We start from the raw sequence: 144,179 nt of genomic DNA on the forward strand, positions 1-144,179 counted from the left end.
AGATTATCTAAGCTTGGGAGGAACATTGTCCTCTGATTCGTTGCTGTAGCTCATAGATATCAATCATATTCTTCAATTCAGGTGGCGACTTGGGCTATATGCATATTTGTCTTGTGAAGATCGCATCTCTTAATGCTAGAAGCATTTGTGTGGTAGTGTTTGATAAGCTTCGGAGCATAAGCCATTGATTGTGTGGTTTCACTAAAGATTTCCAATGACTCTCCAAGTTGGTTTTGATCAGTTGATCGATAATCTCAGCCCGTTTCTTAAAGGATTCTTACCACATTTTAGTCAACAATTTAATATTGGCTAATGCTCCCTTGGGACAACTCGAGATGAGATTAGCTTGGAAAAAAATATTGTTGATTGTTTCAATGATATTACTTGAAATTTTTTGTGCATGATAAACTTTTTCTTCTGCCTAATTAATGCAAATTTCCCACTCTCTAAAAACAATCTCTTTATGGGACTCTTCAATTTTGGGAAGATTGCCTAATCTTCCATCTGCACTTTCCTACCATGTTAAGAAACTAGCAATTTTCTCCTCTATATCTTCAAAGTAATTTTTATTATCAGATAGTTGGTCTACTAGGGAGATAGTTGCCATGCACTGATCATGAATAATTTCCAACTTTTGACAAAAGACAATCTGCTATTGGGAAATAAGAGTATTCAACTCTTTAGCCTCCTTCTTAAATTCAGTCAATTTTGGATTGACACTCAGATGTTCAATCCTTCTTTGAAGCTCTTAAATTTGTGAATCTCGGGCTTGTATATCAAAATCATATTGGACTCTGAGAGAGTCGAACCTGTGTTGAAGCTTTGTGACTTTCCCATGCCAATGTTCTGTATCTTTTTCTTTTGAGTTTCAATGCTCTGTTCTAACAAAGAAATTCTTTCTTCTTAATCCTTAAGCAATTTTTGAAACTTTGTGGCTTTGTAAATAGTAGTTGAAGCATAGGCGCCTTTAAATTGGGTAAGCCTACCCAATTCCTTTGTAGGAGTTGCTAAAATTCCTTTCCATAACATTTCAAAAGATGCATTTCTAGGAACTAGTGCATGGGACTGGTCAAGATTTTTTTTCTTTCTCACCCACTTTACGACAACTTTATGATGAGGCTTGTAAGAGATGTCTAGTGGAGGAATCTCCTCAATTCTTAAAACAACCATGAAAGAACAAAATGTTGGTATGATTTCCACATATTTATCATCCAAAGTCTTCTCAGGAACCTTGGTTGTTATTAGAGTCTATTCAGGGTTCCCAAACCTTCATTTGTGGAGGAGTCTTAGTAACCTGAGACTCGTCAACTTTAGAATTAAGAGATTGATTGTATTCTTCCCAGATTTCTTCTATCCTAGCATCAAGCACAAAACCTTATGCCTGAGCAGAAGAAGAGGAAATTGTTTCTCTTGGTTGAGAAGTATTAACAGATTGTGTAGAACCAATAATTACAACATCATCAAGAACAATCTTCTCCTAAGTAATCTGTAATGAATCCATAGGCAGTTTTACTAGCCTTGACACCCTGTACTGAATGAACTAATTCATTTCCTTTGGAATTAATTGTTTCTCTATTGTTTGTGAAACCATTGAATAAGAAGAATATCCCTCAAACAAATCATCAAACTTATAGGGCTCATGGGAAAATTGTTTGATACTTGATGCAGATGTAATCTTTTTAACCACTTGGTGAGGATCATATTGTCTATTGGGTATGGCAGGAAAACCAAGATCTTGAATGGCCTATATTTCAATCATAACATGCTTATAATTATCTAAAGCATATATACCAAACTAATATGGAAATACAAACCACATATTTTTATTGGATTCCTTCAAAACTTTAGAAATACCATTACCCACAGTCTGATAGGTTATCTCTCTAGTAAGAAGTTTATCAAGAATGAATAGAGGTAAAACATGAGGATTGGATAAACTCCCATAAACTTTGATATAGGTGAATGATTCTTCACCAAACCAATTTCCTACTCAGAGAAGATTAGTTTCAACCTCTAGAGATATCCGAGGAGCCCTTTTATCAAAGATAATCTGATGTGTTGGTAACATGACCCCATAGCATATTTTATATAAATTTTGTTGATATTTGGAATCCCAAAGAATATCATGATAAATATGAATAGGGGTTGGGTCTTCCAGAGTCCACTTCCAACCCATAGATGAAAATTTAATGGAAAAACACAAGGCATCCATGATATAAGAACTCATATAGAAAGGTGCGATTATATTCTCAGAAACTTTGTGTTTGCTCCTAAGCCAAGATACGGGCAGCTAAATTATCAGAAATTATAGTACCCCAACAAAAAATATACCCCTTTGAAGCCCGATCAATAAGAGGTACCCATTTTTCAATAAATTTATGTACATTAGATTGTGCATAAAGCTTACACATCATAACAGCTATCTAAGAATAAGGTCCAGCGAGAGATTATACAACATAATTACCTCTTTCTTCTCGCTTGTGTTTGTGATGACAACTAAGTCGCTTTACGAAGAAAAGCTACATCTTTACATATTCCTCGCGTGGACCTATGGGTTATGGGCCCACATATACATCAGAAGCCTTTAAACTAGAGGGCTTCACAACAAACCCATCCAATGACTGGTCGGTCAACAAACAACACAATACAACAAAACCTGACCAACGAACATCGGTCCCACTTTAACATTTAAGACCCGGAACTAAAATAAAATAAACCCGCGTTGATAACACATCGGGTTCGCTCAGCGCGTTAACCCGTGTGCATATTCGAGCACGATTACCATCCGATCAGACACCCAACAAATGGTCTGGATGGCCAGAACTCAACGAGGTCTTAACCTTGTTGTATAAACCCTCATCGCGTCTGTTTTTCGGATTATCGGTCGTGCTTGTTTGCATGTGATATGTGTTCGATCACCTATCAACGGATGGTCTAATCACCTCCGGACTTTAAACTCGTTTTAATGATTTCTCGGGTCCGCTTTTAGAATTAAACCTTAGCACTCGTTACCACGCAATAACCATACATCTATTGGATATGTCGATCGGATGATCCAGATCTACTCCCAGGTTTCTTCACGAATTTGTCAAGGTTCTCTCGTTCTGCCAATATTATCCGTCGATCTAGATGATCCGATGGTGCCACTGTGTTACTCAATCGAATCTAGTTTCAATTGAAACTCTTCTCATTCATTGCTCTATTCTCAATCCAATGGCTCTCTCGTTGCTTATTGATGGAACTCACCTTACAACACTTTATTTATACCATACTCTATTTAAGGCGAAGTTCATAGGAACTTCGTCCTTTACACTCGTACACGCATATTTATCAATTTTACATTAAAACTACACACAAACACACAAAATACATATAACACACATATTTCTATTATATATAGATCTCAGTTACAGGCTAAGGCTTCTCAGCCTTAGTCACAAATTGCCCCTGCGACTACATTGTGTACTCTCTATATCCTATTTCACACAACACAGACTCTCTTATATAGGGAATTACAAAGGTATGGACTATCTAGGATCCATGATTTCCTCCCACAATTGCTCAATCAAATCCCCTAAATCTCTCTATATGCACACATGGCAAATAATTACATTTAATTAAGCCTTCTAGATACTTATCAATTCCATCAATTTAGCCCTGTTTTGACAAAAATTTGTCCCGATTTACAATGATTGTCCACATTTCCCTTTTCACAGCTCAAAATTTAAATTTTGATTAAGGGTGCTCAGATGCTCCTGCATCGGACTCCCAAGGCACAAAAATTTTTGACCTCCTAGTCATATGCTTTCTCTATCCCTTAGCAATTCTACCCACATCCTCTGTGGAATTGCCTTTATGATCTTTATGTGAGCTGCAAAAAAACCTCTATAGTAACAAGTCCTCCCTGCTACACGATACCTCACCAAGCTTCTCTCCTTTGAGCTTAGTCTTTCAGAATCTCTCTGGTTCTCTCTACTTTGGAACCATATGAGCACTCCATGCTCTAGGTTGCTGCAATCTTCTCACCTTCTGTTGCTGCTCTGTACGGCAGTGTAAAGACCACAAAATCACCAGTATTCAACATAACTGTACCTCCTCCTTTTGTTTGCAACTCCTTCTCACAGGAAACCTTTTCCCTGCTATGATGCCAAAAATGATGACAACTAAGCCGCTTTACATAGAAAAGCTGCATCTTTACATTTTCCTTGCGTGGACCCATGGGTTATGGTCCCACATATACATCGGAAGCCTTTAAACTGGCGGACTTCACAACAAACCCATCCAGTCACTGGTCAGTCAACAAACAGCACAATACAACAAAACCCGACCAATGAACTCCAATCCCACCTTAATGTTTAAGACCCGAAACTCAAAGAAAATAAACCCGCATTCATAACACATCGGGTCCGCTCGGCGTGTTAACCTGTGCGCACATTTGAGCATGATTACCATCTGATCAAACACCCAACAAATGGTCTGGATGGCCAGAACTCAACGAGGTCTTAACCTTGTTGTATAAACCCTCATCGCATCCGTTTTTCGGATTATCGATCGTGCTTGTTTGCACACGATATGTGTTCAATCACCTATCAACGGACGGTCTAATCACCTCCGGACTTTAAACTCGTTTTAATGATTTCTCGGGTCCACTTTTAGAATTAAACCTTAGCACTCGTTACCACACAATGACCATAGATCTGTTGGATCTGTCAATCGGACGATCCAGATCTACTCCTGGGTTTCTTCATGAATTTGTCAAGGTTCTCTCGTTCCGCCAATATTATCCGTCGATCTAGATGATCCGACAGTGCCGCTGCGTTACTCAATCTAATCCAGTTTCGATTGAAACTCTTCTCAATCATTGATCTATTCTCAATCCAATGGCTCTCTCGTTTCTTATTGATGGAACTCGCCTTACAACACTTTATTTCTACCATACTCTATTTAAGGCGAACTTCATAGGAACTTCGTCCTTTACACTCGTACATGCATATTTATCAATTTTACATTAAAACTACACACAAAATACATATAACACGCATATTTCTATTATATATAGATCTCGGTTACAGGCTAAGGCCTCTCGACCTTAGTCACAAATTGCCCCTGTGACTACTTTGTGTACTCTCTATATCATATTTCACACAACACAGACTCTCTTATATAGGGAATTACAAAGGCGTGGACTATCTAGGATCCATGATTTCCTCCCACAATTGCTCAATCAAATCCCCTAAATCTCTCTATACGCACACATGGCAAATAATTACATTTAATTAAGCCTTGTAGAGACTTATCAATTCCATCAATTTAGCCCTGTTTTAATAGAAATTTGCCCCAGTTTACAATGTTTGTCCATGTTTCCCTTTTCACAACTCAAAATTTTAATTTTGATTAAGGGTGCTCGGATGCTCCTGCATCAGTTTGTTTGGATCCTTTCTCCATCCTTTAATGATCTGGATCTCTTCAGCGAATGGAATTAACCAAGATATTTTACTTATGTGATGTTAGCAAAATTGCATTTAAAAGAGTATGAAAAGCCACATATGCATACTGTAAAGAAGATGAAACATCATGACAACCATCAAATCAAAGAACACGAACACATTGATAAGGGAGTTCACCCAATGTGGGTTACGTTTTCGAGCCCTGGTGTCAAGAGTAGGGAAGTCACTTCATTAAATGTTGCAAATGATGATGATGTACATGGAATATTCTTTGTAATTACAAGGATGAATACCCTCAACCAAAGTGGCATGTCTCTCCATGAGATGTTCTTAGGAACTCTCATTCATATGGGCAAATTCCCTCAACAGGAGTGGCATGTCTCTCCACGAGACGTTCTCCCTATAGTAACTCTCACTCAAATGGGTCTTCCTTCAGCATGACAATCTAATAAAATCTCACATGGTGTGCCATACAAGTATCCCTCAACATAATCGTAATTAGGAATCTAAACAACAAAAACATCATCTCAGCAAATCAGAAGAAAAGCATGACATAACTGCATCATATATCTCTACTCTCAAGGATGACTGAAAAACTCAAAGCTCAGCTACTAAAACAGACATCACTGCTAAATTAGTGGCCCGAAATTGTGTCAAACAACTATAAACTTTGCCCCTTTATGACATTGTCAAATTCTGGACCCTCAGGAATCTTCAAGATTGCTACAAAGATTCCTTCCTGAAGATGGCCAAAATATTTGTTGCTCCGATGAAGATTCTAAGCACACCACTGCACTCCCTATGAAATTCTATGAAAAATGACTATAAAGTTGGCATCATTGTGCCTCGGTCAAAATTCAGCCTCCCATGTAGTCCCCAGTGTAATTACGCCCCATTGTTCTTTCTTTAAAAAAATTTCATGATGTTAGAGCTGATTATCTTTCGTGGTTCCCTTGCGATACCCTTTAATTCAACTTCCTTTCCTTCTGAAAAAAAAAATTCAAGAAAAGTTCTTGAAAATTAAAAGCTATCATACCCAAAGATTGTAGCCATTGGACTCCTAGTACAACATCTACACCACCCACTAGAATGGAAAGAATTGGACTATTCAAGACATATTCTCCCATGGATAGCTTGATATTATGGAACTTTCTAGAGAAATTTATGGTTCCTCCATTTGCAACCATTACGTGACACTCTGGTGCTGGATATACGATGCAATTCAATTCCTTGGCTATCTTACAATGAATAAAATTATGGGTACTAGCTGAATCAATCAACAATATTACCTTTTTCTTCTTGATATGCCCTTCTATATTGAGAGTTTGAGGAGTGGTAATTTCTGTCAATGAATTACAATATATGGGCAGATTCATTTCCTCTTTCTCTGGGATTGGTTCCTGGTGTATATCCTTTTCTTTTGACATTTCTTGTTCCTTTTCTTGCTCCTCTTCCCCATCTATGTAAATTAATTTCTTCTCAGCACACTTATGACCTTTAGTGTATTTTCTATCACAATTGTAACAAAGCCCTTTTTCTCTTTTTTCTTCCAATTGTTTTGATGTCAACCTTGTAGATGGTGAAAGGCTAGGAGCAACAACAATTCCATCTTTATAGTTATGAGTGGTAGGCTTCCTTGTTGCCATAATTTTGCTTTCAATTTTTCTTGCCAACCTGTATGCCTTCTTCAATGAATCAAGTTCCCAAAGGCAACCCTCATGTTGGATGTTATCATTTAAAGTCTCTCTGAAGACTTCAATCCTATGCTTCTCTAGAATATCATTGACCCTTATATTCAATTTTTCGAAGTCCTCAATGTGCTCTGCCATTGAACCCTTTTTTTTGAGATTTATCAATTGGATAAAGAAGGTGTTTCTCTTTGTATCCTCATAATGTGCTATCATTTCCTCCATGAAAATTGACTAGGTGACAAGTTGTTTATGAGAACAAATCCCTCTATACCATACAAACTGATTCGGTTCTAAATATAAAGATGCAATACATACCTTTTGTGTGTTTTTCACTTTATGTAAATCAAAATATTTCCCCATATGTATTATCCGTGTTACGGGATCCTTGCCATAAACATTCCTCACATTTATCTTTGGAATCTGTTGGGTCTTCAATCCAACGTTAGATTCTATGAAATCATGATTAACATTACTTTTGTTCTCATCATGAGTTTCCTCTACTACCTTTTCGCCATTAGGAGGCCTTTCTTGTAGCAGCTTTGTCCCACCTTCCTTCAAACCTTCCATGTCTTTCTTCAAATCTTCTATTTCTTTCTTCCAGTAAGATTTCATACCATCGATATCAACTTCCATGGCATAGATAAAACTATTTATCTTAGCTTCGATGGTATTCTTCAAATCATCCATCCAATTTTGATTACTAGGTGTTTCCATTTTCTTGATTCAAGACATTCTTTTTCTTGTTTTTAGCAGCTCGATCTTGAATCTGTTGTATCTCTGAAATTTTGAATCTCCAAGATCTAAAATTGTGACCTGATGTAGCCCTCTACATATATTTTCCAATGCCACCAGCCTGATCGAAATTTGATTCTCCAAGAAAGCGTTATGCCTAATCTCCTAAGATGGCCTGATTATTTACTATTTCAATAGAGCCCACTTGTACGAAGTGTCACGTGTCATTGTTTCAACCTTAGGACCTGAAACTGATACAAAGGAAACTATAGGCCATTTTGTTTTTGTAACTTTTTAAGAAATTTCAATCTGATGCTCAAAGAGAAAGTTATGATGATTTTCTCTCAGTCACCTGTTTAGGATGTAATTCAGGAGCCTTGAAAAATCCTAAATGTCTTGGACCATATCTCCGCAAATATAGAGAAACAAGATTTGAAATTCGGGCCGGAGCTTGATCAACATTTCAGCTGAAATGCCTTTTAATTTCCAAGCCTGAACCTTCGTAGGAAAAACATTATAGTGAATATTCCACAATGACCTTTTTGCGATGGAATTTTGTAGCTTGCAAAAACCCTAAGTTCATTAGATCATATCTCTGAAAATATAGCACAACAAGATCTGATATTCAGACCCGAGGTTCAAAAATATTTTCACTCAAATGGGTTTGTTTGTTATCTTCTGAAACTTCGCATAAAAAATGTTATATCGAAAATTCCATGATGACCTGTTTGGAGCAGCGAAACCCTAGAATTCAAAGCTCTCATAACAATTGTTATGAAACCAACTCACAAAAAGATAGAAAAGATAGATCAATGACTTCAAAATCAGCGTCTTCGAGGGGGGAACCTCCTTTACATTACACAAATGAACAATTCTTGGATGATACAAATTACAAGGCCTCCTTTCTATCTATATGATTCTAAGGGGTCATAATATAATCAGAGTCGACATAACAATAATAATGTAAGGGCACAACACTAACAATAGTGGGCTTCTATGGGGCATAATAATAACAATATGGGGACTACATGGGCACAACATTATAATAAGGGGATTGCACTAATAACAATAACGGGTTACACTAGTAGTATAGGGACCTAACAAAGACTATAAACTTTGCCCCTTTTTGACACCGTCAAATTCTGCACCCTCGAGCATCTTCAAGATTCCTGTAAAGATTCCTTCCTGGATATGGCCAAAAAATGTGTTGCTAAGATAAAGATTCTGAGCACACCATTGCACTCCCTATGAAATTTTGTGAAAAATGACTATAAAGTTGGTGTCATTGTGCCTCGATCAAAAATCAGCCTCCAAGTGAATCCTTTAGATTCCACAAGATTCTCCAAAGATTCCTTTTTTTGGACACCTGAATTTACGATGCTCATATGGAGATTATGACTACGTGGTTAGGCTCCTAGCAAGAAAACATGCAAAAATGAATATAGGCTTGACAAATTCTTTCACTGACATCTCTAGCCCTCAAGGGAATCTTTTCAGCGTATTAAGATTCTCCTGGTTCAGGGTTCCACACCCTCTACCCACTTCTAGATTTATCAAGGCATGGTTCCACCGTGTAGGGTTCTACCTCCACTCTATTGCACTCTGCCTAGTTGAATGAAAGGAGAGGTTTAAGTATTATTGGGCTGGGTAGAAATAACAAGGAGAATCGTTGGCGCATTGGTTAGAGGTCTTAAAATGGTGAGGGTAGGTTAGAGGTTCCAACCCCCTGCCCGACCAATTTCGGAACACCATTATAATTCTAAACTTTGGCAGCTAATTTGTTTTGGTCATGGTTTAAATATGAGATCACCCGGCGGGGGTGGACCCATGTGGGTCAGGAGAGTTCGAGACCTGCCAACCCAGGCGTTAACTCTAGCAAATGGTGGGCGGGGTCTGTGAGCACATGGCCCCAACCCATATGTATTTTGATTATAATGTATGTATTTTATGGTTCGGGGTGGTGAGGTTTGGCCGCCTGCCACCCCATGTCACTATTTTAAATTGGATTTCGACCGGCCCGACCTGCCCCCCTTTTAGTTATATATATATATATATATATATATATATATATATATATATATATATATATATATATATATATATATATATATATATATATATATATATAGTCCCACTAGTTAAAAATAGTCGGGTGGACAATAAGGGATATTGGACAAATTAACCATCCTACAAATTCTCATGTTCTGGTGGCTGGATTTTGTGCACCACGTTTCAGCCAATTTGTTTCCTCCTTGATCCTGCCACTTGGTGAAGTTTGACCAAAAATTTGACCAGCTATAACTTGACCATACAAACTAGGATTTGAGTGTCATTTACATAGTTGGAATAAAGGCGACGAGCACTACGATCTTATCCTAGTTTCTCTTTAATCTGATAAATTTTATTTTTGAGCTATTATGAAGCCACTTCAGATATCTGAGTGTTTTTGGAGCCACCTGGATCATTCCTCCCCACTAAGGAGATTTTGGTCCTCCAAAATCAAATCATGAACATAATCTACAACTATTGCATATATTGTCTACGCCACAAGTGTCTTGACACGTCACCCTTCCTTCTCCTTCACCCTTGTCCTTCAGAGCCATAATTGATGAACCGACACCTACATCCCCTGCAAACCTGTAGTACATATTTGCAAATTAAATGACCAATCATGATCCAAGCATCCCCATACTTTCCAAGAGTTTATAGGACGCACTCTTTGGTCAAGACATCATAATGGAAATCAATACCCCAACTATCAAATAAAGGCCAAAACGTCATTGTTTCTTTAAAAAGCGATGGAAAAAACATCATCACTTTTACATTTATATAGCAACCATGATTTACAAAAATGAGGCTATGACAAGCTACTATTTTTAGTAAAATTATCTCTTACTCAATAAAGTGGACCACCGGGGATGTGGTAGATTTTCTTATCGAACATCTTCACCAACTGGTTTCTGCATGGGCGCTTTGTCCTTAAGACGTTGCTCTATATGGAGCCTCCAACACATGGCTCTTCAATGACCGCCTCTATTGTAATGACTACAAAAATTATTCTTCCTCTAGACCTACTTAACATGCTTCCTTCCCTGATGTTGAGAAGACCTTTCACTCCTCATCCTCTTTCTTGTTGCCATTCTCTTCCAACACTCAGCAACCACATGGTTATTTAAACCAAAAAAAATACATGGTTTTCTATGCCATGATTTTTTTTCATCATTAACAAAATTCTTGTAGCCAAAATGAACTCTAGAATATAGAGACTGTTTATACCTCGCTTGACTGTCTCTGGTTCGATTTTGGCGATGATAGCTTGCATTAGATCTCCCTTTGTGATGTGCTCTTTCATGGGAGGATGGTGATGTGTGCCCATCATTCTCTTTCCTTGACGATTTCAAAAATGTCTTGGAAGCTTCTGCCACCTTTGATCACTCTCCTTCAGTGTATCCCAAACCCATGAATTGAGGTCTTTGTACCACCTCCAATGGCTGAGTCATTACATGGCCATTAACACAAAGTCCTCCTCCTTTATAACCCATCTTGGTAAGGAGTCTCATGTCAGTTCCGGAAATGGGTACCTCCACATTTCCAACAGAAATAGAATCATGTGAAAATGAAACTGAAGAATGATCAACATTTTTTACCTCAACTGTTGATTCTGAAATAGGTGATGATGGTTTCATTAAGCCTTCGTTGCGCTTCAATTCGTCAAAAAGCCTCTTCTGTGGCTCGTAGATGAAGTTGCGGTATCTACTTATCCTCTTTCTCTTCTCGTAGGAGTCTCCTCAATTCAACATTCTCTTCTTGAAGGCTCTGACTGATCTCCTCATTTAAATGATGAGAAGACGATGAAGAAGATGAATGTACACTCGAGGGGGTAGATGGAGCATCGTCCTCTGCTCTTTCTTTCTCTCGTTCCTCTCTTGCCATTTTCTTCTCATAATATTCATACATTATGTCCAACATGCATGCCATTTTGAGGAGGTCCTCGTAGAGATATTTGTTTTTATCCATTTCCCTTGTTTTTTCACGTTCAATCACTCACATTCACAATTCACATTAGCAAGAAGACCATCTAATACCAAACTTAATCTGGATCTCTTTAGCTACCAGAATTAACCAATATCTTTTACTTATGTGATGTTAGCAAAATTTCATTTAAAAGAGTATGAAAAGCCACATGTGCATATTGTAAAGAAGATGAAACATCATGACAACCATCAAATCAAAGAACATGAACACATTGATAATGGAGTTCACCCAGTGTGGGTTACGTCTCTAGGCCCTAGTGTCGAGAGTGAGGAGGTCGCTTCATTAAATGTTGTAAATGATGACGATATACATGGCATAGTCTTTGTCATTACAAGGATGAATACCCTCAACTGGAGTGGCATGTCTCTCTGTGAGACATTCTTAGGAACTCTCACTCATATGAGAAAATTCCCTCAACAAGCGTGGCATGTCTCCCCACGAGACGTTCTCCCTATAGGAACTCTTACTCAAATGGGTCTTCCTTCAGCATGACAAGCTAATAAAATATCACATGATGTGGCATACAAGTATCCCTCAACATAATGGTAATCAAGGATCTAAAAAACAAAAACATCATCTCATCAAATCAGAAGAAAAGCATGACAAAACTGCATCATATACCGCCACTCTCAGGGATGGCCAAAAAATGCAAAGATCATCTGTTGAAACAGACATCACCACTAAATTTTTGGCCTGAAATCGTGTCAAACGACTATAATATTTTCCCCTTTCTGACACTGTCAAATTCTAGACCCTTGGGCATCTTCAAGATTCCCCCTAAGATTCCTTCCTAAATATGGTCGAAAAATCTGTTGCGCAGATGAAGATTCTTAGCACACCATTGTGTTCCCTGTGAAATTCTATGAAAAATGGCTATAAACTTGGCATCATTTTGCCTCGGTCAAAAAGTAGCCTCTAAGGGAATCTTTTAGATTCTCCAAAGATTCCTTGTAGTTGGACACCTGAAGTTTTGCTGCTTAGATGGAGATTCTGGCTGCATGGTTCGGCTCCTAGCGAGAAAGTGTGACAAAATGACTATAAGCTTGGCAAATTCTATCACTGGCATCTTTGGCCCTCAAAGGAATATTTTCAGGGTCTTAAGATTCTTCTAGTTCAGGGTTCCACACCCTCTGCCCGCTCCTGGTTTCGTCAGGGTGTGGTTCTACTGTGTAGGGTTCCGCCTCCACTGCACTGCGCTTTGTTTGATCGAATGAAAGGAGAGGTTTAAGTATTATTGAGGCAGGTGGAAACAACAAGGAGCGTCATTGGCGCATTGGTTAGAGGGCTTAATATGGGGGGGGAGGTTGGAGGTTCCAACCCCCCGCCCGACGAGGGCCGACCTTGATGTTTTTCTCTGACGAATGGTGGGCGAGGTCCACGGACACGTGGCCCCAACCCATATGTATTTTTATTGTAATGTATGTATTGTATGGTTCGGGGTGGTGGGGTTTTTCCGCTTGCCACCCAAAGCCACTATTTTAAATTGGATTTCGACCCGTGGGGGTGAGTGGGCCTGGCGAGCCTATCCCAGCCCCCTTTTAATTTTTAGTTTTTATATATATAGTCCCACTAGTTGAAAACTACCAACCCAAAAATAAGGGATATTGGTCAAATTAACCATCCTATTAATTTTCTTGTTCCGGTCGTCGGATTCCATACACCATGTTATGCCCAATTTGTTTCCTCCTTAAGCCTGCCACTTGGCCAAGTTTGACCAAAACATTGACCATCTATAAATTGACCATACAAACTCATATTTGAGTGTCATTAACACCATTGGAATTATGGCGACGAGCACTACGATCTGATCCTAGTTTCGTTTCAATTCGACAACTTTTATTTTTGAGCTATTCTGAAGCCACTTCAAAATCTGAGCATGTCTAGAACCACTTGGATCATTTAATCGGATCTTATGCATGTTCCTTCTCTTTAAGAAATTCCTCAATGTATTTCTTATCGTATTAGTACTATGGCTCAAACCGATGGTACATACTCCTCAAGTCCTCGCTAGGAAAAGATCTAATGACTATTTATTTATTTGTAACAATTCTCGTGTTAGCAGTACTCAGATTATATACGACCCATCAAACCATATCGGTATAGGGAATAATTTTAGGTTTGGCTTAAATTCTTTGTAAGAAAGAATTCACCACATCATTGTAGGTTGTATTTGAAACTGGAGTAGAATCATCAACAGTTATTGTCCTTTGAGTAACCCTAGGTCCTTCATCTTCAAATATTTTGTATATCGCTTCCCATGAATATTTTCTAGAGTCCTTGAACAAACTATATTGGAAAACAACACTCGCATAGCAGTTTTTTCTTCAATATTTTCAATTGAAGGAGCGGTGGTTTGTTGTTACGTTGCAGTTTTCTTATTTCCCTTCCTTTCTTTTGATGTATCTCTGTTTTTACGGTGATTGGAGCTAGCTTGTAGTAGAAAACATAGGGATGAGAGAAACACCTCTCTTCAGAGAGGAATTAACGCAAACAATGAAATTTGACTATATCAATCTTTTCTTTAAAAAGCGAAACTTCATAAAATTTAGGTGGAATGAATGAAAGCATTTAAAATTTCAAAAACAATAAATCTCCACTATCAAACATTAAGTGCATGAGTGTGACATGACGTGGGATTTCCATGTCAGCACATCGGAGGAATTATATCAGAGGAATGCATTAGAAAGTTACGATAATCTGAACTTGTGATGTGTAAGGTTTCAAATATAATAACGGTCATGAAAAATATCAGATAAAAAGCTCCGATGAAAAAGGTGTGAAACATATCGTGGAAGTCATATCGATAGTTTTAATGAAATACTTTTGCTGAAATAGTTATGATAAAGAGTTTCGATGGAAATATCGAAGATATTGGATATCATAGGACTAAGATATCGAAGGATAGGTATATCAAAGGTGCAACATGCTAGAACTTACGACATGATATTTTCCAATAGAATAAATAATAGTGGTGGGACTGACGGATAATTATAATATTGATTTATGTGAAAGCGCGCAAGTTTTTTGTAAACATTGATAAAAATCCCTTTATACAATTCTTTCAATAAAGCAAGCATCAGGGAGAAAGACATCGGAGAGGATATTTATCATAACATTCTTAAAAAGGAAGTTATGATATAATAGAGTTCCGATGGAAGTCTTCCAATATAACTTTGACTTTGTGAGTGGGGTCTATTAGAGTTTAAGTTTATCATAACTTATTTAAGTTGCATCTCTAATATGTGAAGTTTCGATAAAGGAAAGACTTCCAGCTATTAAACTGAATTCAAATATGCTCCAACTTTATTAAAATCAAACACTTTATTAAAAGAGATTAAAATATAAAAACTAAAGGGTCCCCATTATTTATTGATAACTAAGTATAAAAATGGGGAATTGTTGAATGCTACAACAATTGGCAATGTAATGGGTGAAACAGTTATCTCTGTAATAATAAATGGAATTTAAATAACTAAAGGAATAAGACTTAGAAAAATCAAAATGTTGAAATTTAGATTGATTGACATTACTATGAAAAAACACAACTCATTATCTTGCAAACCGCATAACTTGTTATTTATAAGAACCTGCATTATCTTTGTCAGTCATTTTATCAGTTGGAAAGATGAGATAAATAACAATTGAAGCTTATTATTAAGATAGACTTATTTTCATAGGTAGATCCTTTGCTGCTAGCAGGCATCCATGGCCTCGACAGGGTTACCATTTAACCAAGTAATACCAGTATCCCATCCACTATAATAAATCTTAGAGGTATTGATAGTTTTCAAAAAATTGCTTTTACTTTTTTGAAAGCCATTGTCCTGGTTTGGTATCCAGATATTGACAACACCATTCACAATTTATAACGATATTGACCAAGTTGGCTCATGATGAGACCTCTTTTATTTCAGTCCTATAACCATAAGCCATTATCCTGGCTTGGTTACTAGTTGTGATAATGTGAGCATCATTAGTTCCCTATAATCATGGTAAGTTGGCTCATAATGAGATCCCTGATCTTTCAAGTTTAGATATTTTTTAAATACACTAAAAATTTGTAAAATTAGTGGATGGGGAGGTAAAACTACTCCTTAAGAGTTATTGATGACAGTTAAGGTGCTAAAACTTTGAAATAATATTTATTTTTAAAAGAAATTGTACATGATAGATCAAAGGATAACATGATATTTTAATGTTTCAAGTCATGAAATATTCACAAGCTAATGGAGATAAAGATATCAGGGATTAGAATAAATACAATATTAAACTTTGATGTCATAATTCCTTTCTAAATAATTTTCCTTTACTTCATAAATTCTTGATTAACGATGAGAGAAACCAATACACATTCAAAAGAGTATTATTCAACATAACTAATCTAAAGACACCGATATGTACATATGATTATTTACATATTTACAGCAGAATATGCATTCTCAAGAAAAGTACTTCTTTAAGACTAGCTCATTTACGAGAAGAGAATCTATCTTACCCTGTAAATCTTGGAGGATAAAATTTGATGGGCCTAATTTTTCAACGATCTGAAATGGGCTGAGCCAAAGTTTTTGGAACTTTGTGTGTTTTCCTTTTTCTTCTTGGGCATTATCTCATTTTAAAACCAAGTCATCGATTTCAAAAGATTTATTGCCTACTGAACTTGTATCAAACCAAGACTTGATTATTTGTTGATGTTGAGTATGAGTATGTTTGGATTTATTTCTTCCTTCTTCTAACTTTATAATTTGAGACATTATTAATTGTAAAGAGCAAGGTTGTGCCTCAACATATTGCATTAGGGATAGTGAAGGAAAATCTAGATTAGGAGGCAAGACAAATTATTTTCCATATACTAAGTGATAGTGAGAAGTGTCTAAAGAAGCTTTGTGAGTAATCATGTCAGCCCATATAGCAAAAATTAAAGCCTTGTTCCAGTTATTTTGGTTCCATCAATAGTTCGCTTAATATGAGGGTTTTATTGGTGGACTCAGCAAATCCATTTCCCTAAGGATAGTAATTTGTGTAATATTTAACTTTAAAACCTCGCTTGAGTGAAAATTTAGTAACAGTATTTCCAAGAACGTATGATGCATTATCAAACATAAGAGCACAAGGGAAAGCCAAACCTGGTAATTATATGTTGATTGATAAAATCGATAACTTAGAATTCACCACCTTCAAGGGTATTTCTTCCACCTAATTGGTGAAATCATCTGTAGCAGTTAAAATATAACTGTGTTGTTTAGAAGAGTGTGGAATGATCTCACCTATGATATCCACTCCCCATTGTTCAAAAGGTTGTTCAATATTAATTGGTTGCAAAGACTTCTTTTCCTTCCTTGAAGTTGTTTGGCATATTTTGCATTTACTTACATAAACATGTGTATCTTTGAATAGAGTTGGCCAATAGTAACAAGAATGGAGGATTTTTTTAGCAATGGTATCCCCATTATAGTGTCCACCAGTTGGTCCATTATGTAATTCCCGTAACACTTTTTTCTGGTTCAGGATTCTATAAACATCTAAGTAAGATAGAGTCGCAATTTCTTCTAAACAAAACATTATTAACAAGTTGATAGATCTTTTTCTCTTGTAGCTGAGTTCTACTGGAGCATAACCATTTTTCAAGTATAAAATTAAATCAACATACTGACATTTAGTATCAACGGTACATACCTTTGAAACCTAAACATTGTTACCTGAATCTTCTTCAACTGGATTATCAAAAGCTCCAGTTATCAACTTGCAAAAACCTAGATATCTAACTATTTTAGATGGTTTTATTTCTAGTTCATATTCTTGTAAGGTTGTAACCCAATTAGCTCTCTTTTCTCCTAATTCTCTCTGAATAAGAAATTGTCTAACCACTGGGAAAGGAACAATAACTTTTGTATGTGATTTCAAGAGAAAAGGTATGAAGTGTTTTACTGACTTAAAGACTACAAAATCTTGTTTTTCTACTTCTGAACCCCTTCTACTTCAGAACCCCTTCTCCTATTCAAGAGAGGGGATTAATAGTTTCATAATAAAATACAAAGATAGAAAATACAATAACAACCTCAAGTGATTTCAAACAAAATTAACTAAAAGGAAAATATTTAGAATCAGTTGCAACGTATAATCTAAGCTTGGGAGGAAGATTGTCCTTCAATTTGTTGTTGCAGCTCATAGATATCAATCATATTCTTCAATCCAGGTGGAGACTTGGGTTGTATCCATATTTGGCTTGTGAAGATCGCATCTCTTAATGATGGCAGCATTTGTGTGGTAGTATTTGATAAGTATCACAGCATAAGCCGCTGATTATGTGGTTTCACTAAAATTTTCCAATGACTCTCCAAGCTGGTTTTGATCAATTGATCGATAATCTTGGCCCATTTCTTGGAGTATTGTTACCACATTTTAGTCAACAGTTTGATATTGGGTAACACTCCCTCGAGGAAACTCGAGATGAGATTATCTTGGAACAAATTATCACTGACTATTTCAATGATATTACTTGAAATATCGTGTGTGTGATAAATGGTTTCTTACACTTTCTTAATGCGAATTTCCCACTCTTTGAAAACAATCTCCTTATGGGAATCTTCAATTTTGGGAAGATTGGCTAATCTTCCCTCTGCACTTTCCTACCATGTCAAGAAACCAGCAATTTTCTCCTCTATATCTTCAAATTAATTTTTAATATCAGATAGTTGGTCTACCAAGGAGCTAGCTATCTTGCACTGATCATGAATAATTGCCAACATCTGACAAAAGACAATCTATTGTTGGGCAAGAAGAGTATTCAACCCTTTAGCCTCCTTCCTAAATTCAGTCAACTCTAGATTGAAACTTAGATGTTCAATCCTTCTCTGCATCTCTTGAATTTGTGAATCTCCGGCATGTATATCAACATTATATTGGACTCTGAGAGAGTCGAACCTATGCTAAAGCTTTATGACCTGCCCCTGCCAATGTTCTGTGATTTTTTTCTTTCCATTTTCAATGCTCTATTCTAACAAAGAAATTATTTCTTCTTTCTTCCTAAAAAAATGTTAAACCTCTATGGCTTTGTCAATAGTAGTTGAAGCATAGGCACCTGTAAATTGGGTAAGCCTACCCAATTCCTCTGTAGGAGTTTCTAAAGAGCCTTTCCATAACACTTCAAAAGATGCATTGTCAGGAACTAGTGCCTAGGATTGGTCAAGTTTTCTTTTCTTTCTCTCCCTCTTTACCACAACTTTGTGTTGAGGGCTGTAAAATATGTCCAGTGGAGGAATCTCCTCGATTCTTAAAAGAACCTCAAAAGAAGGGAATTCTGGTATGATTTTACATCTTTATAATCCAAAGGATTCTTAAGAAACTTTGTTGTTATCAGAGTTTGTTCATGGTTCTTGAGAGTGTCCTGAACCTTCATTTGTGGAGGAGTCTTAGCAACCTGAGACTCATCAACTTTAGAATTAAGAGCTTGATTATATTCTTCCCATATTTCTTCTAGCCTAGCATCAGGCACAAAACCCTCTGCCTGAGAAGAAGAAGAGGCAATTGTTTCTCTTGGTTGAGAAGTATCAATAGATTGTGTAGAACCAATAATTACAACATCATCAGGAACAATCTTCTCTTGAGGAATCTGTAATGAATCCATAGGAAGTTTTGCTAGCCTTGAGGCCCTGTACTGAGTGAACTGATTCATTTCCTCTGAAATTAATTGTTGCTCTTCTCTTTGTGAAACCATTGAATAAGAAGAAGCTCCCTCAAACAAATCATCAAACTTATCGGGCTCATGGGAAAATTGTTTGATACTTGATGCAGTTGTAATATTTTTAACCACTTGGTGAGGATCATATTATCTAATGGGTGTGGTAGGAAAACCAAGATCCTGAATGACCTTTATTTCAATCATATCATGCTTATAATTATTTAAAGCATATATACCAAACTAGGTTGGGAAGGTAGGCCACATATTTATTGGATTCCTTCAAAACTTTATAAATACCATTACCCATAGTCGGATAGGTTATCTCCCTAGTAATAAGTTTATAGGAATTAACAGAGGTAAAACATGAGGATTGGCTAGACTCCCATAAACTTTGATATATGTGAATGATTCTTCACCAAGCCAATTTCCTACTTAGAGAAAGTCAGTTTCAGGCTCTAGAGACATCCGAGGAGCCCTTTTATCAAAGATAATCTAATATGTTGGTAACATGACCCCATGGAAGATTTTATAGAAATTTTGTTGATATTTGGAATCACAAAGAATATCATGAAACATATGAATAGGGGTTGGATCTTCCAGAGTCCACTTCCAACCCACAGATGAAAAGTCCATGGAAAAACACAAGGCATCCATGATATAAGCACTCATATAGAAAGGCAGAATTATATTCTCAAAAACTTTGTGTTTACTACTAAAATCCAAGATATGGGTAGCTAAATTATCTGAAATTATAGTAGCCCAATCAAAAGTATACCCCTCTAAAGCCCCTTCTATAAGAGGGACCCATTGTTCAAGAAATTTATGTACATTAGGTTGTACATAAAGCATACACATCATAGAAGCTATTTGAGAATAATGTCCAACGAGAGAGTCTACAACATACTTACTGGTTTCTTCTCACTTGCGTTTTTTTGGATCCTGTTAGCGCTTGAAATTTCACCTCAGGCTGAGAAAGGTAAACCTCAAGGCTACATCAAACCATTTAGCCTCGTAGCTAGCCCTACGGGGCAGGAGAAGGCTCTCTCCGGTCAATCTCGGCAGATCTTCAATGGGATGAGATGACCAACAAGGTAACACTGATATTAGGCTAGTAAACTGATTAAAAAGGTTGATTTGGGGTTTTTTGGGTTTTTGGTGGCAAATTGAGGAAAGGCAATTTTGGGTGCGGGGATTGGACACAGTTTCTGCAGGGGGTTCCTTGGGGCGAGGTAGGAGACAGCGTTGATGCCTTTAACTGAGGTGGATGGTCAGGAATGAAAGATGAAGAGCTAAAGAGAGCAAACAATAACTTTGAATTCTCTTTAGACAGAAGAAAACATTGAAATTAAACAAACTTAAAAGCGGAGCATGGCAAGCATGAATTCTTACTTTAACACTTCATTTGTTTAATGTGCAGAAGTAAAAGAAAGGAAATGAATCACATAACAAGCTTACAAGTACATTGAGAAACACACCATCAACACATGAGTCCACAAGAATCCCAAAGAGGACTGCAAAACCCTGGTCTTCCTTAGCCAAAAATTGCAGAGATACAGTGGATAATACAATGATAGCTTCTCCCTCAAGAATCCAACCATGAAAATGAGCCAGAAAGTACATAATATAAATCATCTAACCTCTTTCCCTGCCTCCATGGGTCGAGCTCACTATCCTAGGAGTTGTTTCAACCACTTCTAAACTAAGCACTACAAATTAGGCAGTCAAAACAACTTGCCTCTATAAGCTAGGAAACCAATTCATTCATTTAATTTTCACCTTTTTCATGAATGAATCTTCTAGAAGAGGTACATAAGAGTAAAAGTGTCATAAAAGTACATTAATTACATCAAAGAGCATAATAATCCACCCCAAAAAGTCAAACAGGGTCAAACTGCGTTTTTCTGAGCTGTACAGTGAAATTTGGAAAAGTTTGCCTGACGGGTCGCGCGCCTCTGCCTAACGGGTCGCGTGCCTTTGGAGCCACTTTTGGGGCACTTGCAGGTGTCCAAATTGGGCAAGAGTAGGCTTGTTGGAAAGTTCTGTGAGTCTACTTTCCAACCCAACTAGAATTTTTGAATTTGGAGTTCATTTGCCCTGTCAAAAATCAAATCTCCCAAGACTGCTTTCTGCAATTCAAAAAAGTGGCAGAAAGTCATTTTTTGCTAGTTTTTTGACTTTCTGGAGGCCCAAAACTTCACCAAATCTCAAGTCTATCCATGAGCATGTGTAACTTTGTATGACAAATCTAGAAATGCTGAGTTTTTTTGAAATGGAGTTGCCATGATGAAGGGTCGCGCGGGGGGTGAGACCCGTTAATGGGAAAAACCTGCAAATTGCCTGAAAATGCCAAAATTCACCCAAAATTCTCAAAATTTCTTGGGATTTGTGCTGTGGCTAGGCTATTTAGTGCCTTTATCCTTGAGTGAAGCCTCAGCCAAGATACGGAGGGGATTGGGCCTCTTTCTCCATTTTAGTGCCTCGGTCAACCACCTTTTAAGCACCTTCATTTTTGCTTTGCACACGTGCATCCGTGCCCAATAATGGTTTTTCATGTTTCTCAGCAACTTTTTATCTTGGTTGGCCTTAGCCAACAGCCTCTCCAAGTGTGCATTGACCCGGATGAGCATGGTCTCCCGCTCCATTGGCACTAGATCACCGGGCCTTCTTCGGTTCAAGATTCGGTCACTACGAATCCTCCACAACTCATCAAGAGTTTTCTCATCCTCCAACTGTTTGTTGCGCTGCTCCAGGTATGAGATTGTCCATTGTGCACCTTCTAGTCTCTTTTGCAATACCTCATTTTCAGCTCTAAGGTGCTGAATGATCTCCTTTGCCTCTTGGCTCGGAGAACTGGCCTCAAGATCAACAAGCTCAATATCTGGAACTCCTGATGGCCCCTCATCAATCATGGGCTGCTTGCCCCTCTGTGCTGCCTGTGCTGCTGAAGAGAGCGAGGCCCCTTCCACCTGATGTGGAGATAACACTCGCTGAGCTGATGATGAAGGCGAGACCCCTTCCACCTGCTGTGGAGATAGTACTCGCCGAGCTGCTGCAAATAAGGCCCTCGGGCCTTTCTGATAGGTAACCAAAGGTGAGGAGCTGACATGTCTAGTGACAGGGATGTCATGCTGCTGTGATGGTCCTCCCTCCTCGTGAACAACCTCAGGGGGTGATGATGGCGCTGTGAAAAACTCAGGAGAGATAAACTCCTCCCATGGGATGCCCTGTTGTTTTGACTGTTTGAGATGTTGTTTCAAGGGGACAAATAACACAAGGGAGAAGTTAGGGAGGGGGACTTTTGAGGGGACTTAGGGAAAATATATGTAAGAGGGAATTTAGGGAAGAAATTATGACATATACAACATCACATAATCATAATATGCAAGGGTTTTATGGGAAGTAGGGTTTAGGGTTATGTTATTGATTTTTAGGGGTAGGGGTAGGGTTTTAGGGCTTTTAGTATTTTTGGTAGGGAGATTGGGTAAAAATGATAAGGGAGGTGGTAATGGGATGTGGGGAAAAAGTGGGGATGAAAAGGATGACCTTGAGCACAACAAAACAAAACCCTAGCTTTACTTGCACTTTAACCTTTTTAAGCACAATACGCATGAATTTCCCATTTCATCTTGATGGCATTTGACACATCTTCCATGCTCATTTTTTCTTTACCAAGCAAAATCACCATGATTTAGAGGCCTACCTGAAGAAATTTATGAGAAAGAAGTTGATTTGTGGCTCACTGGAAAATTTCTGTGGAGAAATCCCCAACGGGTCGTGCGCACTCAACGGGTCGTGCCAGTGTAATTTTTGCACTGGCAAATGTGTCCTGATGGGTCGCGCGCTTTTGCAGGAGGATTTTGGAGGCCTTCCCGGTGTCAGAATCGGGTGCAGGATAGCTCGTTGGAAAGGTCTTTGAGTCTAATTTCCAACCCAACTAGAATTTTTCAATTTAGAGTTGATTTGACCTGTCAAAAATCAAATATCCCAAGACTGGTCAAAAAGTGCCAAATGAGGCTGCCTCAAGGAAGAGTGTTGTTGCAGTCAACTTTTGAATGCCTTCCTCAACCCCAAATTGAGCTCATGATAGCTCATTGGAAAGCTCTTTGTGTCTAGTTATCATTTTACCCATCAAGCAAGTCATTTGGCCAACCAAGCTAGGAGAAAACTTGATTTTCCAAGGTCACTTCAGAGGTGCCTTTGATTCTCCTGAGGCAACGGTATTCTTGACATTTCTCTCAAACCATGACACCTGTGCAAAAAGTGAAAGAGGTTTTTCTTCCTTGACATGTTTTGGATAGAAACCTCTCTCAGTTTCCCAAAATTCATCTTTTATTGCTCTAAAACAGCTTTTGAGTGAAACTTATCCCGATGTGTGAAACAAGGAATTTTGTCGAAATGAAGCGAAATGAAGGGGATAAGGGGATTCTAAATTCTTGGGGAAATTTTTGGAAGTAGGGAGGGATGTTAGGAAGCAGGGGAAAGTGGAATCGTAGGGATTGAGTGAGGGAAAGGGGTCCAAAAGGGCAAAACACAGGCCCAACCTAGAAAATTGCCAGGTTGTAGCTAGAAACTAGGGTTTGTGCAAAAATGAAGAATTTGGGGGATCTCAGTGATGGGAAGTGTTTGATAAGGTACTTTAAGGATATGGGAAGGTGTATGAACATCAGGAAACAAGTTTTGTCGGTGATTTGGCCGCCCAAGAGAAATTACCTCCAAAACCCTAGGAGAGGGAAATGACCCTACTTAGGCGCAACTGAAGCATGAACAAAGTGTAAAATGACTCATTAGACACTGACATGATAATGAAAACCCTATGAATGATGATAAACTCAGCTGAATGGTGACATGGACCAACATTTGGACAACTTTAGAAGGAGTGAAAGCAAACCCTAGACCTAATGCCTAGTGACCAAATTTTGCTTGAAAACTCTTTGAAATGACAAAATTTGACCTTGACACTCTGAGATCACTTTGTAAGAGCATATTTGATCACTGGAGGAAGGCTGGAAAGACTGACACTAACATTGGCTCCAATGGGGATGGTAGCTCCTTGGAGGTGCCAAGAACCGCAGATCTCTGTAAGAGCTGACCAGTGCCTTATTTATTGGGCAATGGAGTCAAAAACTCAAACTACAATGCATGACTGAAAACCGACACAAACTAACTTAACAACAAGACTGAAAATTGACTCACAAAGGACTCATGACTCAACTAAAAACTGACTCGATACTTAAACACAATCGACCAACTGAAAATGATGCTCAAAGGGGAGCTTATTCATCACAACCTACTCTAACAGTTTCATTCATCACCTGATCAAGTGAAATGAAACAACCAATGCAACCAAGTAAGTATCCCGTCTGCTGGTTGAATTCTCCACAAGTGCTCACTTATGACCAACAAGAGAGAACTACTGAAAGGCAACTCCCATGATAACTTGGAAACAGATCCGCTGAATGATATGGATTCACTATCTGCCTCCAAAAATACTGCATAAGGATCTTGAATTTCATGCACACTGGGACTTAGCTCATCCAATGGATTACTTCTCTTTTCCTCATACCATGAATGCAAACTTTGATCTGAGCCTTGTGACGAGACCTCTGCTGAAAATGACAAAGAAACTGGCTGCCGAATTAAATTCATATCAGCACATGTTTCAAGCTCACATGTAGTCAATGGAGAAAGACTTTGACTGCAAACCTCATCCAAAACATCAGCTATTGGATCATGAAAAACTTGAAAAGACTGCTGTAATGTATCCATTGAAAATGTATGACATCCTTCTAGCTGTTCATCTTTTTCTTAAGAAATTTTACAAAGATTCTGCCTTATAAACTGAAATGCTTCGAAACAAAAGGGCATAGAATCTTCCTGCATCATCAAATCATGTATTTCGGCTGCCATACCTTCATCTGTAATCTGCCCTTCAAGTTCATTTGGTGGCTGCAAATCTGATGCTACAGGCTGCTCAAGAATTTTGTTATCTATCTCATCCTCAACATTAACACTGAGAGATTGCTGATTTGTTATAGGCTGTTCATTTGAAGATTTACTATGCAATCTACCCTTCAAAAACTGAAATGATTCAAAACAGAATGGTATGGAGTCACCTTGAATCATTAAATCATGTGTGTCCACTTCCAAGTCTTCATCTGCAACTTGACAATCAATGGCTTCCGGGGGTTGCAAATCTGAATATGTAAAGTCTTGAACAAAATTTTCATTGCTCTCAAGATGATTCAAATCAAGACTTGTTGACATTTGATTTCTGATTGCATGGTAGTTATCTCTGATGAACTGAAACGAATCAAAACAAAAAGGCAAATATCCTTCACTTACTTCAAACTTTGATGCACTTTCCTCGGAAATGTCATAGATGATATGTGATGGCTGAACATTGTATTCAAGCTGCTGAAAATGAACTTTTTCCTCCCACAAACTAGCTGTTGATTTGTCTGCAAGATTAGCTTCTGTTTGGAGAACATAATCATCATCATACTGATCAAACTGAGGCAAATCATCAGTATAAAACATATCATCAAGCATGCAGGTCATATCAACAGTGCTTTCTTCGCCAAGGTGATCTACAAAACAATCATTATCAGATCTATGACAACTAGGATAAGAAACAAAATGTTTTGGATCAACAACTTGTTCTTCTTCAATCAGCGAGCCATGGGCTTGAACATCATAAGCATTTCTTGCGTTGATCTTGTCCATCATCTTTTCTACTGCACTTACCAAAATGTCAAGCTTCACCTCTAGAGATGTTGATTCGGCCAGATCTATGTTTTTCATCTCTTCTTCCTTCATCCTTGCCCTTCGGATCAACAGATGCGCCTCTACATTTACTGCACTGTTTTGCATCTCGTGAAGTGTTGCAATATCCCTTTCTCTCAGCTGAAACTCCATCTCCGGATCAAAGGCACCCGGATAGTGCAAGAGAGCCGATCTAGGAGTAGGCCTTATATCAACTGGCATCGAATAATAAACTTGATTAAATCTGGCTGAAAACTATTGTACTGTCTCCCCTGGTAGTCTTTTCAGCTGGTTATACTCTTCTATAATCAAGAGAAGGTTCTGCCCGATCATCCACCTGTCGAGAAAAACTTTGACAAACTGCTGGAAATCTGAGATGCTTGCATCAGGCAGGGTTTTGAACCAACTCTTCACTTTGGCTTGCAAAGAAAGAGCAAAAAGCCTTATACTAACATCTTCTTCATCAACTTCAAAAAGATCTAGAAAATTCTCAACATTCTGCACATGTTGCTCAGCATTGACATTCTTACATTCACCATCAAACCTCGGCAAGTATAGATCACAGTTTTTGGGGAAAGCATGAAGAACAGAAGGTAAAACAAGAGGTTTATACCGATCTGGAATTTTACAAGGTGTAGGGGTATGTACAGCAGGTATAGAATCAGTCTTGGTCTCTTGAGATTCATCAATTTGAAGATGGTCATCACAAAATTCGGAAAAAGGATCTTGATCAAGCTCAAAGGCACGCAAATATTTGGTATTCACAATCTTCAAAGGGAAAGAATCAACTGCAGGCCTAGGATCTTTTCTCAAGCATAGTATACTTTGCAAAGCCTTCTTGACATTCTTCGGAAAAGAGAAGAAATAATTTATGACAAAGAACAAAATGTCTTGGATGAAATTCCAACTTGAATACCTGGTCTGTCCATATTGTCCTTTCATGTTTTTGCTGGTCGGGATCATCCTCCAGTGGAGTCTTTGGATCTGATCTCGAAAATGATTTAGAGTCGCCAAGTGAATGATTTCAGCCTTTCAAGTGTCTGATCGTTGTCCACTATCAACAATCAGATCTGAACTTGATACATGTACTGGGGTAAAATGCAATCGAAGTGTTGTATTCACAAGCTCACGGAGATGGACTGAAGCAGCGTTTATCTACTTCCGCTAATGCAAAGCAAAAGCGTTTCGAAGGCTACCTGGCATAACTTCAGGCTTCGTCTAAGACTTATGAAACAAACACATCAACCTACAAACAAGTTTGTTCTCCCCAGTATGGTCGCCAATATGTTAGCGCTTGAAATTTCACCTCAGGCTGAGAAAGGTAAACCTCAAGGCTACATCAAACCATTTAGCCTCGTAGCTAGCCCTACGGGGCAGGAGAAGGCTCTCTCTAGTCAATCTCGGCATATCTTCAATGGGATGAGATGACCAACAAGGTAACACTGATATTAGGCTAGTAAACTGATTAAAAAGGTTGATTTGGGGTTTTTTGGGTTTTTGGTGGCAAATTGAGGAAAGGGCAATTTTGGGTGCGGGGATTGGACACAGTTTCTGCAGGGGGTTCCTTGGGGCGAGGTAGGAGACAGCGTTGATGCCTTTAACTGAGGTGGATGGTCAGGAAAGAAAGATGAAGAGCTAAAGAGAGCAAACAATAACTTTGAATTCTCTTTAGACAGAAGAAAACATTGAAATTAAACAAACTTAAAAGCAGAGCATGGCAAGCATGAATTCTTACTTTAACACTTCATTTGTTTAATGTGCAGAAGTAAAAGAAAGGAAATGAATCACATAACAAGCTTACAAGTACATTGAGAAACACACCATCAACACATGAGTCCACAACAATCCCAAAGAGGACTACAAAACCCTGGTCTTCCTTAGCCAAAAATTGCAGAGATACAGTGGATAATACAATGATAGCTTCTCCCTTAAGAGTCCAACCATGAAAATGAGCAAGAAAGTACATAATATAGATCATTTAACCTCTTTCCCTGCCTCCATGGGTCGAGCTCACTATCCTAGGAGCTGTTTCAACCACTTCTAAACTAAGTACTACAAATTAGGCAGTCAAAACAACTTGCCTCTATAAGCTAGGAAACCAATTCATTCATTTAATTTTCACCTTTTTCATGAATGAATCTTCTAGAAGAGGTACATAAGAGTAAAAGTGTCATAAAATTACATTAATTACATCAAAGAGCATAATAATCCACCCCAAAAAGTCAAATAGGGTCAAACTGCATTTTTCTGAGCTGTACAGTGAAATTTGGAAAAGTTTGCCTGACGGGTCGTGCGCCTTTGGAGCCACTTTTGGGGCACTTGCAGGTGTCCAAATTGGGCAAGAGTAGGCTTTTTGGAAAGGTCTGTGAGTCTACTTTCCAACCCAACTGGAATTTTTGAATTTGGAGTTCATTTGCCCTATCAAAAATCAAATCTCCTAAGACTGCTTTCTGCAATTCAAAAAAGTGGCAGAAAGTCATTTTTTGCTAGTTTTTTGACTTTCTGGAGGCCCAAAACTTCACCAAATCTCAAGTCCATCCATGAGCATGTGTAACTTTGCATGAAAAATCTGGAAATGCTGAGTTTTTGTCAAATGGAGTTGCCATGATGAAGGGTCGCACGGGGGGTGAGACCCGTTAATGGGAAAAACCTGCAAATTGCCTGAAAATGCCAAAATTCACCCAAAATTCTCAAAATTTCTTGGGATTTGTGCTGTGGCTAGGCTATTTAGTGCCTTGATCCTTGAGTGAAGCCTCAGCCAAGATACGGAGGGGATTGGGCCTCTTTCTCCGTTTTAGTGCCTCGGTCAACCGCCTTTTAAGCACCTTCATTTTTGCTTTGCACACGTGCATCCGTGCCCAATAATGGTTTTTCATGTTTCTCAGCAACTTTTTATCTTGGTTGGCCTTAGCCAACAACCTCTCCAAGTGTGCATTGACCCGGATGAGCATGGTCTCCCGCTCCATTGGCACTAGATCACCGGGCCTTCTTCGGTTCAAGATTCGGTCACTACGAATCCTCCACAACTCATCAAGAGTTTTCTCATCCTCCAACTGTTTGTTGCGCTGCTCCAGGTATGAGATTGTCCATTGTGCACCTTCCAGTCTCTTTTGCAATACCTCATTTTCAGCTCTAAGGTGTTGAATGATCTCATTTGCCTCTTGGCTCGGAGAACTGGCCTCAAGATCAACAAGCTCAATATCTGGAACTCCTGATGGCCCCTCATCAATCATGGGCTGCTTGCCCCTCTGTGCTGCCTGTGCTGCTGAAGAGAGTGAGGCCCCTTCCACCTGATGTGGAGATAACACTCGCTGAGCTGATGATGAAGGCGAGACCCCTTCCACCTGCTGTGGAGATAGTACTCGCCGAGCTGCTGCAAATAAGGCCCTCGGGCCTTTCTGATAGGTAACCAAAGGTGAGGAGCTGACATGTCTAGTGACAGGGATGTCATGCTGCTGTGATGGTCCTCCCTCCTCGTGAACAACCTCAGGGGGTGATGATGGCGCTGTGAAAAACTCAGGAGAGATAAACTCCTCCCATGGGATGCCCTGTTGTTTTGACTGTTTGAGATGCTGTTTCAAGGGGACAAATAACACAAGGGAGAAGTTAGGGAGGGGGACTTTTGAGGGGACTTAGGGAAAATATATGTAAGAGGGAATTTAGGGAAGAAATTATGACATATACAACATCACATAATCATAATATGCAAGGGTTTTATGGGAAGTAGGGTTTAGGGTTATGTTATTGATTTTTAGGGGTAGGGGTAGGGTTTTAGGGCTTTTAGTATTTTTGGTAGGGAGATTGGGTAAAAATGATAAGGGAGGTGGTAATGGGATGTGGGGAAAAAGTGGGGATGAAAAGGATGACCTTGAGCACAGCAAAACAAAACCCTAGCTTTACTTGCACTTTGACCTTTTTAAGCACAATACACATGAATTTCCCATTTCATCTTGATGGCATTTGACACATCTTCCATGCTCATTTTTTCTTTACCAAGCAAAATCACCATGATTTAGAGGCCTACCTGAAGAAATTTAGGAGAAAGAAGTTGATTTGTGGCTCACTGGAAAATTTCTGTGGAGAAATCCCCAACGGGTCGCGCGCCCTCAACGGGTCGCGCCAGTGTAATTTTTGCACTGGCAAATGTGTCCTGATGGGTCGCGCGCCTTCAACGGGTCGCGCGCTTTTGCAGGAGGCTTTTGGAGGCCTTCCCGGTGTCAGAATCGGGTGCAGGATAGCTCGTTGGAAAGGTCTTTGAGTCTACTTTCCAACCCAACTAGAATTTTTCAATTTGGAGTTGATTTGTCCTGTCAAAAATCAAATCTCCCAAGACTGGTCAAAAAGTGCCAAATGAGGCTGCCTCAAGGAAGAGTGCTGTTGCAGTCAACTTTGGAATGTCTTCCTCAACCCCAAATTGAGCTCATGATAGCTCATTGGAAAGCTCTTTGTGTCTAGTTATCATTTTACCCATCAAGAAAATCATTTGGCCAACCAAGCTAGGAGAAAACTTGATTTTCCCAAGGTCACTTTAGAGGTGCATTTGATTCTCCTCAGGCAACGGTATTCTTGACATTTCTCTCAAACCATGACACCTGTGCAAAACTTGAAAGAGGTTTTTCTTCCTTGGCATGTTTTGGACAGAAACCTCTCTCAGTTTCTCAAAATTCATCTTTGATTGCTCTGAAACAGCTTTTGAGTGAAACTTATCCCGATGTGTGAAACAAGGAATTTTTTCGAAATGAAGCGAAATGAAGGGGATAAGGGGCTTCTAAATTCTTTGGGAAATTTTTGGAAGTAGGGAGGGATGTTAGGAAGCAGGGGAAAGTGGAATCGCAGGGATTGAGTGAGGGAAAGGGGTCCAAAAGGGCAAAACACAGGCCCAACCTAGAAAATTGCCAGGTTGTAGCTAGAAACTAGGGTTTGTGCAAAAATGAAGAATTTGGGGGATCTCAGTGATGAGAAGTGTTTGATAAGGTACTTTAAGGATATGGGAAGGTGTATGAACATCAGGAAACAAGTTTTGTCGGTGATTTGGCCGCCCAAGAGAAATTACCTCCAAAACCCTAGGAGAGGGAAATGACCCTACCTAGGCGCAACTGAAGCATGAACAAAGTGTAAAATGACTCATTAGACACTGACATGATAATGAAAACCCTATGAATGATGATAAACTCAGCTGAATGGTGACATGGACCAACATTTGGACAACTTTAGAAGGAGTGAAAGCAAACCCTAGACCTAATGCCTAGTGACCAAATTTTGCTTGAAAACTCTTTGAAATGACAAAATTTGACCTTGACACTCTGAGATCACTTTGTAAGAGCATATTTGATCACTGGAGGAAGGCTGGAAAGACTGACACTAACAGATCCTTTATCCACCCTTTAAGCGGCTCTGATGTATGCTCATTCTCTTTAAGAAATTCCTCAATGAATTTATTATCGTATTTTCATTGTGGTTCAGGTAGATGGTACATCCTCCACAAGTCCTCGCTAGCAAAATATTTTATGATTGTTTGTTTATTTGTAAAAAAATTCCTGTTAGCAATACTTAGATTATCTACGACCCACTGAACCATATCAGTATATGGAATAATTTTAGGGCTGGTTGCAATTCTGTGTATGAAATAATTTTCCACGTCATTGTAGGTTGTATTTGAAACTAGAGTAGAATCATCAGTAGTTATTGTCCTTTGAGTAACCCTAGGTCCTTCATCTTCAAAGATTTTGTGTATCGCTTCCCATGAAGATTATACAGATTCCTTAGAACAAATTGTATCAAAAAACAACTCTAGCATAGCAGTCTTTTCTTCAATACTTTCAATTGATGGAGCGACGAATTGTTGTTTTTTGGTAGTTTTCTTCTTTCCCTTCCCTATTTTAAACATATCTTCATTTTTATTGTGATCAGAGCTATCCTGTAGTAGACAACACAGGGATGAGCAAAACACTTCTCTTAAGAGAGGACTTAGTGCAAACAATGAAATTTCACAATATCAATCTTTTCTTTAAATTGAATCTTCATAAAATCGAGGTGGAATGAATGAAAGCATTTAAAATTTCAAAAACAATAAATCTCCACTATAAAACATTAATTTCGCGAGTGTGAAATCATGAGGGCTTTTCCAAGTCATCACATCGGAGGAATTATATCGAAGAAATATATCGGAGGATTGCATTAAAAAGTTACAATAATTTGAATTTATGATATGTAAGATTTCCAATATAATAATGGTCATGATAGATATCGGATAAAAGGCTCTGATGAAAGAGGCGCGAAGCATATCGGGAAAGTCATATCAGAGGTTTCATATTGGGGTGTTTAATGAAATACTTTCGATGAAATAGTCCTAATAAAGAGTTTCGATTGAAATATCAGAGATATTGGATATCGAAGGTGTAAGATATCAGAGGACATGGATATAGGAGGTGTAGCATGATAAAACTTACGATATGAGATGTTTCAATAAAATAAATAATAGTGGTGGGACCGGTGAATAGTTATAATATTCATTTATGTCAAATCGCGCAAGTCTTTTCTAAACATTGATAAAATCCCTTTATAAAATTCTTTTAATAAAGCAAGCATAAAGGAGAAAGACATCAGAGAGGAGCTTTATCTTAACATTCCTAAAAAGGAAGTTACGATATAATAGAGTTCCAATGGAAGTATTCTGATATAAATATGACTTTGTGAGTGGGGCCTATCGAAGTTTAAGTTTATCGTAACTTATGTAAGGTGCAACTCCGATATGTGAAGTTTCGATAAAGGAAAGACTTCAAGCCTATTAAACTTAAATAAAATATGCTCCAACTTTATTAAAATCAAAAACTTTATTAAAGAGATTAAAAAATAAAAAATAAAGGGTCCTCGTTATTTATTGATAACGAAGTATAAAAATGGGGGGTTGTTAAATGCTACAACAGAATGTAATCGCTTTTCTTTGGTGGCAATGATAGCTTTCGGCCCTAATATAAATTCTCCCTCATCATTCATTATATGAAGTTTTCTTTGTGTTGTTTGATGTTTTCCTAACACCCTTTTCGACAGGGAAGATGGAAAATGTTATGCATGCAACATTTTTCAACTAATTTTAAATCCTAAGCTACTTGACTGATTTTTCTTGAAAACTTGAAATGGCCCATAAAACTTAGGGGATAACTTATTTTTTCCATGTTCTTTTACTGATAACTATTTGTAAGGTTGAAGCTTCACATATACCCAATCTACTTCATTAAATTCTCTTTCTGACATACACTGGTCAACTTTCTATTTCATATGGTTTCTTGCAATATTTAGGTTTTCCTTTAGTGTTTGAAAAACTTTTTGGTTCTCCTCCAATTGATCCTTTATTGTTGGATTTTTTATATCATTTATGGATAACTCCTTCCATTTAAGAGGTTCACAACATAGACAGAGTGAAATGGCATAATTTTTGTTGAAGTGTGATAAGTGGAATTGTACCACCATTCTTATAAATGTAATTATTTGAACCATTTGTTTTTCTTGTCTATTACAAAACAATGAATATATGTTTCCAAACATTTATCAACAAATTCAGTATGGTCATCTGTTATGGGGTGGTAGGTCGAGCTCATGTTGAGGGATGTTCCAATTTGTTTGAATAACTCCTTCCAAAATTTTCCTTTAAATTTGGCATCCATGCCACTGACAACGATCTTTAGAAACCCATGCAATTTGTAAATATTTCAGCAATTTGCTTTGTTGAGTCTGATCTCTTTATACCCATGAAATGTGTCTATTTAGTGAGTCTTTTTTTTTTCAATTGAAGAAATCGTGCCTAGAGAAGCTCTGAAGAATACATAGTCCTGCCTAAGATTGCACCATAAGACATATGGGAACCAAACCTCCCCTCCTAACCATTGGACCACGTCCTCGAGATTGTCTATTCAATGAGTCTATCTACCACTAAAAGGATTTTTTCCTTCCCATTCGACATGAATAGCCCTTCAATGAATTCCATCGATATTTATTCTCATTTATGGTTTGGAATATGTAGGGGTGGAGCAATCCTGATGTCATAACATTTTCATTTTTGTTTCTCTAACATTTGTCACATTTTGCTACATATTTTTGAACACCCTTGTACATCCCTTTCCAAAAAACTGATTGATGTGCATTATAGTAGGTTTTGAAAAATCCCGCTTGTCCAGTTGTTGGAAAGTCATGAAATTCCATAAGAACTTTGGATTTGAATTTGGAAGTTGGACTTAATAAGATTTGTCCTTTATACCAAAATATTTCATTCTTCCATTTAAACTTTGAATTAGAATAGGATGTTCGATTAGGTTACATGTTTTTGGATCCTTCGCATACTCATTTCCAATTTCGTGTAACCATTCTAGAACTATAGATGAGATTTAAAATAATAATGGATCTTCATCTTTTCGAGAGAGAGCATCCACTGCAACATCTTCCTCACCCTTTAATCAAAGGTAGCCTTTTTCTCCAACATTTTCTGTTGTTTTAGTGACATTAGTGGAATTTTGAGGTAAAAAAAGGACCTGAAAACGAAAAATGCACTGACAAAATCAACTTTAAGAGAACCAATAGGATCATTCAAGATGATAATTTCATCCCTAGGGGAGAATATTTTTGGAGGGAAAATAAGAAAACTACTTTTTTTATTCATATTTTGGACTTATCTGCTTGTGGATTTACTCAAATTTCAAATGTGTACACTTTTTGGATGTAGAATGAGATTTTGCATCTAAGTTATACTTTTGAGTATATCCATACTGATAAAAATTCAAAATACAAGAAAATTTGTGGTTGAACATGTTGTTCATGTATTTTGAATTTTTCTTGGCGTAGATCTATTGGAAAGTATGCTGAGTGGGTACTTGTTAGATGAAAAGTCTAATTTTGCATCTAATGAGTGTACACATTTGAATTTTTATCAAACCTACAAGGGGATAAGTCAAAAATACAATAAAAAAAATATAGCTGTCTTTCTTTTCTTTTAAAAATTCATAGCTCTTATTTTATTATTCTTAATTATTATTGTTTTATTATTTTCCATAGTAGGTCCATTTTAGACCTCCCAAATTCCCCTAATTAAGTGTTTTCTATTGTAGAAGGTATCACAAGCTATTGTGATCTGTACATGTCAAGAATTTGCCTTCTAGAAGATATTGTTGCCATTTGATTAGGGAACACATAATAGAAAACATCTCTTTATTATATGTTGATTTCAAGCACTCCATTTTACTTAGCCTCTTGCTCTCAGTCTCTTGCTCTCAAAACCTATGGGATAAACATATTGCATTAATATGGCTCCTACCCTAAACCCAAAATTGTCACATTCAATGACAAAATGTTTTCAAAAATAGAGAGTTGGTACTATTGGTGTTGTTGACAAGATTTCCTTTAATACTTCAAAACATTGTTTAGATTGATCATCCCACAAAAACGAATTTTTCTTTAAAACATTCATCAAAGGAGAAGTTATGTGGGCATAATTTCGAATAAATCTTCAGTAGTATTTGGTCAACCCTTAAAAATCCTCTTAATTTGGAGATATTAATGGTTTTAGGCCATTCTTTAATTTCCTTGATCTTATTGGGATCTACCTTTACTCCTTTAGATATTATGTATCCAAGGAACTCTACTTCTTCTTTTCCAAATGTGCATTTCGACATATTTGCATAAAACTAGTTTTTTAATAGTACAATACGAACTTGTTCCAGGTGTTGTAGATGTTACTTCCATGTTTTACTATATACAGGAATATCATAAAAATAAAAAAATAAAAATAAAAATAAAAATAAAAAAAACTAGCACAAACTTCCTAAGTATGGTCGAAATACCTCATTCATAGTATCCTGGAAGGTCGATGAAGCAAATTTAATTAAACCAAAATGCATTACTTTAAACTCATAATGACCTTCATCAGTTCAGAAGGTGGTTTTCACAGTATCAAATAATCTTACTCTAATTTGGTAGTATCTAGATATCAGATATAAATTTGAAAAATATCTAGATCCATGAAGTTCACCTAACATTTTGTCTATGAAGGGATTAGGGAAGTTGTTCTTAATTGTTATCTTGTTGAATCCTTAAGTGTTGCCCAAAAACACTTAAACTCCCTTGTCAAGCTAATAAAGTTGAGACTCTTAGCATCACGAGTCAATGGAAGAGAAACCTGAATAAGCATATGCTAAAACCAGTCTTTCTGTAATCGAGCTCTGCTCCAGAAAATATACACATATTTATATGTTTACAACAATGGGGACAGGGATGACGTGTCCCAATGGTCCCCACCTCAGAGGTGTAAGAGGAGCGGCAAAAGGAAGCTTCGGGATAAAGCGTCAAGCTGAGATAGAGGACTGCCAAGGTGCAACAATGATCTGTGGTTTTAATATATTATATATATAAATATAATAATTAATTTATATAACTATATATTATAATAATTAAAATTAGCCAATATTCAACTATATATATATATACGAGGAACCAAAAAAAATGTAAATTGTCCCACTTTTCCGACAGCTCAAGAAGGGTTGGATTAGTAGTAGCAGCCACCCCAGCTCAAGAAGGGTTGGATTAGTAGTAGCAGCCACCCCCATGGGGTAAGTTGGGTGTGGTTGTTACACTTTCATTTGTATCATAACGCATTCACAACATTTCTCTCTCTTGGGAAATGCACACTAACTCTCTTGTGCTTTTCTTTTGGACGGAATATGATCTTTGTGAAGCCAATGATCTTGGGAGGGATATTTTTGCACGAGGTAAATTGTCTTGGATTCATGAAATGGCTCTCAATTGAATGGTGTAAGTTTATTAATGAATTTCTTCCACTTTGCATGTGGATTTATGACATTAGGATTTTTGTGCTAAAGTGCAATATCTTTTATGAAGTATTGTTTTGCTATGCTTTGCAAAATTAGTCTTTCAAGAATACATCAAAGGAACTTTGTGTATGCTTTTTTCAATTATAAATCTCTACTTAAAGTCGTTAGGATTTCTAAGAGAGGCTTCTTATTCCCTCACCCCCTCACCCATGTTCCTCTATCTTTGACCTTGTCATTATTGACTCCATTGCTTGGTTGAGAGACAAGCACTAGACTAGCTTGTAGTGATCATTTTAATTACTTCTTTTTCTCTTCAATTTATGGTTACTAAGGTTAGGACTACTAAATGTTTCATGCTTAAAGAAGGTTATCTGTGACAAGTTTCTAGTTTAGTCAATGTTGCCAGAATTTGACAAAGGAAAAATCATATTTGAGCCTGAAGCAGTGACAAAAACAAGAACCTGACAATTACGGAATCAATTAATTTTAGAGTATCTCGTTAAGTGGAAGAACTTACTTGTTTAAGATTCCACATGGGAGGATGAGAATTTTATACAAAAGCATTCGGAACTACTCAAGCGTTGAGGACAACACTTTTTTGAAGGAGGGGCATGTTAGGTCCCTATAATACTAGTGTATTCCCCTTATTGTTATTAGTGTAACACCTTATTGTTATTGTTTTGACCATGTATCCCTCGTGTTCTGATTATTGTGCCCCATAAAAGCCTACTATTGTTATTGTTGTCCCCTTACATTATTATTGTTATGTAGACTCTGATTATATTGTGACCCCTTAAACTCCTATATATACCAAGGAAGTCTTATCATTTGAATCATCAAAGAATTGTTCATTTATGTAATGTAAAGGAGGTTTCACCCTCAAAGAGGATAATTTTTAAGTCGTTGATCTATCTTTTCAATGAACTGGTTGCATAACACAATCCATGAACAAGCTATTTCCACTGTACATGTCCATCACAATACAACTAAAAGTAATCAACGCATAATGCACCTCACATCACATGGAGCACCTCCAAACATAGTGTAAACAATTTTGGAGTAACCAATAGTGCTAACAAGCAACTTATCTGATCATTCCGTTCTTTAGAGTTCACATCAATCTCTTTATATGTGATCTTTTCCACTTCTTCCAATAGAGCCCTTGCATTTTCCATTGTGTAACTTGAGTTAATCCATCATTTATTATTAATAGCCAATTATTTGTCCATTCAAACATCAACAATTCAGCAACATATGATTTATTGAAAACAAGAAAAGAAAAACTTGAACATTCTAGAGCTTAAAAGACATGGCACCTTATGAAGTCTTATGACCACCACCTCAGCGTGTCTCTGTCTAAATTGAATCATGCCCTGATTAAATCAGTTTAGCAATCATGAAAAATCAGTAGTGGTGAACATATTTTCCTTGAACAATGAAACCTTTTAACTTGAATTGCCCATGCAATCAAGCCACATTGTTCACATTGGCCTCCAAATTCTCTCATCTACTAGGAAGAAACAACATTATTTTCAGTAAATAAGTTTAAAAAGAAAAATGACTATATAGTTCCACTGTCACACCATAATACTTCAAATATTTTCATAATAATTAGCTTTTGTTGAATACACATTGTGTCATTGCCTCCAATCTGCAGTTCCTTAGCTATTTTCTGAATCTTCAGTTTTTATTGCACGTTACATTGTGTCATTGCCTTCAATATGCATTTGTTTAGCTTTTTTGCTAATCATTAGTTTTTTTTTTTTTTTTTTCTTAATATAGCATTTTAGTGTCATTGCCTCCAATTTGCATCTCTGTTTTTCCGATAATTATTAAATATTATGGGTTGGGTAAACCAAAAACATTGTTGAATATCAATGCTTACATTATGTCATTGCCTCCAATTTGCATTTCTCTGTTTTCTGATAATTATTAAATATTATATATTGGGTGAACCAGAAACAATGTTAAATATCATTTTTTATAACTAACAAAAATGCTCCTAAAGATTAAGAAAAATGATGTGTCACAACATATATTAGCTGTCAACAAATGTCACATAACAACTCCACTGAGAAAATGCACTTGAGTGTCTCCCATGCAAAACTGCCGTTTAACATTTCCCAGGCAAAAGTCTAAGAGTAATATATTGAACTTCCCATTTGATTTCACCAAATTATAGCCAAGCATAACTTTATCATTGCCGGTGTTAGAATGCCATATCCTAAAGAATATTATCGCACGTCTGATTCTAAAAGAGAGCACATTATTTAAAATCCTTCTGCATGACAGAAATACTCGCAGCTAGTGTCATTGTTATTTATCAGGTTTACCTATTTGGGAGTGAAAAATGCTTTCACGACATAAATGTACCTGTTTATCGACCTGTTACTAGATTTCATTTAAGTAACAAGTAGTGCATCGTGGGGTTTGAAAAGTGTTTCGTGTGCTAATTACAACTTAATTACATATTTCTCTGTTTGCGTGGACAAAAATTAAAAGAAGTATGAATATTATCTGTACTTTCATCCTTCTCACTGAACTCATGATCCTCTATTATATCAAAGCAAAGTTGCACAGGAAGTTGCCCCCACCCCCAGGAGACACATCCCCTGCTTTACCCATCCCTAGGGGCTTGGGGATTGTAGAGGGTGGTCTGCATTTACAAGGTGGCTTCCCTGGGGAGGTGGAAGACTTCCCACACATCACATGGATGTTGGGGAAGGTGTGCCACACATCCATTGATGGTTTTGAGAATATCTGGACACCCCCTATCCAAACTGGCACCAATGTGGCGCTGTCTCTCACTGGTTAAAATTCCAAACTGTGACACATATTAACTACGCATTGCATGCTGGAATATTATGTATATATTTTGTAAATGGGGGACAACCATAACAGTTCTGGTTCGTATATTTGGTAGCTATTTGCACTCCATATCTACACTTTTCTGTAGGTCTTTCAGAGCTTCAAGTATCACTGTTTTTATTGACCTGTATCTAGTCCTATGTTCTAGAAACTATCTTTGGAAAATTTTAATATTACTTTTTTAAATTTTATTTTTAATCACTATTTGCATCTCTGTTTGCCCAGGCCCTGGAAATTAAGGGGTAGCTTCCATCTGTCTCCCATAACCTGTGCCCCTGTCCCGACATCTCCAAAACTTGGTGCAAAATAGTATTAAAGTTTACATGACAGAAAATGGATATAAGAAAAGCAATGTCATAATATTGCGAAGTACTGATATGAAGAACACTGGCCTGAGCTTTGAGTTTTCTGTGGCAAAAATTTATGATCTTCGGGCTTTTACTGTATTGAAATTTGAAGGGTCATCAATTAGATACCCGTTATCCTAATGCAAACAAAAATCAAACTTCTGTGGAAGATTTTACTACAGAGGAAATGTCATGCATGACAAATTACAATGATGTCCGTAGAATTTTACGGATGATTTGTAGTTACTAGTCAGTCTAGCTTAGTCAAAAAATAGCAGATGGATGTGAATGGCTTTCAAGCTGCAATATATTTTTTTCTGTAGCCAACAACATCCAAGCCTACTGTCATAGAAGATAGTAGAAAAAAAAACAATATAGTTGATGCTCCACATTCTGGCTGACTAACTTGAACATTGTTTTCCTTACTGTTACAAGACTCATTGTCTGGCATGACAAAAAATCTCCCATAAATCTACAAAATTAACCGAGTATCCATACTTTTAATAATGAAGGCCTTTGCACTATCATTCTGAAGTGCTTTTTGTCTTCCGAGATCTCTTTAGAATATGAAGCTAAAATACAACAGCATGAGATGATCCAAAACAGCAACTGCATGCTCAAGAATAATGCTAATAATTACACAACCATGCTTAAACAACAAGATGACCGATAATCTTGCCATACAGATCATGGCCACTTCTTCCTCTTATTTCTCACACAAAATATTTAAACACAATGGCAAATTAAATAACTCACATAGAAACAAGCTTCACCATAGCTCTTACAGGAGGGAGATTAAAGCAAATCTAGAAGCGGAGACTGATCAGCAGGTGGCTTTGCATTACTGTTCCGGGAAGAATTACTAGAAAGGATTTGACTTCTTCCTTTTCCTCTTCCTCTTCCTCTGCCCATTCCAGAAGGTGGAGGTGGAGCAATCTTCAAAGCCGCAGGTTCAGTCTTAGCAGATGCAAATATTGAACCAATATCTAACTGCTGTTGGTTTGCAGGAACAGCCAGTGAACCATTTGGCATGCTTGGACCTAAGGTAGACCAGCTCAATGAACTAGTAGGATTTTGAACAGGAGCTTTGCCTGAACTACTCATTGAACCTGCACCAATTCGGTCCCGTGATTGATTATTGAATCCACTATTAGTACGTGGAGGCCAGTCAGCAAAAGGATCAATCTCATCAATGCTGGAGGTTGGTCCAACAGATACATCAGCAAGACCATTAGACATTGATTTCTCGATTGCTGCCTCCTGAAGACCATGATGCCCAGATGACCAACTTCCATATTCGGTAAAAGCTGACGAGGAACCTGATTGAGACATGTAAAGCATAGGTGCTGCCGATGCAAGTGCTGGAGGTGGCCACTCAATATCTACTGGTGCACATGTCGAACTGACAGATGATGCATATGTAGAAGAGCTAGAATGAATTGACTGCATTCCACTTAGCACACTGGAGCTCTGAACAGAAGCTGTCATTGAGTTGTAAGACAATGAATTGCCATTTAGGGTAGACATATTATTTGAGGTGCTATTGCTTTTTGGACCTTTAGCAAATGAACCCCAATCTTCCGAATCCCACGAGCTGCTAGATTTCCCTACTGTGGCTGAAATCACACCCACTGTCTTCAGGGAATCAACATTAGATCCATCCATTCCTATGGTAGATGTTGAACTGATATCCGAGGATGGACTTACTTCATTAAGAGTCACACCACGCTTCTCCTCAATTTTCCTGTTAGGTTGCACATAGCAGAAAAGTACTTTATCGACATAATATTATCTATTTAATACCATAAGATCTTAACACCAGCAACAAAGAGCTGTGAATTGTAAGTTGAAACAGGCAAGCCACAATCAAGAGATGATTCAATACCGCAAGATCTCCTTCACAAAGAGCATGTACTTGGCAAATTGTTGAAGATTCAACTGTTGTGCAACCAGTAACGGGACAAGAATAGGAAGCAAATGTTCTGCTGCAAACTCTAAGCCATACTGAACATCAAATGCCCCAGTAAGTAATGAATGAGAGACTTCAAAACATAATTAACAACTCAAGCTCACAATCTCAAGATCTGCAGCATTATAGAAATAAAAAATGTGTAGAAGATGCATGCTAGTACCAGCTCCATTTCCTCAGTCAAGTTCACGTCAAATTCTCATTAATGTTAAAATTTTATTGACGTAAGGAAACACAAAAGGGTAGACAGAAAGACCTGCTTGTATATTGCATTTGCAACACCGAGAGTACACATTAGTGTAGGTGCAGAATGATCAACAGCAGTACACCTTTGCAATGTTTGTAAGATCTCTAGAACCGCTTTCTTATCTAGCCAATGTACCAGTTCTCCTAAACATTGCAATGCATTTACTCGCACCTGCCATTCATTGTGCCGAGGAAAAATAGTTAGATATAAAAAAGGCATCACCCTTGGCATGGTCACATCAGCAATAAAGTCAAAACACTATAATTCTGTCAATACTGAAATCCTGAAAGCTGTTAAATCTGCTGAATCCTGAATGGGATATGGAATTCTACTTTCTCCATATGAAGTCCGATGAGGTTGGAACTCTCAAACATCCAGAAACAATGAATATTAAATTTGAGCAAAAGGGATGTTGCAATTAGTTCCAGACCTATGATCCAAGCTCTATGGACTGGAAAGATACTTCTATAGATCCCTCCTACCTTTTCAATCCCTTTACTTTAAGAATTTATTATTACCATTATTTATCAAGGGACCTCCAGGGCTCCCTCCTAGAGGACGTGTCCCCATGGAACCCTGATAGTTTATTTCCCTTGCAAGGTTTCAAAGTTTTTACTATTTAATATTTATTTTGTTCCTTTTTATCAATTTATTCCTCTTTCAATAATTTTATGATGAGCTGCAAGAATCTTACAGCAGCAACTGTAGTTTTTAGCGCCAACCCATGAACACGAGGCATAACAGATTGTTTCATAACCTGCACAAAACAAACATATCGAAGTTAGGACCAGAAAACATGGAAAAACTGTCCAAAATGTGAAATATTACCATTTGAAAACATAAATTTGAGTTGCAAAGGGAATTGCCCAACTATACTGCCTTACACAAATATATAAGATATAGAAAATAAGGTCAGCCAAAGCAAGAATGCATCCAATGTTTTCAATTCCACTGTTATAGATAGTCCTGAAAAAGTGTATTATCTATCTTTCAGCCAAGGCTGGGAAATGCCATCATGGCATTTTTCTCCATGTTTCAAACGGGAAGATATGGGACACTCGGAATTCATCATAGATCAATCATTTGCAATGAATTTTTTCAATACCCTTACCTGATAGGGAAGGGCAATGAAAATATATTTGGATGCAAATTAGTAACCAATATAATGTGGCACAAATTCTGAAAATATATCCTATTTGGTCACCAAGAAGATCCTTACCTTGGAGATCAGACAATACCTTAGAGATCAGACAATACAGATAAAGCAATTCAAAGAAGAGAGCTTTCAAAAATATACAAGAAAACATAGTTACATGTATAATGACATCACAGAATTTATTAGTCATGGCCAGAGCAAGAGCAAGCTCCAAAGGTGCAAATCATATATAATATAGCACATACATGGACATAACAAATAATGCACTATATGTGCATATTTTGGCAGGAAGGAAATCTTAGTATAAAAAGTACTTCAAAACCCACTAGCATAATGTAATAAGCATGAAAGTGCTTATGCACAATTGAAACTGTAATGCAATGACTATATATTTATATAAAAGACGGTTACAATGATGGAAGTCATCCTAATGCATAAATATATTGTAAAGCGTTATCCCCATGATAAATTGTGCCTCTCGATTATTTAGGCGATTTTATTTCATGAAGGCTATAACCTCTCTCTCTCTCTCTCTCTACAAATGCCCAATGCCAACGCCAACGCAAACATATCAATAAAAAGTTTTAACTTTACAGACTACATGGATCCAATGCCAAAACAAAGGTGAAATTTGAAGTATTTTATTTATGGCCGACATTGATTTTTAAAGTAACATTATTATTATTTTTTTAAAGTAGCGTTACACACGATCTCGCATATACATATATTAGCCCACACACACACACATATATATTGATCCAAAAATGGATCGTGGATAAACCTATACGTCTAAAAGACTTCATATAAGAGGTAAAAGGTGCCAAATGGCACAAATCCTTTGTAAATCAGAGGAAAATGAAAGTCGCAGGCTGCTCTCAGAAATAGTCTCATAGCAGAGATCCCTTCATTCTGAATCCAACGCAACTTGAATGGGCGAAAACGGACTTCAGATGGGAAAGTTATCATAAAATGAAGCTACCCTTTTTCAAAGGAAAAAGAGGCAAAAATCCCTTGATAATGGGTCCTAAAAACCCTCTAAGTCTTCCAAATCTCCCAAAAGGGCAAAACCATCGCAAAAGGAGAAGTTATGGAAAATTCGGATTACACTATCGAGCCTTAAAAATATGAAGAAATGGCGGAAATGAGGCCTATCGGAGGCTGGAACAATGAATGCACAGGGGTCGTCGGATCTAGCTGATCAACGGTCCAGATCGGCAATCGCAATCGGCGTTGACGTAACCCACACTATATGGGAAGGCCTCGGGCTTGTGCGATCTGCGATGCGACAAGTATCGCGTCGGCACATTAAAGTGAAGCAGGGCTGATATCCGATAATATATATATATATATATATATATATATATATATATATATATATATATATATATATGTATATATACGCGCGATGCGACGGACGGACCCGATAACAATCATACATGGTGTTTGATATATTTGGAAATCCGCCGAAAGGCATTTTTTAATATATTTCCATGTATTTTGTTTATTAAACAAAATACAAAAGGGAAGCGCGATGCGATGAAACCGGACCCGAAAGGGTTCCGAAATGCCTCTGTATAATATTTCAAGTCTGACAAGCGGGATTTTCTCATATTCTTATGTATTTTTGTATATTTCGTCGTTAAACGAAATACAAAGGGGCAGGCCCTTGCGACATGCGATGGCGACTTACAGGCGGACCCGATAGCGCTATAAAGCGGGGTTATGGGAATTTCAAATCCGGATGAACAGTGTTTTGCGGATTCTTCCATGTTTTGCAGCGTTTTCCTGTGTTAATAGAAAACGACTGATTCAAAGGATTGCAAGCGCCGATTGCCCCTTCCGTTACAATATAGGTGGCATCCATCCCCAAGAGCATTTAGCAATGATTGCTAACGCTCAGAGAAGGGATTTGAGCAGACCAAAGCGGGAAGACAGAGAGCCTGAGAGGGACAATGAACAGGCAGCGCCGATTTGGCTTAAAAAGCCATAGAACAACAGAACGAGGAGACTGTTAGTTGCTGCTGGGTTGTTGGTCGTTGTGGGAGCTGTTGCTGAAGCCAAAGCAGGAAGCTAAGGCCAAGAGGCAGCGCAGAAGCAAAGAGAGCAGCCTACGGGGTCACTTGGAAGCCAAGTGAAAGGCCAAGAGGACTACTTTTTCTAATAGAAGGCAGAAAGAAGCCAGAGCGAAGAGCCGAGAGCCAGAGCCAAAGAGCCAGAGTCAGAGCCAAGAGCTAGAACCAAGAGCCAGAGCCAGAGCTTCAAGAGCCAGGGGATTATATGGTGTCTGAACCCACTGTTTTTGTGCAAAACAGTAGGAGTTGGGCCAAGAGCTTGTAAAAAAAAGACTTACACCATAATCCCAGAGAGCCTAGTTGAGTTGACTAGAACTCATGGAGATGTAGCCCAAGAGTTGTGGGTGAACTCCTAATTAATTTGTTGTCTTATGTGTTTTTTTTTACTGCTGCATTATTCACTGTTTTATATATATATATATATATCAGTAAGCACATTTACATATCAGCACAAACAGCAAATTTTTAAAACATATAATCAGTTTCCGCATAAGCATACACTATATTGTCAAGCATTTCTTAATTCCGCATTGGTTAATCAAATAGACTTGGGAATATTCAAGCTTTGGAAGTGGGAGAGGTTCTTGTAAGTTAGACAAGAAGCCTAAGAGCCCCATTTTCAGATCATATATATATATATATATATATATATATATATATATATATATAGATATATATATATTATTTTTTTAATGTAATGTTATGTGACCACTGACAACATCTCCCGTGTGTATTGGGTTGTAGAGCGCCTCTCGGGGCAATTATATGGCATCTCCATTACATCGTCTCCCCCCTTGCAATAATCCCATTCACTAGTTTGTATTTTGGGTCAGGGTCAATCGTAGCATTCCTAAATCATTTCACACAAGGCACACATTGCACTGCTTGCAAAATCAAGCAATTGCAACTATTCATCAATTACATCAAACAGGAACTTATCAGCCTCAGCGAATCCCTAGCAGGGTCTGTTGAAGGGAACCATAAGTAAAGTAAAAAATAAATAAAAGGAAGGACCAACAACATTGAGTGGCTAGTCAAACCCACCCAATTGATCAGCAAAAAGTCAAGGTGGCAGTGGTAGCATTGGGCCACAAGCCAACAGGGTCAAGCTCGAAGGTTGTGATATGAATAAGGTTGACAAGCCAATAGATAAATTCACGGGTAGTAGGAACCATAGTTTTTAAAACCGAAACCGGTGACCGGATTGGTCCACTTAATGAACCGGTTTACCGACCGGAACCAGTCTAACCGGGACTGGTTTGGTCTAAACGAACCGGTTTTAAAAAAATACATTAAATAATTAATTTTTAATGAAACAAAACTATTTTTAAGATGTAAAACCACGATTCCAAGCCAATAGAGACAAAATATGCAACTTTTGCTCATTTATATACCATGTAAAGGTGAATATATCAAAATGGCACCAAGTGCAATACATATCATCGACAAAATAGCAAAATGCATAAGAAATGAGGCTCTAAATGGCCTATAAAGTCCAAAAACAATGCTGCAAGCTATGAGGCCATTGGCCTACTACAAGTCTACAGTGTACACATGATCAATCATCAAGTTCATCACCACTACTAGACACAGGATCATCATCAGGAGCTACATATACATCATCTGGTTCAGAGTCTGAGGATGCCTCAGCCTGATCTGCAACCTCAGTATCAATGCCACCAATGACAATAGAAGTGGACCTAATGGAAGCACGAGTTTGTCGACCTGCATGATTGGTGCCTTCCATTGGTTCTTTGCCTTTCCTTGATGCCGCTATTGATCCTAGTTCTGATGCCACCACATAATCTGCGTCATCCCCCGCTAAAGCCATGTCAATATCAAAATCAGCCTCAAACACAGGTTCTTCAGTCTCCTCCACCCATTCTAATGTTGGATCAATATCGTCCAACACAATGGGACCTAGATCAGGGGTTTTGCTCATCATTTAGAGCTCCGATTGCATTTATTGTTTACCCCCAAACCATGAAGTCCTGAAAACCATTAAGTCTGCTGAATTTTGAGTGAAATCTAAAATTCTAGTTTCTCCATATGAAATCCAATGAGGTCGAAACCACTCTCAAACATCCTGAGTCATTTCATGGTAATGTTAAAAATTTAAGTAAAAGTAACATTTCCTTTAATTTTCATTTTCATCCTTTTACCTTTAATTTTCATTTTCATCCTTTTACTTTAAGACTTTAACATTACCATTAATTGCCAACATTGTTATGGTTGAAACACCCTTAGTTTCCCCCCAAAACCCCTAAAACATAGTCAAAAATATGCTTTTTTAACTTTACGGTGGGCGTGCCTAAAACAGGCCGGTTTTCACCGGTTAGGGCAAAAAAATGGAGAAATGGGCATTCAAACCGGGTTTTTTGGCTAGTTTAGACCGGCGGGCTTGCTAACCGGTCGGTTAGACCGTAACTGATTTTTAAAAACGGTTTTTAAAACTATGGTAGGAACAACAAATCATGGGCAAGAGGCAGCCGACCAACTAGAAGGGCCATCATGGGCCAACTAGAATAGCATTGGTTCTCATGGATAACAACCTATGAGATCGTGTGAAACACTAGGTTACAATTCCTTCAGACACCACAACTTTGGCAAACCACAATTTGAAATATGTGAATCTAGGCATATCATCATAGATGGGGTGAAGGATCATGTGATCCCCTCACATATAGGAAATAATGGTGCCCATGAGATGTGGACCACTCCCATGAGTTTATATCAGAGTGATCGTCATAATTGGAAAATGGTGTTGAGGGAAAAACTCAAGAATACTAAGATGACTGAATCAGACACAATGGCATCATACCTCACTAGTATTCAACAAGTTCAATATGATCTTGGAGTTGTTGGAGTAGTCATATTAGATGAGAAGCTTGTAAGGATAGCCTTGAGCGAGTTCAAAAAACCATGGGCTACAATTGTGACAGGTGTTCTAGCAAAAGAGAAACTACCAAATTGGAGTTGACTATGGGATAACTTCACTCATAAGGAGATCGAGGAGAAATCAATGTTATTGGAACCAAACTAGTGATCGAACTAGAAAACCCTCTGAACCGCAAACCAGTCAAAATCATACTAGAACCAATACAAAAACCGGACCAAAAAACAGGTCAACCAAAAACACATAAAAGAATCAAATTTTAAAGAAGAACATATATATCCATGTGCATCCATATGAATCAAAACCATTTATGCACAAATAAGCAAAAATTCTCATTTATATAGCATGTAAGGGTGCGCCTAACCAAAATAGCATGGAGTGCAATCTGTCTCTGAACCAAAAATACATCAAGAAATAGGCTCTAGATGGCCTCTAGCATCCAAAAAAATATCATGCAACAACAAATACCTACATATCATTAAAATCATTGTCTATATTGGGATATTAGTCATCAATATCACCCCCTAAGCACTAAAAGAATTAAGAACAAAACATAGCATGTCAAGTCAAGATTTTGTTCGAAAAATGGGTACATTTTTAGTAGGGTTATGCTAGAGGAGTTCAACAACCAATGCCACTAACAACAAGGTAAATAAAGGGTTTGGTGCTCTTGATTAAATACTAGTTCCATATCCTCGTACATGACAAAATCCAACAGAAACATTGGAATCCCCTTAATCCTGAAATCTTGGAAAGCTATTAAGTCTGCTAGATTTTGAGTGAGATTTAAAATTCTACTTTCTCCATATGAAATCTAACAAGGCCAAGACCGCTCTCAAACGTCTTGAGTCATTTAATGGTGATGTTAAAAGTTTAAGGAAAAGGATGAAATTGATAGATAAAGGAGAATGCCACATTTACTTTAAGAATTTAACATTACCATGAATTGAATAGCCATACTAGGGCCATATGCTTAAATATTAGGTTGCACCACTCAATTTTTTTTAATTTTTTTACATTGTGTTTGGAAAATCCTTGGTCAAATTGTATGAAACTGACTAGTTTGGTACAAAACTAGCTGGTTTAGTGAAAGAAGGCTGGTTCGGTACCAAAGTAGCCATTTTTGGTTCCAAACCTCGAAATGGACTATTTGGAGGACAACAACAGAGTGTGGATGATGAGAATCTTTCTCTTGCCAGTCAGGCAACGAGGAGCAAAAGGTTTGACTAGCAGAGGTGAGGATTCAACCTCACAACCCAACAAGGAGTTTGACTAATGTCAAGTGCTTTTCCTATCATAAGACAGAACATTATGATTCGTAGTGTCTAAAGAGGAAGAAAGGGGGAAAGGGCATGTTGTCAATTGTATCTGCATCAGCAAGAGCTTAGAAGGAGTTTGCAAGGAAGTTTGAAACCGAGTTCACACTTGTTTCCTACCTTACCTCAAGCACATTACTAGTGGGTGCGTGGTTGCTAAATAGTTGACCCACACGGCATATGACAATGGCACATGAATTGTTTGACAACCTGACTAAATGGGACTCGAAACTGCATGTAGAGTTTGGTGATGATTCCAAACATGCAATGAAACGAGTTGGAATTGTGATTTTCTAGCCTAAGTCAGGAGGCAAGCTATAAGTGAAGGAGGTGTTGTGGGTGCCATAAACCCAATAGGAGTTTTCTCTCAATCTTTATGAGGTAGAAGAAGGGGTTCATGTAACATTCCAGGACAGACAAGAACTGATCAGACCCACGGGATCTATCTTTGATGAGAGACAAGTCATAAGAGTTAGAGAGAGCAACCTATATAAGTGAAAGGGCCAGCCTATTCAAGTGATGGAAAGACACTGAGCGGTGACAAAGAACAAGCAACAGAAGCTCTGAAGCTTGAGTAGCTCAAAAGGAGTCGGCCTTCAACTTCAGGTGGGGAGGAGCAGTTAACAAATTCCTCCAAGTCTATCAAGAAGGCCTCTTAGTATGGGATGAACTTACAAGATGTTCATGAGCAGGAGGTTTCTGTTGAGAAATCCAGGGCATTATATTTCTCTTAGATCTTTGACATTTACTTGTGAAAATTGATATGTGCTTGTTAGTTCTTATTTATATTTTTATTCATCAAGATAAATGCCAAGCAATGAACAAAAGAGGACACAAGATGTAGGCACAGAGCGAGGGAAAAACCCCTAGGTAGTGGAAAACCCAGGGAATAACTATTCCTTCAGTAGATTCATATCACAGTGAGACAACCAAGACCTTAACCTAAACTTCTCTCCATCCATCAAGTCAGCCTTCGATATATTCCTCTTTTGGAACAGATCTTCAAATTTGATCCTTCTTGACATCTCCATCCTCCTTGACATCCTGTAATCATAGAGACTTTGGCTTCCTGTAATTACAAAGACTTCAGCTTCCTGCAATAATAACACCTTCGGCTTCTCGCAGTAATAAGCTTCAAACTTTGGTTGTAATAGAGTTTTGTTCGTTCATTTCATACTTCAGTTCTATAGTAATGTTTTGATCCTGTGAAACCTCACTACCCTTTTGTAATATCTGCACTTAACTGACCGTTCCTTAAACTGGGTCGAGTACACATGGTTATTTATAGTTGTTGCTACCTGTAAATGAGCCGACATGAGTAGAAGATTAATTTGAGGCCGACTTGCAAGGTGACAAAGGCCGACTTGATGGAGGAGAGGTGACACTTAAATATTATTTTCTATCATGTTTCGAAGAAGGGTTTATTACATCAAATTTTGACTTTGACTCAATAGAAAAATCCTAGAAGCTTACAATGGAGGCTTGACCTATGACTATTGACCCAAGCATGAAACCCATGCTTTAATAAGTCAAATTAATAATAATAATAAATTTATTTTGACAAATATATTACATCATGGCTCACGTACAATTATGAAGACTGGCACTAGTTACATTCTTCAACACTCCCTCTTAACTAGGGAGGTATTCATAATTGCATATATATAGAGGTACATGGAAGATCTCGAGATGAACTAGGAAGAGTTCAACACACTCAACGTTGCGGACTACATACCTGTCTAGGGTGATCTATCCGGGTGGGACTAAGATGGACTTTAGCTTTCAGCCACTCTAGGTACCATCAGGCTTACTAGCTAACCATCAACCCAGGGATCTAGGTGTGTCTCCAAGGTCAGAGCTCCATGGCCAACGCCACCCCTCCCTCTTCAGGATCAAGACATCATCACGACCAGCGAGATGTCCTCCCAAGCATCTACCATTAGATGCTTCATCTCTCCCTAATAGACTAAACTAGATATATCCATTTGTCCAAGCATGCTTCCAAATTGTTCAACCTTTTCGTGGAGAGATTTACCTGCACAAACACAACCCCAATCAATAATAAACTTTCAAATATGAGTAAACAAAAACCTTCGGGATCCTCTGATGCTACTATCAACAAGTTATCCATATACAATTTGTCGAAAGCATTCTTCTTCTTTCATTTCTTCAGCAACACCAAATACATCTTTAGATTTCCTCAAATCTTTTGTTTGCAACTTAACAAACATTTATCGATAGTACTTTCATTTATTTGACTTCATTATTACTTCAAGGAATTTACTATCATAATATGCCCTCCCTCTTATCTAGGGAGATATACTCTTTCTTTTATCCAAGCTCCCTCTCAACTTAGGGAGATCAACAACTTCATATCATCAAAGAAACTTCATCTTTTCAAGGCTTCATTCATTCTTACGGTATCAAGGTTATCTTGATATAAAACATATTTATCATCTTGAAGAAAACATTAATAGCAACTACAACCAAAAGCAAATATACAAAGCATGATATTAACCATATCAAAATCAAAACATTCAAACTTTAGACATTAGATACCTAAACCTAGATAGGTTCATAATCAACAAAGGTTACATATTTTTATACTTTAACAACTTGCTAGGGTTTTATCATAAACCCTAGACTTCTATTAAAAATCCTCAGATAATATAATTTCAAGATAGACTTTACTAGGGTTTTGTTATAAACCCTAGATACATTGATATACTGGCATATGTATATCTAGGGTTTCATCATTGAAACTTATATCAATACTTAGGTAAACCCTAGAAACAAATATTACTACATCAAAGTTAGATACACAACAATCTAGATCAAGTTAGGGTTTTGATTGAGCGGAAGCATACATTCCTAGGGTTTCATTCCTAGGATCTCCTTTTATAAGGGTTTTGCTTATAAACTCTAATTTGTCAAACTGTAAGAGTCTAGGATTTCGACTTCTTAGCAGCAAACCTTATCACAGTCTTAAGGATCTAAGGTTTCGGTTTATAACAAGGATTACAACAACAAATCCTAGAATACTAGGATTTTGTCATAATAATACCAAAACCCTAATTATTACAAGAATGGACTTTTCTTTATTTTACTAACAACCCTAAGAGGACTAGGGTTTCATCATCATTTTAAACAAGGATAGAATTTCTTTGTACAAACCCTAAGTAGGCTAGGGTTTCATTAGCATACCCTTAGCATCAAGAGGCTTAGGGTTTTACAGTGAACCCTAAGATTAGGGTTTCATTAACAGAGTAGCAAAAGATAAAATGATGAGGGTAGATTCAATCAAGAGATTAATCACCCTAACAAGAATCCTTATGATTTGAAAACCTAGACATGAGACAGTTAGTGATATCAAGCAAAAATTTCAAATTGATCATATTTTTAATGAAGACTTTTTATATACCTTGTTTCTTTTACAAACCTTGTAGGGTTTCTTCTTAAAGCTTCTTTCCCCCTTTTAAATTGTAACTCTAGTTGCAAGCTCCCTCTTAATATTTATACCTGCAAACTTTTCTTTCAAGGAAAATTCTCAACAATAATAAAGAGATCAAAGTAGAATACTTATCTTTTCTGAGAGGGACCTCTTTTTGTAAAAGTTCATTATTGCTTCTATGTATCTGCAACATTTCTTGTCAAGTATAACATACAAGTACACTAAATGGTGATTAGGATTTCTGTTATCTCAATGATTGATATATATCTTGGACTATTTAAAAATCCTAAAACTTTTGTTCGATGGAGACCAATTGAATTAGTAATCTTTTAATCATATAATAAATTAAACTTAAGATATCAAACTTACATGAGCAGATTATACATACCTTAAGACATACATACCTATATTTGATACTCCATTGAGCTTATTGCTCCTATTGCAAACTGTAGACATAATGTTAGATGTATGAAACAAAAGAATAAAACAATGCTTACCTGATCTTGATGAAACCTTCAACGATTCTTCCATGAGCTGGTACATAACATATTTACTGTTGGAAGACTTCTTCCTTCAGTACTGAGATTCTTTTATTGTTTTTAGAGAGGCTTCATAGGTTGGCTTACTGTCTTCTTGGATTGTGTATTTATATATGCTCACTGTATCTATGAATGCTCAAATTCTCAATACATTTATGGATCCTATACCATAAAGTCTTATACTACTTCCACAGCGAGTGACTTCTACTTCATGAAACTCCTCTTGCTTGGTGACAGGCCTTTTAAAGCAGGCCTAAAGTAGACTGGTTATGATTTTCTTTACAGCCCTTATTCAAATCTGACATATCAACAATAGAGTAATGGACTGCTTTTATCATGAATTTCGTCAACGGATAAGGTTTTCCAATGATTGTTGACTGTTGTAGATATACAAAACTTCTTTCTGTAGCCTTATATTATAAACTCGTCTTAAAGGTTTTTTTTTATTGTTATTGAATTGATAGCCTCCAATACAGCTTTCATCACTGAACTGTAATTTCAGATGGATCTTAGAATGGAACTCTGCCTATACTTCAATCTTATTAAAGTGTTACCTTCAGTTGTTTATGGAACTATCTTTGATGCTTCTTCATATGTAGTGTTGTTGAGCCTTTACTCAGAATTTTATTTCGGATTTCAGAGGTGATAAAGAATTTGGATCCTTGTAGCCTTGTCTAAGACTTTCGATCCTTTATCAAAATTCTCTGCCTACCTTAATAGATTAGATTTTCGGACCTTTTAGAACAGACCCTTTCAAAAATTCTTCGCTCCTACAGGTCTGCAGTTTAGTTACTGAGGTGAGGGCTGATAGATGTGCCCAGAGTTTGGTTTTTCCCATTACTAGGAGATAGGCCTTAGATATTTGGGTTCTCCTTGATACCTTTTATCCTTTGTTGATCTTCTTTCTGCCCTTACACTGACGAACCAAGCTCTGAAACCATGTTGAGAAATCTAGGGCATTATGTGGTCAGTGCTACAACTGGTGGCCGACTGAGGCAATCTGCGACATGATTGGTGCTGCCCTTCTTGTACTTGATATTCAAATGGAAATGTTGCAGATATGTGGGCCACTTCTAATGGCGATCGTTCTGCAACTTCCCTTGGGTTTGCATAACTGTAGGGGTCGGTGATCTGTGTGGATGAACGTCTCCTTCCCCAGAATGTAAGGTTTCCATTGTCGGAAAGCGTACACAATGGAATACATCTCCTTATCATAGGTGGGGTATTTCTGAATTGTGTTGGAAAGTGTCTCACTGTGATAGGCCATCGGATGCCCTTGTTGGGTGAGAACTGCACCAATAGCATAGTCAGAGGCGTTTGTCTCAATTTCAAATGGTTGTTGCAGGTTTGGCAATGTGAGTATTGGTGCAGAGCAGAGGTAGTGCTTCAGCTCAACAAACGCCTGGGACTCAAACCAAAAGAACTTTGTTTTCACTCTGCCCTTGGTAACTTGACTCAAAGGCCAAGTGATATGAGAGAATCCAAAAACGAACCTCCGATAAATATTGGCAAGGCCCAAAAGGATAAGTAGCTCTGTTAGAGTGGTCAGGTTTGGCCAATCCGAAGGTAATAGTGTGTGTAGATTGTAAGTGTAAGTGTAAATAAGTAATTTTATTATTGATAAGAAATGAATGGTGTACAATACCTTCATGGTGGTTTGCCTATATAGGCAATGACTAGGCCACAAAGGATGAATAGTCATGTCTTTTGACTATTTACCTCTTCATAAATAATAATGTTTTAATAGTTAATTAATTATTATTTTTATATTATTTATGTAATTAATACTTTTATGAATATTTTATTTATAACATTGTCACCCGCCTTAGAGATGCTTTGTCCTCAAAACATAACATAAGGGTTTCTTTAGGAATGGCATCCTTTGTTTTGACTTTTGTTCTTTGTGAGTTGGCAAAATCCTCGTGTATTTGCACCTTCCTTGAAGTTGGAAGCGTTAACACCATATAATTTATAATGCCGTCTTTCCCAGTTAAACTCCATGAATTGTTCTTCAAGGTTTGTAGTATAGCTCCCTAATTGTATTAACCATTTTGCACCTAACACTATATCCATTTCTTTGAGTGGTAGGGAAAATAAATCTGTTTGTAGCTCTAGTTCTATTGAAAAATGTAACTAGTGTCGGTCTTCATAATTGTACTTGAGTCAAGATGTAATATATTTGTCGGAAGAAATTTTTATTATTATTAATTTAAATTATTAAAGCATGGATTTCATGCTTGGGTCAATGGTCATAAGTCAAGCCTCCATTGTACACCTCTAGGATTTTTCTGTTGAGTCAAAGTCAAAGTTTGATGTAAGAAACCCTTCTTGGGAACATGATAGAAAAAATATTTGAGTGTCAAATTAAAGTCCTACCTCGTCTCCATCAAGTCAGCCTTAGTATCCTTGCAAGCTGGCCTCAAAATTAATCCTATGCAAGTCAGCTCCTCAAATTATTCATGTCGGCCTCTACTACAGACAACAAAAACTATATATAGCCTATTGAACCCAACCAAATGGAGAACAAGTCAAGTAATTCAGAAAATTACAGAACAGCAAAGAAAAGAGCATTGTAGAAAAGCAAAGTTTTGGCTAATAATATATTTTGAATCATCTATAGACGGCAAAAGGATTGACTGCGGTATCACTTTATTATAAGACTAAAGTACGGCTACATGTTCGAGGCTACAAGAGGTAACTACAAAACGAAGTATGAGAATTGTGCGTTCATGAGGGCCGAGACTCTATGTAATTACAGGAACAAGACCTTATCCAATTAAAGGACCAAGACTATACAAGACTACAAGACTGAAGCTTGAGGACCGAAAATATTTGATTATATCTCTGACGATCTTGAACTTCGAACCCCTCGAGTTGTTCTACATAGAATTCCTCCTTAAGTGAACCATGCAAGAAGGAAGTCTTGACATCCATCTAATGAAGATTCCATCCTCGCAAGGCAGCAAGGGCTATAATCGAACAGATGGTGGTGTAGCGGGCAACCTGTGCGAATATCTCATCATAATCTACACCTTCCTTTTGAGAGAAGCCTCGAACAACGAATCTAGCCTTGAACTTTTCAGCACTTCCATCAGCTCCATGCTTGATCTTGAAGAGCCATTTCGATGTGACAATGAATTTGTCCTTGGGTCTAGGGACCACATCCCAGATATCATTCTTCATAATTGTTAAAATTGGCAACTAGGGCCAAACTCCATGTGGGTCATCTTATTTATGGCAGCGGATATTTTTCTTGGATCCCTCTCATCAAGAGGTGTAGGATCGATCTAAAGATCATCCAATTCCGATAAGTATTCATGGAGTTATGAATTTATTTGTGTTATAAGACAATTCGTCAAGGTCGGCCAGCAACCAAATAAACCCCACATGTGCTCAACGTTTTAGTATAAAAGGAAATGACTTGAGAGTCATTTCTCACACACACTTCTATCTTGATTTCTCTCCACTTGTCTTGGGTTTTCGTGGAAGAGAAATCTAGGAGTGGAAGCCCTAGACATTGGAGGAAAGAAGACTAAGGGAGCTGCCCTAGAGGAGATGCCCTAGCCCTAGACGTTGTCAAAGAAGAAGTCTAAAACGCCATCAAGGAAGCATGTCGTAGCCACAGTCTTGGAGGAATCATATCAAAGATAAGAGAGGCCCTAACGTTGTCCAAAAGGCAGCCCTAAACGCAGTCTAAGGGCAGCCCAAAATATAGTCTAAGACTCTAAAGGCAGCCCGAAACGCAGTCTAAAGGCAGCCCTAAACGTTGTCTAAAGGCAGCCCTAAATGCAGTCTAAGGGCAGCCCTAAACGCTGTCCAAAAGGCAGCCCTAAATGCAGTCTAAGGGCAGCCCTAAACGCTGTCTAAAGGCAGCCCTAAATGCAGTCTAAAGGGATCCCTAACGCTAACCTATGGTGCCCTAGTTGCAGGCCTAATACGGCTGAAAAGATGGGCTGTAGGTGACCCTCAAAACAGGGGCAGCATGAGAGTTTGAGGACTCAAACATGCCCAGGACAGCAATGCTAACAAATGGGACAGTTGGGCTACATGGTGCTGCTAAGACACATGGGACAGCAGCAAGGGATGGCAAGGCAAAGGGGACAGCAGTAAGGGGACAACAGCAAGGTATAGTATGACTGTTAGGGACAGCAGCTACAGCATATATCTAGGCAGCAGTGGCAAGGGACAGCTGCATAATAAATGGGACAGCAAGATATGCTAAGATAAATGGGACAGCTAGGCATGATGCTTGGTGCAGCAAACAGTGGGACAGCAAGCACTCATAGGAGCAGCAATGGACGGCTAGCATGGTACAACAAGGCTGCAAATGGGACAGCAGCCAAGTATGGTGCTGCAAACTCATTAGACAGCAGCAAGGTACAGTGTGCTAGTAAATGGGACAGCAAAGGGATGCTAAAGCAAAGTGGGACAGCAGCTGTGACATGACAGCAACAAGCATGGACAGCAGCAAGCATGGCAAGCGTGGACAGCATGGATAGCAGTGGCAAGCATGGTGCTGCAAGCACATGAGACATGTTGTATGACAACATGGTTCAACAATGGCACATGGGACAACAGTGCAGCATAAGGTGCAACAATCATGAGGTCCAGCATTGTGATGATGGGTGCAGCACGGTGAGGTGCAGCATGATGACGAGATGCAGCACAATGATAGGTGAAGGAGTCACCTTGGAGAATCAGTGGAAGCAGCATGCCTTCAACTGATTTCAGGTATCATCTTCTTAGACATGATCTATACTCTTATCTAGATAAGTCAAAGTGTTGACTTTTGTTGTAAATGTACTATCTCTCTCTCTCTCTCTCTCTCTCTCTCTCTGCTGAACTATTGAAGAACATATACAAAGAATTGATCAAGGGTTTCCCCACATTGGGGTTTGTCCCTGGCTAGCGCCACATCTTGTGTCCTCTTGTCTTCGCTTCTCTTCTGCGATTTATGTTTATGTTCTATCTGTAGTTTACTTTAACGTTGATGTGATTGCAAATCTGGTAAAGATATTGAGCTAACTGTGAAAATTGAAATAAATTGCTCTAAGCATAGAACATACCTAATATTAACAATAATTGAATCATACTCTTCGTTCATTGCATCCTTCCAAACTTGGTGTTTGGCAGCTTCTTCGAATGTGCAAGGCTCAAATTGAACAATGGTGCTCATAGAAGTTAAGTACCCTTGGTACCTATTCGGCTTCTTGCTTTCACGAAATGTCCCCCTAGGTGCAACATGTCTCTCGGCATCTTCGAGAGTCTCCCTAAGCCATGAGGGTCTCCTTTTTGAGGAGGAGGGCTCATGAGGGGATGGATCAATGGGATCCACTAGTCCTTCAGCATCAGGCATCTGCTCATCCTGCAGTTCTCCCTGCTTTCCGGAATCTACTTCTTTGCCCTTCCTTGGAAGAGGAAGGTTACTAATCTTCCCAAGGGTAGCATCCTCATCAAAAGTGACATCATGACTTGTTGACCTCTACTGGTCAACTTCCCATGCAGTACACCCTCTTTTCTTGGCAGAAAGGGGTAGCACCTGAACGACGTGTCCGTGCTAGCCTACAGTCATCAGCAGCTTGATCATTTCAATTGTAAACCCAGTCTGCATGTATGAATTGTAAATAATCTAAGCAGATCAGAGTCATGTATGTAAAATTGCCTAGGTGGACCTATCTTTCTATGATAATCTATGTCCCGGAAGGTTTTTCGTCTCACCGATCCATGGATCGGCAGAGTTTTCCTTCAAACCTGACCCCAAAGCCGGGATGGATTTTGTCATTAGAACTTTAGGAGAATCCTAGTGTGTTAATATGCTAGATTATAGTTGTGTCGCAGAACTGGGTGATTTATGAGGGTCTGTGTTAAGTGGGCTTGTCCCCTTGAGATGTAAGTTGTAAAAGTCATGATGTAATGTGTCTTGAGGGTCGAAAAATGTTTTAAATCCCCTCGTGAGTCCTAAGTCCTAGGTCCTCGGTGATGTTTCCAAAGGTTTAGTTCAATGATCCATTTAAAAAATGAAATAAAATAATAAAATAAATAAAAAACTTAAAAATTAAAAAATTAAAAAAAATGAAATAAATAAAAAATAATAAAAAAAAATTTAAAAATTTAAAAAATAATAATAAAATAATAAATAATAAAAAATTTAAAAATTTAAAAAAATGAAATAAATAAAAAATAATAAAAAAAATTTAAAAATTTAAAAAATAATAATAAAATAATAAATAATAAAAAAATTTAAAAATTTAAAAAAAATGAAATAAATAAAAAATAATAAATTTTTTTTTTAAAATTTTAAAATTTTAAAAAATAATAATAAAATAATAAATAATAAGAAATTTAAAAAATTAAAAAAATAATAATAAAAAATTAATTGAATAAATCGACGGATGAGATCAAGAGATGTCTTGATCTTCATCAACGGTCGAGATCATTTCTACATGGATCATTCGAACTAGCCGTTGGGATCATTTCCTTTATATAGGGTCTTAGGTGGTCATTTCAGATTCATTCGATCTGTGAGTCAGATACTGAAGAAGCTCTCTTGTAAATCTGTTTTTGGTTAATAAAGGAAGACTTTGGGGTCCATATCTTGCTGGTGTTACTCTTTTGGAAACGCTGTGAGATCATTTCATTTTCTGCATATGTTATTTTCAGCCATTAATAATAGCTTTTCGTAGAGTATTGTGAGCACAGGTATCTTGTTCACTTGCTGGGGTTTGGGTGCTGTTAGGGTTTCTGAAGTAATGGCAGGTATCTCCATTACTGTTTGAGATCTAGCAGCATTTTTGCCCTCTTTGTTGACGGTTGTTTTGAGCTGTGCAGAAAACATTTTCTGAAGGAAATTTGTGGGCGTTCGGGGAAGTTCTCGGCTGAACCAGCCAACTCCCGCAAGCATTTTTTGCTGAGCCCAGTTGGATTTGATCCTGGGTCTATCATTCGGTTTATTTTTCTAAGTTTGCATGAGAGATTTTCTGAAGTTCTTCACAGTGACGATCTGAAATTTCTGTTCTTTAAAATGTTTTCCGTGCTTATTGCTGAATCTGGCTGTTAAGGGGCCAAATCTGTAAATTAATTAGCTGATCTAGGGTTTTAATTTTTGCTTTATGCAGTTTTTTTATTAGGGTTTAGGGTTTTTTTTTGGTTTCATTTTAGCACATTCATCTTTTCGAAGTTTTTTTTTAATCGCTGGATATCGTTTTGGTCATGTGATTTAGCTGATGATAGATGGTTGCTGTCCATGGTCCATGTTCCTATATCATTTAACAAGTAATCGTTTCTACATCAATCTCTTAAGGCACTGGTCTGCTCAATTAATCAAATCCATCGAGTGCTTTTTCATATCGTGTCTCGTGTCTCCCAACCAACTGGTCGACAGTTGGTCTCATCATCTCATAGGGACTACCCCCCTTAGCCGCGGGAGACAGGCTTAAACGGAGGGATCGGGGATCAGAGTGACAGCCCCCGGTCTGAGCGTTGTCGTGTCAATCCGCGCGACAACATTTTTTGGCGCCGTTGCCGGGGAATTTGTTTTCTCGGCTTTTCATCATCTTTTCATTATTGATCGTGCGTCCTTCTGTCATTTGTTGGAGCCGGCAACGCCAACATTTTTTGGCGCCGTTGCCGGGGAATTTGTTTTCTCGGCGTTTCAACGACAATCATTCTTCTCATTTTTATCTGTTCATCTGGCCCGGCAACGCCAACATTTTTTGGCGCCGTTGCCGGGGATAGAGTTTTTCTGTCCTTGGTGTTTCAACGACTTTTCATCATTCATCGTTCATCTTTTTATCATTCATTTGAGCCGGCAACGCCAACATTTTTTGGCGCCGTTGCCGAGGACAGAGTTTTTCTGTTCCTGGAGTTTCATCGACATTCACCTTATCATCTTTCTCATTTCTCATTTTGAGCTGGCAAATTCAACCTTTTGGGTTATCATTTGGATCTTTTATTGCTTTATTTTTCGCCATATCAGTAGCATCTCTTCGGTCTGTTTTTTGTTTGGGTGGCGACTCCACTTTCTCATTTTTCCCAGACAAGAAGCTTTCCTCATATCTGTTTGTTGATTGCTTTTTGGATCTTAGAATCAGATTTATTGTTCAAGTGGCGACTCCACTTCTTTCATCTTTCGATTTTCTTGAGCATAGATCTAGTTCTATCATCCATCTCATCCCTTATTATTCATCATGGATTATTCATGTAAACCATGTCGTTTTACTCGCCGTCTCCATGATTTTCCGGAGGAGGCCCTTCGTGAATTACCTATTTTTTCAGATGGTGATCCAATCGCTGCTAAAAGGCATATTGACTTGTTTATTCGCATCATGATCATATATTGCAGAGCCCCTCAGTTTAATCATGACGATATCAAAATGCGTCTATTTGTCCTTTCTTTAGAAGATGATGCTTTGAATTGGTTTAACAGTTTTCCTAAGGAATATTTCACTTCTTTGGTTGATATTATCAATGCTTTTGAAGACAAATATGGTTATCCAAACAGCTTGCTTTCTTCCTCCAAAATTGTGCAACAGAATGTAAGTAATTTGATAGGAGGTCCAGCTGAAAGATCCCAGGACGATTCTTCATGTCAAAATGTGTCATCCACCGAAAATACTGCAGATCAAGTTCATGATAGTGAAAAATCAGGGACAAATGACGATGAAAGGGAAGAGCAAAAGCAAATTTTACGAGATCTAATGATGCTAGTGAGAAATATGGAAATCAACCAAACTAATTATGTCAATGATGTGAAAACTTTATGCACCCACCTGGAAATACGTAATAGGGAGATTGAGGTCACGCAAAGTCACCATGCTAGAGAAATTGAGGCCATGAAAACTAAATATGAAACAGAAATTAGAATCATGCAAAGCAAGATGTCAGTCTTAGAGGAAAATATGGTGACTATGAAAGCTGATCATGATAGAGAAAATAATTCTATGCAAAACAAGTTATTAACTATGGATGAGGAAATGACTATCATGACGTTCAATCATAATAATCAGTTGGCTGACATGCAAGCGAATCATAAAGAAGAAATAAATTTCATGCAGCATTGCTTGATGGACGTAAAGGAAGAGAATGTTAAAGTAATAAAAGATATGCAAGAACACCATGCCAGACAAATCAGTGCTACAAAGGTTGAACACTCTAGTCAGATGGATGCCATTAAAATACAAGTTCAAAGGTTTCAGCAACTGGCAGAGGATAAGAGAAACCAGCAAACATCAACAGATCAGGAGTCTTCTCATTTGCCGCAACAAGATTCATCTTATTATTGGGAGGTTGTTGATTCGATTGAAAGATGGTTAATTGAAGGTGATCCGGATAGATTTAAGAATGATAAAGATCAGATGCAAGATGAAGAAAGACATAGCACGCATATCTTACATACTTCATCTGATAGCTTTGAAACAGAAAGTACCAGGTCATCAGTAATTCAACCAGCCAGAAAGAAAAAGCGCAAGAGAAAGAAAATGAGAAGAAGATTTGACGCATCAGACGGCCGCAAGCAGCTTGATTTTCGGATAGGAAAGAGTCCTACCATATGCAAAATGGGACATGGCACATCCGACAAGCAGCCGACAGATTTGCCTGAAAGCAGGCAAATGCTCAGTATGCACTATATTGAACACATCTGATGCCGTAGGGCATCCTTTGTATCGTATTTCTAACCCTACTCCTTGTTTTTTCCGCATTTTCGTTTCTGCTTTAGATAGTTAATAAATGAAGAGCTTGTATCTTTATTGTGCTTAATGTATATGATGATTTTGGATGGACGCTACTTATTTTTGTGTTGTATGGATGCAGATTCTGGATTCTCACATTTCTGCAAGCAGCAACGTGTCCCCAAGTAGAGCCAGATGTTGACCTCTACTGGTCAACTTCCCATGCAGTACACCCTCTTTTCTTGGCAGAAAGGGGTAGCACCTGAACGACGTGTCCGTGCTAGCCTACAGTCATCAGCAGCTTGATCATTTCAATTGTAAACCCAGTCTGCATGTATGAATTGTAAATAATCTAAGCAGATCAGAGTCATGTATGTAAAATTGCCTAGATGGACCTATCTTTCTATGATAATCTATGTCCCGGAAGGTTTTTCGTCTCACCGATCCATGGATCGGCAGAGTTTTCCTTCAAACCTGACCCCAAAGCCGGGATGGATTTTGTCATTAGAACTTTAGGAGAATCCTAGTGTGTTAATATGCTAGATTATAGTTGTGTCGCAGAACTGGGTGATTTATGAGGGTCTGTGTTAAGTGGGCTTGTCCCCTTGAGATGTAAGTTGTAAAAGTCATGATGTAATGTGTCTTGAGGGTCGAAAAATGTTTTAAATCCCCTCGTGAGTCCTAAGTCCTAGGTCCTCGGTGATGTTTCCAAAGGTTTAGTTCAATGATCCATTTAAAAAATGAAATAAAATAATAAAATAAATAAAAAACTTAAAAATTAAAAAATTAAAAAAAATGAAATAAAAAAAAAATAATAAAAAAAAATTTAAAAATTTAAAAAATAATAATAAAATAATAAATAATAAAAAATTAAAAAAAATGAAATAAATAAAAAATAATAAAAAAAATTTAAAAATTTAAAAAATAATAATAAAATAATAAATAATAAAAAAATTTAAAAATTTTAAAAAAATGAAATAAATAAAAAATAATAAAAAAAATTTTTAAAATTTTAAAATTTTAAAAAATAATAATAAAATAATAAATAATAAGAAATTTAAAAAATTAAAAAAATAATAATAAAAAATTAATTGAATAAATCGACGGATGAGATCAAGAGATGTCTTGATCTTCATCAACGGTCGAGATCATTTCTACATGGATCATTCGAACTAGCCGTTGGGATCATTTCCTTTATATAGGGTCTTAGGTGGTCATTTCAGATTCATTCGATCTGTGAGTCAGATACTGAAGAAGCTCTCTTGTAAATCTGTTTTTGGTTAATAAAGGAAGACTTTGGGGTCCATATCTTGCTGGTGTTACTCTTTTGGAAACGCTGTGAGATCATTTCATTTTCTGCATATGTTATTTTCAGCCATTAATAATAGCTTTTCGTAGAGTATTGTGAGCACAGGTATCTTGTTCACTTGCTGGGGTTTGGGTGCTGTTAGGGTTTCTGAAGTAATGGCAGGTATCTCCATTACTGTTTGAGATCTAGCAGCATTTTTGCCCTCTTTGTTGACGGTTGTTTTGAGCTGTGCAGAAAACATTTTCTGAAGGAAATTTGTGGGCGTTCGGGGAAGTTCTCGGCTGAACCAGCCAACTCCCGCAAGCATTTTTTGCTGAGCCCAGTTGGATTTGATCCTGGGTCTATCATTCGTTTTATTTTTCTAAGTTTGCATGAGAGATTTTCTGAAGTTCTTCACAGTGACGATCTGAAATTTCTGTTCTTTAAAATGTTTTCCGTGCTTACTGCTGAATCTGGCTGTAAAGGGGCCAAATCTGTAAATTAATTAGCTGATCTAGGGTTTTAATTTTTGCTTTATGCAGTTTTTTTATTAGGGTTTAGGGTTTTTTTTTTGGTTTCATTTTAGCACATTCATCTTTTCGAAGTTTTTTTTTAATCGCTGGATATCGTTTTGGTCATGTGATTTAGCTGATGATAGATGGTTGCTGTCCATGGTCCATGTTCCTATATCATTTAACAAGTAATCGTTTCTACATCAATCTCTTAAGGCACTGGTCTGCTCAATTAATCAAATCCATCGAGTGCTTTTTCATATCGTGTCTCGTGTCTCCCAACCAACTGGTCGACAGTTGGTCTCATCATCTCATAGGGACTACCCCCCTTTAGCCGCGGGAGACAGGCTTAAACGGAGGGATCGGGGATCAGAGTGACAGCCCCCGGTCTGAGCGTTGTCGTGTCAATCCGCGCGACAACATGACTTATCTCCACTTCTCTTTGACCAGGCACATAGATTCTATATGTCTTGGAAGTTTCACTGTAGCCCACAAATGTTCCTTTCTTCCCAGAGGCATCCAATTTTCTTCTCTTTTCTTTCAGCACGTGAAAATATATGGGGCTACCAAAAACTCTAAAGTGAGAAACATCAGGTTTGTTACCATTGAAAACCTCGTCAGGAGTTTTGGAGTCCAATGCTTGATGAGGAAATCTATTTTGAACATACACGGTTGTGTTTGCAGCTTCGGCCCATAAGAACTTTGAAAGGCTTTGATTATGAATAATGGTACGAGTGGCTTCTAAATAGAATGGTTCTTCCTTTTAGCAACACCATTTTGCTCAGGAGTATATGCGGTAGTAGTCTCCCTCTTAATGCCAGCCTCTCTACAATAATCTTTGAACTCATTTGATTCGTATTCGGTTCCATTATCGGTCCTCAATATTTCAATCTTCTTCCCCGTTTCATTTTCAACCAAAGCTTTGAAAGAACGGAACCATGAGAATACTTCATCCTTCTTTAAGAAATATAACCAAATCTTGCAAGAGAAGTCATCCATAAAGATAGCATAATATAAATATCCTCCCAATGAGTTCACAGGCATTGCACCAAATAGATCAGAATGAATCAATTGCAATATTTCAATAGTCTTGCTATCACTTGAAGGGCATGGTCCCCTTCTATGCTTTCCTTCGGCACACCCCCGATAAACACCTTCATGTTCTACTTTAAATTCGAGCATACTTGTCACCATCTTCCTCGCATCGAGTAGAGCCTTATAATGTAAATGAGCAAACCTCCAGTGCCATAATTCAGATTGAAGTGATGTTTCGCAAGACATAGCTCCCAATGGGCTTCCTCCAACTTGATATAGGCTATCAACCCTGAGGCCAAGTGTAAATGCATCTTTGAAATTTTTATTCCACACACGTACCTTTCCATCGATGAATGCCACCTTGAGTCCTTTGTCCTCCATCTCCGAGATAGATACCAGGTTCTCCTTTAGATCGGGTACATATAATACTTCTTGTAGATGAATGGTGTTACCCAGATTCAATTGAACAGTAACATTCCCAACTCCCTTCATGGGATAGGTGGCATTGTCTCCAAGGATAATTTCTAAATTTGTATCCCTTTCAACTAGATTTGAAAGAGCTTCCTTATACCCGGTGAAGTGACTTGAGGCAGCACTATCAATCAACCAATTTCCCAAAGTGTCCGAAGGAGATGCAGTAGAAAGGGCAGATATAAGATTGGTTTTTTTTCTTGTTATCAACAACATTAGATTCATCATACCTGGCGTTTCTTGATCTCTTGGGAGGGCTACCATTTCCTTGATGAGAAGCGGGAGCATTCCTTTTTCCTTGGTTGTTGAATCTGCCATTCCTTTGATTGTTGTTGCCCCTGAAATTGTTGTTGTTGTGGTTGTCATCATCATGAGGTGTATCCCTTCTATTAGGACACTCCCTAGCATAGTGGCCAAACTTGTTGCAAATGAAGCATCTTCCCTTCCATTTTTGAAACCCGACCTTCCTTGACATTACTTCTCTGAACCTACATTGTTCTTCTTTTTAGCATGAGCGAAGAATGCAGTAGGATCATTCCTATTTGAAGGCATATCTAGTTCCATCATCCTTGTTTCTTCTTGAGAGCATCTAGTCAGCAATTCTTCAAAACCTGGAATCCTGTCGTTGTTAAGAATAGTAGTGTTGAACACGTGCCATTCACGAGGGAGTCCTCCAAGGGAAATGAGGGTAAGCTCCCTATCAGCAATAGCTTCTCCAATCGAAAGAAGATCATTTTGATCTCTGTAATCCTCATGAAGTAGGATTGAATATCTTCATTTCTTCCTTTCTTTATATCCTTCAGCTTGTTCTTGAGGAAAAGAATTTGATTTGCATTGCTAGATTTGAACATGCCAACCAACCTGTCATATATCTCCTTTGATGTGTTCAAATCGGAAATGTAAGCAACTAAATGCTTATGAATAGAATCCCTGATGATCTTCTTGGCTTTGACTTCACCCTTCTTGTATTTGGTCTTAGCAGCAGCCAATGCATTAGAAGGAGGTTCTGAAATCTTTCCTTGCACATAATCCATCACATCTTGCTCTTCTAATGTCAAATCAAGAGACATCTTCCATGCATGATAATCAGACTTATCATGAAGCTTGTCATCAGACTTGAAGTAGGATGTGGAGGCCATTGATTCTTGTCTTTGATCAATGATTGCTCCTCTTAGTGATTGCTCTTCTCACTCTTGCTTGGGCTTTGTCTTCACCTCAGCTCTGATACCATGTTAATTTAGGATAACAATGGTATGTTCTATGCTTAGAGCAATTTTACTTCAATTTCTTTATTAGCCCAATATCAATATCCAGTTTAGCAATCACATCAACATGATAGTAAAATGCAGATAGAACATAAACAATAACAGTAGAAGACTAGCCAAGACAAGAGGACACAAGATATGCCACCAGCCAACGATAAACCCCAATGTGGGGAACCCTCGATCAATTCTTCTTATAATTTTGTTGACAATGCTGGACCGGCCAACGTGTCAAAGGATCTCCCCGGTAAGAAGTCCCAACTAGACCTCAAACCATTTGGTGTAGGAGTCCCGCAGTGGGTCGTATGGTATCGCCTTGACCGCAATGGTGTGCAGAGGCAAATAAGATGCCCCTGTTGGTAGCAAGGGTGTGACATACGCAGTAAGTCAAGGAAAGTGCATGAGCGGTTCTAACACGGGGGGGTGAGGCGAGTGCGCCCCTTGGAAACCTGTGAAAGCACGAAGTTAAGAAGGGAACACATGAGCAAAGATGCATCACAAACTGGAAAGCAAGTAAGCTAGCAAACCAAAGTGATGGTTAAACCAACAGCACATTTCAGTAAGATTCTAAATACTTATATAGGAAAGCCATACATGCATGCATAAGCAAACAGATGCATGTATTATTAGAGTAGACAAGTCATCTTAAATACAATAACAACATATGCATGAAACGGGTTGGCTCTGTAATATTAAGAAGTGAAAGTTCCAATCATACAATACAACCATGACCAACTACTAGTCCCGACAGTGAAACGTTACAGTCACTGCCGCATGCTCCTCCAAAGAGATATACTAGCTCTGCACTGTGGAGAAGCCAAGGCTCGTTATAATACTGTCCAAGCTTTTTCTAAGATACTCCTATCGGAAGTTTGGTTGACCAAAAGCCTCTACAATGAGTTATGAGGTTCTATTTATAGCAAAGAGTAGCGTGACCCTTGACCTTCCCCTTTGTGACTCTTCACCTACTACATGATTGTTACGTCCAACTATCAACACTTGGACTTTCACTTTACATGATATTACATTACAATGCACATGTACCCATGTGGGACAGCATAGGCTTGAGCAAGCCATGCAAGACATCACTAAGACTAGGACATATGTGGGATGACCAACTCTTCAACATCCTCATGGTGGTCGATTGTGGCGAATTGATGCTAATCTTGGTGGTCCGTTGTGGTGTCTGTGCACTCAATGGTGACATCCTGCTGAAAGTGAAATCTTGCCTCTGTTGTGTCTCGGTACACTAATATGGCTCCTCGGTCCAACTCATCTGATAGCATACGCATGATTGTCCTGGGTGCGACCAGGTCGGAAACATGCTGATGCATAGTGTCTGTGCTGATCTCCAGGGATGTGCTGGTGGTCGTGCGCATCAATTTGTCAGAATAAATGTTCAACTCCAGTCGGACTTGCTTCTTGTATTCGCCTCGGTGAGTGTGCCAAATGGGTGGGATCGCAAGATCAATGCGAGAAATGAGCTTTGCAGCATCCGGAAAATGAGTTTTAATGAAATCGAGGTTATGACGTGCATGCCACAAATCTAGGAAAAGCGACACTTGGCGGGAGGTTTCTAAGGTGATCCATGCATATAACCTCTAGCTACTAAAAATAGATCCTTAAATCTAGGGATGCCTTTGCATGCTACCTTGGGAAAAGCAGTCCATGCATGCAAATCAGTTTTGCTCGGTCTTGGAGGGAACCGGTCAACCTGAAGGCACATGCATCGGTCTGTGAGCCTGGGAGAGGGATTTGCACAGTTTCTGGGCTGAGCAGAGATGGTTGTCCCAGAGGGATTGCACAATTTCTGGGAGGAACAGGTGACTGTCTCCCAAGATTGCGCAATTTCTGGGCTGAGCAGCTGTCCTGGGTCAGATTGCGCAATTTTCTCAAGGAAGCCTATCTGACTGCATTGCGCAATTTCTGAACCCAGTGGACTGCCTAGCGGATTTGTGCAATTTCTGCTAGCAGTTGGGCTGGTTGTCCTAGAGGGATTGCACAATTTCTGGGAGCAGCAGGTAACTGCTGCCCAGAATTGCGCAATTTCTAGGCTAAGTAACTATCCTAGGATGAATTGCGCAATTTTTGAGAGGAAGACTGTCAGGAAGAATTGCGCAATTCTAGAGTCTCGCTGGGTTTGCGCAATTTCTGGAGGGAAGGTTGGTTCCCCTCCAGAATTGCGCAATTCCCAGAGGGAGCTACTCAACCAACAACTGACACAGTCCAGAAATCAGCCTGTGAAAGAGGTGGAACAAACTTGCATGCATAGGCTAACAAAACTCTATGAAACAACTGAAGTTGATGTGCTTGACAATGCAAGACATGTTGTTGAGGACGGTCAGTAGGGAGGCTCCAAAACGAAGCTAAGGCAAAATTTTGGAGGGTGGTTGTAGCCGCTACAACACTTGGCGACACACTGGTAGAACTTCAACTCTTTGAATGGACCTTGTTCGTGAAAAGAAAGTCTAACACCTCCGGAAGTATTGTTCAGCTCTCTGTTCATCTTGGTTTCCACACTTGCTTGATTGTAAGATGTAGCATCTGCCAAGATCTTTGTCGGTCGACACACATTCCAAGCCAAGCCAACGCAGTTGTTTTGATTGGGGATAAGGGGTATATTGGTGCACAAGTCATATGATCGTCAGAGTTTTAGTTTCATCCCTGGTGTTGATTCGTTGCCAGCAGGCCTAGACAGCATGACGGAGTCATGCAAGAACACAAGCATCGCTCCGCTGCTAGCAAGCCTGGTCAGTACCCCGGCAGAGTTATGCATCACCTCTCTGCGCAAGAAGCCTTTCTCTTCTTTTGCTTTGTTCATTTTCATTTTTCATTTCCATATTTTCATTTTTTTCATTTTCATAATTGTGTATATCACTTATTCATTTCAGAGGCGGAAGAGGGATCCCGACTTGTTGGGAGCAAAATAGGTTATTCCTTCAGAGAAGTAGTTTATATATACCTCGGACGTGCTTGTTAAGGTTTTCCCCCTCACCTTACTCTACTTGACTGAGCTGACAAGGATTAACCCAACAATAACCAACTAGAGTAGGTGACACTATTTAGCACACAAGCGTTGTGTTTTCACCAAGGTTCACTTCGAACAATACGTATTTTCCATTGATGTATCATGGACCAAAGACAACAAGTTCTTCATACAAAGGCAAGACGACAGATAACCAAGTATTGATAACTGCACAAGTCCTCTTGTACTTTACCCAACTTGTTTCAAGAGTCGCACACGGTTCATGTGAAGCTAACCTACGGACAGAAACAAACAAACAAACAACAAAACAAAACAAAAGCAGAAGTAAATGCATAAGCAAAGCATGCAAGCAAACAAGCATGCAAGCAAACAAACATGCAAGGTAAGAAGCAAACATACATGCAAGCAAACACTACTCCTACTCCGAGGCTAACGGTGCATGGGTCTACTTATGTAAAGTGACACTTCCAATGCAGCCACCAGCGCATTGGTCGACCCATGTTGGTGAAGGCATGGTTATCGAACAAAACAATTGTGCGAACCAGCAAACAAGAAAGATATAATAGTGAAGACAAACACACTGCGAGTTTAAAAGCGTCCACAGAACATAAGTGAGTGAAAACGCATGATATGCAGTCTGTGGGCTTGCCATGGTGTTGTGCTACACTGCATCCGGATGTTAAGTGTATGCATTCTCTTGACTGTGACATGCAAGCAAACGTGAGAAAGGTAGACCACTTACATTGTGCAAGTGTGCTCGCTGTGTAAGACTCCTCCAATGCATGAGCGATGGGATTGTGTAGTTTGAGTGGAGGAAGCGAAATTTGGGCATTTGGTTGATCGGAAGTGAAACCAACCTCAAGACAGCGAAGGCATGACATAACCATCAGCTCAGGCTGAAGTGCCACGACAGTCTGCGGGGTTTTGACTTCGTGAAAAGATAGATCATCGTAGACCAGCGTCTTAGATAGATTAACAATGATTGAATCAACATCGTGATCGGATGAAGAAGTAGAGAGATTACGACAACCAAGATTAGAAAATTCAGGATGTTTGTTGGCATCCTCATGATTTGATGAATTGTATCCTCATGATTTGATGAATCGTGCAGAGGGGTAGATGAGAAGCAAGGATGTTCACCCTCTGTGTTTTTAGAAATGATAGATGACAGATTGGACGGATTTTCAGAGGAAGATGTGTCCTCTCCGCAATGTAATGACAAACTGACATCCGACGTGTCCTGTGAACAATCGAATGTAGAAACATCCGGAAATGAGTTTTTACAAGGGAAATCAACAGTGGCAGAATCACAAGGGGTGTCAAGATAGAGCGGGTGAGGCGTGGATGCAAGGGAGTAATCCTTCACTGCGAGATCTTCTTTGGATTCCCGCACACACTCATCATGAATAATGGCGCAAGTTGGCTACATAACGCCAACATCGTCAACAACTTCATCCTCATTCGCAGCATGTGTGGAGTCCGGAACAGAAGAGCACAAGACAGTACAATCTGGAGGATCAACAGAACGCGGGGACAGAGGTTGAGGGAACGAATCCACGTCACAGCCAACAGGCTTACAAGCCAAATCTGCGCAGATATCAAACGCAGGTGGGGTGGGAGGATGTGACAGTTCAACAAATGTGTGTGCATGATCTCCCACATCACTCTACAGTGGTGGCGCTGCTTGATGAGGTGAAGGTGGACAGTCACTAGTGACAGCAATTGTGCCTGCCTGTGAGAGCGCAGCTCCACCAAGATATGCTGAGCGGGATTCGAATGATTTAAAGGATTGCGGATTTTTGGATATGTAAAGAAGATGCTCAAATATTCCATCGAGAAATTCCCAATCAATTTCATCTTCGGGAAATCGGTATGCAAGATTACAAAAGCGTGTGTGAAACTGTTCAACGGATACATGGGGTGCTTTTTGTAATTTCAGAATTTCTTTATTGAGTGATTTATGGTCAAAATAATTGAAAACACAATCTATCTCTGTGACCAGATGAGAAAGAGAATGAATAGATTTTCCAGGCAGCATGGCACACCAGTGCATTGGGTGCCCTCGAAGCGTGTAGACGAACAGCGCACAGGCCATGTATTCTACAAAAATTCCATGTCTTTCGCATGAGCCTACAACATTGACCGTGTGCCTAACCAAGGCTACGTAGCCTCCACCATCGTATGTTTTGTGTGACAAGTTATCCGAGAGCTTTTCCGAGATAATGAAATCATTTCCATAAGACATACACACCGGAAGAGAAACTTTCTAGTTAGTCATGACAGATATGCAGAGATTCAAAACATATGTGAGGACTCAACTTGTCATCTGGCCCTCCTTCTAGTGCCAAAATGTTAACGGTACTGGACCTGCCAACATGTCAGGGGATCTCCCCGATAAGAAGTCCCAACTAGACCTCGGACCGTTTGGTGTAGGAGTCCCAACAGCGGGTTGTACAGTATTGTCTTGACTGCAATGGTGCACAGAGGCAAGTAAGATGTCCCTGTTGGTAGCAAGGGTGTGACATATGCAGTAAGTCAAGGAAGGTGCATGAGCGGTTCTAACACACGGGGGATGAGGTGAGTGCGCCCCTTGGAAACCTGTGAAAGCACGAAGTTAAGAAGGGAACACACAAGCAAAGATGCATCACAAACTGGAAAGCAAGTGAGCTAGCAATCCAAAGTGATGGTTAAACCAACAACACATTTTAGTAAGATTCATACATACTTATATAGGAAAGCCATACATGCATGCGTAAGCAAACAAATACATATATTATTAGAGTAGACAAGTTAGCTGAAATACAATAACAACATATGCATGAAACATGTTGGCTCTGTTATATTAAGAAGTGAAAGTTCCAATCATACAATACAACCATGACCAACTACTAGTCCCGATAGCAGAACATTACAGCCATTGTCGCATGCTCCTCCAAAGAGATATACTAGCTTTGCACTGTGGAGAAGCCAAGGCTCGTTACAATATTGTCCAAGCTTTCTCTAACATACTCCTATCAGAAGCTTGGCTAACCAAAAGCCTCTACAATGAGTTATGAGGTTCTATTTATAGCAAAGGGCAGGGTGTGTTGAAGTTTCTAAGTCTACCAGTTAGAAACCCTCCATGCACTTTATTGATTTATTCCTACCTACTTGTTCCATTACTTAACAAATTATTTACAATGACTAGTGCATGCTCAACATATTACAGATCATCAACTGAAGGAAACAGATACAAGCACACAAAATGACACCATTATTTTTGGACCAATGTCCCTGGAAAAACCCAATGCGGGAAAACCAATGCAGCTATCTGAGGGTTTTCTTATTAAGCAATTTCAAAGTACAATTTGGGTGCCAAATCCCGCTTACCCAACAGAGAATGCCCTTGGTAGTAGTACCTCTCAGTCTGAAACAGATGTCCCGGATGAAACCCCGAATAAACCCTCCGGCAGCTCCTCAACTCCAATCTGCCCTAGAAACCCTAGCGCCAGCCTCTCTGGATTGTGTCAACCTCTCTCTGCCCTACGTCACCCTGAATAGGCCTGCGTTAGCCTCAGGAGGCACTGTGTCAGCCTTCTGGCCCTCTGCGTCAGCTACCTTGGCCTCTCTGAAGCACTACGCAGCTCCTGCCTGCCTCAGCATGGCCCTACGTGAGCCCTAGTTGCTACTGCGTCACTCTCTCTGGCTCCTACGCTGATCTCGTGGCAATATCTCTGCCTCTCTGTCTCTCTGTACTCACTGCCCCTCAGCTGCAACTCCGATCACCGATTCTATCTCTCTTAGCAAACCCCGCTCTAGAGAATAGAATGACTAATCATCCGGTGTACCCTCCAAGTGACCCTCAAGCCTCCTCTTATACTTTTCTCGTTGACATATCAACGGTCGAGACTAAGTCCCTAATTGATGGCTAAGATTAGATCTAGCTTGATCCATGTGATTTGGACCATTCTAACACAGTTTTATATTAATCCACATTAATATTTTAATTTCCCTAAGTTTAGACTTAGGGACTCCATTAAAAATATTAATTATTTTAATATCTCCTAAACTGTTTAGAATATGCCCAAACCCTTTCTGGGTATTAGAGATCTCATGTGCCCCAACCTCTCCACCAAATTTCGTGGCTAGAGCACATCCAATGCTACCACAAATGAACATGCCCTCTTAGCGAGGATTGTGCTCTAGCAATACTCCTCACTGAGTATTACTATGATAATCCGGCATCAGTCCCTGTGTTGATGCCACCATCTTCTGCAATGTTGTATCCTATACTGTTGCCCATGGTTCTGCCACTGCCATTGTTGCATCTGTACGACAAGCCCCTCTGCATCTGTGTTGTTGCCCATGGCTCTGCCACTGCCACTGCTACATCTGCACTACATCTCCTCTCATCATGCTGCATCGTGCTGCCCACTACTGCACTGCAACTCAGTTACTGAGAAGTAAGTAACTGATCTCCCAACTCTAACCTCTCTGTTGGGCTAGAGACCCTCCCGATGTTGAAGCTCCCTCTGCCACTAACAAGTGCTCCCTCTCTGACCTCTGCCCTGCTACAACATCTCCCTGCATCTTGCACCGTTGCACACCTCTCTGTGCCATCCTGCACTGGTGCAACACTCCCATGCCTCTCGCACTACTATAGCCTGCTAGCCTCGCGTTGTCTCAGGACTCCTACACTGTAGCTCTCTCCGCTGCTCCATCCGCATCCATCTCTACCCACATCATCCAGTCCTGCTGTTAGGATTCGAAGAAACTCTCCTAGGTTGTAGCTCGGAGATGCCTGGTAACAAAAAAATTTCAACTATTGTTGCAATGGATGAATGGAAGGAATGATGCTTGTCCAAGCCAGATAAGCACTTCTACTTTGTTTCACTCCAGACATGCGTGAACACCTCCAGATTACAAGGCTTTAGACCACCAACTACTCATAGTTTAGAGATTGGGTGAATATGGAGAATACTGACCACACCAGCAGATGCACAAGACCATGTGATGGCCGGCAGCAACCAGTAAGAAGTTTGCAAATCTAATCTACTAATGCACAGACAAGATGACAGCTCTCCTGCATTAGACAGAAAGAAACCTGGATCACCTATTCAATGATGCATACAAGATTTTAACACAGAGATAGGATGACAGCTATCTAATGCTAAACATCAAGAGCTCAAGAACACGGCATATCAGGCACAGCTTAGAACAAAGGAAAATGGAAACTGAGCAGTTAACAGCAAAAGAAGCTTGTATTAGCTAAAAATGAAGACGAGACGCTACAAGTGACAAAATATCTACAGTCTCCAGAAGTTGAAACTTACATCAAAATGCCAACCATCAACCCTGATTACATCTTTCTTCTGGGTACTTATAGATTTCACATTACAAGGGCACTTGGCCATTTAGGTATGGAGGTGTCATAATTGACCACCAATTGCATTTAACTACCTGATGGAGTTTCTGAACATGTTTGCTTGCTTCAGCGGAAGAATATGATCTGTTCAAGTGTTGTGCTGTCCTCTTAGGCAGTTGGAGTGTTCGTACCAGAGGGGTTCCATAACTGATAAATGCAGTCATTGGGTCGTGCTCTGTATTTTTCCTCCTTGGCCATACTGTCTATTAAACATGGTGGTTGGGGTCTGACTATGACTGGTACTGGCAAGTTGGTTCCCTTCCTCCTTCGGGCAAGCGGAGTGGTCAGAGGACGTGGACTGCATGGGCGAGTGGACGATTCGGATGAGCGGTGAGAACAGCCGTCGGATCGGGAGAATGGACGGCGGAGATGGCTCGGTGGAGGCTATCGGCCGAGGTGAGAGCGGGGTCAATCAGGGCCGTCAGATCTCCGACGGATAGATCAGATGGTGATCGGGTGACAGAGCTGCACAGGTGTTAACGAGCGGGGGCGGATTGGTTAGGCGGTTTTAGTATTGATCACACCGCTTTTGGGCGTAAAGCAGTAAAAGGACAAGGGCGTGCAATGCCACTCGGCGGTCGACACATAACAGCGGATGAGAGAGAAAAACCGCTCTCATCGCGTGCTAACGTTCGAGTGAGTTGCAAGCGCGATAAGTGCGAAGGCCATCGGATCTCGGCGGAGATGATCGGATGGTTGGGAATGGTCGAGCGGGTCGCTTTATCGAGCACGACGGGAGCCGTCGGATCTGCGAGAGGAAATCAATGGCGGGGAAACGATGAACGGTTTTAGCAAGCGCGCGAGGGCGTATGGAAGGGTTTTATGAGGGTTTGGGCTTTTGGCGCTTGGGGCTAAGGCCAAAGGGGTTAATTTGTCGGGTTTTATGAGAAAAAGAGAGGAATGGAGGTGGCGGAGAGGAAGCGGGGTGGAAGAAAAAGGAGGAATGACCAATTGTGAGCCTTCTTTTGGGCACAGACCAATAGACCATGCTTTCCTCTGACCTTAGAAAATCGGCATTACATAGCAGAGCTAACACTGGCTCCTTCTAGGGACGAGATCCTCCCTGTGAGGTCTTGAGAACCGTAGACCACTACCTTCTACATAAAAACAAGATTAAAAACATTGCCTAGTATTCCATTGGGCATGGAGTCTAATTAAGTCTACACTAACACCTGATAAAAACAACATATTTACAACATTAAGGCCTGAAGACCTTAAACAACATAAACTTTCAAAAATCGCCCATTAACTGGGCCATCAAAAACTGTCTCTCCTTCCACACTTTGCAGCATGAAAGTGTTGTTCCCCTGGATCTGAGCAATGACAAATGGTCCAGTCCATAGAGCATCAAACTTCCCATGATTTCCCTTCTTTTCCTTCAGTGCATCCCATTTGAGCACCAAGTCTCCAATCTGAAAATTGTCCATCTTTGCCTTTCTGTCAAAGGCTTCCTTGACTCTCTGTTGATGGGCTGCAGACCTTTCAATCAGCGGATCCCCGACCTGATGTACTTCTACCAGGTCACTAATCCTCTTTGCCATTTCATTATCCTCATTCTGCTCTTCCTGTAAGAACTTAGCCACAGGGAGGGTCAACTAAATTGGGAATATGGCCTCAGTACCATATACCAGCTTGAATGGAGAATTCCCTGTGGATTTCTTAGTGGTCACCCTGTCAGCCCACAGTGCATACTTCAGCTTGGAATCCCAGTTCCTTTTGTTATCCTCCAGCAGCATTTTGACTATCCTTATTAGGCTCTTATTGGATGATTCTGCTAGGCCATTACCTTGAGGGTAATATAAGGTGGAATGAACTAGTTTAATGCCCATTGAGTCACACATGTCCATCAACTCTTTTGCTTTGAAGGTTGTTGCATTGTTTGTAACTAATTTGTGTGGGCAGCGAAAGCTAGTAAAAATATTTTCTGTTAAGAACTTCGCGACCACATGGTGATCAGCTTTCCTAGTAGGGATGGCCTCAATCCATTTAGTGAAGTAGTCAGTGGCAAATAGGATCCATCTGTGCTGGCCACTGGAATGAGGATTGATTTCTCCTATAAAATCCAAGCCCCACTGCTCAAAAGGACCACTGGCATGAATTGGCTTCAAGGGCAAAGACTTCAACTACTGTTTTCCTTCAAACCTCTGGCATCTATCACAAGATCTTACAAATTAAAAAACATTTGAAAACAGCGTGGGCCAATAATACCTAGCTCTGAGGATCTTATGGGCTGTGGTTTTCCAATAGGGATGTCCTCCACAGATGCTGGAATGGAACTGATGCATGACCTCCATAGATTGTTCTTTGTCCAAACATCTTAAAAGGATACCAGAGGGATCCCTCCAATACAGCAGGGTTTCATGAATGCAATACTTGGCTACCCTGAGCTTAATGGTTCTAGCTTGGCTTGCACTTAGGCTTGGAAGGACTTCTAGCTTCAGCAAGAATTGAGCTATTGTAGAATACCATTCACAAGAAGCTAGATTTTCTGCCAATCACTAGTTCTGCCCTGGTTCAACTGTTTCTTCCCTTGTCTGACTGCCACCTGAGCGTGTGCTTATCAAATTCATGTCCAGCATTCTGCAATTTTCTTCAGCCATTAGCTTGGCAAGGCCTTGACCCCTGACCAGCTTGGTGGGCTTTAATTCCATGTTGAACTCAATAAGCTTTGAAATTCATTTGGCCCTTCTTCCATCAACATCTCGCTGCGTTAGGACATCTTTTACTGAAGCAGAGGGCACATATGCAATTACCTTGGAGTGCAGAATGTATATCCTGAAAGCTTTCAAGGATTTGATAAGAGCATAGGCTTGTTTTTCCAAAATATCATACCTCAGTTCAGCATCCCTCAAGGTTTTGCTGAAGAACGCCACTGGATGCTCTAAACCCTCATTATCTTTCTGCAATAAGACTGCTGCAAGGGTGTCACTTGAGGCAAAGGAGAAAATATGGAACTCCTTGCTATAGTCTAGGCTGATCAAAGTGGGAGCTTCCATAATGGCTCTTTTGATGGCTTCAAAAGATCTTCTTACTGCATCAGTCCATTTGATATCTGATCCCTTTTTCAGCATGGAGGTGATATGCTTTACCAGTTCTGCAAAATTAGGGATGAACCTCCTTATAAAATTTATTTTGCCTAGAAAGGATTGGATGTCTTTCTTTGACCTTGGAACAGAGAAGGTCTGAATTGCTTTCACTCTTTCTGGGTCAATTTTGACACCTACAGTAGAAACAATGTGTCCTAGCAGCTTGCCCTCTTCTAAAGCAAACTGTGACTTCTTAGGGTTCACTGATATCCCAAACTTTCTGCACTTCAGAAACACTTTCTTCAAATGCTGCAAATGATCTTGATGGCTGCTGGAATATACTGTTATATCATCCAGGTAAACAAGGAAAAAATTATCTTTCTCTCCTACAAACATTATATCCATAGCTCTCTGAAAGGTAGCTCCAGCGTTCATCAGTCCAAAGGGCATCTTAGAGTACATGAATGTGCCCCAAGGAGTGGTGAAAGCAGTCTTTTCTTGGTCATTTGGATGTACAGCAACCTGGTTATACCCTGAAAATCCATCCAGGAAAGACATGACTTTGGCTCCTAAGACTTTCTACAGCAAATGTTCCATCTTGGGCAGAGGATAGTTGTCTTTCTTAGAGCATTTGTTCAGGTTCCTGAAATCAACGCAAAGCTTGATTTCTCCACTTTTCTTCCTTACCACTACCAAGTTGGCTACCCATTTTGAATATCTCAGGGGGACTATGATTTTGGCAGCCAACAACTTGATTTCTTTTTCAATCATGGGAAGGAGCAGAGGATATATGGGTCTCAGCGTCTGTTTGAAAGGAATGGTGTCTTTCTCCAAGGGGATCTTATGCTGGATGATCTTTTTGTCATAAGTTTTGAGGTGACTATATTCCCAAGTAAAAACATTAGCAAACTACTTCATCAAGGTGCAATATTCAGAACTCTGGGCAGCAAACAATTGGGTGGACAGAGTTATATACTTTGGATGGTCTGGACTCCCTATGTTATGCTTATGGACTACAGACTGATCTTCTTTTTGGGCAACCTTATGAGGCACATCCTTTTGGTCAAACAGCTTCTCTAAAGGCACTAGCCCTTTAGGTATATGATTGGTAGGAAACTGAACAATGTTGTCTTGCCCAATTTTGTTCTTTAGCTTGGGCTGGGGACTTTCCTCCAAGGTTTCATTCTCTTGATCAATTTGCATTTCAGAGAATTCATCAATGACTTGCAGAAACCTATTCACTTCATCATCATCCTCAAAAACTTTCCAGTGCTGGACATTATCAGGGAAGGATGGTCTATACTTTATTTGGACTTCATAAACCAGTCTGGGAGGCATGGGAGGGATAAACATGCTAGCAGACACAGCAAGGGAATCAGCAAGCTGATTTTTGACTCTAGGAATATATGAGATACAAAAACTATCAAAGGAGTCTTTGAGTCTCCATACCTCATCTCTGTATGCTTTCAACCTTGGGTGCCTTGCTTGGAACGTTTTGTTCACTTGCTGAATGATGAGATCAGCATCTCCAAACACCTTTATGTTTCTGATTCCTCTGTCTTTGGCAGCGTTTAAGCCCAATATCAAAGCCTCATACTCTGTTATATTGTTGGTGACCTGAAAAGTCAGCTTAAAAGACAGATGTGTGCTTTCTTGCTTTGGAGATACTAGCACCACTCCTGCTCCTGCAGTTTCCCTTGAACATGCTCCATCAAAGAACATATCCCAAACCTGATTTCCTTGTTCTTCCATGGCCTGGCCTACTGGTTTCCTGAGTTGTACCGGGACCTTATGGGATTCTTCTATTTGGAGAATACATGCTCCAAAATCAGTGTCCACAGCATAGATAGGATGATTGGTGGGATTCTTCTCATCACTGATGATATAGGACAGTTGGGCTTCCCTGTACAATCTTCTGCTTTCTCCTCCAAAAACCGGGACTGTGACATAAGAAAGATCATTTTGTAATGTCCCAACCAACCTCTTAATCCACCCTCTGGAAAGTAGCATGCCAAACTTAGGGGGGACATCTGCTACCACAATATCTATCATCATGCTCTTCATGGGCAGCTGAGTTAGGGTGATGGCTAGATCTTTGATTAATCCCAGACACTTCACCTTCCTTGAATCAAAGGAGAATAAATCATGATAAGGTCTAGTAATGTCAAGGCCTAACTCTTCCATGACAGCTTTGGGCATCAGATTATGGCTGGCACCTGTGTCCAGCAAATAATTGTGGAGGGTTTTGTCATGAATGGTCAAGGAGACGTAAAATGATGGGGAGCTATTATCAAAGGTTTCAGTCATTGGGCTAAGCAGAACTGCAGGTTTATCATCTTGTAAATTCACAGTCATTGGAGGCTTGTGTGGCTTTGAGCTCAAGGGCTTCAAGGATAGACCTTCTAAACACCTCACTCTTTGCAAGTTCTATCAGGGGTACAGATATTTTTAACTTCTGGACTTCTGATTCAAACTGAAAGGGGAAGGGAGTTTGTCAGGGCCTCTTACCTCTTGAGCTGGTGCTTTGAGGATGACTGGATCGGCTGCTGGTTTTTTCTGCTTGTTGCTCTGCTGCTCTGTGGGGACAACAGCTCTTTGGGCAGGGTTCTCTTTGGCATTGCTTGTTCTTGACCTCAGATTATATCTGTGCTGGTCTTCAATTTGTAGGACAGCTTCTCCGTCCCACTCTTGGCTAGTTTGGTCTCTAAGTAATGACTTTTTATAGGCAGCGAATGTCAAAAAGGCAGCACTGCCCTTGTCCTCCATGTAGTGAATCTCATCCTCTTCATCAAACTGCTCCTCCTCCATCACTACATTTTGGAAAGGAGCTTTAACCTTTCGTTCTTCATTGGCCTCTTTTCCCCTCTGAATGATCTGCAATTGTTCATTTGCTCTTCTGAATGGATTTGGATTTTTAGGAGCAAATGTGCTAGGCAGCCTTACCTTCCTATAACTCTGCTCAACCTTCAGCTTGGATATCTCAGCAGCCAATGACTCTATCATTTTAGTCATTTTATCTAATTTAGGCTCTGAAGATGAAGAAGAGGAGGAAACTTCACTTCTCTGCCTCCTTCTATCAGCATGGCCCTTGAGTTTCTCTGCAGCCATGATATTAAATTCCACCTCTAGGCCTGCATCTTGCATTTCAGCTAGGGTAGCACATCTTCTTTCTCTTAATAGCAAGGGAGAAATCAGAATCAAAAGCATTAGCATAGGTGAGTTTTGCAGAGGTGGGGGTAGGCTTTACTTCAGCTGGTATTTTGCTATACATACGGTTGAATCTTTTATTAAAATCAGACAATGACTCCCCATTTTCCCTTTTGAGGTTGCCAAACTCAATATGGTAATATAGCAAGTCCTTCTTATCTCCCCAATGCTTTAAAAACACATCATCTAACGCTTCAATGTCTGTTATGGACCTAGGGGTCAGCTCTCTGAACCACTTTCTAGCCTCTCCATCAAGGCTTTGGACAAATACTCTCATCCACACATCATCTTCACTAATATCTAGGTTATCAGCATAGCTATAAAAAGACTCAAGGTGCTCTTCAGCTGTTACTCCCTCTGTACCAGTGAACTTAGGCATGTATTTCTGGTATTCTCCTGCAGGCATGGCATTTAGAGGAACAGGCAGGACCAAGGGTCCATACCTAGCAACTATGATTCTCTCCATCTTAGTGGGTGCTTGTGGGCCTGCCATGACTGGGATAGGTGGAAGGATACTGGCAGTTTGGAAGCTAGGGAGCTGTGAAATAAATGACAGGGGTAAAGGAATATGATGGACTATAGGGGAGGTTTTCTTTGGACTGAGATCCAAAGGGGAACTTATTGAACAAGGAGCTTTATGATCCTCCAGTAGAGTCGCCAAATAGATGATTACAACCAGTAATGTGTCCAGACGTTGTCTATCATCAAAGTTGGATCTGTGTCGTTCTCCCAGGGAAGCTGAGCTTCAATCTCCTCTCCCAGGCAACGGCGCCAATTATGTTAGGATTCCAAGAAACTCTCCTAGGTTGTAGCTCGGAGATGCCTGGTAACATATAAATTTCAACTATTGTTGCAATGGATGAATTGAAGGAATGATGCTTGTCCAAGCCAGATAACTAATTCTACTTTGTTTCACTCCAGAAATGCATGAACACCCCTAGACTACAAGGCTTTAGACCACCAACTACTCATAGTTTAGAGATTGGGTGAATATAGAGAATACTGACCACACCAGCATGGGAGCGGAGTTTTCTGCTTTTGACAGCAGAGTAACCACTGATGGCTGGCAGCAACCAGTAAAGAAGTCTACAAATCTAATCTACTAATGCACAAACAGGATGACAGCTCTCCTGCATTAAACAAAAAGAAACTTGGACCACCTATTCAATGATGCATGCAAGATTTTACCACGGAGATAGGATGACAGCTATCTAATGCTAAACATCAAGAGCTCAAGAACACAGCATATCAGGCACAGCTTAGAATAGAGGAAAATGGAAAGTGAGTGATTAACAGCAAAAGAAGCTTGTATTAGCTGAAAATGAAGACGAGACGCTGCAAGTGACAAAATATCTACAGTCTCCAGAAGTTGAACCTTACATCAAAATGCCAACCATCAACCCTGATTAGATCTTTCTTCTGGGTATTTATAGATTTCACATTACAAGGGCACTTGGCCATTTAGGTATGGAGGTGTCATAATTGACCACCAACTGCATTTAACTACCTGATGGAGTCTCTGAATGTGTTTGCTTGCTTCAGCGGAAGAATATGATCTGTTCAGGCGTTGTGCTGTCCTCTTAGGCAGTTGGAGTGTTCGTACAAGAGGGGTTCCATAACTGATAAATGCAGTCACTGGGTCGTGCTCTGTAATTTTCTTCCTTGGCCATACTGTCTGTTAAACATGGTGGTTGGGGTCTGACTACGACTGGTACTGGCAAGCTAGTTCCCTTCCTCCTTCGAGCAAGCGGAGTGGTCAGAGGACATGGACTGCATGGGCGAGTGGACAATTTGGATGAGCGGTGAGAACAACCATCGGATCGGGAGAATCGACGGCAGAGATGACTCGGCGGAGGCTATCGACTAAGGTGAGAGCGGGGTCAATCGAGGTTGTCAGATCTCCGGCGGATAGATCGGACGATGATCGGGCGACAGAGTTCCACATGTGTTAACGAGCGGGGGTGGATTGGTCGGGCGGTTTTGGTATTGATCGCACCGCTTTTGGGCGTAAAGCAATAAAAGGACAGGGGCGTGCGATGCCACTCAGCAGTCGACACGTAGCAGCAAATGAGAGAGAAAAACCGCTCTCATCACGCACTGACGTTCGGGTGAGTTGCGGGCGCGATAAGTGCGAAGGCCGTGGGATCTCGGCAGAGATGATCGAACGGTTGGGAATGGTCGAGCGGGTCGCTTTATCGGGCACGACGGGAGTCGTTGGATCTGTGGGAGGAAATCAAAGGTGGGGAAACGATGAACGGTTTTAGCAAGCGCGCGAGGGCGTATGGAAGGGTTTTAAGAGGGTTTGGGCTTTTGGCGCTGGGGCTATGGCCAAAGGGGTTAATTTGTCGGGTTTTATGAGAAAAAGAGAGGAATGGGGGTGGCGGAGAGGAAGCGGGGTGGAAGAAAAAGGAGGAGTGACCAATTGTGGGACTTCTTTTGGGCACAGACCAATAAACCATGCTTTCCTATGACCTTAGAAAATTGGCATTACATAGCAGAGCTAACACCTGCTACTGCTCTTCGGGGCTCCTGTAGCAAGGTCTAATCCAAGAGGTTGGGTACCTCAAGGATCTTGCCCCTCATCGCCTGTAGTCTGCTTAACTACAGCTCAATGTCTCCCCACTTCTGCTGAAGTGGTCCATGTGCACTCATGGCACAGTAATCGTCTGTCTCCACTTCCTTCACTTCCCTTGCTGGCACTGCCTTAGTCTCGGAAGACTCTCCCTTACTCTTCTTCCTTGGACATTGGGTCGCATAATGACCCATCTCCCCACAATGGAAGCACTTGATCTTGGAGAGATCCTTCTTCTGCCATTTTTCTTGCTTTCCCTCAGATGCTAGGGCAACATCTTCCTCCTCCTCCTTTTTGACTCTGATCCCCTTACTGTTGCTTCCCACCTTTGTCTGTCATCTAATATCTTCTTGACGAAGAGCCGCCCACATCTCCTCCCACTGTGGAAAGGTCCCTCTATTCAGCATACTCTGGACAAATACCTCCCAGTCTTGTGAGACTGCATAAAAGGTTGTTCTCACCAACAATTCCTAATCGGGCTTGGCCCTTGTGGAAGTCAACTGGTCTCGGATCTCATTCAGTCCATCGAGGAAGGTGTCGATCGGTTCTCCCTTCTTCATCTGATATGACCTCATCTGATTTTCTAGTAACATTCTTCTCTGCACAGAAGTATGTTGGTACAATTTCTTTAGGGCCTCCCACATCTCAATATGTTGTTTCCTTCTCGGCTATGTGTGGTACGACATGGTCCTTGACCCTGTCAAGGATGATGCTCTTGGCCCTTGCCATTGCCTCCTCGTACTTGTCGTTATGAGTTGGGTCATCTGGGATAGCTATCGTCCTCAAGGCGAAGTGCTTGACACGAATTCTGTCAAATACGAATAAGATTCTAGCCTTCCAGACTGCGAAGTTTGAGGCTCCGTCCGGTCTGTCCTGGTCTCTTACTCTGTGTAGTGCCATGCTGCTCTTCTACTTCCCTCCTGGAAGTTCTTGATGTGACTCCCTCTGAGTCTCGATTTCCCTCCTGGAAATCCTTCTGCCAATGTCGAGATGCCCCCTACTCTGATCATCTGTGCAACCGCACCACTAATCTGGATTTCTCGGCTACAAACCCTCGGTAGCAACTCCCTCCTCCTTGGCCTTGCCCTGTCAGGTATTGTTCTGACTACAATACCCCACCAACTCCACTCTGCAACTTTCCCACAGCCTACTAAACCCCAGCAACCTGAACCTGAGAGCTCTTAGGCTCTGCGCAATCCCGGCACCAGCAACTCGGCCTCCTCAGCCAACTGCGTCACAGCCCTTTGGCCCTCTGCATGGCTCTATGTGAGCCTGCCTTTGCTTCCCTTGGCCTCTGCACTGCTCTTCCTAGCTCACCCTTGATGACGCAGGCACTGCGTCACTCTTCCCTTGTTGCTGCTCTCCTAAGAACATCTTTTGTCACTCACGACAGTTGTTTTCTGCTGCTATTTCTCTGCTCGGCTGATGTCCTCAGTTCTCCTGTGATCTGCAACGACGCCCTGATACCATGTTGAAGTTTCTAAGTCTACCAGTTAGAAACCCTCCATGCACTTTACTGATTTATTCCTACCTACTTGTTCCATTACTTAACAAGTTATTTACAACGTAAACACTGAAAATAAACACTAGTGCATGCTCAACATATTACAGATCATCAACTAAAGGAAACAGATACAAGCACACAAAATGACACAAATATTTTTGGACCAATGTTCGCGTAAAAACCCAATGCGGGAAAACCGGTGTAGCTATCTGAGGGTTTTCTTATTAAGCAATTTCAGAGTACAATTTGGGTGCCAAATCCGGCTTACCCAATAGAGAATGCCCTTGACAGTAGTACCTCTCAGTCTGAGACAGATGTCCCAGCTGAAACCCCGGATAAACCCTCCGGCAGCTCTAATCTGCCCCAGAAACCCCAGCGTCAGCCTCTCTCTGCCCAGCGCTGGCCCTACATCACCCTGAATAGGCCTACATTAGCCTCAGGAGGCCCTGCGTCAACCTTCTGGCCCTCTACGTCAGCTACGCTGGCATCTCTAAAGCACTGCGTAGCTCCTGGCTGCCTCTGCGTGGCCCTGCGTGAGCCCTGGCTGCTACTGCGTCACTCTCTCTAGCTCCTATGCTGATCTCCCGGCACTATCTCTTCCTCTCTATCTCTCTGTACTCACTGCCCCCCCGCTGCAACTCCGATCACTGATTCTATCTCTTTTAGCAAACCCCGCTCTAGAGAATAGAATGGATGATCCTCTGGTGTGCCCTCCAAGTGACCCTCAAGCCTCCTCTTATACTTTTCTCGTTGACATATCAATGACCGAGATTACGTCCCTAATCGATGGCTAAGATTAGATATGGCTTGATCCATGTTTTTCGGACCATTCTAACACAGTTTTATATTAATCCACATTAATATTTTTATATTTTTATATTAATCCACATTAACTGCATTCTAGATCTGATCATTCAACTTGTCCTGATGATGAACCACACTGGTTGGTTCGAAACACGTCGACAAATATTCTATAATGTGATTTTAGCCGAAGAATTATCTTAATCTTGACATGGATCACAGAAGCCTAAATTCAACTATCTCCTAAACTGTTTAGAATCTGCCCAAACCCTTTCTGGGTATTGGAGATCTCATGTTCCCCAAACTCTCCACCAAATTTCATGGCTAGAGCACATCCAATGCTAGAACAAATCAACAGGATGACCCTGACATTCCCTTTTGTGACTCTTCACCTACCCTCATGACTCTTCACCTACTACATGACTGTTACGTCCAACTATCGACACTTGGACTTTCACTTTACATGATGTTACATTACAATGCACATGTACCCATGTGGGACGACATAGGCTTGAGCAAGCCATGCAAGACATCACTAAGACTCGGACATATGTGGGACGACCAACTCTTCGACATCCTCATGGTGGTCGACCGTGGTGAACTGATGCCAAGCTTGGTGGTCTGTTGTGGTGTCCGTGCGCTCAATGGTGACATCCTACTGAAAGCGAACTCTTGCCTCCGTTGCATCCCGGTACACTGATATGGCTCTTCTGTCCAACTCGTCCAATAGCATGTGAATGGTTGTCCCGGCTGCACCCAGACTGGCAACATGCTGATGCATAGTGTTTGCACTGATCTCCAAGCATGTGCGAGTGGCCGTGCGCATCAACTTGTCAGAATACATGTTCAGCTCCAGTCGGACTTGCTTCTTGTCTTTGCCTCCGTGAGTGTGCCAAATGGGTGGGATTGCATGCGTGCGCACAATGACATGCATGTTGTTGAATTCCGCTGCATGCGATCAACAACACTGCTCACATTGTCTGCTTCGTGCCAGTTGCTAGGATGGATCTATAACTTGTACAGGCGCAGTCTCATCCGTCTGTGCATGATGCGCCCCTTGTTGTCCCTGTTCCTGCTGCAACTCATTCTCTCATCTGTGCAGCGCCTGTTCTTCCTTGAGTTGCCGCTTCAACACATGCAACTCCTCCGTTTCTCTCTCTGCCTTTGCACGATCTCCGTGTCGCGTCGTCGCCTCATAGCTTCAATCTCCAAAGTTGCTTTTCTCACAAGTGGATTTGCTTTGAACTCGCAACTGTGTTCCGCCTTTGTGTTGTCAACAACCTTTCTCTTGCATTCGTCGCGTGCGGGTGTGCTGCCTTCTGCTGTTGCTGATGGTGTTGCTCGCTGTGATGTTGCTGCCATATTATCTTGATGTCCTTGTCTACAAACAACTTGATGTCTTCATAGGTAGGCAAGCTCATAGACACTTGCTTGGCTGCAACCCTCGTTGTGCTCTCAACGGTGTCCTTTGACTCTGCTCTCCTGAAGGCCATTGTACTTGTGCTGCTGAGAGATAGACGAACACCTGTGATGCCTGGAGACATAGCAACACTCATGGCAAGCAATCTGTCAATTGAAAATCGAAACAAACTTGAGAACTGACTTACAATATACCTGTGTGATTGATCGTGAAGGTTGCGCAATTTCCGCCGGGAGGTCGGGAGACTAACTACCAAAACTGCGCAAGGCACAGTCTGGGCTGTCAAGAGGCTGACTGACTGCTGGAACTGCGCAATGCACAGTCCAGCCTGGCCTGTTGAGGACTGAAACTACGCAATGCGCAATTTCAGTGAGCAGTGACATGTAGCCAGCAAGTTTCATTGCGCAGTTTCTCGGCCCAGCAGGACACTGCCTCTAAGACTTGTGCAATGCAAGCCTGGTGGTCAATGTTGGGCCAGACTTGCACAATTTCTGCAGGGAAGGCAGAGCCTTCGCTTCTGGAAATGCGCAGTGCTAGCCGGGCAAGGCACGGTCCAAGCCAAGGCAATCCAAACCGGCCAATGGGAGACTGAAAACATTGAAGTCTGAATGCATGATGAGATGAGTGCAAACAAGAGTGAATGATTATGCATGCAAATAGTAAGTGCAGGATTAAGAAAACGGGACAGCATGCATGCGGGTGAAGCGGGTCGCCACGACGGCAACCGTTGGTGCAAAAACAGTGTCATGCATGCGACAGCAGTGAGATGCAAACGAAAACTGAAATGACGCTTGTACAAGCTAACATGCATGCAAACGACAACAAGTGTTCACAAAAATCAAGCAGACAACACTCACACAAGCCGAAACACAAAAAGCGATAGAAACGTAGCGCAAGATATGTGAAGCGGGCTTACCCCGAAACAACTAAGCTAAATGTGCCAACGACTCCTAGATGCTATGTGGGATGTCAAAGTTGCAAGATCAATGCAAGGAATGAGCTTTGCAGCGTCCGGAAAATGAGTTTTGATCAAATCGAGGTTATGACGTGCATGCCACAAATCTAGGAAAAGCGACACTTGGTGGGAGGTTTCTAAAGTGATCCATGCATGTAACCTCCAGCTGCTAAAAATAGATCCCTAAATCTAGGGATGCCTTTGCATGCTGCCTTGGGAAAAGCAGTTCATGCATGCAAATCAGTTTTGCTCGGTCCCGGAGGGAAACGGTCAACCTGAAGGCACATGCATTGGTCTGCGAGCCTAGGAGAGCGATTTGCATAGTTTCTGGGCTGAGCAGAGATGGTTGTCCCAAATGGATTGCACATTTTCTAGGAGGAACAGGTGACTGTCTCCCAGGATTGCGCAATTTCTGGGCTGAGCAGCTGTCCTAGGTCAGACTGCACAATTTTCTCAAGGAAGCCTGTCTGACTGCATTGCGCAATTTCTGAACCCAGCAGGCTACCTAGCTGATTTGCGCAATTTCTGCTAGCTGTTGGGCTGGTTGTCCCAGAGGGATTGCACAATTTATGGGAGCAGCAGGTGACTGTTGCCCAGAATTGCGCAATTTTTGGGCTGAGCAACTGTCCTGGGATGAATTGCGCAATTTTTTAGAGGAAGATTGTCAGGAAGAATTGCGCAATTTTAGAGCCCAGCTGGGTGTCCAACTAGGTTTGCGCAATTTCTAGAGGGAAGGCTGGTTCCCCTCCAGAATTGTGCAATTCCTAGAGGGAGCTACTCAACCAGCAACTGACACTAAGTCTAGAAATCAGCCTGTGAATGAGTTGGAACAAAATTGCATGCACAGAATGACAAGACTCTATGAAACAGCTGATGTTGACATGCTTGATAGTGCAAGACATGCTGCTGAGGATGGTCGGTAAGGAGGCTCCAAAACGAAGCTAAGGCAAAATTTTGGAGAGTGGTTGTAGCAGCTACAACAAATTCTTCAAAAGTTTAGCAGAGAGAGAGTACAATGTATAATATTCACTTGTCCAATTATAGTGAAAATACAATCAGTCAAACAACAGAAACAGAAAGCCCTAAGAAAAAAGTCAATGCTCGTCAACAAGGTAGAGTTCTTCCTCAATTCATCTCGGTCAAACCCAATCAACTTCGGCCTCCAACAGCAAGTCTAATCAGCCCAAAAACAGTCTGTAAAAGTCCAATCAAACCTAGTCAACAAAAGTCAACTTTGCAACTAGCCCTAGCACAGTCAACGCTGGTCAAACATGCATCAAAGCTACCTCGGATTTCGTGCCCAAAACTACGGCATGCTAAAACAGAAATCCTCCACACAAAACCACACTAAAACAGGTCAATGCTTGGTCAATGCAAGTCAGGGTTAGTACTCAAAATCCCCTTAAATTCATTCAAAGTAATGAAACCCCTAGATGGTCTCTATGTTATTATACTTGTATATTTTGGTTGTGCTTGTAAATCAATATTGAAGGAGTGGTAACTTGATAAAGCAAGTGTGGGATCCTTGGGTACAAGATGACTCATGAATCATGAAGACGCCTTCATAATTTAGAGGGAGACCCTCAATAATAATAACACTACAAGGTTAGTAAAAAGGAGCAACTTTAGGTATGTTCAAAACCACAAATTTGCAGCGAATCTTTTTCATTTTTGCTTAGTATTACTAACTGTCTAATGTCTAGGTTTTCGAATCATCAGGATTCTTGTTAGGGTGATTAATCTCTTGATTGAATCTACCCTCATAATATTATCAACTTCGTTTATGAAACCCTAACCTTTAGGTTTCATTGTAAACCCCTAACCTAAGGGTATGTCGATGAAACCCTAATCTACTTAGGTTTGTATAATGAAGTCCTTGCTTAGGATACATTAACCATAATGTTGAAACCCTACACTTCTTAGGGTTGTTAATAAAGAACCAATAAAGAAAAATCTATTATTATAATGTTTAGAGTCTTGGTATTGTTATGGCAGAGTCCTAGTCTTTTAGGGTTTGTTGTTGTTATCCTTGTTATAAACCAAAACCTTAGATCTTTAAAAATTTTGATAAGTTAGGGTTTGCAAGTCGAAACCCTGGATTCTTAGGGTTTGGTAAATTAAGGTTTATAAGCAAAACCCTTGTAAAAGGAGATCCTATGAATGAAACCCTAGGAATGCATGCTTTTGCTCAATCAAAACCCTAACTTGATCAATATTGTTTTGTATCTAACTTTGATGCATTAATATCTGTTTCTAGGGTTTACCTAAGTAAGTATTGATACAAGTTTCAATGATGAAACCCCAGATATACATATGCCAGAGGGATAACTTGATTATCAATAACAAAATCAAAGTCTATATTACCTAAGGCTTTGAAGTCTAGGGTTTATGACAAAAACCTAGCAAGTTGTTAAAGTCTAAAGTATAAAAAAATGTAACCTTTGTTGATTATGAACCTAACTAGGTTTAGGTATTTAGTGTCTAAAATTTAAATGTTTTGATGCTTTCATTATAATGATATGATTTCGGTATAGTTAACATCATGCTTCTATATATTTGTGTTTGGTTGTACTTACTCTTCAAAATGTTGAGGATGTTCATGATAAGCATGATGAAGGAAGCCATAAGAATAATGATGATCAAGATGACCTTGTTGACAAAAGAAAGAAATAAAGCCTTGAAAGTCTATAATTCTCTCCTATAAGAGAAGGAAGTCATGTTGAGAAGGATCCTGAATAGAAGAAATAGTTTGTCTCCCCAATTGAGAGGGAGGGCACATTATGTCAGTCATAATATCTTCAACAAAAGAATGAAAGTACTACAATTCGATGAAGTGGCAGAAGACTTGAGGAAACCTAAAGATGTATTTGGTGTTGCTGAAGAAGTCAAAGAAGAAGAAAGCTTTTGACAAATTGAATATGAATGACTTGATGATAGTAACATCAGATGACCCCGAAGGTTTGTGTTACTTATATTTGAAAGTTTATTAATGATTGGGGTTGTGTTTGTACAGGTAAATCTCTCCAAAAGCATGCTTGGACAAATGGGTATATCTAGTTTGATAGGGAGAGTTGAAGCATCTAATGTTGGATGCTTAGGACAACATTTGGTCGACCTAAGTGTTGATGTCTAGATCCCAAAGAGGGAGGGTGGCATTGGTCATGGAGCTTCGACCTTGTATACACTCTTAGATCCCTGGGTTGATGGTTAGCAAGTAAACCTGATTGTACCTAGAGTGGTTAAAAGCTTCAGTTCATCCTAGTCCCACTCAGATAGATTACCCTGGTCAGGAATCTAGTCCACAGCACTAAGTGTGCTAGAACTCTACGTAGTTCATTTCGAGATCTTCCATGTACCTCTATATATATGTAATTATGAATACCTCCCTAGTTAAGAGGGAGTGTTGAAAAATGTAACTAGGGGCGATCTTAATAATTGTACTTGAGTCAAGATGTAATATATTTGTCAAAGGAATTTTTTATTATTATTGATTTAACTTATTAAAGCATGAATTGCATGCTTGGGTCAATGGTCATAGGTCAAGCCTCCATTGTAGACCTCTAGGATTGAGTCAAAGTCAAAGTTTGATGTAAGAAACCCTTCTTGGGAACATGATAGAAAAATATTTGAGTGTCAAATTAAAGTCCTACCTCTCCTCCATCAAGTCAGCCTTGGTCTCCTTGCAAGTCGGCCTCAAAATTAATCCTCTGCAAGTTAGCTCCTCAAATTATTCATGTCGGCCTCAACTATAGACAGAAACAACTATATATAGCCTATTGAACTCGACCAAATGGAGAACAAGTCAAGTAACTCAGAGGATTACAGAACAACGAAGAAAAGAACATTGCAGACAAGCAAAGTTTGGGCTAATAATATATTTCGGATCATCTATAGACAACAAAAGGATTGACTGAGGTATCACTTCATTATAAGACTGAAGTACGACTACAGCTTCAAGGCTACAAGAGGTAACTATAGAACGAAGTATGAGAACTGTGCCTTCATGAGGACCGAGACTCTATCTAATTACAGGAACAAGACCTTATCCAATTAAAGGACCGAGACTATACAAGACTACAGGACTAAAGCTTGAGGACCGAAAATATTTGACTGAGACTTATATATATGACTATAGGACCGAGGTTCCATGAGATGACAAGTCTAAGACTTCATGCAACTACAGAACTGAAGATTAAGATGACTACTATTGCAGGATCGAAAGTATAAGAAAGCCAAGATGAGCTATGTGTCATTAACATATGAAGAAATGGACCAAAAAATGTGTGCTAGGTTGACTTGATGGATGGAAGGTTGTTTCTTGGTCTAGGTGTCAAGAGTCTTGGTTGTCTCACTATGATTTGAATCTATTGAAGGAAGAGTTCTTGACTGGGTTTTCCCCTACTTAGGGGTTTTGCCCTGGCTGTGTGCCTATATCTTGTGTTCCCCTTTTTTGTGATCTTCATGGATTGGCATTAGTCTTAATGATAAGAACATAACAAATTGAAAAAAGATATAACAAGTGAAACATCATAAGATAATGTCGTAATAGAAAATAAATCAAGTTAAATACATGATGCCCTAGATTTCTTGTTAAAATTGGCAACTAGGACCAAACTCCATGTGGGTCATCTTATTAATGGCAGCTGATATTTTTCTTGAATCCCTCTCATCGAGAGGTGTAGGATTTATCCAAAGATCATCCGATTCTGAGAAGTATTCATGGAGATATGAATTTATTTGTGTTATGGGACAATTCGTCAAGGTCGGCCAGCAACCAAATAAACCCCACATTTGCTCAACGTTTTAGTATAAATAGAGGTGCCTTGAAAGTCATTTGGACACGTTCACTCGGGATCTCTTCCTCTCTACTTATCTTTGGGTTTTGGTAGGAGGAGAGATCCTAAGGGATAATGCTGCCCTAATGGAGAAAGGCTCTATGCTGCCCTAATGAAGAAGCCCTAACGCAATCAAGAAGGGTTCCATACGTTGTCTTAATGGAGATAAGATGACATAGCCACAATCCAATCTAAGAGCTCATGTTGTTGTTCAAGGGTGCCCTAATCAGTTGTCAAGGAAGGGTTAATTCTGCCCTATACACAGTCCTAATGGGAGGTAGATCTTGCCTTACCTTAGCCACAGTAAGGAAGAGTCTTAGCCGCAGGCAAGGGAGAGATTTGGCCACAGTTGAAGGAGAGCTCTAGCAACATTAAGGAGGAGATATATCCACAGTCTTAAAGGTGCCCTAGCCGCAGTCTAAGGATGACTAACGAGCAGCAAGTAAAGGCCCTAATCCGCAATCCAATCAAGGATACCTAGTTGTTGTTTTATCTACAATACGCAGCCCTAATCAACAGCACAAGGCCTATGTGTGTTGTAGGTGACAACATGTTAAATAAAACGGTTATAATGCATGAGTTAAGGACTGGGAATTCATTGTCATAAAGAAGAAGCACGACATTGTAGAAGTTTGCTCTTTAGGCCGAGTTTGCTGGGCAGTAGGCCTAGTTTAGGAGTGCAAGGTCAGAACCTTAATCTGAGTTCTGGATGGATAGTTTATATGGGAAACTATCTTTAGTATGATTGTGTTGTATGTTATCTAGTGAACACATGATAGTGGCATCTTCAGTCTGATGTATGGCATGTCAGATATATATACATGCTATAGTAAATGGAGGACAGTCTTGTGGAAGGCAGGGACAACCTTCCCTTAGAGGACAATTGTAGACAAATCTGGGTAGACATTGTGTCTGTTAGTTGACTGCACTTTGGGTTTGTTGAAGGAGTCTAGCTGCTCTGCTAGGCTATAAGCCATAGCAAGCAGCTAAGACTAGTGAGTGTAAATGATTGCAACATATCGGATGCAGTGATGGATGCAGCATGATGAGTGCAACACTGGGTGCAGATCACTGATGAGAGCAGCTCAGTGATTGGGAGCAACAATATGAAGTGTACAACATGGTCATTAGGTCCAGCACTGTGATGATGGGTGTAGCATGGTGCAGCACGGTGAGGTGCAACATGATGACAAGATGCAACATGATGATAGGTGAAGGAGACACCTTGGAGAATCAGTTGAAGCAGCTTGTCTTCAACTGATCTCATGTATCATCTTCTTAGAGATGATCTATGCTCTTATCTAGATAAGTCAAAGTGTTGACTTCTGTTGTAAATGTACTCTCTCTCTCTCTCTCTCTCTCTCTCTCTCTCTCTCTGCTGAACTATTGAAGAACATATAAGAAGAATTGATCAAGGGTTCCCCCACATTGGGGTTTGTCCCTGGCTAGCGCCACATCTTGTGTCCTCTTGTCTTGGCTTGTCTTCTGCAATTTATGTTTATGTTCTATCTGCAGTTTACTTTAATGCTCATGTGATTACTAATCTAGAAAAGATATTGAGCTAGCTGTGAAAATTGAAATAAATTGCTCTAAGCATAGAACATACCTAAACTTAACATGGTATCAGAGTTGAGGTGAAGACAAAGCCCAAGCAAGAGTGAAAGAGCAATCATTGAAGACAGTTGGGAAAGGACAAAAGGATCAATGGATTCCTCATCCCTCTTCAAATTCACCAAAGGTGAAGTCGAAGCAGAGTATATTATTAGAATGGCGCAGCGGAGGCTTCTGATGGCCTACCTACAGATCACTTCAATGGGAAGTCCGGATCTCGGGGTGAAAGGAAAGGCAGATGCCCTGCTTACAATAATTTCGACCATTATGTGAAGGAGTGTCCAAATGGCAGGGACACATCTCTTGATGAAGATAACAATCATTCCAGGGACATCTTCAATGATCGGAGGAATGACAAATAATGCAGGTCATCAAGGAAACGACCGACTCTTCAAGGAAAGCAAGGAACCCCAGGTATGAAGAATCAAATGTTGTTTCTAATAAGATAAAGAAGCGTTATCTTGTATTGGCCCTCTCCTTCAGATTTTGTGGGAATCTGGCTTATTGATTATAGTGCTTCAAGGCACTTCATCGGATAGAAGGGTGCTCTCTCGAATTTGGTAAGAAACAATCGTTTGATTATACTTGGAGCCAATACCACCTATCCCAGAAAGGGTGTAGGAAATGTTACCCCTCAATTGAATGAGAGTAACTTGATTCAGTTACAGAATCTCTTTTATGTACCTAATCGCAAGAAGAACCCGGTGTCCATTTCGGCAATGGAAGTCAAAGGTTTCAGGGTGGCATTCATCGATGGAAAGGTACGTGCTTGAAAATAGAATTTTCAAAGATGCTTTTACTCATGGGTTCAGGGTTGGCAATTGTACCAAGTTGCAGGGTGGTAAATTGGGGACCATGTCAGTTGACGCATCTCATCTATAGCACCGGAGGTCTACTTATTGTGGGGCCCTACCCGATGTGAGTCAGATGGTGACTGGGATGCCTGAATTCAAAAAGAGCATGAAGGTACATGTCCGAGATGTACCGAAGGAAAATCTTACAAGGGGACCATTCCCCTCATGTAGTAGGTCCAAATGTTTGGAACAACCCGAGGGGTTTGAGATTCATGATCAGGAATCTCATGTATACAGGTGGCTTGAAGCAAAACACCCCGGGCTTAGTATGAGAGGATTGATAGCTGTTTGATAAAGCTAAGATTCACTAGGAGTGAAGCCGATCCAAACCATTGCTCGAAGGTTGTGGATGATAGACCTCTCATACCAACACCTTCTAAGGACGACCTATTTCTGACAAGTGCAGACCCTCTCATTTGCAGAAGTAAGAGGGAGTTGGATTTCGGATGTGGAACGGTAAACTGCAAGCCTGTGACTACCTCGAGGATCTTAATATTCAGAAGTTATATGGTAGTGATATCGGACCAGATTTGGGAAAATACCTCTGAGTTTCATAAACTCAATCGCATTGATGTTCGTGGTGAACTTCCATCCGGACATATGATTTGCAATTAGCATGTTGAGCTCATATGTGGTTGAGCCACACTGGATTGGTGCCTAGAATCTTTTGAGATATCTTCGGGGCACAATCTCTCATGGATTGAGATACACTGCCGAAAATATAAAGTTGCATGATTATTCGAATGTTGACAGAGCAAGCAGTGTGGAGGATCACCAGAGCACTTCTCAGTGCTAGTTCTCTTTGGGTTCTACTTCGATATCATGGATGAGAAGGAAGCAAAATTCGGTTGCTACAAGCACCGCCAAGACCGAATACATAGCTACGAGTATGATCTCGTATGAAGCTGCCTGGTTGTTGAAGCTCTTCATTGAACTATTTGTACACATGATGAATACCACCATGATCCTCTGTGACAACCAGGGGGGGATTTGATTGTTGAGGAATCCTGTATTCGATGATTCCTCCAGCAAATAGACATCAAATACTACCGTGTCTGGGATATGGTACATTGATGAGCGAGGAGGCTCCATCACATTGAGACTGATGTACAGGTCACAAACATTTTGTCAAAGCCCCGAGGAAAGGTCAAATCTGTGACTTTCCTTAACGACTTGGAATCGTTGAGAGACCTTCTTATAAGGGTCTTGTATGTCGCATGCATTTAACTCTGGGAGATCTGGGGGGCTTAGGGTACTTATTGGAGCAACACATGACCATAGGGCGACTCACCCTCCCCTAATGGTGCATTGTGTACAGGGTGAATGGCTAAGCCTTCCCCTGTGATACCCCGAGGCGACTTAGGGACAAGATGATTAGTTCTCCTATCGAGGCATCCTACCCATGCAGTCTGAGACTCATGGGAAGTACCTCTAATCTGATCAATGAGCAGGGAAATGGGGTTAGGGACCATAGTAGTACTATCGATGGACGCATCGTTGTATCTACCGTACTCCCTATGCTAGGATGACCTCCATTGATCTGGGATCAATGGAACTATTCTGGGATCAGAATGAGTGGTTTGAGAGACTCTCTTGTGATATTGATCTAGGATCAATGAAACTGACTTCGGGTCAGTAAGAGTAGTATGAGACACTCTCTTCATATGGAACTGACTTCAGGTCAGTAGGGAATGGTATGAGACATTCTCGATCAATTCTTCTTCTTCATAGTTCAACAGAGCAGTGCAGGACACTTATGGCAGAGATAATACAATCGGACATATGGATCAGCGGATGGAGTTCTCCCTAGTTGAGAGGGAGTGTTAAAATTTGCAACTAGGGCCAAACTCCATGTGGGTCATCTTATTAATGGCAGCTGATATTTTTCTTGGATCCCTCTCATCGAGAGGTGTAGGATTGATCTAAAGATCATCCGATTCCGATAAGTAATCATGGAGATATGAATTTATTTGCGTTATGGGACAATTCGTCAAGGTTGGCCTGCAACCAAATAAACCCCACATGTGCTCAATGTTTTAGTATAAATAGAGGTGCCTTGAAAGTCATTTGGACACACTCACTTGGGATCTCTTCCTCTCTACTTGTCTTTGGATTTTGGTAGGAGGAGAGATCCTAAGGGATAACGTTGCCCTAACATAGAAAGGCTCTACGCTGCCCTAATGAAGAATCCCTAACGCAGTTAATCAAAGAAGGCTCTACGCAGTCCTAGGAGGAGACATCTCTACGCAGTCAAGAAGGGTTCTATACGCTATCTTAATGGAGATAAGATGCCCTAGCCACAGTCCAATCTAGGAGCTCATGTTGTTGTTCAAGTGTGCCATAATCAGCTGTCAAGGAAGGGCTAATGCTGCCCTATACACAGTCCTAATGGGAGGTAGATCTTGCCTTACCTTAGCCGCAGTAAGGAAGAGTCTTAGCCACAGGCAAGGTAGAGATTTGGCCGCAGTTAAAGGAGAGCTCTAGCAGCATTAAGGAGGAGATATATCCATAGCCTTAAAGGTGCCCTAGTCGCAGCCTGAGGAGGCCTAACGAGCAGCAAGTAAAGGCCCTAATCTGCAATCCAATCAAGGAGACCTAGCCATTGTTTTATCTACAATACCCAACCCTAATCAACAGCGCAAGGCCTATGTGTGATGTAGGTGACAACATGGAAATATATGTGTTGTAGGTGACAGCATGTTAAATAAAACGGTTACAAGGCATGAGTTAAGGACTAGGAATTCGTTGGCATAAAGAAGAAGCAGGGCATTGTAGAAGTCTGCTCTCTAGGCCGAGTTTGCTGGGCAGTAGGCCTAGTTTAGGAGTGCAAGGTCAGAACCTTAATTTGAGTTTTGGATGGATAGTTTATGTGGGAAACTATCTTCAGTATGACTGTGTTGTATGTTATCTAGTGAACACATGATAGTGACATCTTTACTCTGATGTATGGCATGTCAGATATATACACATGTTGTAGTAAATGGAGGACAGTCTTGTGGAATGCAGAGACAACCTTCCCTTAGAGGACAATTGCAGACAAATCTGGGCAAACATTGTGACTGTTAGTTTACTGCACTTTGGGTTTGTTGAAGGAGTCTAGTTGCTCTGCTAGGCTGTAAGCCATAGCAAGCAGCTAAGACTGATGACTATAAATGATTGCAGCATATTGGACGCAGTGATGTATGCAACATGATGAGTGCAACATGGGGTGCAGATCAGTGATGAGAGCAGCTCAGTGATTGGGAGTAGCACAGTGACAGGGGCAGCAATATGAAGTGTACAGCATGGTCATTAGGTCCAGCACTGCGATGATGGGTGTAGCATGGTGCAGCACGGTGAGGTGCAGCATGATGACGAGATGCAGCACAATGATAGGTGAAGAAGTGACCTTGGAGAATCAGTTGAAGCAGCTTGTCTTCAATTGATCTCATGTATCATCTTCTTAGAGATGATCTATGCTCTTATCTAGATAAGTCAAAGTGTTGACTTCTATTGTAAATGTACTATCTCTCTCTCTTTGTTGAACTATTGAAGAACATATAAGAAGAATTTATCAAGGGTTTCCCCACATTGAGGTTTGTCCCTGGCTAGCGCCACATCTTGTGTCCTCTTGTCTTGGCTTGTCTTCTGCGATTTATGTTTATGTTCTATCTGTAGTTTACTTTAATGCTGATGTGATTGCTAATCTGGAAAAGGTATTGAGCTAACTATGAAAACTGAAATAAATTGCTCTAAGCATAGAACATACCTAAACTTAACATTTCTCAACAAGTTCTCATATCTGAATTGAAACCTTCAGACATTATCCTACCTCTTCGAACTTTTGCCAAATGGCGGCGGTCATGCTCAAGTCCTTGATTGGTCATACACAAAGATCGAGTTGTTTAGCAAGATCAATGTTCTGCTAGAATCTACAAGTATATTGACATTTTTGCCTCTTATGAGCCCTTTAAGCTTCAGGGTTTTAGGGCGTACTTTCCTTGTGATGTTTATTGGTAGAGTAATATGCTTAATGTTCTTTCGTCTTGGGGACTAATTTCTCTGCTTCCAAAAGTGCAGTGGAACATATTTTGTAGTGACTGGTTGTTTTTGACCTTTTGAAGAATTGCTTTCTTCATCTTGATTTTGTTGGCCACATGAGATTGCAACTAATGATGGTTCCTCAGGATCTGAATCTTCATTGTGTGTGACAACAATTTCTTCATCAAGTGTTTGTACTTAAACTTGCCTTCCATATACTATTTTATAGTAGCGTAAGGTTGTCTCTTCACATTTTTGTCCTGGCGTCCAACTTTCTCCACACTTGCGACAATTATTTTTCTTTTTTTTCCTTTTTATTCTTTTTTTCTGACTCGTTACTAGAAGTGTCTGATTCCTTCTCAACTTCATAAGTATACAATTTCTTGTTAAGGCATTTGTGTCATAATGTCCATTTGTCTCCACAATACCTACATTTGTTTCCATTTTTTTTACCTAAGTATTGTTTTTGGTCTTCATCTTCCTTGAATGACGACATTTTGAATTTATGTATTTGTTCAATAAGCCTAGAAGCAAAAAGGACATGCTTGACTAATGAAAATAATAATAATAAATTATTTTTCTTCTTTTTTCTTTTACATGAAATGCATATTGATACAAGTACAATGATAATTAAGAAGACCAAACCTAGTTACATTTTCAACAATCCCTCTTAACTAGGGAGGTATTCATCATGACACAACAAGATACCAGGATACTCTCAAATTGAAATATTCTCATACGAAGAGTTCGGATTGATAAGCATCATCAAGCATCATCATAACTAGCATTGTCAATTACAAAAATAGCAAGGCCTTGACTAACAACCTCTATCTCTCCACTAGATCAACGCACAATGTTGGGAGGCATATATTTGGAAAACAACACCACCTATCAAGGCACATACCCCATCCAGATGTTCACCAGGTATGTCCTTATAGGACTATTCTTATCTTGGATATCACCCATCCTCAAAGAAAACCGGTCCAACATATCTCTACTGATAGGCTTGGAGTCGCTAAGTGTTGATGTGTTGATGTTGTAGGATCTATGTGCAGAGAATCTCCCTTGGTCATGGGCTTTGACTTGGAAGCCATGGAGTTTGGCTGGGAGATTGGCACTACAAGCATCAAAGCCTAATTGCTCCCTTGCTCATCGGATTTGACCTAGAAGCCATGGAGTTTGGCTAGGAGACTTGCTCTACAAGCATGAAAGCCTGAATTTCTCCCTTGGTCATGAGGTTTGACCTAGAAGCCACGATGTTTGGCTAGGACATTGGCTCAGTGAACATCAAGGCCTGGATTGCTATCTTAGGACATGGGGTTTGACCAGGAAACCATGGTTTATGGTTGGAGAGATTGGCCCTATTAGCATCAAGGCATGGATGCTCTCCCAGTCAGTGGGGTGCTGACCATATTTCCATGGCGTTTGGCTAGTGGGTTGAGCTTGTGCCCTATACCATTGGGAAAGTATTTACCATCCATGACATGCGACAACATGTGGGAATGGTAAATGGGCCTCGGGTTCACCATGGGTCGGGTGGGGTTCCTGACATGTCTCCAAGTGACGACTTGTTGAGTTGGTGACCCTAGGACTAGTGGGTGACTAGTTCCTCCACTAGATGTTGATGCTTTCAATCTTTCAAATCTTTCAACCTTTTTTTGGAGTGGAGAAATTTTATTCATCATATGTACCTCCGTGGAAGTCAAAGGGAAATACCTCATAGCTAAGAGGGAGTGTTGAAAATATGCAATTGCTATCAAAATTTGAAGTCAACAAATCATAAGAAAAATTATTATTATTCTTGTTGTTCAAGTTGGCCCTAGTTTGACAGGTCAACCCCACCTCATGGAGGGGTTTGACCCTTGGTCAAAACCGATTTGATTGGACACATATAAATCGACAAAGAAACCTCTTCATTTGGATCATCAACTCGACTTCTCTCAAGCAAGTCTGATTTTCTGTTCACACGTGCAAAGGAGGAAGAATTTGAAGTTTGACCTGCAAGATTTGACTTTGACCAGCAATCTTTGACCATGGCATTTTTGGGTTGCTTTGACTTGGAATTTTTGACTGATTGAAGGAAAAATATTCTGGGTATATACTGGGCATCTTTGACCTGACTTGGCCAAATCTTTGAAGCAAGAAAACTGGATGTTGAACACACTCTTGACTGGTCTTGACCGCAAGGTCAAACTGGGAAGTTTGACCAGGCTTTTTCTGTAGAGCAGCAGGGACAAAATTCAGCCCCTTGACCTCAGTTGACCAGGAGCAGCAGCAGGCCAAATTTTGGCCTCTTTGACCAAATTTGACTTGTGAGCAGAACTTTTACTTTCTCTCTCCTTTGACTGGTTTGACATGGAATTTGGTTTGGTCAATGGAATAATATTTTGACTGGGAATTCAGATGTACAAATTGATTGAATTGGACAATTTCTCCTAAGAAAAGTTGGATGGGTTTTTCCCTTGGTTTTGGAGTTCCCACGGGGTAAATTTTGTCACTTGCGCACCTTTATTTTATTATGATCTCTACTGCCCGACTGCATTTATGGTTGAAATTTTTTGAAGTGTAATTCCTTTATGGTCTGAAATGTGCTAAAGAAGTAATTGTATCATTGGAAGTAATTATCTGGCAGAAAATTTGTGTTTGTTTTAATTGCACTATAAAATCAACATGCTATTCAAATTGAAGTTTTATGCAGGAATATTAAGTAGATAATAGCATACATCATCTATGGACACCCCCCAGAGACTGGAAAACACCAGTCCGAACGGAGAGACCTTCAACCATGATAGGGTTGATTGTCTAAAAGTGTCATGCAGGTTTGTCAATATATATTTGTGTGACAACAAACTGCAAAAGCATATGTAAACTGACATTTTAACCTTGGTAAATTTGGGCTCATCCATCACGAAATAAACTTGATCCATTTTTATTCAAGCACCTTTTATCTTTGGCCATTATCACATCATTCCACAACAACTTCATTGTTTTCAATATTCCTTGTTTCATACCAACGCTCAAGTTACTACAATCTTTATAAAATCTTGACTATAATTTATGATAATACAATTTTTCTTTTGAGAAATAGAAAAAATAATTAAATTACTTACATGGATGCAACCAAACAAAACTGCATAAGAAATAAGTGGGCATCAACATTATCATATAACGAAGGAAAATTTCAATAATAATTATAATTTATTATTCTTAAGGAAACAAATCAACCGCAGATTATGACTACAAAGGATTAGAAGCATGCCAAACCAGTAACCTGAAAATCAAGCTGTTTGGCAAGGGAGACTGTCCGTCGTAAAACTTCTTCTTGTATTCTGACATCAGCATCATCATAAGCCCGAACTAATAAAGGAAGCACATGTGCTATCAAATGCTCTTGACTGGCCTGCAATTGCACAAGAGTTGCTAAATTTTTACGTGTCTTTGAAGAGCAGTTCAAATGTTTGTCAGCACTAGAAGCCTTTACTCACTCTTGCATATAAACAGCAACAAAAAAATTTGCATCATCAATGTCATTATCATCAAAAGGACCCCAGAAGCAAGGCTAAGCAAATCCAACACACAGGCGACTGTCACTGAAAGCCAAAAGATTATTTTCCTGACAACTATGATCTACTATGTATGAGAACACAAAATCTGAAGATATCTCAAAGTCCACACATCATGTCAACAAAGAGATTTTTCAAGCTCAAGCCTTGTGTATCATTGTCCTAGGAGTTGTGATGAATGAAAATTTCTAAAACTTATCATTATGTCAAAATAACCAATTAGAATAAGCATTATACTCTCTCAAACATATATCCAGGAGTATACGTAAGATAGTTTACAGCATTAAACTCTAATATACCTTAAAAATATAGCCTTAGAGATTTGTAGTATGTACAACTACAAACAAATAAGATAATAGAACAGTCAGGAAAAGCAACATAAAATAAAATAGCTTTTGTAATACCTTGTTGATAATAAGGCCAGCATGTTTAACCAAGAGCAACAATGTTTCTCCAGATGCAGAAGACAATACAGGAACCAAAGCTGGCAGTGTCGAAAGTTCAAAATCAAGCTTGTCCTGCAGAACAAAAGCTTACAACTTGTCAAATTCTATGAATTTCGTCAATCCCTTAGTTTAATCATTTGCCTACTATTTATAAATGTAAGGAATAAAATAGGAAAGATGGTAGGCTGCACCCACAAGAACTATACATTAGTCTTCTAATGACCTATCCTTCAAAATAGCGTACAAAACAATCACAATAAAATATATCAAGTCAAAACAAAGGGCTCTTCCAATATAGTTTTTTCTTGGAACAGACCTTAAAATGTCAAGCCAGAGTCATTATCGATGTGTTAGATATGATAGAATGTCTTTCCTCCCCTCAACTTCACCTCAATCAAATTATGTATCTCTACAGCAATAGCCAGAGTTAATGGATCCTCGAGAGGCGGTTAAGCACATGTCATGAAACACATGGGGAGCTCTGGATTATCCAATGCCCAACAAAACCTTGTGACTGGAAGTGACATTTAGGACTTAACAATATGACTAAGTAATTTTCAGTTGTTCTCTTGCCGATCAAAGTAGCACTTTTACAATTAATGCTTTTGGGGCATGTATAAAACATCATCAAAGTGATTGTCCTGCCCCTTTTAGCGGCAGGTGCTAATATGCTAAACTATTAGGCTGGAACATTAAATTATAAATATAATGGTCATATTGTACTTTATCTATATATACTAGAGTTAGTGACGTAGGCTACAGTATTTTATTTACAAAAAGACAATACATGTTTTATAATAGAAAGCAAACTAACGATGTTCTAGATTAATTAAGGTAGTTTGGCAGTTGGTTGGGGCATTTTCATTGCACCCAAATTAATTTTAATCAACACTGTCAAAATTCATCTTTCATGAGGAAAGTCAGACTACAATGATCAAGATCACTGATATACATCATGAAGACAGCCACTGGAAGGTAGCACTATGAAGGACTCATTGAGAAACAAACTGTCAGCCAGAGGAAAGTCCAAGTCAACGCCATTGCAATTGAAATCTGAACATGAGTGTCCAAAATCAGCATGTAGGTAGTGACCCCAATGGAAGAAACCAGCAAGTAGGGAACATGCTTCAAACAGAGGAAAGTGGGAGAAACAGACCTAAATTTACATGAGATGGCATGGGAAGATAAAAGACAACTGTAATAGTGTGCACTGTGGTTACCATTACAGATCCAGAGGGCAATGTCTAACTATTTTACATTTTGGGTTTTCCTGGCCAGAATCCAGCAATACAATTGTGGGCGAGATTGTGAGCTTTACTTCTTTAAAATGTGTTTTTGACTGTATAAATCAATCCATCACCCTGAAAAACCACTGGAGCAACTGCTTTGTGCAGATTACACAACAAAAGCTTGTAATTTTAACAAATATCTGTCTGATTTTGGGCAAAATTGCCTCGAAAATATGCCTGGAAAAGCTCCAAAAGGTAGAATAGTTAGACTATGGCAATCCAGAGCAGTCCCGGAAGAAAATCCAAAATTTTAATTGCTGTGAATGGCAAACCAGTCACTGAATGAAACAGGATTCCATAACTTTGTTCTTAGACCATGTTGGTGGAACTTATGTCACAAGGTTCGTCGAACTTTAACCTTGAGGTTCGAATTTTGGCGAACCTTAAAAAAATTTTGAGGTTCAGCAAACCTCATCGACCCTCATAGCCATTGACCAAGTCCACAGATCAAAACTCATAACTTCAAGTCACAACTCAAGCTTGTAATATATCCTTGCAGTTTCCATGTCCGTGATAACATTTTTTATGCTTACTAATGTTGATTTCTGACAATTTTATCCTATATATATATACAAACCTAAAGGCGAACCTCATCAAAAAGTTTGAACTCAAACGAACCTAATCATTGTCGAACCCGAACTCAAACCCGAACCATGTGACATTGGGTGGAACTTATCCAATGATAGGAGCTCACCTAGCATGGCTCATGGAAAATGGTCATAAGGAAAGAATGAGATCAAATTCTTCTGTAGGAGGAGAAGCTGCTCAATATCCTCAACATCTACCACAGGAACTAGTAGAAAATTTCACTTCAAAGGTATTTACTTTCCGACTCATTTGTTTGACAGGGATGAAGGAATATGTAACAAACATAGTAATAGAGAGTAATTAATGAAAAGGTGTAAACTGTCTTATCAAAGAGACATCTTTTCATATAAAAGGGCGGCTCACCTAGTATTTATAATAGGACCCCTCATTGTATTTCAATCGTTCTATAAAATTATATATCTATCAAGACATTTATTACAAATATATTATCTTCTTCAATAACAAGCCAAACACTGTTTGTGTACTACATTGGTATCAGAGCTACATTAGGCTACCATTATATGTTCTAGGTCCTGAAATCATGGACACATATTTCAAGGGATTAAAAGATTCTCATAAATCTCAATTGGAACTGTTATGGTAAATAAGAGAAATAATTGTAGGATGGTCAAAGGATTTACATGAACAAGATGAGGAGGAAATGGTCAGTGACCAGTCCACCTGAGGTCTTAGACATCGGCATTTCAGTTTGCATAGAGGAAGAAGAAAATAGCCCTGTTTCACCTAGAAAAAAAAGAAATGTCCTATGTGCCTCTCAAGTTTCAACCCTTCTCATGAGCCCTCTGTACCATTCCAGTCCTCTCATCGGCCCTCTGTATCTTTACAGTCTTCTCGTCAACCTTCTGCACCATTATGATCATCTATTCGGGCTCCATCTAGAAACTCTGAGCAAGTTACTACAGAGCCCTCAATAGGCGGTGTTGACCTTCAAGCCCAGGCAATGCCAGAAGTTATAATCTCGGAGTCAATTACTCCAGGGCCATCTATAGCCAGTGTTGATTTCATTACTCAGCTTTGTATCAATTTGGAAAGCGCAAACGTACCACCACAGGCCACAGTTCTTCCAGATCAGCCAGGAATAATAAAAAATTCCAACCACTGCTGGAAAAAAATACATCTGAGAGAAATCAGCTCAAACCCTACAGTTCCCAATCAATGCAAATGGACAAATTTATTTTGTGACTTTTACCAATTTGATACTGAAAAACACATCAGAAAAGTTTCAGCAATCGCAATGTGTGTATGAAATCTGATCTTTTGGAATGTGTGTTAATAGTTGATCATAAAAAGAACAGAGTTATAAAAACGTTGAATCTTACAGAAGGAAACTTTTGTGAAACGTTATGCTACAATGAGCACAACGATTCCTTGATAAGGATTAACATAGTTGAAGATGGAAAAAAAGTATAGGAAACAGTCCCAATTGAATCATTCTATCGACAGGAACTCGTACAATTAACACACCCTTTACAAGCAGATATGGGGAAATCATATTTTGACTATGACACTCCCAACTGCAATGGTGTTTTCTATAAGCCAGGCTCAAGACAATTTAAGGTCTTTGAAATGAAAAATTACACCATTCTCCATACAATACAAAGTGAGTTTTTCTCTTGCCATTTTGAAGGGCCAATGGTCCACAGATTTCACAGGTTTGAGAACTCTATGATTGCGTTGATCCATTGAGAGATTGTTGGTGAAATAAGTCTGATATTATTTTCCAAAGAGGATGGCCACTTTGTTAACAGAGTGACTATATCACCCATTCAGAGTAGAAACCTACTGAATTTTCTTACTCTTTGCAGCGACATGGTAGTCTTATTACAAGAGAATGGCCATAAAATGGTTAATGTAGACATTAGCTCCCCCTCAAATCCCAAGATGAGGCAAACAAATGCTATGGCACCGAGTGAGCCCATAGTTGTTCCCAAGAATCGATAGATTGTATTCCCCATAAGTTTTCAACCATGGGCATACCGGATAATGACTTTTCATGGCATGTTTCTGTACAATATTTCTAAGACAACCCACTGTGCAATTCCCTGTTTATCACAAGACTTTTTATTTCTGGTTTGTGTAGACATGAGAAAATATGGTGATCCTGATCGTGAAGAGGGAGGAGGTTCTATGTGTATAAAGGCCTATGACATTGTAACTGGGGAGTGATATATGTGGATGATCCAAATGTTTGTGATACAGAAGAACTACACAACAGTAACGGGGCTCTGTTAAAGCTATGTGATATCAATTATGATCCAAAAACCCATCAAATTTTCATAGTCACACACAACCAGAACTATCTTGGAATATGGTCAGATAAATAATTACTAATTAATTCATCATTCCTTCATGTGTTCAAACAAGAAAAAAGAAGAGTGGGGTCTGCAGGGGAAAAATAAATAAAATAAAAACAGATATTGTATCAAACTTCATTGTATAGATATTGATGATGAAAACTAATAATAATAATTAAAGAGAGAGAGAGAGAAGAATGGGATGCGCAAGGAAGATAACTAACCCCGACATGTCAAAGTCAAACCAGAGATAAGCAACATGCACAACTAGAGAGAATCATGTTCATTATGCTTTGAGGACAAAGGATTCCCTAAGAAGGTGGCAATGTAACAAACAAAATAATAGATAACACTAAATGAAATGGTGTAAAGGTGTGTCTTATCAAAGACACATGTCACTTCATACAAAAGGGCACCCTGCCTAAGCCCAGGGACGTAGAGCAAACAGTGATCCGGTGTTCTGTTAAGGCACTCTGTGGTGTAAAGGTCACTGTTTCGAAACTCCATAGGAAAAAATCCAGCCATGCTAAAGGCTGGTGTGGCCCATTCTAGGTGTGATCCCTAGGTGATTTTGATGGCTTAGATGCCCCTGGGTCGCAGCTACTCCAGCCACAGGTTAGGCATGTCAGTCAACTCAGAATTCACATAACCTAGCAAACAAAAAGAAAGGGCACCCCGCCTAGTGTTTATAACGGGGCCCCCCATTGTATTCCAATCATTCTATAAAATTATATATCTATCAAGACATTCATTACAGGTATATTATCTTCTTCAATAACGAGCCAAGCATTGTTTGTTTACTACAGAATACATGTTTTTGGATGGAAGACAACAACATTACTGGGTCTTGGAGGAGAGTGGGCAGAAGACAGAAGGAGATACAGACCAAGCTCGGGGACAAGAAGGATGCATTAGTTTGGGCAGCAAATAAAACAGGAGTCTACAGGTGGGCAATGTCACTGAACTTATTGCTCGCCAAGACACTGCGAATGCCATCTGATATGGAAACTAAAAGCCCCACTAAAAGCTAGTTTTCTCAAATAGAACTCTCAAATGGGACAATTTGCAATGGAGATCTTGTCACAACGTTTTGTTAATGTCACTTCACAAGAGAAGTGCGATCAGCATAAAAAGGCTAACAGGAGTTAAAGGAAAAAGTGGGAAGGTGCAACTGTGAATGAAGCACTTCATTTCGAACAAGATGAAATATGATATAGAAACTAGGAAGGATCATCATTCCCTGCCAGTTGTCCTCTGGGCTATATAAGTTGTCAGAAATGCATCCCTCTTTCAGGGCAAGGTCTTCGCCCTGTGATGGAGTTCCAGAAAATCCATGGAACTTACAAAACATTTGGGAGTGAGAAAACACATATTCAGATGCAGGTTACTGTGTTGGATACTGAAAATTTTAGACCATATAGATTTTTTGATCACGCTCTCCCGCCAATCCAGGGTCTAGTGAGCTGGGGGAGTACTCCACATCCCAGAGTATCAGTGGCCTACATTCAAATTCTTCACATATTTGGCTCTGGATGCTATTAGGTGATGTTCTTGAGTTGAATGAAGTTCTGTTTGTTCTAGTCTGAAGAAAAATCTTCTTTCACCTTATTGTATGGTATACTTTCAGAGCAGAGTTGCATTTAAAGGACAGCAATGCAATGTAATCTAGAAAGTCCAAAGACTTGGGCTAGAGGTGTATGAGATGGTGGCCTTTAGCATTGTTACTGAGAGCAACCGGTGAGGAATCATATTCCAAGTGGGAGCATCTAGGGAGCACGCTTCAAACAAATTTGAAATCCCGCCTACCTTTTTGGGAGCGTGGTGCTCACCAGCATGCTCCCAAGGTGCTCTCTAGATGCTCCTTGGTTGCTCCCTGGAAGCTTCCTAGGCGCTCCCTAATGGTAATGTTAAATTCTCAAAGTAAAAGTTGGCATTTCTTTAATCTTTTCCTTTTTATCATTTTACTTACCATTACTTCGAAGATGTTTGAGAGTGGTTCCAACCTCATTGGACTTCATATGGAGAAAGAAAAATTTCATAACCCATTCAAAATCCAGTTGACTTAATAATTTTCAAAATTTTAGGATTGATGTGATTGCGGCATTCTCATTGGATTCTATCATGTATGAAGATATGTTATTGCCATTTAATCAACAAACCAAGCCCTATATGTGTTATGAATAAAATAAATATAAGAATAATATAAATAATGTAAATAATAATAATAATGAATAATGATTAATTAACTAATAATTAGTAGTGAAGAGGCACGTCTCTATGGACATGACCGTTAGTGAAAAGGTACATGTCTAGCTATATATACGGGACCTTCAGTGGTAATCATATCAGCCCATATCGTTTGTACAATTCTTATATAATATATTTTGTCCTATAATGGATATATACATATACCAGATCTTCTGAGTATTTTACTATGTATGCGAACTTTGTTTGTAACATTGGTATCAGAGTTATTCGATCCTCTGGCTGCTCAACCACTGCATAGATCGAGTCTGATCCAACCTTTGGCTATTAATTTTTGTCAACCTTGTTGTCGTCACAATTCAAGTGTTTCCCTACATAGTTGGAGGTTCTCAATTCTCCTAGGTTCGTCGTCAGGGCTTTGGCCATTGAAAATAAATTTAAAAAATATCAAAAGAAAAAAATTATAAATTTATATAAAAAAATAACAAATAAATTTGAAGAAAAAAAAGAGCATATATATAAGGAAGAAAAATGAAATTAAAAAAAAGGGAGGAGTATCTAATATATATATATATATATATATATATATATATATATATATATATATATATATATATTAATTATTCATTTTTTTTTAATATAATATATATATACTATGTTGCCAGGAAACGTGGGTTCGGGGATGGGTACGTCATTTTTCGAAACAGGGTGCGTGGGTTCGTCAGGGGTACATTATATCATATATATATATATATATATATATATATATATATATATATATATATATATATATATATATATATATATATATTATATATATATGAATTTGTATATTTTTCAACTTTAAACAAGAAAACTAAAATATTTATGATTTAAACTTTAAATATTTAAACATGCACATCATTGAACATTCAACATTCACAATGAAATTTCAGAATTTCTAGTCTGATATTAAGTGCAAATTGGAGCTTACATATTAATAAGAATCATGATATATGTCCATTTTCATACTACATTGAAAATTTGTCTTAAGGCATCTCCAAACAAGAACTGGGAAATTTTAAAATACTAAAATAAAAATATCTAATAGTGAACAATGGCTTCCTCAAGCCATGTCATCAGCATCACTCAAATCTTCAGTCAACATGCTCTCCAGGTAGGGATCACTCTCATCTTGAGTCTCTTGCTCATCCATAACAGTTGGAGGTAGCTCAATAAGGCCATCTAGTTGTATCTCCTCGCCCACACACATAGCATTGTTTGTGTATTGGTCCCATCTCTTGAAAGGACCCTCCTTGTATCCAGGGTCTTTTCGAGATATGAGACGAAATGTGCTATGAACATACACTAAGTTCTCTGCCCTCTTTGAGCCCAACATATTCTCTTTACTAAATGGATAAAGGCATAGGTACTCCAATTCCTCCTGTAAGATGAAGAACTAACTACCTAAAATATTATGGGAAGCCCATTAAATTAATTAAAGATTAAAAAATAAAAACTAAAATGAACCCCAAAGAACCCAAAAGAACCCGATTTTTGGGGTTTCAAGTACCATCACAGGGTTCTCCGTACCCATCAAGACAAAAGAACCCAATTTTTTTTAATGAAGAATCTGGTTCTTCATAGAAGAACCCGGTTCTTATGGGTTCTTCTCAGAAGCACCCGAACCCGAATCCGGTACTTGGGGACGAGAACCCGGGACGGGTTCGAGAACCCCACCCACGGGTTCGGGAACCCATGCAACATAGTATATATATATAAGAGGGGGAAAGAGTTATATTAAAAGGAAAAATATATATATATATATATATATATAATAAACCAAAAAAAGATTATATATAGGAAAAAATGATTTAAAAAACAAATTACAGAAGAGATTATAAAGAAAATAAAAAAGAAAAACAATAGAAAAATTACCTTGTCGTCCACCAATTGCACAACCAAGGCCCGTGACATTTGTCCATGCCGCCAACCCTCAAGCCGCCTTCCACCCCTCGAGTTGCCTTTCGCCCTCGGGCCAACTGCAACCTCATTCCACATCACTGCACACAGCGCTTTTGCTCTCGCCACAAGAAACCGCATTATCCCACCCACAAACATGTTGAAGAAAATGTAACTAGATTCGATATTTATACATATACTTTTGATCTTTGTACTTGTAATGAAAAGAACTATTATTTTTTAGAATTATAAGAATGAGTTTCTTGCTCATTCCATAGGTCTAAGAAAGTCAAGGAGTCAAAGAGCTCTTCTTGAGCATTTATGAAATGCATATGAGTCAACCCAGTGTTGCGGGGGAGCGCACCCCCCCCCCCTCGCTCCCGCTCCCGATCCGCGCTCCGGGCGGGAGCGACTCGGGAGCAGGTCGGGAGCGCGCTCCCTAAAAAAAATTTCGCTCCCTGCCTTTTCGGGAGCGTTTTGCCTTTTTTGCATTTTTTTTTTGTAGTAATGTTCGAAATGCAATTTTTTTTGAAAGAAACAAATAGTTTTTGAGTGGGGCAACTTAATGATCAAGTCTAGGCCCTAGTATTGATATGAAATTCATGGTAATGTTAAATTCTTAAAGTAAAAGTGACATTTTCTTTAATTTTCATTTTCATCCTTTTACTTAAATTTTTAACATTACCATGAAATGACTCAGGATGTTTGAGAGTGGTTTCGTCCTCATTGGATTTCATATGGAGAAAGTAGAATTTTAGATTTCATTCAAAATCCAGCAGACTTATCAGTTTTTCAGGATTTCAGGATTGGGGGATTGCAATGTTTCCATTGAATTTTGTCATGTATTAGGGTATGGAACTCATATTTAATCAAGAGTACCAATCCCTCTATGTACCTTGATGTTAGTGACATTGGTTGTCGAACTCCTCTATCATGACCCTTCTAAAAATGTACGCATCACTCAAACAAAATCTTGACTTGACATGCTATGCTTTTTCTATCTTATGTTAATGCTTAGAGGGTGATATTAATGACAAAGATCCCTATACAGATACAAAGGTAATGACAAAGATACCTCTGGATATTAATGCTTGGAGGGTGATATTAATGACAAAGATCCTGATTTTGCAACAAGACTAAAAAATTAGACATTTCTCGTGGTGGCAAGAGGCCCAAGCATAAGAAATAGATAATAGATTTACTTCTCTTTTCTAGTTTCTAGTAGCTTTTATAACTATTGACTCTTTCATATTTATTATGATATTTTTTTAAACAATATATGACAATTTAAGTTTGAAGTTGGCAATTATAACTCATTAGTAATGAATTATGAATATGATGCTTCATGAAAGTTGAAAGTTGTTTCATTTCATTTCATTTTATAACATTTCATTTCATGTTAGATATTATTTGTTGTAATGGTTACACTTAGCTTACAAGTACAACTTTGGTGATCAATGATGATAAATGTTATATATTGAATTTTGAAAGCTTGAAACTTTAAGATTGATGAATCATGAGACTCAATATGTTGTATGTTACTATGTTACTAACTTGCGGACGTGGTTGATGAAGATTATAACTTCTAGATGATTGTTGTTATATGGTTCAATCTATGCTTTTTTATGTTTTTTATATCTAATTCATCATTCTACATGTTTTTGTTGACATATATGTATCAAAAATTAAAAAATATAAAATATATATATATATTTTTAAAAATTCGCTCCCAAACCGGGAGCTTCTGAAAATGGTCGCTCCCGCTCCCGCTCCCCACTTCCGCTCCCGCTCCCAAGTAACATTGAGTCAACCTAAAGTCAAGAACATCCCTCCAAGACCAGCGCAATCCTCTTAAAAACAAGCAAGCATATGAGTCAACCCAAATTCAAGAAGAACCCTCCAAGACCAACACAATCCTCTTGAAAACAAGCAAGCAAAACGATGAAAAGAACAGTCAAGTCAGCCAGCAAAATTGACATAAAGAATAGACACATCGGCTCAAATGAAGTGACACAACAATTCATTAACTCATGTCGGCTTGCATGCATGGACATACACCTATAAATAGGCAGCTGGGGTCACCGCAAAAGAACACAGAAGTATCTCGCATCTCTCTGAAGAAACTCGGATGGGTATAGGTCTGGACTTTGCATATTTTAAGGAGCACTCTCTCGGATAAAGCACAGTAGAGATACCATATCAGACTCACTTGAAATCTCATCAAAGTCTCAGTCTCCTCCTTGTTACAGGCCTCGGTGCATTACTGAAGCAGTATACTCCTCAGTGAAAAAGAGATGATATGAATTTCAGTGTCATAATAAGTGCAGTCACAAGTATACACCCTCGGCAAGAAGGATCCCTATCAAACTCTGTCTCAGCCTTCATATATCATAAGCACAGTCACGATTTTGATGATCACTGTCTCACTGTCTCGGAATATACATGGTAAAGAAGATCGATGTGATCTCTGTTGTAATGTAGCAGCCATGAAGCTCATAGCTATGATGAGTCTCTCAGTGGAAGTACAGGGATATTCTCAGTGATGTTGCAGCAGTAATGTATGTCTCCATGGTGCAGTGAAGATGATGATTTTAGCAGTATGAAAAAGAGGATTGGTGACTTGGTCTTGGAGTGACTCAATTAGTCAAGGGTCATGGTCTCAGTGTTCGTCAATTGGAATCTCTATAAGAAGAATTTTTATACGGGTTTTCCTCTCCAAGAGGGAGAGGTTTTGGCATTGGCAGAATGCCAACTGATTGTGTCCTTCTCTCTTTGTTATGGTAGCTATTTAATGATTAAAGAAGACACACTAATGATTAACAAGCTAAGCATTAATAGTTATCATGTAAAGAAGAATCTCATTAACTCCATGCCCTAGATTCTTCAACAAAACAAGCATCCGTTGTTGTCGCTTCCCAAATTTTGACACATCAACTTCATTCACCCCATGTTGCAACCATTTTCAATGCCACCCACCACTGCCACATTTGCATAACTTCTGAGCGACGCCCCCTAAAAGAGTCGCCACTTCTGCCATTCTCGAATCCGGCAGTCATCCACTGCAGCCACAAACCATTCAAGCATCAACCACACCACCATTTGTCAACAAATGTACAACCTCTCTCAAACCAAGACATCTCATTTACATTACAGTCACCATTTGCACTATCGTTGTTGTCGTACATATTTGTCGTGTCATAGCTGGTAAATATTGTTTGCAAATTTGTTAGTCCACCTTTGCCAATGGGGTAAGGAAAGAAGATGCAGCATTTTGTTTGACTATGTAACATGACCCATCACAAGAGTCATGTGCCATCACTTTTTAAACTTTAGAGAAAAGACATTATGTTATAAAACTTAAATTAACTTTGGAGAAAAGACATTATGCTATAATAATTGTTATATAAGACAAATATATTTAAAGGGGTACTTTTAAAAAGTTTTTAAAAATAATTTTAATTACCAAGGAAGGTTATAAAGTTAGAAAAAAGGGGTTTATTCGAACTAAAGAGAAAGGACTTAAAATATTATTTTATAAAAAGAAATATTATTTAAAATATATATATTACAAGTATATATTTCAAAAAGTCTAGAAGAAGTTAAAATGAGTTCCACACATATGCCAACATTTTGGACTATATGTTTTGTTTTGTGAAACAAAATTTATGTATCTGAGGATTCATAAAAAATGCAAAATATGTTGTCCAGCATGTGGGAAATTATTCAGTATGAAAGAACCCCATGGTAACGAGCATATGCAAATGAAAAGACTAGAGGAAGAGCTCGCAAAACTTGAACAAAAAAATGAGGAATCAGAAAAGAAACATAAAGATCTCGAAGATATGTTATACATGTCAAAAGAAATGGAAGAGAAAATTTTGCATCTAGGGACGATAGTCATAAATTACTTGCAAAAGCTAAAAAGACCAAAGATGCAAAGAAAAAATAAAAATAAGAAAAAGAATATCTCAAGAAGAAATTCAAAAAGAATTTATCGAAAAAGGAAGAAGAAAATTTGCACCTAAAAACCCTTAATCAAAGTTTATTAGAACAAATCAGAGATTTAAAAAATGAAAAGCTTGAACATCAAAACACTGCGAATAAGGCTAATGAATCAGAAACTAAAGAACTCTTGTATCTCAGAAAACATAATCAAAGTCTACTCACTCAAATTAAGAAACTTTAAAATGATTGAAGAACTTATCACAAAAGAAGCATCAAAATCTTCAGAGATAATAGTCCAATTTGAAGAAAAAAGAACGAATACCGATCTAGTTAATATTACAACTCAAGAAGAAGATAAACCAGTTGAAGTGAAGACATACTCAGAAATTGCAGTTCAAACAATGGAAATTTCAAGTAAAGATTACGCAAATAATCATGCAACCTTTGTACCTGAAAGAAATTGGATATCTTCAATAAACCAAAAAATCACCACAAACAGATTAAGGAGAAATCAGATCACAAGAACTCCTTAATTTGGCAACATCAGTGCTTTCACAACTACATCAGTGCTTTCACAACTATTGAACACTTCTTCTATAGAGAGAGGTGTTTAGCAACTAGCTCAATTTGTTTTTTTGGACCTTTTGGTCTTCAAACTTTAGCGTGCAAATGGCCTATTTTGTAAACATAACTATTTGATCATGTTATTGTTGACAATTGCTAGATAACCAATTTCATTCCATAAGTCAATGATCTAATTTTACTATAAGGCTTGCAAATTTGTATGTTGTTCGCAATTGCTAGAATCTAAATTCTAGATGGTTGATGCCAAAATGATTAATCATTAATGTACAATGGATGTCATTTCTACTTGCATTAATGTACAAATATGCATGTATTCTAATATGGCATCTTGCATGATTTTTTTTAAAAAATACAATATATATATAATGAATGCTCCACTCCTGCTCAAAGCAACATTGGCATTTACTAGTTGCTTGCAAATCCTGTGAGACTTGTACATACCAGTGGGAAGTTAGAAGAAACTTCGTTACGAATGCACCCCTTAAGTCCTACCCTCACTTCTCCCGACCCACTTCCACCACCCCAAAAACAAAATCATGTCCTATGAATCGTTGGTGTGATGATGAATATGAGGCCCTCTACAGCGAACTTCATTATGCACTCACCCATCCTCATCCATCTTACCCCAACATCAAAGCCTCCAATCATCGTCTTCTATACTACAAGAAACACCTCTTTGTCTCTTAGAGGAGATAGGAGTTTTTTACCTCCTTTATTCATTCTACTGAACATTTTGGCACACAATCTTCCCCCACCACTCGCCCCTCCCATCAAAACTTAACCCCGAGTCCCTATTCTCACACATTTCCACCCTCTATCATATCTCTGGACAGCCCTAGATTTAGGTTACATCTCCACCTTCTTCATGCTTCTTGTCCACATAAAAGGACATGAGATTAGGAAGAATGTCGTGAACGCCAAGGACCAAAAGATTAGTTCCCAGCAACGGCACCAAAATGTGTCGCTTGACGGGTTAATGAAAAGATGAAGAATGAAAATGACGATACAATGAGAAAGGATGTCGAAACACCGAGAACAAGAAACTTATTCCCGACAATGGCGCCAAAATGTTGATGGAGATGCAAGGTAGTCCCTATGAAGTGTGAAGATGGAAAGACCTGTCGACAACCAACAAGTCCAGAAGGCAACTGAATGTCCTAGAAAATTGGTTAATTTTAGCAAGTTAAGGATTAGATTAAATTATCTTGAAAGACCAGTTCCTTTAATGGAGTCAAACACTTGATTGATATGAACTATTCACCAAGTAACCAAATGAATAGTTGTTGCCTTAGGATGATTCACTATCCTAAATGAGATGCAACACCTAAAGTCTAAGTGAAATGAAGAATCTCGATTGATTTTAAGTTAGATGCCTAACTAGATGATTCTTTTCCCTGTGTTGTTTTGAAACTAGTCTCTAGAGTAGGTTGTGAAGAGAAACCAAGGGGAAGCAAGGTATGGCTTCATTAACAATCCCTCCCCTTGAGTTCTAACCACCTGATGTCTCCGGTGTTGCAGAGGTTGTGGCTCTGACGAATGCAAGGTCATCATGTTAACCACTAAAGAGGTTCAAGATTTTGCAAACTAGATGGGAAAGGTGGTTCTAAGAGTCTTTCAACCAAGTTTATACTTGGAGGTAAGTTAATTAAATGCAAGTCTAGTCCTAAGATGTAAATGCAAGATGAGAGATTTCTTTTAGTAAGATTGTTAAGAACTTAAATTACAATGATATTCAATGTATAATGACAATCTTCAGCAAAAAAAAAAAGTGCTCAATGCCAAGATAGAAAGCACCAATAGACAGTTGCTCATGAAATAACCATAAATGTCCAATAATGCTTAGAGAATACAATTAGACAATGATAGCTAAGATCACAATAGAGTGCCAATGTACCAAATAGGTACAAAAGAGAACTTAAACGCAATTAGCAATTCTTTAGATTCTCAAGATTACTCTTATCACGATTATGATTATCAATTTAGTGTTATTAAGAGTGACTTGTTTTAGCAAGAATATAAACTTAGATATAGAGCTCACTTGCAATACACAATATTAGTTACACTTGTCACAAAAGAAATTTCCACAATGACCATAAGAAACAATGTAACTACTTATTCAATTATCCAATTAATGTGATGGCAATGACAAGTAAAGATATTCCTTAGAAACGATGTCACAATGAGAGAAAAAGAGCATTAATCCACAATGAGATTTCTTAGAGCAATTAACCAATCTTATTACCAATCCAATTTAACCTTCAGAGCACTTATGTTCATCAATTAGATTTTCCAATTATGTTCTTGAAACAATAAAGAGCACTTAAATGCAAAATGTTGATGCAAAAGATGACAAGACACTAATGAACCCTTTGATCAAACTTTAAGCCCAAATCACTTCAACAATTAATGTTTATGAATTAGATGAGTTCCTTGGTTATTTTTAGAGCCTTTAGTGCAATTTATTATTGCTGCAACCTTGTATTTAGAGGTCTGTAAATTTATATCAGATCTTGTAATTATTATACCAGCACTTAGAGAACAATGCAAGATGTCAAGAATGAGCTAGAAATTTGAAACAAGAGACCTTGCAATGACTGCCAATCAGTTTTGAGACTACTTATAGGCTATAGATCAGATATTTAACATTCAGATCATACCTTTAAAAGGCATATATCAGACCTATATCACTCAGAAATTCAGTGATTTAGTTTTCAAAAAGCCAACAAGGAGCCAAATAACCAATGCCAAATGAGCTCCAATGATTAGTTAATGAAGTTAAGTGATTGTTAATTGATCTTTGGTCACTTTTAATGTTTTTTATTAGATTTATAGGACTGAATAGATGGCTGTAGCAAAACAAAGAAGAAAATGAGGGATAGAGAAGCAAACCAAGAGGCCTAAGGGCCTAGTTGAGGGCTAGAAGGCTTGGAGATGACTTCCACTTCCTGCAACCACAATGTTAGGAAGAAAATTGCTGCAAACACAAGATGTCAATCCACTAAAACAATGCAAAATTCAGAGTGCAAAATATAGGGCTAGGGCAAGGCTTCAAGAAAACCCCAACACTAGGGCTAGAAGAGGCCAAGGATGAGGCTAGAGGCCAAAGAAGGGTAATGATAGAGCAAAAAAGGTCGAAAAAGTTTATGCCTAGGGGAAACAAGCCCACAAGGGCTGACGTCAAGCCCTAAAGGGCTTATGCAGGGCAAGTGAAAGGCCCTAAAAGAGTCGCAGCACAAGGGAAAGGCCCTTTATGGCCTGCGGCAAGGGCTAAGAGGGGGGCCAAGGGCTCAAGGAGGCCCTCTAAGGGCACAACCAACCCTAAAAGGGATGTAGCCTAGGGTTAAGGCCCTAAAAAAGGGTTATGGCTCACCCAAAGGAGCCGCTAGGGCTCAAGGCTAGCGGCTAGGCTAAAAAGGGAAAAAAGGAGGTCAACAAGGCTAAATGGGAGGATGGCTAGGCCTTGGAGGCCTCAAACAAATTCCAGCAACCTACAATCACAAAATTTCTCCAAAAATTTGCTAAAAATTCGCTTCAAAATGGTGGGCGGCTTCCCTTCTTCAGTGGGATGTTGAGTTGCTGGGAGCTGGGGAAGCTAGTTCTTACCCTCAAGGGCCTAAATCAACCTTCTTTGCTTGGATGAATAGCCCAGAAATATTTTGCTACTTCAATCCCTTGAGCTATCACCTGCACAAATGAATAAAAGAATTCCAAACCCAAAATATATACAAAAAAAAATAAAACCCCAAATATCCAAGTGCTGCAAAATAACAAGGGTTAGAAGAATAAAAATATTTACAAAATAAAATTACAAGCTCTCATTAGCATATTAATTCATTTTAGCCCAAGATCAAATAATACTTTTGAAAATATTTTTAAATAAATGACAATGGATGAATAATTTCGAAAGATAGGTTGGCCAAAACCCTTCTGCAAAATAGTTTACCACAACGAGAGTTTAGAGCCCAAACAAGGTCAGCTCATCCCCATAATCTGTGAACTTGAACCCAAAGGGTTAGCATACTTGTAAATCTCTATAATTTTCTCAAGATAAAATTGTTAGATCATATGGTGAATCAAAACACCTAAGATAACTCGTACCAACGTCCACGTGCTCAAATTTTCTTAAAATATCTATTTTTCCCTTGGTGGAGGACATCCAAATATTTGACATTCCTTTGAGCCATGAACATTTGATTATTTTCCACTTGGAGAAAAATTAATTTTTCTAATTAATTTTTACTCAAAATTAATTAATTTTCTTGCTTAGGATTTTAATTTAATTTAGCTAGAAAAATTAATTTATTGACTCTAGAGGGGAATAATAATTTTTTCCACCCTCAAATATTTTAGCTATGGTGTCTGACTACGAGGGACCATGCACTAAAATATTTTTTAAATCAAATAATTACAATATCCACCCTTGAAAGGGAAAAATACCTTTACACATAGACCCTTAATAATTTACCTAATTCTGCGACAAAATATGATCTAGTATGCAACCAAGTGTGCTTGTAACAAAATAATTTAGCCATGGTGTCTGACTGTGAGGGACCATGCACTAAAATTATTCCCAAACACACTTTTACAATAGACTCGATATAACACTAGGACTCACCTAAGACCTTGTCAACAAATTCCATCCTAGCTTTGCGATTGTAGCAGGAAGAAAAACTCTGTCAATTAGGCGTGTTTACAAACACACATAATTCGGGGAGGTTAAAAACTTCCTAAGATGTAATCCTTTCCCAAAATCGGAGGCTTATCTAGGTGTTGTTACATAACTAAATGGTCATACTAGCATCATTTACAATAAACTTGTAGAAATTGGGTTTACAATGATATAATCATGTTGGCTAATGACTTTGATCTTTGAAAATTTCTCTTGACATCCTCATACATTGCTCACTCAAAATGTCAACAAAATTGTGGTAACATGTTACTTATTGGATAGTGAATGAATGAATGTTCCTAGGGGATTTATTGCATGTTATCCATGAAACTCCATTAACAAGTGTTTAAGAAGCATAAATATATGAAGGGGTAGCGAAAGCCTTAACCTTTAGGTCTCCTTGAAGAGCGAGTTGCCCATATTAAGATCTTTCATGACTCCAAATCTCCCAATGGCTAGGCATTGATCCCAAATCCTTGGTGGTCATCAAAAACTCAAACAATATCACTCTTTTAAACCTTTATTTTCATCCCTTTAAGGATAAGGAGGCTCGCCTAGGACTTGGTGCGAAACCTTATAGAAGAGGAAATTTTGAGTTTGGTTTGAATAGAAATATTCTTTTCTATCTCCTCTAAAGGTCCTCAAGTTTTCGTAGAATTCCCATGATGGATTCTTCATAAATTTTGATGCCCTAGTTGTCACATCAAGAGGGAACCCTAGAGGACAATCCCTCAACTTAGGAATTCTTTGAAGGCAATTTCTTTGCTACTTGGTGAAGTAAATCATACATTGTCTTTTCTCTCACCTACCTTGAACTTGGATGCACATATATATCATGTTAAATTTCAATTGTAGGTCTCGTGTTGTTTCTTCTCCAAGGGTTTTTCGTGGAAAGTTTTAATAGCTTCTCCCAAAGCTTGCACTTTTGTTGAACCTTTATATTGAATGACCTACCTTCCCTCACTTATGTTGGAAATGTAACTAGTTTTGTTCTTCATAATTGTTATTGTACTCATTTCAATATCTATCTTATGTAAAAAGCAAAAGAAGAAAAGAAAAAATTATTATTTTAAACATGGGTTTCATGCTAGTTACCCACCATTTTGTGGGTGATATCCCAAGGAGAAAAAACTTCTCCAAGATGGTCCTCAGCGAACAGCCCCTTGCAACCACCAACTAGCTCGTTGTGCCACTGCTCCCCCACCTAATCCAACCATGTGGTCCCTCACTCATTTGTCATGATCGTATGTTTGAAGGCAAGCCTTCCGAACCTAAAGGTATGACTTGTCATTTGGTAATTGGGTATTGTAGTTTGTTTGTCATGGATACTTCTGGGCATGGATTCATAGGGGGATTCAACAGAAATAATGGGCTAGTTCTGTGCTTTTGTCCCCCTAGACCTCTTTTGGATGTTAACCTTGGACCCTAGTCTCGTGGGATCTCTTCCACTGACCTTTGGGCTCTAGGGATGGTACTACATGCAAAACCTTGATTTTGGTTGTGTGGTCCCGCTCCCTCCACATATATCACTCCCCTTCCACTCATTATAACTCCATTCATCATTTCTCCAACCTGGGTCCACGATCCTCCACTGAGTCCACATTGGGTTAGCCTTCCTCCTCCGCTTTCCCACACCTTAGGTCGGGCCTGGAATGATGCCCCAGATATTGATGCAACTGAAAAGAAAATTAAAAGCATAATTGGCCACATTCAACAGGATATGTACCGCAAAATGCAAAAGATGGTTGGGACAAACACATTTAGCACGTGGACAAAAGCCAATACATGAGCTCTACCCCATTATCATGGCCATCACCCTGGTTCCTATAGGCCCTAGATGAGCCTCCTTTATCATTCAAAAACCCATGATTGTCCCAACCCCTAGTGGGCAATGAACAACCTTACCTTAAAGGGGGCATCCACTACTATACCTTACACATCATGCTCCTATCCCTTGAGCCTCGAGCAATTAATCAAAGAAAAATCATACAAGGCAAAAGGCATATAAAGAAGGGTGGAAAAATCAAGGCCGGGGCACCTTATGTACCAAGATCCCTCTTATACATTATATACCCAAGGGTGGGCTTCCCTTTTACTAGCTACTGTTGTACCCCAACATGTGGCCCAAGGTTGCCCCTTTCATTCCCTACTCCATTCATATCTTTATCACATGCCACCACCCTTTGAAGGATGTACCTTGGACATACTATCCACTTTAAAGGTAGAAACCACCTAATAGGGGTAGTTGGTTAGCTCCATTTGGAGCTTGGAGACATTAGCATATGCCAAAGCCCACTATGGAAAAGCATGTCATTATGAAGTGCCCACCTGTTGTCCATGGTTTGTAAGCTCTTTATCCTGACTTCCTTAAATGACTTCTTGTATTGGAAGGCTAGGGGACGCATTGGATCTTATGCAGGATTGCAGATGGTCTCCATTTTGGGTTTGGTCTTCCTATACAGGGTCCTAACCCTCCAGAGGGCTACAGTGGCACATGTAGGGTGTGTGTAGAGAGCTATGGGCCTACACAATAATAGATAACACTCTATGGATCCCCATGTTGATTTGGGGAGCATCGGATGTGCTCTAGCCACGAAAATTGGTGGAGAGGCTAAAGCACATGAGATCTCCAATTACCAAAAAATGGTTTGGGCAGATTCTAAATAGTTTGGGAGATATTAAAATAATTAATATTTTTAATGGAATCCCTAAGTCTAAACTTAGGGAAAATAAAATATTAATGTGAATTAATATAAAACTGTGTTAAAAGGGTCCAAAAGTCATGGATCAATCTAGAGTTAATCTTAGTCATTGATTAGGGACTTAATCTCAGTCATTGAATTGTCAACAAGAAAGTATAAGAGGAGGCTTGAGGGTCACTTGGAAAATACACTTAGTTGATCAAGATTTCGATTTTTTGGGGCAGGGTTTGCTGAGGAAGTCGAAAGGGTGATCAGAGTTGTAGCTGAGGGGTAGTGAATACAGAAGCAGAGAGGCAGAGAGGGTACCGGGAGAATTAGCGCAAAAGCCGGGAGAGAGGGACGCAGAGCCAGGCAGAGGCCACGCAGAGCTAGCTAGGGCCCACGCAGAGGCAGCCAGGAGCTGCGCAGTGCCTTAGAGAGCCAGCGTGGGTGACGCAGAGGCTCTAGAGGCTGACGCGGTGCCTCCAGAGGTTGACACAGGGGTTATTGGGCTGACACTGGGTCACGAAAGGCTAACGCAGTCCCTAGAGGCAGATGCAGGGGTTTTCGTGGGGCAGATTGGAGCTGGGAGCCGTCGGAGTGTTTATTAGGAATTTCAGCCAGAACATTTGTCTCCGACTGAAAGGTACTACTGTCGATATTATTCTCTCTTGGGTGAGCCGGTTTTGGCACCCAAATTGTATTCTGAAACTACTTAATAATTAAAAGTTTAAAACCCTTAGATAGTTGCACCGATTTTCCTGCATTGGGTTTTTACGAGTACATTGATCCAAAAACAATAGTGTCACTTGTGTGCTTGTTTTGTTTCCTTCAGTTGATGATCTGTAATGTGTTGAGCATGTACTTGTCTTTATTTTCAGTATTTACATGGTAAATAACTTGTTAATTAATCAGAACAAGTAGGCATAAATAAATCAAAAAGTACATGAAGGGTTTCTAACAATTAGACTTAGAAATCCCAACATGATATGAAAGCGTGGTTGCAGATCACAGAAGAACTGAGGACATCTTCCGAGCATAGCAGCAGCAGTAGAAAACAGATGTCCCGAGTGATAGAAGTTGTTCCTAGCAGAGAAGCAACAAGGAAGGGGTGACGCGGTGCCTGCGTCATCAAGTTTGAGTCAAGAAGAGGATCAACGCAGTGGCAAAGGGGAGCAGACTCGACCTACGCAGTGCCCGATCATCTTTCTCAGTCAGGAAGGATTGATGCCCGTGGCCAGGAGGTGCAAATTTTGCTGGTGCCAAGATTGCGCAGAGCCTAGAAGCTCTAACCTTCAGTTTGTTGGGGCTTAGGAGGCTGTGGTTAAGTTGCAGAGTGAAGCTAGTGGGGTACTGTAGTCAGAACAGTACCTAATAGGGCAAGACCAAGGAGGAGGGAGTTGCTACGGAGGATTTCTAGCTAAGAAATCCAGATCAATGGTGAAGCTGCACTAAGGATCGAAGTGGGGGCATCTCGACATTGGCAGAGGGGTTTCCAGGGGGTAAATCGAGGCTCAGAGAGAGACACACCAAGGACTTCTAGAAGGGAAGTAGAGGAGTAGCGAGATGGTAGTGAACGAGGTAAGAGACCAGGACAGACTAGACGGAGCCTCAAACTTCGTAGTCTGGAAGGCCAGAATCTTGTCCGTTCTAGACAGGAATCGTGTCAAGCACTTCGCCTTGAGGACGATAGCGATCCCAGTTGACCCAGCTGAGAACGACAAGTACAAGGAGGCAATGGCAAGGGCCAAGAGCATCATCCTTGACGGGGTCAAGGACCATGTAGTACCACATATTGCCGAAAAGGACACGGCAAATGAGATGTGGGAGGCCCTAAAGAAATTGTACCAGCACACTTTTGTGCAGAGAAGGATGCTACTTGAAAATCAGTTGTGGTCATACCAGATGCAGAAGGGAGAACAGATCGACCCCTTCCTCGGTCAATTAAAGGAGATCCGGGATCAACTAACTTCCATATGAGCCACGCCGGATCAAGAATTGATGGTGAGAACAGCCCTGAATGCAGTCTTAGAAGACTGGGAGGTGTTTGTCCAGAGCATACTAGGTAGGGCGACCCTTTCTGATTGGGAGGAAATGTGGGTGGCTCTTCGCCAAGAAGAGATCAGAAGGCTAAGCAAGATGGGAAGCAGCGGCAAGGGGATCAGAATCAAGAAGGAAGAAGAGGAGGATGCTGCCCTAGCATCTGAGGGAAACCAGGAGAAACAGAAGGACCTCTCCAAGGTCAAATGCTTCAACTGTGGGGAATTGGGTCACTATGCAAGCTAGTGTCCGAGGAAGAAGAGCAAAGGAGAGGCTTCCGAGACTAAGGCTACGCCAGCAAGGGTGGAGAAGGAATTGGAGACGGATGATGATTATGCCATGAGTGCTCACACGCCACTTGAGCGGAAGAGGGGAGACATCGAGTTGTAGTCAGACGGACTACAGGCGATGAGGGGCAGGATCCTCGAGGTACCTAGCCTCTTGGATTATACCTTGCTACGGGAGCCCCGAAGAGGAGTAGCTGGACTGGGGAGTGTCGGTAGAGACAGATGCAGATGGAGCGACAAAGGGAGCTACAGTGCAGGATTCCCAGGATAGCATGAGGTAGCAGTGCGAGATGCACAGAGTTTTTGCAACAGCGCAGAGGTCAGAGAGGGAGCACTTGTCATCGACAAAGGGAGCTTCAGCATCGGGAGTGTTTCTAGCCTGACGAAGATGTCAGAGTTGGGAGATCAGTTACTTACTCTCAATAACTGAGTTGCAGGTGCAGCAGTTAGCAGTGGCAGTGATATGGGCTACATGATGCAACATGATGAGAGGGGTTGCAGTGCAGATGCAGCAGTGGCAGTGGCAGGGCCATGGGCAGCAGCACGGATGCAGAGGGAGTTGTCGTACAGATGCAGCAGTGGCAGTGGCAGGGCCATGGGCAGTAGCACGGATGTAGAGGGATTTGTCGTAGTGGGTAGCGGTACAGGATGCAGCAGTGCAGAAGATGTTGGGCAGCAGACCTAGCATCAGCACAGGGACCGATGTCGGATGATCAGGGTGATACTCAATGAGGAGTATTACTAGAGCACAGTGCTCGCTAAGAGGGAGTGTCTATTTGGGGTAGCATCGAATGTGCTCTAGCCATGAAAATTAGTGAAGAGGCTAAAGCACATGAGATCTCCAATACCCAGAAATGGTTTGGGCAAGTTCTAAACAATTTGGGAGATATTAAAATAATTAATATTTTTAATGGAGTCCCTAAGTCTAAACTTAAGGAAAATAATATATTAATGTGAATTAATATAAAACTGTGTTAGAAGGGTCCAAAAGTCATGGATCAAGCCAGAGTTAATCTTAGTCGTTGATTAGGGACTTAATCTCGGTCGTTGAATTGTCAACGAGAAAAGTATAAGAGGAGGCTTGAGGGTCACTTAGAGAATACACCGAGTTGATCAAGATTTCGATTTTCTGGGGCAGGGTTTGCTGAGGAAGTCGAAAGAGTGATCAGAGTTGCAGCTGAGGGGTAGTGAATACAGAAGCAGAGAGGCAGAGAGGGTACCGGGAGAATCAACGCAGAAGCCGGGAGAGAGGGATGCAGAGCCAGCCAGAGGCCACGCAAAGCCAGCTAGAGGCCACGCAGAGCCAGCTAGGGCCTACGCAGAGCCAACCAGAGGCCATGGAGAGCCAGCTAGGGCCCACGCAGAGGCAGCCAGGGCCCACACAGAGGCAGCCAGGAGCTGCGCAGTGCCTCAGAGAGTTAGTGTGGGTGACGCAGAGGCTCTCGAGGCTAACGCAGTGCCTCCAGAGGTTGACGCAGGGGTTATTGCACTGACGCTGGGACACAAAGGGCTGACGCAATCCGTAGAGGCAGATGCAGGGGTTTTCGTGGGGCAAATTGGCACTGGGAGCCGTCAGAGTGTTGATCCGGGCTTTCAATCCAAACATTTGTCTCCGACTAAGAGGTACTACTGCCGATATTATTCTCTGTTAGGTGAGCCGATTTTGGCACCCAGATTGTATTCTGAAACTGCTTAATAATTAAAACCCTCAGATAGCTGCAACAATTTTCCCGCATTGGGTTTTTCCGGGGACATGGTCCAAAAACAACGATGTCACTTGTGTGCTTGTTTTGTTTCCTTCAATTGATGATCTGTAATGTGTTGAGAATGTACTTGTATTTATTTTCATATTTACATGGTAAATAACTTGTTAATTAATCAGAACAAGTAGGCAGAAATAAATCAGAAAAGTACATGAAGGGTTTCTAACAGTTAGGCTTATAAATTCCAACACCCCAAAGATGTTCAGAGATTGCTCGAGATTCACCTATTGGATGAAGAAGATGCACCTAGTTCACCATGCCCAGTCGGCCCCACGATTGTACCATGCACATGGCAGATGACCCAGGACTTTTATGTTGATGTAGCATCACTTACACCATCATTTAAGCCCTTACAGATGGTCTACAGGCATCTTCGATCTACTTGGAGACCCATGAGATTACTTGTGTGCCCTCACACCCATTGAGAGGACCACAGGTTTATTCTTTGGGGAACAAGGGGCCAACCCCTTGTCCAGTACTTTTGGGAGTCGTATTCATCATTGTGGCACTTATGGATTTCATTAGACTTCTTAGAGGGCTCAACGACATGTATTATTGATCATTCGACCTCTACAGAGGCTTCTTCTTTTTTATGAGCTAGTTTGGTGGGCTTGTCACCAAAAGTTAGTTGTTTTGCACATTATTTTATTTTAGAGGCTAATGTAGGCCCAATTAGCTAAATCGAACTAATGAGAAATTTATATATAGAAGTGATGCGGATTCATTTTAGCATCATCACTTGGATTTGGAACTAGTATCTCTTTAGAGATTTTTGCTATCCTTCTTGGAGGATGAATTTTTGGAGCATGGAATGAATTTTGATGTTTGGATAATTTTCATATGCCTTGGAGCTTCTTGATGGCAAGTTTTGAATGGTTGGATATATTCTTATACATGTAAGTAAAATTTAATGCTATTCTTTCTTTCTAATTTTGTCACATACATTGTTGTTGGGACTTCACTATACTAGGGCTTATTCGCTGCATCTCTTATGCGAAGTTGTGGAAATTTTGTTTCTAGATAGTGAATGCTTCATGTATGGGCCATGTATAATGAATAAATGTTCCTAGGGATTTTTCATTACTGAAATTCATCTTTACAAGCCATTTACCTTGCAAAAAGAAGTATAAAGTCTTTGAAGTAGCTTTTGTTGCTACCCTAGTGCCAAGAAAAGTTGTCTTTGAGGCCTCCTTGACCTAGAAAATTCAAAGGTCCATACTACATAGTCATAATTCTACCTGACACCAATCTCCCCAAAGGACTAGGCACCGGTCCACCCAAAGGTGATCACCTTAAACCTATTTTCCTTCTCCCATTTCCTCTTCTCTAGGTCTATTCCTCTAGGTCACCTAGGGCATCAACTATCTCACGATCTAGCCATCCAAATACTTCGATTTTTGGTCCACAACTGCGCTAGTGTGTCCTCAAGAAACCCTCCAAATTTCATGAGATTCCGACGATGGATCTCGAGATATCGCAAGCCCTAGCTCGAAGATCAATTTTTGCCCGTGGTTTCCCATAGGCTAGAAACCTCACTGGGATCCTTGCATTGTCTTTCATTGAAAATTCATTCCTTGATCCCTTTCCCCTCCCTAATTAGGTCAAGCATATCATTGGTTACTAAATCCTATCCCTTGACCGAACCTCAGGTCCACTTGGTCTCATGAGGTCCCATGCACTATCAAGGTCAATTCTTCAAAGATCATTGGGAATCCAAGCTTTCACAAGAATTTCAAGGCCTAGGAACCTCAATTATAAGATATGAACCTTAAACCTAAACCTTGAAATTCCCCTTAAGCCCTTCCTTGAGAGCTTTAAACCTTGCCTCCAAAGCAAGCAAGCCACATATTTGAGCCTCTCTTGTGAACAGGCTTCTAGGATCACCCCTCACCCTAACATTGGTCTATCCATTTAGCAATCCTCATCATAACGGGTCTCCTCCCATCGGTGAAAGTCCGTAAAGAGCAGGGAGCGTTAGCTGAAGTAACAGTGGACTATTACTCCATTTGTTGCCCTTAACCTAGTAGTTGCCCTTCAAGGATCCCCCTTTACAAACCCCTGCTAGTTTGAGCAGTAACATTTTGGCATCATTGTCGGGGACACGAAATGTGTGTTTTGTTCCCTATACGACATATTGACATATGATTATTGGTGACTTTGTTGGAAGAATGAAGCCCTAGTTCTTCGTTAAGCTTTAAATTCAATGCTTGTAGCGTGAAGCAAGCATCTATCAAGGCAATTTAATTCACCTTGGCGACTCGATTTCAATCCTAATATGCAAGATCATAGAAAATGGACTATAGTAAAAGAGAGATTAATCTTGGTTCTACATTTGCAAAACTACCTGACGAAGACATTCAAGTACTGCAAAAGAATGGGAATAAATATGCAGAAACTTATCAAAATGTATTGAAAGGTATAAATATGGAACTCATGCTCAGGTTTTACAGATCACAACAAGTACAACTCGACATAATGAGGGATTTCTATAAGGGGTATCACAGTCACCTCTTTGACCTTGTTCGCCTAACCTATGCTTTGAATATTCTCACTGACCCGATCAATGATAAATGTCATTGTCAACAGCAAAGTCCCACAATGGGTAATCAATTGGGTGACATTGAAGAAAGCTCAAGCGTGAGTGAGGATGATGAGCAAATGCCAATTAAGAACTAGAAGACAATGGCGATGAGAAGACAAACATCTCCTCCAATAATGAAGAGTTGGATCCTCTAAGCCTCCAAATTACGCGAGAAAAAATAGATGAATATAGTAGATCATGCAGGGAGTTAGTAAGGGAATGTAATTCTAATGAAGTATTCTTTCATTTGCACAAAGGAGAGGTGAAGCTTCATAAAATTAAGTGTGAATATAAAGAAAACCCCACTAATTCTCTCCTCCTAGAAGCATATTACCAAAATCATGTAACAAATACCTTAGGAGTTGTTCTTCAAGAGAAGAGAGAAGAAGAAACGTCTCGCTTCTCAACCAACCAAGATGAAGATACCCTTGAAGATCTATCTGATGAGCAAGAAGATGAGTCCTTGTTGGGTCCACATGATGAACAAGATGATTTTGAGAACATGTGCATTGGGGATGATGAGGCTATGGAAAGTAAAGTTGAGGTTAACCTTACCTTTCTTAAGGATATCACCCCTGGTGACTCTTCTTTTGAGAACCTTGAGGAACGTGGTCCCATGAGCTCCTTGGAAGATGATATTGGAGTTTATTTCCGCATTGAAAAGGAGAGATGGGAAATTGTCGGACCTCAATTTGATTGTGCTCCCATTTATGATACCAAAAAAGAGGATAAGGCTGCGAGTAGTTTTACCTTTCCCCTAGGCATTACCTACGATGGCATATCCATCGATAACCCTAGGAAGGTGTTGTAACAAATACAACCACCCTCCAAAATTTTGCCTTAGCTTCATTTTGGAGCCTCCTTTCCAACCTTCACAGCAGCTTGCCTTCCTTCGTCAAGTTCACAAGCTTCAGTGTTTTGCTTGCACAAAGGCAGTCACAGCTCGATGCATTCCTCTCACAGGATGTTAACCCGAACTTGGTCTAGCTGCAGGCTGAGCAGCTTCACCAAGAAAATTGTGCATTTCTAGAGAGCAACTAGCCTTCCCTCCAAAAATTGCGCAATCTTTTTTGGCAGCCTGCTGGGCTCCAGGATTGCGCAATCCTGCCAGTCAACACTCCTACTAGGAATTGTGCAATTTTCCCCAGCAGGGCTGCTCAGCGCAGAATTTGCGCAAATTTGGGCAGCAGTCAGTTGCTCTGCCCAGAAATTGCGCAAATATCCTGGGCAGTCAGCCCAACTCCCAGCCAGAAATGCGCATTTCCTTCAAGCAGTCGAGCAGTCTCTTGCATGTGCAGCTGAGTTGACCGGTTCCCTCCGGGACTGAGCAAAACTGACTTGCATGCATGGGCTACTTCTCCCAAGGCAGCATGCAGAGGCATCCCTTGTTTCAGTGATCTGATACTGGGATCTAAGACAATTAAAAAGGTATTACAGACTTTGTGCATGGATTTGCCTATGTTATTTTATGCAATGGATCGATCAGATTGCAAAATACATAGACTATGAAGCAGTAAAAGACTATAATAGACAAACACATAAAAACACAGCAAGTTTAATAAGGAGTTCACCCAAATCTCCTGGGCTACATCTCCTAGTCCAGCTTTCAGTGGTGGCCTCTCTATTATGTCTTCAAGCAGAGTTTTTACAACAGTATGAGCTCAATTTGAGACTCAATACACCACAGATATAATAGTGAGAGTTTGCTTGAACCTCTCAAGCTTTCTCTGAGTACACAGACTCTCTGAATCACTCTCTGTCATTGTCTTAGCTCTGTCTTGGCACTGCTTGTTCTATCTTCTGTTTGCTATGGCTTTAAAGCCAAAACTACGCTGCCTGTTCGTTTCAGCTTCTCGGCTTTCAGTCTCCCCAGCCTCTGTCCACTCGAATCCCTCTTCTACCGTTACACAATCATTGCATAATGCATAAAGGGGAGGTGGCCACCTATTCTGCAATGTAAGAGTGCTTTGGGCCCTTAAAATCCTTCGGAATCCCAAACGCAGTCGTTTTATACTAACACAAGAAAATGCATTCACGACTGTGAAATTCCGCCAAAACACAGTTCATTTCGGACTTCAAAAGTCCTTAAATACGGTCTATTCCCCTATCAGGTCCGTCCTCAATCGCTATTGCAAGTCGCTTCGGTCCTGCTCCAAAGTTCCCCTTTGTATTTTTAGAAATACGTTAAACTGTGAAAATGCATTAGAAATGGCTTTTCTTCGGACTTGAAACAATATATAATAGCCTTAAGGAACCCTTTCGGATCCGGCTTATCGCATCGGCGCTTCACCCCTTGTATTTCGTTTACTAAACAAAATACACAAAATACATTAAGAATGCCTTTGCTGCGGATCTCAAATCTTATGAAATAATATTTATAAAGCTGCCGGGTCCAGTTCATTGGATCGCACATATGTATGTGTATAGTCCCAGCTCCATAAGGTTTCTCTAATTGCGATATCGCGATGCGATTAGTCGCAATCGCATATTGCTCATGCCCCGGGCCGTTGCAAGCGCTCTTTGTAATCTCCAATAGCGATCCTGTGATGCAACGTGGGCTGTCGATCTGCGCGCTTGATCGACGGTCCTAATTGACTCTACTGGTCACTGTCGCAAGCGTTATGTAGTCTGCGCCGATATCTGTTGATTGCCATTGCCGATTGTGATCCACCGATCAGATCTGGACTGTTGATCGGCCAAATCTGACAGCTATTGTGCATTTACTTGTTCAGACCTCCAATACTCTGTTTTTCTCTGTTTTCACGTGTTTTTGGCCTCCCGATAGTGTTTTCAAGGGTTCTTCATGCGCGATTGTTTTGATCTTTGGCATGATTTTAAGAGGTTTCAAGACTTAGGGAGTGTTCTTGGATCCATTTGGATCATTCAAGGATCTATGTTTAGCAGTTGGAGGTTACATGCAAGGATCATTTCAGAAACCTCCCATCAAGTGTCGCTTTCCCTAGATTTGTGGCATGCGCATCACAACCTCAATGTTATCAAAACTCATCAACCGGACGCTGCAAAACTCATTCCTTATATCAACCTTGCAGCTCTGACATCCCACATCACATCTAGGAGCAGTGGGCACATTCAGCTCAGCGATTTTGGGGTAAGCCCGCTTCCCATGCCTTCTGTTGCATTTCTGTTGCTTTTTGTGTCTTCGCTTGTATGAGTATTGTTTGCTTGATTTCTTTGAGCGCTTGTTGTCATTTACATGTATATTAGCTTGTCCTAGCACAATTTCAGTTTTCGTCAACAGGTCACTGCTGTCGCATGCATGAGACTGTTTTTCATGAACGGACGCTGATTCGGTGACTCGCCTCACCCACATGCATGTTGTTCCATTTTCTGAATCTGTCATTCACCATTTGCATGCATGAACATTCACTTATGCTTACACTCAATATCAACATGCATTCGCATTCAAATTCACTTTCAGTTGCTCGTCAGCGAGTCTGGCCAACCTCGGCCCGGACTCTGCCTCACCAAAATAGCGTTGTGCAATCTTGAGAGGGAAGGCTATGCCTTCCTCTCCAGAAATGCGCATTTCTGCCCAGCAAATGTTCCCCAAGCCTGCTTTGGGCAATCCTGAGGGACAGTGACTGTTGACCAAGAAAATCGCGCAACACAGTCACTGAGCTTGCAGCCATTGCCAGCGGAGATTGCGCATTGCACAATCCCAGCAATCCGCAGCCAGACTGGATTGTGCATTGCGCAGTTCCAGCAGTCAGTCAGTCTCTTAGTAGCCCAGATTGTGCCTTGTGCAGTCTTGGCAGTCGGTCTCCCGACCTCCAGCCGAAATTGCGCAACCTTCATGATCAATCACACAGGTATGTTGCAAGTCAGTTCTCAAGTTCATTTTGGTTTTCGACTGATAGATTGCTTTCCATGAGTGTTGCCATGTCTCCAGGTATTGCAGGTGTTCATCTGCCTCTCAGCAGTGCAGGTACAATGGTTTCCAAGAGAGCAGAGTCGAAGACACCGTCCAAAGCACACCTGGAGATGCAATCGATCAAATGTCTATGAGCTTGACTTCTCACAAAGATATCAAGTGTTCGTAGACAAGGACATCAATATATGACAACAGCAGCATCATGAACAGCAGCTGAAGGTAGCATACAGAATGAAGCAAACACAACGAATGCAACGAACGCAGCGAATGCAAGAGTAAGGTTGTTGACAACACGGAGGTGAAACAAAGTTGCAAGCTCAAGCAGATCCACTGATGATGAAAGCAACTTTGGAGACTCAGGCTATGAGGTAACTGCCCAACGTGAAGATCGCGCGAAGACAAGGAATGGAACAAAGAAGGAGTTGTAGGTGTTGAACCAGCAACTCAAGAAAGAACATGAAGCTGCACAGATAGACAAATGAGTTGTAGCAGGAACAGGGACAACAGTGGGCACAACATACACTCAGGGAAGAAATTGCGCCCATACAAGTTAAAGATCCATACCAACAGCTGGCACGAAGCAAACATGGTGAGCAGTGTTGTCGATCGCATGCAAGGGATTCAGCAGCATGGATGTCATTGTGTGCACGCATGCAATCCAACCCATTCAGCACACTCACCAAGGCAAAGACAAGAAGCAAGTCCAACTGGCGCTGAACATGTACTTCGGCAAGTTGATGTGCATGTCCACCAGCGCACACTTGAAGATCGGGACGGACACTATGCATCAGTGTGTTACTGGTTCAACTGCAACAAAGGAGTTGCAACTCATGGAAGAACATGAAGTTGCACAGACAAACGAATGAGTTGCAGCAAGAACGGGAACAGCAGTGGGCACAACATACACTCACAGACGAAACGGTGTCCGTACAGGTTAACTATCCATACTAGCAACTGGCACGAAGCAGACATGGTGAGTAGTGTTGTCGATCGCATGCAAGGGATTCAGTAGCATGCATGTCATTGTGCGCACGCATGCAATCCAACTCATTCAGCACACTCACCAAGGCAAAGACAAGAAGCAAGTCCAATTGGAGTTGAACATGTACTTCGGCAAGTTGATGTGCATGACCACCAGCACACACTTGAAGATTAGAACAGAGACTATGCATCAGTGTGTTGTCGGTTCAGCCGCACCCAAGAAGACCATGTGCATGTTAGCAGACGAGTTGGATGAAGGGGCTAAACCAATGCACCGGTTACAACGAAGGCAAGAGTTTGCTTCAGCAAGATGTCACCATGAGGTGCATGCACACCATCATGGACGACCAAGCTTGGCATCATCTCACCACTTTCACCATCACAAGCATGTCAAAGAGTTGGTCTCATCACAGTGGACCGAGTGTCAATGATGTCTTACATGGCTTGCTCAAGCCATGTTGTCTCACATGAGTACATGTGCATTGTAATGTTGAGTCATGTCAAGTGTAAGTCAAGTGTCAATAGTTGGACGTAACAGTCATAGAATAAGTGAAGAGTCATGAGGATAGTTGAACTGTCACAAAGGGGAATGTCAAGGGTCACCCCACCCTTTGCTATAAATAGTCCCTCATAACTCATTGTAAGGGCTTTTGCTGTCAAGGGTCACCCCACCCTTTGCTATAAATAGTCCCTCATAACTCATTGTAAGGGCTTTTGGTCAGCTAAGCTTCTGATAAGACTATCTTGGAAAGAGCTTGGACAGTATTGTAGCGCACCTTGGCTTCTCCATTTCATCAGAGTTATTATCATCCTCATCATGCTTATCACATCAACGAGCATCTTCACCATATTGAAGATTGTGTACTTGCAAAACTTAGATAGCAAGTACAACCAAGTCTTTAGAAGCATGAAGTTAGCCATATGAGAATCACAAAAGCATTTCAATCTTTATACATATCAGATACCCAGACTTAATTACAAACAAGAGACATATACTCTTCATCATCTTGCTAGGGACTTAGTCATAAACCCTAGACTACTTCATAACAACTTTCATTCCATCTAGGGTTTCAATGTTACTTCCAAAGGTATGACATACCTTCCTACAACATATAGCAAACCCTAGAAACAATTCAGACAAATATAAAGCATCTAACAACCTTTCAAAATTCATATGTTAGACTTCTTACTAGGGTTTCATACAAATCCTAGATTTCATACAAAGGAATCAATCAAAACCAATCATAGCTTAGTCACTAACATGACCAGCTTCCACTAGGGTTATTTGCAAACCCTAGATTTCCGATCAACCATCAATCCCAACCAAAAACTCAGATTTCAACAATCTTACACAAATCTCAAATTATCATATTGTCATCATACATCAAAGATTTTTACTACGACTAAGGTTCAACTCCAAAACCCTAGAATTCCATTTTCACAATCTCAACAATCATTATATAAATAGATTTCAGATTGTTATATTATGGATACTAGACAATTTAACTATTACTATGTGAAAATTTATGAATCTACACATCAGAAATCCTACTGCAATCACTAGTTTATCATCTCCTACTTGTTTTTACAGTCAACAAGTTATTTAATTATTTAAACACTGATGAAAAACGCTATTGCAAACTACACTGACATACAAATCATAAACTAAAATAGATATGAGGCAAACACACAAGGGATACTGTTATTTTTGGACAAATGTCCCCGGAAAAACCCAATGCGGGAAAACCGGTGAAGCAACTCTGAGGGCTTTTGATTATTAAGCAGTAGTTCTGAATATAACTATGGATGCCCTTTCGGCTATCCAGTTACAGAGATAAAATATACTGGCAGAAACCTAAGTGAGATTACCTCACTACACCCAGCAAAATCTCTCCAATTCGGCAACTAGACTGACTATCCCCAGCTACAATTGTGTTGCCCCTTCGCAGTAGCTGTGTGGGCCTGTGTGGAGCACTCTGAAACACTGCGTCAGCTCTGTGCTGCTTCCTATGCATCTTGGAGCTCTGACGCCAACCCTCTCGGCTGATCCTGCTGCTCCCCGGCTGAATTCGAAACTTCTGCAGGTGGACAGCTCTACCCTACATTGGCACTGCGTCAAGCAATGCGTGGGCCCTCCTAGCCCAGCGTCAGCCTCCATGGTCTACGTTGTCTCCTTAGGCTTATCTCTGCCTCTCTCTGTTGTGTATTCAGGGTCCCAAAGAAGATTCTCCAACCCCAACTATCCCTGCCCCTCTGCTGCAACTCAGATCACTAGTTTGATTTTCTCAACAAACCATGCCCCAGAAAAATCGAACTTCTTTGATCACTTGGTATATCTCCAACTGACCCTCAAGCCTCCTCTTATACTTTTATTGTTGATGAATCAACGACCGAGATTAAGTCCCTAATCAACGGTTAAGATTAAAAGAGACTTGATCCTCGTCTCTTAAAAGCTTCTCACCCATATTTTTATTAATACCCATTAATATTTTTATTTTCCTATGTTTAGACTTAGGAACCCCATTAAAAATATTAATTATTTTAATAACTCACAATCCGGGTGGAATTTCTCCAAATGATTTATGGGTTTTGGAGATCTCATGTGTTCTAGCCCATCTACAAAATTTCAAAGCTAGAGCACATCTGATGCTACCCAAAATCAACATACTAGTGTTTAGCTACAAAAACCCTAGATTTCCAAATATCATCATCCTAGAATCTCAGACAAGAACTTCCATTCAATCCTAAGACTTATGACCATCAATAACTAGGTCAACACACATATCTAGGAATTCATAACCATACATAAGTATATGTTCGATAACATGAATACATCTAACCTAGACCAAGCTAGGGTTTCAACCAAAAGGACATATCTATATATGCCTAGATTTCATCATCATGCAAAGACATTTCATATCATGTGTTAGTCAAACCCAACTTCACAATGATCAATAAGAGTTAGACACACAACAATCTTGATTACACTAGGGTTTGATCAGACAAACACACCAATACCAAGGCAAACATTTCTAAGACAATATAAGGGTCTTGCTCACACAGTTCACCAAACCCTAATGAGTTAGGGTTTCAGTGTAGAAACATAGAAAATCCAATATTACCACAACTTCAAAGGTTCGGGATTTTAGACCTTATCATTCAACCCTAACGAGTTAGGTTTTCCTTATCATACCAAAATCCCAAACATGACATCCTGAGTAAAACTTCAAATAACATTTCACAATATCCCTACGCAGCTTAGGGTTTCAAACATTCACATTAGCATACCCTTCGATTAGGGTTTTCTAGAACCTGTCTAGGGTTCTACAAAATCAGTTAAGAATATAAGTGGGGTGGGTAGATTTATCAAGAGATGAATCACTCAAGACAAGAATCATTATGATTCAATATGGCTAGACATAACAATGTTAGTCACAGATTGTCAAATGAATAATCCTAAGAGAAATCAATGTATTTAAAGCATACCTATGTTCCTTGACCAACCTTGTCTTGAGAGATCCTCCTTCATACTCCTTACAGATGTTTTCCCTAATCAAGAAAATAGAGGGAGAATGGTGATTAGTATTAATATAATCAAAACTAAATGAATACATGAACCCAAAACTGAAAGAAAATGAGATGCTTATCTTTGGGAGTTGTTGGGGTTCCCTCGAAAGCTTGAGGGATACCTACAAACTTATAAAAACAATAAAGATGTATTTTCCAAAATATGTTAAAAGCCTATAAATTATAAAACATATAAAACAAGATATATAAAGCTACAAGCAAAGGACTTAGTAGTGTAAGTCCCTAATGTCAGACTCTTCAGGCTTGGCCTTCTTTGAGTCTCCTTCCTCAGCAAAGTTAGCATGATCTTTATCTCTCTTCTTATTCTTTGGATTGTTGGGACAGTCACTCTTGTAGTGACCCTTCTTATGGCATTGATAGCACTCTATCTTGGACATGTCAACTTTCTTCCTTGGTCCCTTCGATCTCTTTCCTTTATGTTGAGCAATGTAAGCATTTGAAACACTTACAGAGTTGGCAACTAAAGAGATCCTTAATTCTTCCTGACTGCAGGCAATCCATAGTTCTTCAAAAGTGGCAGCTCCTTCCAATGATCAAGACCTGTAGCAAATGGACCCCAAGTAGGTGGTAATCCTAATAGGGCAGTGATCACAAATTCTTTGTCTGGAACAATTTCATAATGGCCAAAAGATCATACCTAATTCTAGCTATCTTCACAAAGAAGGTTGCCACGGTGTCTATTGATTTGTGGTAGCATCGGATGTGCTCTAGCCATGAAAATTGGTGGAGAGGCTAAGGCACATAAGATCTCCAAGACCCAAAAATGGTTTGGGGAAATTTCACCTGGTTGGAGAAATATTAAAATAATTAATATTTTTAATGGGGTTCCTAAGTCTTAACTTAGAAAATTAAAATATTAATGGGTATTAATATAAAACAGGGTGAGAATTTTCTAAATAACATGGATCAAGCCAAATCTAATCTTAGTCGTTGATTAGGGACTTAATCCCGGTTGTTGAAGACTCAATAGGAAAAGTATAAGAGGAGGCTTGAGGGTCAGTTGTAGACACACCATATTGATCAGCCAATTCGATTTTCTAGAGCGGGGTTTGCTGAGAGAATCGAACCACTGATCTGTTGCAGCAAGGGGCAATTCGGCACAAGGCCAAAAATACATAGCAAAGAGGCAAAGATAGTGCCAGAGAGACAGTGCAGAACCCGGAGAGGCTAACGCAGAGGCAGCTAGGAGCTACGCACAGGCAGTTGGGAGCTACGCAAAGGCTGAAGAGGCCATCGTGGGTGACGCAAAGGGTCTGAGGGCTGACGCAGAGGCTTCAATCATTGCGCAGAGGCTAGCAGAGCTGACGCAAAGCCATGAGGCAGCGTCGGAAGAATTTTCGTGGGGCAAAATGAGTGTTGGTGAGCCAAGAAGGGTGATGCAGTCCCTACAGAGTGATGCAGAGCAGCAGAGAAGCTTGGAGCAGCTTTCCTTGTCAAGCTAAGGAGCTTCCATTGTTGTTGTGGGATCGTTCATCCGGTGATTGATCAGCCATAATATCTATCTCCGAGGAGAGGTACTACTGCCGAGGGCATTCTCTGTTGGGTGAGCCATTTCTAGTACCCTAGATGTATTCAGAAACTGCACAATAATAAAACTCTCATATTTCTTGCACCGGTTTTCCCGTATTGGGTTTTACCGGGGACGCTTGTCCAAAACTAACAGTGTCCCTTGTTTATCTGTCTCAGTTATTTCAGTTGTTGATATGTATATGAGTTAAGGCTGCATTTGTGTTTATTTCAGTATTTATATTTATAAATAACCTGTTAATGGAATAAACAAGTAGGAGAAATTAAACTAGATAATCCAGTAGGGATTTCTAATGTGTCAGAGTTAGAGATTTCAACAGTGTCTTCCTTAGTCATCTTCGTGGTCCTTAGCTCATTCTTCAAACTTGCTACTTGACCAATGTTCTTAATCGTAAATAACTTCGACAAGGCTTCATACATTTCTTGAGCATGATCGATGTTAGCTATGAATGGGACAAGGTATCCTTTATTCCTTCTACCATCGGAGTCATGGCCACCAATTCTAATTCCCTGTATTTTACTTTGTCAGCATCACTAGAATCCTCTGTAGGCTTCTTTACTTTTCCTCTGACCAAGTCTAATACCTTGTTCTTTTCAAGGATTAGGTCAATCCTCTTCTTCCAAGACCTGTAGTTAGAGGCCCCTTCAAGTTTGTTCTCTCCCTTGATTGTGTTAGACATCTTCCTTGAATATAGTAGACTCCTTCCTTGAGATAGTCCCTTTGAATAGTTCTTTGATCAAGTGCTTGAGACTGCCTTTAACTTCCTTCTTCGCCAAAGCTCTAATTCCATGTTAGAAAATCAGAAAGGCAAAAAGATTTTCTTGTTCTCGATAATTACTTGTGATGTTTCTTGTTATTACGATTCTTTATATCTTCTTTCCTTTAGTTCATCAATCAATTTTTTTTTAACCACATGGTGAATTAGTAACTACTAGGCCTAATCTATGGGAGACCCAGGATCAAACCTCATCGCTGCCACTATAACACCAAGAGCATAACCAACCACCTGCAAGTCGGGTATACTAAGTTCCTATGATTTTAGCAAGCGCAGACTCACGAGAAAGGGGAATCCGCCCCTCTAGCCGCCACCACAGCAGGTCATTGTACTCAATGAGATTTGAACTTCGGTCTCCCCGGGCTTCGCCCATGTGACTTACCATCAAAACACACATCATTGTACATTAGTTCATCAATCAATTACCAAAGCAGCAGCACATAAAACAATAGACACCAGATATAGGCACAGCGTCAGGGCAAAACCCCCTCGAGGGGAAACCCGGTTAAGAAATTCTTCCTTTCAATAGTATTCTTTGAGACTCTTCACCCTAGACCAAGACAAGACCTTTCCTCCACACCAAGTCAACCTCCCATAATTTCGACCCCTTTCCAGCAACGTTGACTAGGCAGCAACTTCCAGCGACTAACAGCTTCCGACAACATATAATCTTGGAAGACTTCGATCTCCCAATCAGGAGCACAAAACTCCAAAATTTTGATTTTCATTTTCTCCTTAGACCTCCCCAAACTCACATTCACTTCGGCTTCCCAGCAACAGAGTTCGCACCTTTTCCCAGCTACAAGAGAACTTCACACTGCTTCCCAGCTACAAGAGAATTTCACACTTTTTCACAGCTACAATAGAATTTTGCACTTCTTCCCAGCTAGAATAGAAATCGAACTTGTGTGAGAGAATGATGCTCCAAATGAATTCAATGAGCTTGTACTTATAGGCTCAATGTGAGATCGAATCGCTGTTGATTTGGGGTAGCATCGGATGTGCTCTAGCCAGGAAATTTGGTGGAGAGGTGGGGGCACATGAGATCTCCAATACCCAG

The 144,179-nt window shown here is 39.8% G+C and overlaps 1 protein-coding gene across 1 annotated transcript; it reads right to left on the reverse strand.

Annotated features, from left to right (window-relative positions):
* Positions 1-40,738: 40,738 nt before the first annotated feature.
* On the reverse strand, positions 40,739-113,945 carry LOC149162598 (SCY1-like protein 2 A). Its single transcript, XM_089435233.1, has 7 exons — positions 113,781-113,945; positions 105,425-105,538; positions 104,729-104,857; positions 43,291-43,353; positions 42,606-42,767; positions 42,266-42,384; positions 40,739-42,124 (listed from the first exon to the last, which is right to left on the reverse strand). Exons 1-7 carry the CDS (start codon positions 113,943-113,945, stop codon positions 41,176-41,178), a joined length of 1,701 nt encoding a protein of 566 aa, XP_089291359.1. The 3' UTR covers positions 40,739-41,175.
* Between the last annotated feature and the right edge of the window lie 30,234 nt (positions 113,946-144,179).

This window comes from Pinus tabuliformis, chromosome 5_2 (assembly GCF_031772625.1).
Source record: "Pinus tabuliformis cultivar Carrire ecotype Pingquan chromosome 5_2, CPIR1, whole genome shotgun sequence".
NCBI lineage: Eukaryota > Viridiplantae > Streptophyta > Pinopsida > Pinales > Pinaceae > Pinus > Pinus tabuliformis.

What these genes read in the sequence shown, in the direction of transcription:
- LOC149162598 (XM_089435233.1), bottom strand. Translation starts at nt 113,945, where the DNA reads ATGCGGTTTCTTGTGGCGAGAGCAAAAGCGCTGTGTGCAGTGATGTGG. An exon ending in CTGGCCTTATTATCAACAAG is followed by an intron (nt 104,858 to 105,424) that starts GTATTACAAAAG and finishes GTGCAATTGCAG; the next exon opens with GCCAGTCAAGAGCATTTGAT. An exon ending in TTTGTGAAGGAGATCTTGCG is followed by an intron (nt 42,125 to 42,265) that starts GTATTGAATCAT and finishes GCAACCTAACAG; the next exon opens with GAAAATTGAGGAGAAGCGTG.